General features: G+C 41.8%; 7 protein-coding genes and 2 pseudogenes across 10 annotated transcripts; 3 read left to right on the forward strand and 6 right to left on the reverse strand.

Moving 5' to 3' along the window:
- Nucleotides 1-5,661: 5,661 nt before the first annotated feature.
- On the reverse strand, nt 5,662-14,580 carry LOC139416774 (hepatocyte nuclear factor 4-alpha-like). Of its 4 annotated transcripts, none has more exons than XM_071165837.1 (10): nt 14,269-14,580; nt 12,599-12,773; nt 12,199-12,293; nt 11,418-11,524; nt 11,083-11,238; nt 9,365-9,452; nt 8,853-9,005; nt 8,385-8,621; nt 8,042-8,164; nt 5,662-7,561 (listed from the first exon to the last, which is right to left on the reverse strand). In XM_071165837.1, the coding sequence occupies exons 1-10, from the start codon at nt 14,354-14,356 to the stop codon at nt 7,419-7,421; spliced, it is 1,365 nt and encodes a 454-aa protein (XP_071021938.1). In that variant the 5' UTR covers nt 14,357-14,580; the 3' UTR covers nt 5,662-7,418. The 4 variants fall into 4 exon arrangements, with proteins under 4 accessions (XP_071021938.1, XP_071021936.1, XP_071021937.1 ...); XM_071165835.1 differs by having other exon boundaries at nt 5,896-7,561; nt 12,169-12,293; nt 14,269-14,409; XM_071165836.1 differs by having other exon boundaries at nt 7,365-7,655; nt 14,269-14,409.
- A 17,986-nt stretch (nt 14,581-32,566) lies between these two features.
- LOC139416798 (peptidase inhibitor R3HDML-like) lies at nt 32,567-37,939 on the reverse strand. The gene is made up of 6 exons (XM_071165874.1): nt 37,865-37,939; nt 34,785-35,144; nt 34,354-34,472; nt 34,046-34,148; nt 33,494-33,609; nt 32,567-32,763 (listed from the first exon to the last, which is right to left on the reverse strand). Exons 1-6 carry the CDS (start codon nt 37,868-37,870, stop codon nt 32,622-32,624), a joined length of 846 nt encoding a protein of 281 aa, XP_071021975.1. The 5' UTR covers nt 37,871-37,939; the 3' UTR covers nt 32,567-32,621.
- Nucleotides 37,940-60,603: 22,664 nt separating this feature from the next.
- LOC139416801 (acyl-coenzyme A diphosphatase FITM2-like) lies at nt 60,604-66,682 on the forward strand. Its single transcript, XM_071165877.1, has 2 exons — nt 60,604-60,883; nt 63,460-66,682. The coding sequence occupies exons 1-2, from the start codon at nt 60,711-60,713 to the stop codon at nt 64,040-64,042; spliced, it is 756 nt and encodes a 251-aa protein (XP_071021978.1). The 5' UTR covers nt 60,604-60,710; the 3' UTR covers nt 64,043-66,682.
- A 1,350-nt stretch (nt 66,683-68,032) lies between these two features.
- Nucleotides 68,033-85,441, reverse strand: LOC139416802 (ganglioside-induced differentiation-associated protein 1-like 1). The gene is made up of 6 exons (XM_071165878.1): nt 85,121-85,441; nt 75,412-75,604; nt 72,299-72,472; nt 71,315-71,409; nt 68,917-69,031; nt 68,033-68,467 (listed from the first exon to the last, which is right to left on the reverse strand). Exons 1-6 carry the CDS (start codon nt 85,301-85,303, stop codon nt 68,124-68,126), a joined length of 1,104 nt encoding a protein of 367 aa, XP_071021979.1. The 5' UTR covers nt 85,304-85,441; the 3' UTR covers nt 68,033-68,123.
- A 1,121-nt stretch (nt 85,442-86,562) lies between these two features.
- On the forward strand, nt 86,563-110,969 carry LOC139416765 (junctophilin-2-like). Its single transcript, XM_071165819.1, has 6 exons — nt 86,563-87,594; nt 89,873-90,707; nt 103,297-103,415; nt 105,445-106,349; nt 107,330-107,426; nt 109,214-110,969. Exons 1-5 carry the CDS (start codon nt 87,216-87,218, stop codon nt 107,408-107,410), a joined length of 2,319 nt encoding a protein of 772 aa, XP_071021920.1. The 5' UTR covers nt 86,563-87,215; the 3' UTR covers nt 107,411-107,426; nt 109,214-110,969.
- Nucleotides 110,970-118,505: 7,536 nt separating this feature from the next.
- LOC139416776 (tubulin alpha-1C chain) lies at nt 118,506-121,719 on the reverse strand. Its single transcript, XM_071165840.1, has 4 exons — nt 121,619-121,719; nt 120,179-120,401; nt 119,925-120,073; nt 118,506-119,842 (listed from the first exon to the last, which is right to left on the reverse strand). Exons 1-4 carry the CDS (start codon nt 121,619-121,621, stop codon nt 118,868-118,870), a joined length of 1,350 nt encoding a protein of 449 aa, XP_071021941.1. The 5' UTR covers nt 121,622-121,719; the 3' UTR covers nt 118,506-118,867.
- A 1,181-nt stretch (nt 121,720-122,900) lies between these two features.
- LOC139417599 (tubulin alpha-3 chain-like) lies at nt 122,901-123,551 on the reverse strand (annotated as a pseudogene).
- A 5,730-nt stretch (nt 123,552-129,281) lies between these two features.
- Nucleotides 129,282-131,901, forward strand: LOC139416775 (tubulin alpha chain). The gene is made up of 4 exons (XM_071165839.1): nt 129,282-129,399; nt 130,258-130,480; nt 130,589-130,737; nt 130,837-131,901. The coding sequence occupies exons 1-4, from the start codon at nt 129,397-129,399 to the stop codon at nt 131,815-131,817; spliced, it is 1,356 nt and encodes a 451-aa protein (XP_071021940.1). The 5' UTR covers nt 129,282-129,396; the 3' UTR covers nt 131,818-131,901.
- A 272-nt stretch (nt 131,902-132,173) lies between these two features.
- On the reverse strand, nt 132,174-141,162 carry LOC139417600 (melanocyte protein PMEL-like; annotated as a pseudogene).
- Nucleotides 141,163-144,179: the final 3,017 nt, after the last annotated feature.

Raw genomic sequence — 144,179 nt, forward strand, 5'->3', positions numbered from 1 at the left:
TTCTGCCCTGCTAGGTCTGCCACTGTAACAGTATAACTTTAGACCGTCCCCTCGCCCATACCCGGGCGCGAACCAGGGACCCTCTGCACACATCAACAACAGTCACCCACGAAGCATCGTTACCCATCGCTCCACAAAAGCCGCGGCCCTTGCAGAGCAAGGGGAACTACTACTTCAAGGTCTCAGAGCAAGTGACGTCACCGATTGAAACGCTATTTAGCGCGCACCGCTAACTAAGCTAGCCATTTCACATCCGTTACACTACGGTCAACTGTAAGGGCTGTTATTGTGAAGTGGAAATGGCTAAGAGCAACAACGGCTCAGCCACGAAGTGGTAGGACACATAAGCTAACAGAACAGGATCACCGAGTGCTGAAGCGCGTAGCGTGTAAAAATCGTCTGTCCTCGGTTGCAACACTCACTACAGAGTTCCAAACTGCCTGTGGAAGCAATGTCAGCACAAGAACTGTTCGTCGGGAGCTTCATGAAATAGGAGCTTCATGAAACAAGCCTAAGATCACCATGCGCAATGCCATACGTTGGCTGGAGTGGTGTAAAGCTCACTGCCATTGGACTCTGGAGCAGCAGAAACCTGTTCTCATGAGTGATGAAGCATGCTTCTCCGTCTGGCAATCCAACTGATGAATCTGAGTTTGGTGGATGCCAGGAAAACGCTACCGGCCCTGATACATAGTGCCAACTGTAAAGTTTGGTGGAGGAGGAATAATGGTCTGGGGCTGTTGTTCATGGTTCGGGCTAGGCCCAATAGTTCCAGTAAAGGGAAATCTTAACACTACAGTGTACAATGACATTGTAGACAATTCTGTACTTCCAACTTTGTGGCAACAGCTTGGGGAAAGCGCTGAACTGTTTCAGCATAACAATACCACCGTGCACAAAGCGAGGTCCATACAGAAGTAGTTGTCAAGATTGGTGTGGAAGAACTTGACTGGCTTGCACAGAGCCCTGACCTCAACCCCATCAAACACCTTTGGGATGAATTGGAACGCCGACTGCTAGCCAGGCCTAATCAACCAACATCAGTGTCTGAACTCACTATTGCTCTTGTGGCTGAATGGAAGCTAATCAATGCAGAAATGTTCCAACATCTAGTGAAAAGTTCCATGTTTCATGAGCTGAAATAAAAGATCCTAGACATTTTCCATAAGCACAAAATGCTTATTTCTCTTCAATTTTCTGCACAAATTTGTTTACATCCCTATTAGTGAGCATTTCTCTTTTGGCAAGATAATACATCCACCTGACAGGTGTGGCATATCAAGAAGCTGATTAAACAGAATGATCATTACACAGGTGCACCTTGTTCTGTGACAATAAAAGGCCCCTCTAAAATGTGCAGTTTTGTCACAAATCACGATGCCACAGATGTCTCAAGTTTTGAGGGAGCGTACAATTGGCATGCTAACTGCAGTAATGTTGAACAGAGTTGTTGCCAGAGAATTGAATGCTAATTTCTCTACCATAAGCCGCCTCCAATGTCGTTTTAGAGAATTTGTCAGTATGCTAACCGGCATCACACCCGCAGACCAAGTGTAACCACGTCAACCCAGGACCTCCACATCCGGCTTCTTCACCTGCGCCACCCGAACAGATGATGATCCTGAGGAGTATTTCTGTCCACAATAAAGCCCTTTTGTGGGGAAAAATTCATTCTGATTGGCTGGTTCTGGCTCCCCAGTGAGTTGGCCTAACTCCCAAGTGGGTGAGCCTAAAGCCTCCCAGGCCCACCCATGGCTGCACCCCTGCCCAGTCATGTGAAATGTATGCATTGGCCTAATTAATTTATTTGACTGATTTCATTCTATGAACTCTAACTCAGTAAAACATTTTTTTTACTCAAATCTTCTGGGGCCCAAATAAAATAACTGGCAAGCCGGTTTTGGCCTGCGGGCCGCCTTGCTGACTCCTACCCTACACAGATTGAGCCCATTGAATTGAACGCTTGCTTTACAACTGGTCTTCTTGAGGCTTCAAGAGACTTGTCAGAAAAATTATAAATAGATACAGTTGAAGTCAGAGGTTTACATACACCTTAGCCAAATACATTTATACTCAGTTTTTCACAATTCCTGACATTTAATCCTAGTAAGAATTTCCTGTCTAAGGTCAGTTAGGATCACCACTTTATTTTAAGAATGTGAAATGTCAGAATAATAGTAGAGGGATTTATTAGAGTTTTTATTTCTTTCATCACATTACCAGTCGGACAGAAGTTTACATACACTCAAATAGTATTTGGTAGCATTGTCTTTAAATTGTTTAACTTGGGTCAAACATTTCGGGAACCCTTCTACAAGCTTCCTACAATAAGTTGGGTGAATTTTGACTCATTCCTTCTGACAGAGCTGGTGTAACTGAGTCAGGATGTAGGCCTCCTTGCTCGCACACACTTTTTCAGTTCTGCCGACAAATATTCTATAGTATTGAGGCCAGGACGTTGTGATGGTCACTCCAATACCTTGATTTTGTTATCCTTAAGCGATTTTGCCACAACTTTGGATGTATGCTTGGGGTCATTGTTCACTTGGAAGACCCATTTGCGACCAAGCTTAACATTTCTTCTTCATGATGCCATCTATTTTGTGAAGTGCACCAGTCCCTCCTGCAGCAAAGCACCCCCACGACATGATGCTGCCACCCCCGTGCTTCACGGTTGGGATGTTGTTCTTTGGCTTGCAAGCCTCCCACTTCTTCCTCCAAACATAACGATGGTCATTATGGCCAAAGAGTTTTATTTTTGTTTCATCAGACCAGAGGACATTTTCCAAAAAGTACGATCTTTGTCCCCATGTGCAGTTGCAAACCGTAGTCTGGCTTTTTTAATGGCAGTTTTGGAGCAGTGTCTTCTTCCTTGCTGAGCGGCCTTTCAGGTTGTCGATATAGGACTCATTTTACTGTGGATATAGATACTTTTGTACCTGTTTCCTCCAGCATCTTCACAAGGTCCTTTGCTGTTGTTCTGGGATTGATTTGCACTTTTCGCACCAAAGTACCTTCATCTCTAGGAGACAGACCGCTTCTCCTTCCTGAGCGGTATGACGGCTGCGTGGTCCCATGGTGTTTATACTTGCATACTATTGTTTGTACAGATGAACGTAGTACCTTCTGGTGTTTGGAAATTGCTCCCAAGGATGAACCAGATTTGTGGAAGTCTACAATTGTTTTTCTGAGTTCTTGGCTGATTTCTTTACATTTTCCCATGATGTCAAACAAAGAGCCACTGAGTTTGAAGGCCTATATTGAATTGTCGCTGTTCCATGCTCCTGAACATGCCTGTAAGATAACACTACTCCAAAAATTGGACCACAATAACAAACTCATAGTAGGCCTATTATGAGAAATGGAGGGAAAGGGGGAAGGGGCAGCGATAGGCTACATACAACATGCTGGAAAAAAAGAGTTGGTTGAGTCCACCTATGATGAAATGCCTAGTCCGTAACCCATCATAAAAGGCATTAATAGTGGGGAAGATATCACTGACATTTTTTCTTTACTCAAGAGGAAATATTGGAAAAGCTTTGAAGTGAGGCGCCTGCTTTCTTTCACCTCTATCTGCAATTACTTTATGACCTTTTATCAGCCTGAAGAAACACACCTACTAATTATCCTGACGATGCACTGCCACGTAGGCCACAGCTTGTATCATTCGTCACCCACTGGCCACACACTGGTTGAACCAAAAACATTTCCACATCCTTTCAATAAAATTAAGTTTAATCAACCTGGAATAGATGTTGAATTGACGTCTATGCCCAGTGGTCAGACACTTAAAAACAGCCAACAAGCAGATTAAACTGGTTTTGAAATGTCACTCCAAATCTTTAGCCAGGGTTAACCTGTCCTTGATAAAGAAACATTGGATACCATTATGGCCATTGGTTATCATCCATGTTACAATAGCATAATCATTGAGAAATACTAATCTTGATTGTAGGCTTCATCTTCATAATCACAGCTTAGTTATAACTCAGGACAGTAAAATGAAGATAACAAACCATCTCGTTTGCTCATTCACTTAACTTGTACAATATTGACTTAGCCAGCAAAGTGTCAGAGTGTGACAGGGGAAGACCTCTGAAATAATGTTAACAAAATGTTATATTTTTCCTCCTGACATAAGGGTTTACCAGAAGCTATCCTGCTACATTTACAGTTCATCTCCTACAGTTTAAGGTTGCATGTCCTTTTGTACGTTAACGTCTGCTCTTATTGAAATAAAGCACAGTACAATGCAATGTAAAAATAAACCTTGACATTTTATTCATCTTCACATTGTAAGGTGAAACACATTGCCCATCTTTGCAGTACAAGGCAGTACAGATGACAAGGCACCATATATTTTGTCATGTAGTTATAATACCGTCACAAAATAACATTCTATGGTAAAAAATCAAAAAAACACTACAAGGTCTTTACAGTAGAACCGGCTTCTTCTAACCCATTGCTTTGTACTACATATAATAATATGATTAAATTATATCTTTACATTAATATATCTAGTATATAAATCCAAAAATGGATGTAGTAACTACAGATTGCCCCATTTAAGTCTATCAAAAGTGTGCCAGTTCGAGCATGTGTCCATTAGGACTATGGATGTCTTTTTTTTATCAGCATGAATTTGATTAATAAAAGCCCCACTTTTATTCCATAGGCTGAGATCAGCACTATGCAGCTGTTGCAAGAGCGCATTTTTCACTGGCGATCCACTGGTTTCAAAAACAATGATTGATAGGCAGCTTAAACTTGTTGAATTCAACCACTATTGTGTTCAAATATACATAAAATTTGTGAACAGCCATCCAACAACAACCACAATCCGTAAGGCGCAAATAGCTAAATGAGAGAGCAGCAGTGTGATTCCCATCAATGCGCTATGTAGATATCAATAGTAAATTATATCCGTATCGCCATAGACTACACCACTGCTGTCATCCTTACCTCCAAGCGTTTATTCAAATTTAATAATTTATGGATACCGACAGCAGTTGCACCATTGGAAGACATAGTTTGGACTGTAGCCTACAAAAGCCCATTCCTGCTCTTTTCCTGCGATCCATCAAACACGTTTGGTGTGTCATCGTAGTGGACTCTGATTTGTGGTCAGACTCGCTCAGGTGGAACAAATTTAAATGTGCGCCTTTTTTCAATGATGATGTGAATGTCATTGAGAAAACAGAGAAGTGTCAAATAGTTTTTTCGCAATCATCCTGTTTGAAGTAATCATCTAGTTTTTCCAAAAGTATCTCATCTGATTGCAATATTTTTGCTTGTAACGTAACGGGTTACAGTTTTTTGTAATCCCTTACATGTAATCCGTTACTCCCCAACCCTGGTATTAAATTAACTGAGCTGTTTTAATTCAAACATTTAAGCGTTTTACTACACAACTAGCGAATTCCAGTGCATATAGACAGGGATATCTTAAACCTGGATTTCAATGCAACACAACTGTCGTACAGCAAGTACACGATAACTTTAAAAAGCTAAATATGTCCTTTCAGAACCAATTGACTGCCTATCATACCTGTATATCTCCATCTGTCACATAATTACATTATTTAAAAACATGATAATATCATTATATTGTTTTTTCTGGGTACAAATTGTAAGTGACTATATCAGTCAACAAGACTTGTATTGCCATTGACAACAATCTTTAAAATACTGTGTAACAACAACATCATGATCTGCCTCATCACAGATATGAGGCCTGTTTGTAACATTTATACAATTGAAATGTGATTAAGAAAACCTATCTAACATGTATACAGTTATATTTTATTTACCAATTCATAATTTGAACTATGTGTATAAAGACATAGATAACCCGTACAGCTACAGTACCAGTCAAAAGTTTGGACACATCTACTCATTCAAGGGTTTTTCTTTAATTTTACAATTTTCTACATTGTAGGACAATAGTGAAGACATCAAAACTATTAAATAATACATGTGGAATCATGTAGTAACCAAAAAAGTGTTAAACAAATTCAAATATATTTTATATTTGAGATTCTTCAAAGTAGCCACCCTTTTCCTTGATGACAGCTTTGCACACTCTTGGCATTCTCTCAACCAGCTTCATGAGGTAGACACCTGGAATACATTTCAATTAACAGGTGTGCCTTGTTAAAAGTTAATTTGTAGAATTTCTTTCCTTCTTAATGCATTTGAGCCAATCAGTTGTGTTGTGACCAGGTAGGGTGGGTATACAGAAGATAGCCCTATTTGGTGAAAGACCAAGTCCATATTATGTCAAGAACAGCTCAAATAAGCAAAGAGAAACGACAATACATCACTACTTTAAAACATGAAGGTTAGTCAATACAGAACATTTCAAGAACCTTGAAAGTTTCTTCAAGTGCAGTCGCAAAAACCATCAAGCACTATGATTAAACTGGCTCTCATGAGGACCGCCACAGGAAAGGAAGTCCCAGAGTTACCTCTGCTGCAGAAGATAAATTAATTAGAATAACTGCACCTCAGATTGCATCCCAAATAAATGCTTCACAGAGTTCAAGAAACACACATCTCAACATCAGCTGTTCAGAGGAGACTGCGCGAATCAGGCCTTCATCGTCGAATTGCTGCAAAGAAACCACTACTAAAGGACAGCAGTGATACGCCATCAGATCTGTTCGGTGCTTAGTGGTACTGTCATTTGTTTTTCAACAGGACAATGACACAAAATACACCTCCAGGCTGTGTAAGGGCTATTTGACCAAGAAGGAGAGTGATGCAGTCCTGCATCCGATGACCTGGCCTCCACAATCACCCGACCTCAACCCAATTGAGATGGTATGGGATGAGTTGAACCGCAGAGTGAAGAAAAAGCAGCCAACAAGTGCTCAGCATATGCGGGAACTCCTTCAAGATGGTTGGAAAAGCATTCCAGGTGAAGCTGGTTGAGCGAATGCCAATAGTGTGCAAAGCTGTCATCAACTATTTTGGTTACTACATGATTCCATATGTGTTATGTCATAGTTTTAGTCTTCACTAATATTCTACAATGTAGAAAATAGTATAAATAAAGAAAAACCCTTGTATGAGTAGGTGTGTCCAAACCTTTGACTGGTGCTGTATGTCAACGAGCATACTGTATCAAATTGCCCATGAATGAGGTTGTTCTAGCCGTTTGCAATTTCAGCTTGATACTACATGCAATAATATGAGTAGGCCTACCATAGGTACTGTACCTCAGCTGGGGATTAGTTTACTAATGTATCCCAACTGTACAGTACACTCCCTGAGATTTTTGGAAAATATGTATTTCTCACATATGAGAATTGTTGTTGCACCTTTATACTGAGCATGTTTACAGAGAAACATATGCTAGCAAAGATGGTAAAATTGTAAATGATTTGTTGGATGGGTTTGTGGGGTCCAGTTCTGTGTTAGATGGCTTCTTGCTTGGTAATGGTGAGCTGAGGGATGGAGATAGGATGCTTGGGCACAGTGGCTATAACCCCTTGAGCCATTTTATAGTGTTCTGAACTGGAGACTGTGGGAGGAGAGGGGATTGGGGTTCCAGGAGTGGCTGCAACAAAGCAGAAATGATCCATTAGTGGAGGAATTAACAAAAGTCGGGTTAACAAACAAATCAACATATTTACCTTGTGGCATGACATTACCTGAAAAAATATGAATATATTCAGACAAGGAATAAGTACATTTGTGAAATTTTCTGAGGGCATTAAAAATGTTAATAAAAAATAACAGACATTTTCTTTGACAAAGCAAGCCTGATTAGTCTCTCTGAATAACTTCTTAGTGGATTATTCTGCCAAGCTTGTGTGTCCTTTCAACTACCTGACTCTGTTACACATGGCAGTGGATTGATGCCACTGAGTTCAGAATTGGTTGAGAATCTCAAGCATTTTTTTGTCTAATTTTGGGGTCAGTGTCCGGGACACAGCTTTCAGTGCTTTTTAATCCAGAACTAGGCTTAATCTGTCTCTGGGGAACAAACACTTGGAGTTGGACATTTGGGGTCCGGCATGTAGTTATTGATACTCACAGATTTGGCCATTGTGGATGGAAGTAGCCATGTTGCTTGAAACGATGGCATTGTTGCTGAGGTGTTCCTGAACCAGATGTGGATGCAGAGAGTGAGGTGTGTGAGGTGCCTCAGTAGCAGAACCTGAGGAAAACAACACAACATACACCAACCCCCCAAACAGTTAATTTCCTCCTTCACTGTCCATTGGTAATAGAGTATGATGTCCAACTAGCATTCTATCGTATTGAAGAGTGTAAACTTCTCTAACCAATAGAACTCACGGAAAGTTGTTTGTATTAAATTATTTTGGCATTAGATTGAGACCTTTTACTTTCTTTGTAACAATATCAAGATGTCTAACCTCCTAAGAGCATCTCTTGGAGCAGGTTGTCAATCTTGGCCATGCCAAAGAGTTTGACAAACTGTATCTGTTCGATCATCTGCCAGGTGATGCTCTGTAGTGTGGGCAGCAGCAGGAGCAGCTCTCCGAAGCGTCCCCGGGAGTCATACTGCCGGTCGTTGATGTAGTCCTCTAGGCTGACCTGAACCTGGTACCGCATCCGCTTGATCTTACCTGGGTCACTCAGACCTTTGGCATCTGGAGCAGGAGAGAGTAGGCATTTGGTTAACAGCTTGGTCACTCGCTGCCTGGACACGTTGCTCATATAACAGGCATTCTTAGTCACTAGTTTAGTTGCTCACTGGTTACATCGTTTTTTGTTTTGCAACATAAATGTTACTGCCCTAGAATGCTTCAAATGATGTCTCACTGTTTGAATCAGATGATAGGCTGTTCATTTTAAAAGTGAAGTTGTGTTCCATGTAATACCTGGATCGAAGAAAACAATGGCTTTCAAACAAGCGTATTCATTGTCGTCTATCTGGAGTTCCTGGAAGGACAGCACTAGCTCGTCCAGAATCCTCACTGCTACCCGGCACACTTCCATCTCTGGGCAGTTCCGGGGAATAATGTGGTCATTTCCTATAAGGAACAGAAACCAATAAATGCCATGTGTACCAAATCACTCTGTGATTTTTTTGGACGATTTTGCCCCCCTCCCAAACAAATATCATATTGCTAGCATGACTCTTATATAACTAGTCTATTATATTACATGGTGTAATTATAATAATAATATTACTTTGGTGTGTGCTTATATTTTTACAAGTGTGTATCAGTTACCATATGCATGCGTTAATTGGAAATGTGATTTTTGCATATACCAAATCCACCTGAGACACCCTCGGAGAATGGGGTCACGGCCAGGGTCTACCATTATTAATGATGAACCTGGAGCAATTAGATGGTGTACAGTAGCTCATATCTTATCTTGACTTTACCTAGTAACAGGAGGTCCTTGTACAACATAGACCTCTTTGCAGCTCCAATCAGAAGATTCTCTCCTGCATGGGCTCGCAGCAATGCCACCTGAAATAAAGAAAAGCCTTTCATTATTAATCACTGGGACAAAACTGGTTGAATCAACATTGTTTGCATTTCATTTTAAGAAATAAAAAATTGATGATGTTGATTCCAACGTCAAAAACAGGTTGGATTTGAAAAAAGTCATCAACGTAAGGGAATTTTGTCATTTTTGCATGGAAATGTTTTCTGAAATCCAATAACATGGGGAATTTTTGATTTCACATTGAATTCACATTACTTGACAACTCAACCAAATGTAAATCCAAACTAGATGTTGAACTGACTGACGTCTGTGCCCAGTGAGTAGCTTTAACCTTGAAGCTGTCTTGCAGCAAAACACAGCCTCTGAGGGCCTCCCGGGTGGCGCAGTGGTTAAGGGCGCTGTACTACAGCGCCAACTGTGCCACCAGAGACTCTGGGTTTGCGTCCAGGCTCTGTCGTAACCGGCTGCGACCGGGAGGTCCGTGGGGCGACGCACAATTGGCCTAGGGTCGTCCGGGTTAGGGAGGGGTTGGCTGGTAGGGATATCCTTGTCTCATTGCGCACCAGCAACTCCTGTGGCGGGCCGGGCGCAGTGCGCGCTAACCAAGGTTGCCAGGTGAACGGTGTTTCCTCCAACACATTGGTGCGGCTGGCTTCCGGGTTGGATGCGAGCTGTGTTAAGAAGCAGTGCGGCTTGGTTGGGTTGTGTATCGGAGGACACATGACTTTCAACCTTCGTCTCTCCCGAGCCCGTACGGGAGTTGTAGCGATGAGACAAGATAGTAGCTACTAAACAATTGGATACCACGAAGAGAAAACGGGGTAAAAAAAAACTTGAAAAAACACCACCTCTGAACTTCTCTATGAAACAATATTTTTTATAAAAACATTTTTTAGCCTTTATTTAATTAGGCAAGTCAGTTAAGAACAAATTCTTATTTACGATGATGGCCAACGCCGGCCCAATCTGGACGACGCTGGGACAATTATGCTCCACCCTACGGGACTCCCAATCACGGCTGGTTGTTATACAGCCTTGATTCAAACCAGGGTGTCTGTAGTGACACCTCAAGCACTGAGATGCAGTGCCTTAGACCGCTGCGCCACTCGGGAATCCCAATTTGATAAGACATGGGAAATATTACATCACTTCTGCCAATCATACCTAACCATTAAACAAGTAACCTTTCATACCACCCTTAAGGTCACTGAAGAGCTAACCAGAGATTCTCACAGAGAGAGAGTCAAGTAAATGTGTGAAGATACACCTGATGGATCTCTCACTAATTCAACATCAGCAAATCAGTTACCAAAGCCCTGGTTGTCACGGTGTTAATGATTCTGGAATAGTTCTGATCAGAGATACAACTATCAAACTAGCTCATCATATTCTAACTGGATTCGGAGGTCTTAAAAAACAGCACTCCATACTCCAAATGCTGATTGAAGAGCTTTATATTCCCTGAACACATAGCTTCAAGTTGTTATTTTTAAGAATCCCAATAATGTCATTATCAGACCGGTTTCTGGCCTTATATTGCATGCTTTTTAGTCCAGGACAAAACAGCCCCTAAAATGCAGTACCCCTGAATGAGAGTAGTATGGTTTAGTCTAACCTAGTCTGTCACTGTTAAATCTAATGCAACCTTACCTGGTCATCCAGGGGCAGGTCACAGAAGGCAGGGATGTACTTGGCCCATTCCACCAACACCAGCAGCTGCTGTTTCATAGATTCACACACATCTGTGATGGTCGCTACCTTTTTTGTCCTGATGTCACCATTCAGTATAGGTCCAGGTGAGGATATCTACACATACAGAATTAAAAATGAATGAGTCTCCTATGTATTCATAGCCAAATTATAAACATAATTTATTTCACCAAAATAAATTAAAATCCATTCTATTCAGTACAACTGGGGCAAATAAAAATGAGTTTAAATGCTTACATGATTTCAATCGAAAAAGCCATATCCATGGGCCTTACCTGTCTTGAGAGTACATCTGCCTGGATAAGTGCATTGATAGATGGTAAACTGCTGTCTTCATAACTAGATCTCCTAGTGCTGATTCTGTCTCTCTCGTTTTGTACAGCTGAGAAACAATAGAAACATAAACCGCGGCTATCAGAATAGAATAAATACTCTATTGTTCACTAGAAATGGTTTAGTCAAAGCGCTCCCCATTTTCTCAGACACACTCTAACTCACTTCACAAACCTACAAAGTCATTCAACTAAAATATTCCATTCCATGTGCAGTAAAAAAAACACCTGTAATAAACGGTGCATAGATTATCTGACAGACATTCATAGTTCCTAGTGGGTTATTAGCATTGACTCAGAACAGCATTGGGAGAAAACATTCTCCCAGGGCTGATGTGTTTATTAGTATTTGTGGCTATAACTCCCTCACAGAAGTTTTCGCTCAGCATAAGCTGGTCATAGAATTCAGTGAATCATGGAGTGAACATTAACAAAGTGCTGCTCTCGTGGCTCTTGCAACATACCCTACTCTGAGCCATGAGCAGTCCCCATTGCTCTGCTCCTTTCTACAATTCTACGATAGGGACGGGCTGATACAAATGGAACGTTCTAGTTCTTGGATAAACCTTACCAGAGATGATTAAATCATAACTGCTAGCGTCATCACATTGTGTAGAGACTGAGTATAATACGTAATAACACAATATGGCTACATAGGCCACTCTCAATGTTGTCATTCTTTAATTCTAATTACCATTTGAATGAAGTTGAATGAATTGTATACCTTCTTTTTTCATGCCAGCTCGAAAGCATTTCTTCAATCGACAGTATCTGCATTGATTCCTCTTGTCTTTGTCCACAATGCACTGTCTGCTGAACCTGGGAATTGAGTTTGAAGAGGGCTTGATTATTAAGGGCTTATTGAGTAGATTGCAGTTAGAAGACTCTTGTTGAATATGCCAGTGCTATTGCAACCTACTGTAGAAGGTGGAAGTCTATTGGTTTCTCTCAAGGCCTAGCTACATCAGTTTGATATTGCAACTGTCAATGAACACCCCATCTATGTACAGGTGCTGTATCCCAATCCCAAAACTTGTCAAATGTAATAGTATTTTATTGTAAATGCCCAAGGATATGATGGTCACTGTCTTTGCTCTTGTGTGTAATATTGGCCTAAACCTCACCTGCATGAATACATGTGGTTTTTGCGAACGCTCCGACGGAAGAAGCCTTTGCAGCCGTCACAGCTGGATGCCCCGTAGTGTTTGCCCGTGGCCCTGTCCCCACAGATGGCACACAGGGTGCCCGCTCCGAGGTGGTTGGCGGCATTCATGTTGGCACTCTCAGCCGGCGAGGAGTCTGAAGCAACAATGGATAAAGACATATTTTATACAGTATATTTTAGATGTGCGTATCACCCAATGCTTAAGAGTATGGAGTGAGAGATAGAGAGAGATATTCCTTATCAAGTCAGGGGCTCTTTGGGCCATCAATGTTGGACATGAGATAGAGGATATGTGCAGTTATGTGATCCAAAATCACATAAAATATATTTATGAGGGCTATATAAAGTAATTAAATAATGAACTGCTATGTTGGTGGAAGATAACCTGGGCGAGTGTAGGGATGGATGTTATGGAATAACTTGTGGTCAACAGTTTGAGAGAACTAGAGGAAAGGTCATTCATTTAAATCATTTGTTACTTTAACCAGAATGTTTTTCTACAAAATGTGAAAAATGTAATCTTTTTTTAAAAACTCTTAGCTCTCTCAGTCCTCATTTATTGACTAATATAATCAATATATTGACTGAATATAACTTAGAGGGACAATAGTGAATGACCTAACTAACTAACCAACATACTTTCAAAGAAAACAGATATTTTGATTCATTTCAGGTGAGAGCGACATTAATTGGTTGACTGCATCAGGTGATTACATTAAAGTCAGTGGCATTGCTGGCTACTCTTATACTGCTTATACATCACATTAAGTTACTCTTATTAATACCTGTGCAGTAAAGCTGTAATTAAACTAGTAACATCTAAAGTAGAAATAAACGACACACTGTATTGTATGCTGTTTAAGTATCATAAAACAATTGAATTTTGTGAGGATTAAACAGTACAATAATTAAGGCATATCAAAGATGATATTGGCCATGCAATGTAAGTGTCTTTCAAGGGTCATTGCTTTTTCATCCTGCAAGGAAGTTGTTTCATTTTAGAATCAGGTTCACAGCCAAATGTCATGGGAGAGTAGAAAGGACAATTTCTCACGTTCAAAAAGCATATATCATGCTGTCACACAACTCTGTGAAATGTTTTTCTCATTTTATGGACCTCAAAATGCCGAACATAGATGTAGGTAACAAGAGAGAGATGTCCATGTCTCTTAAATCACTATCGCATAGTATGAATATCTATTCGTTGTAATTCTATCTTAAGTGAAATATGACCACTATACCATAACAATCTACATGTTACAACAGGAGAAGGTAATTCTCTACCAAATGGTTGTTTCACCACCAAATTATCCAGATGCATTGTGTGTATTGTGCAAAACCCCTGAATGTTTTACAACTGCAAGAAGAAGGGATAATATTATCAGGAAAGAAGCACATTATCATCCATTAGCATCCAATACAAGATGGACAACTGAGAGCTGCTCTTGATAACAGCAACTAAAACCCTCCGTCCACGACCTGTCCAAAAGTTTAACGTATGGGTGGTCCTGGGAATCAAACCCACTATCCTGGTGTTGAACGCCATCCTCTACCAACTGAGCTACAGAAGACCAGTTTAATAGCTAAAAGCCTCAAAGTTCAACCAGGTAATGTGTAACTCTGACTCACCTGAGCCCATGGAGAGCACTTGCATGTTTTCAAACTCCAGGGTGGTATAGGCTGGGTCCAGGGCATCGCTATAGTCTGCCATATCCATGTCTACTAGTTCTTTGGACAAACAAATTCCCTCTCAGCTACCTGACAGTGGGGAAAAAGATTTGTCCAAGAGGCTAAGTGCCCCCCCTGCACCCCTCCTCCCCCTTCTCCCATATTTGGCCAAGCTCCTCCTCATAAAAGTAGATAGAGATACCTCTGAGTATGCGATGGGGACAGTCTCTCCTCCAGAGCTCCGGAGGAGGAGGCCATGAGGAGCCTGGTTGTGACTGACAGGAGGAGCCTCCTCCCAGTTAGGCTGCTAACCAGAGGAGGGCTGGGGTGAATGTCAAGTTGATATTTAACTATACTCCTCTATTGATGTATCACAGTTGTTTTTCTCTCAAAGATAACATAACTTGGAACTCTCAATCTTTTCCCTTCTCTCTCTCTCTCTCTCTCTCTCCTTCCTTCTTTCTCTTTCCACCGTGCTGTCAGTAATAGATCAACGATTATACTATGAGAGACATAAAATGTTGAATCTCAGCCAAATCATTGTGCTTTACTTGCTTGACATCACCTCTTGTTGTTTCCTGCCAGTTTAAACCAGTTGTCCATCAGATAACTGAATGTCTTTGACCCAAAAAATTGTAGGCCTTTCAAAGAATGCCAAGACACTCTTACCCCACGCCTTCAGCACCAAAAAAAGCATCTTATCATATGGATTCTTATTGCAATCTGAAATCACACCGATTATTTTAGCCTTTTAGCTAAATGTCTTAATCAAATGTATACTCAACGTGAAGAGAGGTGCAGCTCAACAGGAAGTAATGCATTATGAGGGGGCCTGCCAACAGTCTGGATTCAGATCTACAGTACCAGTCGAAAGTTTGGACACACCTACTCATTCATGGGTTTTTCTTTATTTTTGCTATTTTTTACACTGTAGAATCATTGTGAAGACATCAAAACTATAAAATAACACATATGGAATCATATAGTAACCAAAAAAGTATATAAATATATTTTATATTTGAGATTCTTCAAAGTAGCCACCATTTGCCTTGATGACAGCTTTGAACACTGTTGGCATTCTCTCAACCAGCTTCATGAGGTAGTCACCTGGAATGCATTTCAATGAACATGGAATTTATTTTCTTCTTAATGCGCTTGAGCCAATCAGTTGTGCTGTGACAAGGTAGGGATGGTATGCAGAAGTCCATATTATGGCAAGAACAGCTCAAATAAGCAAGGGGAAACAACAGTCCATCATTACTTTAAGACATGAAGGTCAGTCAATACGGAAAATTTACTTTGAACGTTTCTTCAAGTGCAGTCGCAAAAATCATCAAGCGCTATGATGAAACTGTCTCTCATGAGGACCGCCACAGGAAAGGAAGACCCAGAGTTACCTCTGCTGCAGAGGACAAGTATATATATATATTTTTTCTTCTATTTAACCTTTACTTAACCAGGTAGGCTATTTGAGAACAAGTTCTCATTTACAACTGCGACCTGGTCAAGATAAAGCATAGCAGTGCGAACAGACAACAACACAGGGTTACACATGGAGTAAACAATAAACAAGTCAATAACACAGTAGAAAAAAATACAAATAAAAGTCTATATACATTGTGTGCAAAAGGCATGAGGAGGTAGGCGAATAATTACAATTTAGCAGATTAACACTGGAGTGATAAATGATCAGATGGTCATCTGCAGGTAGAGATACTGGTGTGCAAAAGAGCAGAAAAGTACATAAAAACAATATGGGGATGAGGTAGGTAAATTGGGTGGGCTATTTACTGATGAACTATGTACAGCTGCAGCGATCAGTTAGCTGCTCAGATAGCAGATGTTTAAAGTTGGTGAGGGAGATAAAAGTCTCCAACTTTAATGATTTTTGCAATTCGTTCCAGTCACAGGCATCAGAGAACTGGAAGGAAAGGCGGCCAAATGAGGTGTTGGCTTTAGGGATGATCAGTGAGATACACCTGCTGGAGCGCGTGCTACGGGTGGGTGTTGCCATCGTGACCAGTGAACTGAGATAAGGCGGAGCTTTACCTAGCATGGACTTGTAGATGACTTGGAGCCATATTAGAGTTACAAGCCTCAGAAATTGCAGCCCAAATAAATGCTTCACAGAGTTCAAGTAACAGACACATCTCAACATCAACTGTTCAGAAGAGACTGCGTGAATCCGGCCTTCATGGTCAAATTGCTGCAAAGAAACCACTACTAAAGGACACCAATAAGAAGAAGAGCCTTGCTTGGGCCAAGAAACACGAGCAATGGGCATTAATCGGTGGAAATCGGTCCAAATTTGAGATTTTGGTTCCAAACGCAGTGTCTTTGTGAGACGCAGAGTAGGTGAACGTGATCTCTGCATGTGTGGTTCCCACCGTGAAGCTTGGATGGTGGTGTGATGGTGTGGGGGTGCTTTGCTGGTGACACTGTCAGTAATTTATTTAGAATTCTAGCCGCACTTAACCAGCATGGCTACCACAGCATTCTGCAGTGATACGCCATCAGATCTGGTCTGCTCTTAGTTGGATTTCAACAGAACAATGACCCAACACACCTCCAGGCTGTGTAAGAGCTATTTGACCAAGAAGGAGAGTGATGGAGTGCTGCATCAGATGACCTGGCCTCCACAATCATCCGACCTCAACCCAATTGAGACGGTTTGGAATGAGTTGGACCGCAGAGTGAAGGAAAAGCAGCCTACAAGTGCTCAGCATATGTGGGAACTCCTTCAAGACTGTTGGAAAAGCATTCCAGGTGAAGCTGGTTGAGAGTCAAAGGCAAAGGGTGGCCTTTGCCTTGTTTAACAATTGTTTGGTTACTACATGGATCCATGTGTGTTATTTCATAGTTTTGACATTATTCTACAATGTTAAACATTTAAAAAAATAAAGACAAACCCTAGTTGTGTCTAAAATTTGACTGGTACTGTACTTCCAAATGTAATATGTCTCTGGTAAATCTCAGTTAATTATTTCGTAATAAACAAGGGAAATAACTATTGCTGAAAATAACATGTTGCCTTTATGCAAAGGAGTTCACTGTTTCACAAAATGCTGTACACACGTTACATACCAAAGCAGTGTGACCCAACTCTTCAGAAACTTGCTCCTTAGCATCAAATTCAAGGCTTTCAGAGCACTTTTTGGTCACTAATGTCATTGGTTTGTGATGGTAGGAGCCTATGTTTGTAGGACTGCGTTGGGATACATTCAAGTAACGTATTAGAAAGCTTCCAGCAGGATTAACAATGTAAAGTGGCTTAACAAGAATTTGAGAACAGAATGCGCTGTCAGAGAAGTATTATAATACTCTAAAGTTTACTATTATATGTTCATAAAGTGACATTAAACATTGAATACAGTTGAGTATTAACTCGAATACAGTAAACATTTGTTTCCCCGGTCTGTAAAGCAACTGATTTTAGAAAAATAAATGTTGCAGAATACGCAAATAAGGTGGCCCCACAGCATGAGTAAATGTGCCATGGTAAACAGTAGTGTTGTAATTGAAGAAGGGAACGTGCCAGTACACTACAAGCCACAGGTCAATGATCTAGGGTTCACTGAGACCTCAAAGCAGTTAAACGCAGGCTGGTGAACTCGAGAACCACCCACCCAAAGCATATAGATTCATAAAATAAAATCTCTTCTTCCTAGTTTACCATCTTAACATTCCTGTGGTTAAGTCAGTCACTGTGATCCGCCTGTGAGTGTAGAAAAGAGAAAATATTGACTAAAATTGATCCAAATCATATCAGAAGCCAATATGGGCGACACCATCTTGATTAATGTTTGGAAGAATTACATTGTCCAGGATAACCAGTTAGATGGATGAAAACAAGTTTAGCATAACCAATAAAACGGCACCAAAGAACCTTGTCTTCTTCAAACTTTAGAGAGGAATATTTGTAACCAATAACATTTTTTATCAATGGATGACAAGAGGTGGTCAAATAGAACATGCAACTAATCTAGGGCCTCGCCAGAGCTTCTGGGTGTCCGTGTTTCATAAGTCTGAACAGAGGTCATTACATTGCTTACTTCTCCACATCTTAGGTAGACATAGACTCTAGAGTAACGCCTCTCAAGTGCCCACATTTGCTCATGTTTGCTTGAGCACCAAGGCAGTAATGATCACTATATTCCCTATATAGTGCCCTATGGGCCCTAGTCAAAAGTAGTGCACTAAGGAATATGGTGACATTTGGGACACAAACATAGACTCTGTTGGAGTGCCCTTCAAGGGCCCATATTTGCTCATTCACCACGGCAGTAATGATGGTGAAGCTAGAGGGAAATCTGTGTGACGGAATAAAGAGAACGAGTCACTTAGAACAAATCTTATCTCCTTAGCCATTAAACGTCTTTATTATCGCCAGCTCACGTCTTCATTTTCTGTGAACTCCTCCAAGGGCAATCATATACTGCTCCATAAAGTGTAATCTGCAAGGTTAAGACTTTCTTAATCACACTCAGGCAGTGACAGACTGTTCAGGTTTAGAAAGATACTGATAGCAACATTTTGGATCATCACCTTAAACTCACATAACTTGTCTACGTTTTAGTAACTGATATTGATTTTTTCACGATTTACATGTCATTTACATAATGATAACAGCATAACATGTCATAGTACTCAAAATGTAATCTTGAATTATAATATATAATCTTAGTAATTTAATTTTTAATTTAATTTGTCATGCTTTTGCAAATATGGAGAGTCCTATCATATCAGGTTGTATGTTTAAGCAATATGACACGAGGAAGTGTGGTATATAGCCAATGTACCACGACTAAGGGCTGTTCTTATGCACAATGCAACGCGGATTGCCTGGACACAGCCCTTAGCCGTGGTATATTGGTCATATACCACAAACCCCCCAATGCCTCATTGCTATTATAAACTGGTTACCAACATAATTAGAGCAGTAAAAATAAATGTTTTGTTTTATACGGTCTGATATACCACGGCTGTCAGCCGATCAGCATTCAGGGCTCAAACCACCCGGTTTATAATTAACATTAGTCCCTGTTTGATAGGCACACTCCCATAGCACACACATTTCCACCAGCTTCCAGAATATCTTATCATAGAGTAACCAGAGAAGCCTCCTGATTGAACTAGTTGACTTTAATCTGTTTTAACACTGGGCCAGACCCTAACACAGCCACCAGAAGACTAGACCATAGCAGTAACATGCATAAAACTCCAAAACTGAAATGTCTTCTAGACAAATAGTTTATTTCTGTGTACTCAACAAGATGATGAATATTTTTTTATGAAGGGTTAACGTGACATAACATGTTCCCTCGTGCTCCCGTTTGACACAGTCAATCCTCGTCGTACACACCTGAAGCAGCCATGTTGATGTGTGTATGACGTCTTTATGTAAGTTCTGTCCTGCCAGTATTATAATGAGTCACACAAGCAGCCCGGGGCTAAAAGTCAAACCACTGACTTCTGATGAGACCTGATGTAACACCAGTGTAATTCTCCCCTTTGAAACTAACTTCAAACTCCAGTTTGTGAACAAAGTCCTGTCTGTCTTCTGAATAGGAATCTGAATAGTCCGACCACTGACCAAACTCCATTTGTTAACCACTGCCTATTTGTACCTTCCACTGAATGACTCTTTTTCATTCCACACGTCCGATCCCAATGGAAAGAGCTACTGAAGCTAAAAGAGAATAAGTGGAGACAACAACTGGAGGAAAACCAAGAGTCAATAATATTTGGAATATACTGTATGGGAAAATATTTATTTTTAGGAGAGCTCCAGCACAGGGCAAATGTGAGTGTTTATGATGTGTGTATTCTACACTGTTGTAGATGTTGATAGGAATGAATGAAAGAAGGACGGAGACATTAACAATGTGCTTGTTGTAGCATACTTGAGGCCAGTGTTGAGCCTGCGCTGCTCTGTCTGTCTGTGTGTGTTAGATGTAGGAGATACCATGTGAGTAGTAGTAGTGTCATGGCAGGCGAAGACCTTGTCAACAGATGATAACTATCTACAAATCACACAGCTTGTGCAACTCCAAGCCCCTTTGGCTGACCAGTGGTGATATGTGTCTGTGCCGTTCAAAATTGTTGACTTAATATATTAATGTTGACATTTGACGAAATTATTCTTATTTGCTGTTTTTGTCGTTGCTTTGGTTTTGGTAATGCAATTGAAACATTATGTTTACTAGTGAAGGTAATTATGTTGACTTGATACCCTTTCCCCCAGTTTTAGCTATCACTGACCGACACCTCTTGTAGATTGTTTGGTAAAACAGCTGTCAGTAAAAAAATAAGCTGAGGTGAAATCAATGCTTTGACTCACAACCGTTTTGTGCAAATGTCTGGAACAACATTGAATCTTAAACGTGCAGTAGTAGTAGACGCTCAAGCCTTGTTCAGACTGTAGGCCCTAATGCTTTGTTTTTCAAATCCGTTTTGGAATACTGACTGTCCAAACAGCAAGTAACAAGTGAACAAATCAGATTTGTGTGTGTTCAGACATTTGCTGATGGCTACGCTAGTTGTCATAGTAATGGTGTGTGTGTGGTGGTGTTGGCTGATTGGTGATGGTGCTCCTGCTTCATCTCACTCTCACTCAGAAGATGTTGTGCAGAAAGCTAAGGTGGCAATAATGCCTGCCATGGAAGTTTCCTAGTTGCTTAGAATGTTCGAAATCATAGTGTAAGAACACTTTTATAGCCTCAAAGTGGAAGTTCGTCAACATTCAAAACGAGTCATTTTTGGCTAGTCATAGCAGTCAACTAGTTAGCTAGCTAGCTGTTTAGTTTTCTAGCACATTCACTCATTTGTTTGTAAACAATTAACAAGATATTTAGCTACCACACTTTGTTGTCAAATGTTTTATTTTTTTATTTTTTATTTTACCAGGCAAGTCAGTTAAGAACAGATTCTTATTTTCAATGACGGCCTAGGAACAGTGCCTGTTCAGGGGCAGAATGACAGATTTGTATCTTGTTAGCTCGGGGGTTTGAACTTGCAACCTTCCGGTTACTAGTCCAACGCTCTAACCACTAGGCTACCCTGCCACCCCAAATTGTCAACAGAGTAACTAACAATCGACAAGATATGCCTAACAAAAGTCTAAAAACACTTGAGGTCAAATAAATCCAATTTGACCATTCAGACACAAGTCACATGGCCAGGAATCAGATTTGTATCTGATTTTAAACCACCTAGGAAGGTGGTTTGACATTTTCTATGAAATATCCGATTCCATGTGCTTTTTGGCTGCAGGAAAAATATCAGATTCTAATTAAGCAATAATGCGTGCGGGGGTGTGGTATATGGCCAATATACCACGACTAAGGTCTGTTCTTATGCACAACTTAACGAGGAGGGTCCTTAGCCGTGGTATATTGGCCATATACCACAAACCCCTGAGGTGCCATATTGCTATTATAATACTGGTTACAAACATAATAAGAACAGTAAAAATAAACGTTTTGTCATAACCGTGGTATCATTTACCAGAGCTTTCAACCAATCAGCATTCAGGGCTCGAACCCTCCAGTTTAGAATCGGATTTCAGTCACTTCAAACTGCCAGTGTGAACAAGGCCTACACAGTAGGAACATGTTACTTACACTTTGTTCAGAGGGCCTACATTAGGCAGCTTTTAGTCTGCCATCTCAGGACGGAACAGAAAACAACAGAGAGTTATGATTGAGGCACCAATAGTACATTTCAGAGCTCTCTATAATTCTGTCTTGAGCGTTATCCCTTTATTTTAGAGTGGCCTTCCACTTAGAACGAGCCACAAAAGGACATGACACTGCAGGAGCTCGTCTTCTTGAATGAGTTCGTCTTCCTGAATGAGTTCAAAGCTAGGCTCAAATCTATGGTGGACAGTTTAGTGGGGTCTGTCAATGTTTTGACCCCTAGATGCAACACACCTCCCCAGATAATTATTGCCTGTTCAATGTGTAAATGGTATGTTTTTAAACTGTAGTGCTTAGTGTTTTATGATGTAATTATATCTGAATCGCTGTGTGATGCTATTTTGGCAAGGTCTCTTTTGAAAAATAGGTCTCTCTCAATGGTACTAACTTGGTGAAATAAATAAAATCTTTGATTCAAGTACAGAGGAGGAAACCAAAAGCAAAAGACTGCTGTGTACTACTGTCCATGGGATTGACCTTTCAATTACTCTCAATTATTCAGCAAATTAAGGTTTAGGGTGCCATGCAAAAACATGCAGTTTTACCAGTTTTAACTATTCACAAATCCAGGACTCAACTCCTCCTTGTGGATTTACAGAAGGAAAAAGCAAAAATGCATACATCTTCATATGAAAAACATCTCGGATTGTTAAAATAGTTCTCTGAAACAACTGAAATATTCTCATAGTCCTGACCCATGGCTGTTTGGTCTAAGGGCAATGATAAACTTCTAGGGCCTAAATTTGCTCCAAACCCCAAAATAACCCCAAAATTATTGGGCAATAAAGAAGATAAAGATATTTTAATAGTTGCCTTTAAAAAAGTTGTGACGGAATATGCTACACTTTGTTTGTAGATAACTTTCAACAATCAAGGATTTGACATTTAAAACTTAGACTACCATCTACATGCAAAACTTCCTAAACTAAAACTTAGACTACCATTGGGATATTTTCTTACACATCCACCCCTAGTTGTTTTTTCCACCATGCAGGAGGAAAACTCAAGTAGCCCCATGTCTGTACACTAAATAAGTCAACAATTGCATCAATAAACATTTAACCCAATGCTCCTCGTAAATCAATCACAGTGTCTTGATAAAGTCCTTTAATCATTAACTGCTGTTTTTGCTGAGAAGTCATTTTGCCTGCTAGCACAAATCCTATCTCTCAGCAGACCGCATGGCCGGTTATCACTCTCTCTGCTGCTATAGGCTCTCCCATGATCAACCAATCAATATCAAGAAGGAATCACAAGACACTATAAGCCAAGGAATTCAACCTCATCCTAAATCATCACATTAAAATAAAATGTAATACCTAAGTAGCAGCAGAAGCTGGACGGCAACTGGCATTGGTGCCTCTTTCATTAACTCTGCTATTTGCCTTCTGCAGATGTAAGATCTTAATTTCATCACCCTGTTGCAGGAGAACTTTCCTGCAATGCAGGACATTTAAAACTTGTAGTGTATTTGAGGTTTAAAAAAGCTTCTGAAAATAGTAATTTCCATTTAGAAATTTCAGACTTGATTTTTCCTTATGAAAAATGGACCAACTCTTACAAAAATGGCCATCAATTATAATCCACCTAATCATTCAAATGTCCTGTTTCTGCAGGATTATTTTCCTAATGTGTTAAACTGGCTCAAATTAAGATCCTACATGTGTATATAACCTTCTTAGAGGACAGTTTCAACATTTAAAAAAAAAACTCAGTGGCCCCATTATGAGGGTTCATCACCCTTCTACAGTCTACTGACTGAGCTTGATGACTGGCAACCTCTCTGCTACAGTCATCACTCTGTTTGAACAGTTCAACCCAATGGAGAGTTGAAATAGGATGTTCAGATAGTGATCTAAGTATTAAGCATTAAGATGAATGAGGAGGTAGATTTCACAGGCTGACCTGTATAAGGGGGATTGGAATCACTTGGTAGCAGCACCACCTTGTGGACAATGGAAGCAGTATCCTATGGTTTTTGTTTGTAATAGAGTTTCTCAAAAAGACTGGTCTGTGACAAAGTAAACTCTTAGAGCAAATTAATCAATCTGCAGTTTTCCCAATTTTGTATGAATACACTCAAGATAAAATATAAATTGATACACATTAACGTTAATACATGGTTTCATTTGGCCTTTTACATTACCAATATGGCCTTCATATAAAAAAATACTATATTATACTATGGTTTAAATACTGTAGCATTACTATATTTATACACTATAGTATTTACTGTAGTGTTTTTGCAGACTTTACTGTAATATTTACTATAGTGTTTTTGTGGAGGCTTTCTCCTTGAGGAAACCTACTGGGGAAATACTAAAAGAGAAAATTGTCCATAACCTGCCGATAGGGAAGGTATGTGGGACTGGGGTCTGAATGGCTAATTTAGAGATTCTGCTCTTTTCTATAACCTGTACGAAATATACTTATGGGTGGCACAAATTGGGATATGGGGCAGGGAATGGGCAGGGTATATGCAAATAAAATACTGCAGTATTAACTATAGTTTTAAAAAAGTTTAGTGCTTCTGTAGACTTTACGCTAGTATTTACTACATCGTTTTTTCTCTCTCCCAATAATACTGTAGTATTTACTATAGTATTCTACAGTATACTACAACATTCTATAGTAAGTAATACACATGATCGATGGATACTACAGTGTGTAGTATAGTATTCTACAGTTAACTACAGAATTCTATAGTAAGTACTGTAGTACTCTATTGTAAACTGTAGTATTTTTTTCATGTGGGCTACCACATCAATATGTATCTATAATAGTGTGTCTATTTTCAGACACAGCTAAATGTATCATATTTTTAAGTCAGAAAGCATTAATTTAACTAATGAACAACATAAAGCTTTGTGCTGTGAGCAGTCCGTCTGCAGCTTTACAGTCCCATCCCACTGTGCACTAACGTCAGTTCAACGTCTAGTTTTGATTTACATTTGGCTGAGTTGTCAACTAATGTGAATTCAACATGAAATCAACAAAAAATGTCACCATGTCACCATTTACGTTAAAAGTTACAAGATGAAATGGCTTTATGCTCATTACTTTTTGCAAATCAGTTTTCCACGTTGATTGGGGGGGGGGGGGGGGGGTGAATGTTGATTCCACCAGTTTTTGCCCAGTAGGATGGTTTAAAAAGTAAACAGACAACAGAGTAGCTTGTTGTGTGGTGGAATAATCTACTGCATGAAATCCCTCTCTCTTTCCACCAGCTATGTAAAAGTATGTGTAACAGGGTAGTAGTCAAAATCTATTGTACGGTTGTATTCTGAGAGTTATAGTACTACAGTTATAGTACAACAGTCATAGAATTACAGAATACTTCCCCGTGACATGTGTTTCTGACTGACTGTACATATGTAAGATCTTAATTTGACCATCCTCTTGCAAGAGAACTTTACTGCAATGCAGGAATGTTTTTAATTGTAATGTATTCAAAGTTTAAAAATAATTAGTAATTAGTTAGTTAGTAATTTCCACTTTCAGTCTTCCAATTTTAGACTTAGTTTTCCCTTATAAAAAAATCTATCAACCCCTATAAAAATGTCTATTAATCCACATAATAATTTACATTTCCTGTTGCTGCAGGATTATTTTCCTGATGCAGCAAACTGGCTTAAATGAAAATCCTACATCTGTACCTGGAGTGGTGAGGTGACCATGCAGTGTTCCATGTTCTCCTCCATACATCCTCCTGACTGTGGATAGCTGACCCCTGACAGTGACCAGGCCCAGGGACCAGACTGTATGCCCATCAGCCTCTCTCTCCCCTCTCACCGGGAGCACGCTGCAGTACTCACCCAGGCCCGGCCTGAGCAGAGTGAGGGTGAAGGAGTGTGTGTCTGAGGGAGGGAGAACAAGGGGGGCTGTAGCCGGTGTGGATGTAGGGCCATAAGCCATTCACCAAGGCCTGAGGTAAAATGCGTGTGTGTATGTGTGTGTGTGCGAGCCAGAGGCTGCAGCCACGTGACCATGAAGTGGCAGCAGGGATAATCCTATAATGCCTGTCACAATGAGATTTGATTGGAGTCTTGAACACTGGGCTTCATAGTGTCAAGTGTACCGAGTGTGTAATACCCCCATCCACGCACACTGCTAATGGGGATCTCTGCTGGGTTTAATACTAAAACACATCTAGACCGTGTTAACTCATTATAGCAGTTGAGTCCAGCTCTTCATTGAAAAAGAAATGCCAAACTCAATATGACTTTTACAGTTAAAAAATATGAGGAGAAAAAGTTTCAGCATGTAGCCTATCCAAGCATAGAGAGCAGTTATAGCCAAAGAATGAATAGCCAAAGAATGACAAATGAGATGGTTTAGAGATTATGAATGGAGAGATACAGGATGTGTCTGTCTGTGCTCTAAAGCATAAGTCTACTGCACCAGATCAGAAAACTTTCTCCACCTTAGTAAGGTATTTATCATGTTATTTGAAAAGGCAAATGCTTTCCAATGCCCTTTATGCCAACACTGTCACTATATATGAGTCATATACGGCATCTCCTAAATTCACACTTAATCTTCATCTCAAATGGCATATCACTCCTGTCCAATCCCAGTCCAGGAAAATGTTATGAGTTAATGCCAGAGGTCAGACGTCAAACGCTTCTGAATGCCCACACTGTTCCCTATATAGTGCACTAACTCTGGTCAAGTAGTGCTCAATATACTGCAGGCAATAGAGTGCCATTTCAGACGCAGCCCAGGTAATGTCCACCAGGGACCAGAACTGCAGATAATGTCCACCAGGGACCAGAACTGCAGGTAATGTCCACCAGGGACCAGAACTGCAGGTAATGTCCACCAGGGACCAGAACTGCAGGTAATGTCCACCAGGGACCAGAACTGCAGGTAATGTCCACCAGGGACAAGAACTGCAGGTAATGTCCACCAGGGACCAGAACTGCAGGTAATGTCCACCAGGGACCAGAACTGCAGGTAATGTCCACCAGGGACAAGAACTGCAGGTAATGTCCACCAGGGACAAGAACTGCAGGTAATGTCCACCAGGGACAAGAACTCATAACTACTGTATACCATTCCAGGTCATGTCCACCAGGGACAAGAACTCATAACTGCAGGTCATGCCTGTGAAACATTAACGTCAGTATTTGTAAGTCTCCTGATGCATGAGAGACATTGTGTAAGCACTATTATGAATTAGAAGAGACCTTATCAACAGTGATTTGCAGCATTCTTGCCAGAAATAAGCCAGAAATAAGTTTAAACAGGGTAGTTGCCAAGGAAATGTATATGCAACATACAGTACATTTCCTGGTTTGTGAAGCTCTTTTAAGCACTCAGAGGTAACACATTCCTTGAGAAAAATGCAGGTATTGTACTCAGTGTTATTTATTTATATGTTTTTTATTTATCCCCTTTTCTCCCCAATTTCGTGGTATCCAATTGGTAGTTACATTCTTGTCTCATCGCTGCAACTCCCGTACGGACTCGGGAGAGGCGAAGGTCGAGAGCCGTGCACTGCGCCACAGGAGTCGCTAGTGCGCGATGGGACAAGGACATCCCTGCCGGCCAAACCCTCCCCTAACCCGAATGACGCTGGGCCAATTGTGCGCCACCCGATGCAGTGCCTTAGACCACTGTGCCACTCGGGAGGCAGTTATACACTTCTTACGACTAGTCGGCTCTCGACAGTATGAGCCAACACAAAGTAAAGCAACAGCTGGTGTGTTCCACCATATAGAGCACCACAGTGGAGGTGTCATAATACCCATAAAACCTAGCGGTCAAACAGGGAAATGGTTCCAATAGTTGTTCCACCATCCATTTTTCTCATATAGGATTATAGAAAAACTTGAAATAAGTGCTGTGTTTGGTGTAGTCTTACACTGGCATGACGTTTTGATAACCATGTAAATCTCTCTCGTACAAGGTGGCTTTTATCAATATATTCGGCTCTATTTACCCTCAGATTCGAAAATGCTAATTAGCATTAAAGTAGATATCATGCAAAACTACAAATCCCTACAAGCTCTAGCTGACACCTTTCCTGACAGGCACTGTGTCCATTTAAAACTTGCACAAGACAGTTCACAGAATTGTCAATTTAAATAAATGTAGCCAATTTATTCATTACCATATTTAGCTAGCATTAGATAGTTCCTTCAGAGATTCGCACCTTTGCTTTGATTCGGCAGTCTCGTCCAGATCATCATGGCATTTGTAGGTCTTTATGATAAAAAAGTCACCTTGCCCTAAAGAGATACATGGTCATCAAAACGTCACGCCAGGGTACGTCTACAAGAATCACAGCCCTTATTTGAATTGTTTCTAAAATCTCCTATGGGAAAAATGAATGGTGGAAAAAACATTTCCCTGCTTGACCGCTAGGTTTTATTCACTGAAACCTGAGAAAGTGCTTTGAACATTTGACTGTATTATAAAGGAAAGATGGTACAGTACAATAAAACCAGGAAGGGGCAACTAATATCGTCAGTTTGGTTGGTCTCCTTGACTTATATGTAAATTATACCATGTGTGATCAATGACATAATGACAATAAATCCCCAATCCATTCATGCATAGGCCACAGTACACTTCTGAAAAGGCATGTTCTGACACTTTGCAGTGTAACTGAGTCACACTCAGTTTGCAGATGCTGTCAGGTGTTTTCCTAGTTTTTCCCAGGTGGTTCCCATGTGTTTTTCAGGTGAAAGTCCAGTGTTATCCTCTGACAGAGTCTGAGGCTGCCCTCCACACCTTTCCACTATCCTGGCTACAATTCCACCCAGATTCACTCTGACAAAGTGTTTTACAGTGCTTGACACTAACAGGACTCCTCCTGAAATGTGTGGTTATGATTACATTCAGCCCACTGCCTATAGCGGCCCTTCATTCATCATGGTATGCTACACTCCGAAGCTTTGACATGGCAGGCTGACATCAGTCTCATCAGTCAGTCTCAGCTTATTATGGGGCCCTTTTTAACAACCTTCATATCGTCGCCACACCTCCTAGATTGCAGTCGTGTCAAAAAAAATGGCGATGATATTTTCTACATTGAATGGACCTGCCATAAGAGAAACCCTCTGCAGTGTGTATTGCATACTACAGTTTAAACAAAGTCAACAGTCGGTGTGAGCTCCACCATAATGCACCGAAACCGTGAGATGATAAAAGACAGAAACTGTGTACTCACCACCAGCGAATGGAAACTCCATGCTTGTACTGACTTGTGAGTTTACATTAACCATCTCTCTCCCTGTTTCTTTCTTATGTGTTTTCTTTTTCTTCTGTATTCCCAAAGTTCTAGGGTTTAAAATATGGAAGTTAGCCACTGGCTGAGTTATAATGAGGAAGGTGGTGTTGGTGCAAGGTAAGGCCCCAGCATTAGGTAGGTACTTCTAGCTGTTATCTTATTGATTTTTCTAATCTGAGAAAAATGTGGGTGGAGATGTTAAACAGTAACCAGGCTCATAAAGAGACCACATATATATGGCAGGAAGCTATCGCTATAGCAACAAGATGGTAGAAACAAAAAGCCTGTCTGTAGGCAAGTTTATTTTATTATTGTGCATTGAGTAAAGGAAGGAAGGAAGAACAGGAGTAAATGAAGGAACGAAGAACTCCCCTGCAAGAGGGAAGGTGGAAAAAAGGGACATGAAAGAGAGAGAGGACTTGAGAGGGTGTCACCTCCCCACCTCAGGATGGTGAGTGTGAATTAAGTTTCTAATGTTTTGGTTGAGAAGTCCTCCTATTCTCTCCAGGTTACGCAATGAATGAACAGAAAAACACTGCACAAATACAATAGCATACAAATATCCCTGCGAATAGCAGTAAGTTGATAACTTGACATGTACCATGTTTTCTTCTCACACTGATATAGTTACAAAATAGTTCATTCATTCGTTTACCTTGTGGGAACTTTCACTTTTGGTTGCATGTATGGGTCAGTTGCTGTCCTGAAATGGAATTTTCCATGTTGGCCATTTCCCACAGAATCAGATATCCTCTGAAAATGTTGAAATGTTTGTTGATTGAGTAGGAGTCGTATAATTTCACTCTTCAAATATATTTTACAAGCATGAGCATGTAAAGAGGGGTGTATGCAGTACATATTAAGACTTTATGGTAGAATATTGGGTTATCGGTGTGAACCATTTTGGACATGGAATAAAATGTACAAATCATATTTTCATCCCAGTCTCTCATTGTTAATGGATATAAACCAATTTAATCTCATAATTATGACCATAAAAGCCTCATTAGAGTCCAGTTTAATAGTGGAGATAGACTCTCTGCAGATGAATATGGAGAATAAATGAGGTGAAAACCAGTAGAGTGGATTCCCTAGCCCCCCTTACCCTCCCCTAGCCTCACCTTTTCTAGCCTCCCCTAGCCTCTCCTAGTCTCCCCTAGCCCCCTTAGCCTCACCTTTTCTAGCCTCCCCTAGCCTCTCCTAGCCTCCCTTAGCCTCCTTTAGCCTCACTTCCCCTAGCCTCCCCTAGTCTCTCCTAGCCTCTCCTAGCCTCCACTAGACTCCTAGTTAAATGAAAACAGATGCAGGCCAGGGGACATTTGAGATAACATGCACATGTAGCCAGTCATAGTTTCCAATGTATAGTATCTATGCTGACATGCTGTGTTTAGGTGTACATTAATATTAAGATGGGATTGGCAAGGAAGAAATAGGAAGAAAATCTCATTTTAATACAGATAAGTGAAAAAGCAACCTGGAACTGTAAGGTTTAAACACCCACTACTGAGTTAAACTCCTTTCTTTTTTATTCAAATAATTATTGACAGTTATTTCACATTCAGGCCAATCATGAGCTGTAATAAGTGTATTACAATGTTATTAAAAAAAAAGATTGGTCTACAAGAGAACAAGTAACCAACATGATCAATGTCTCTAAATCTACAGTAAACAAATGTGTTATAAAATAATAATAATAATAAAAAACAGTAACTATAAAAGTGCTTATTTTTAGCTACGCAAAATGTCAATCAAGAGCCATATAATCAACCAAAAGCAGTGCAAACAATTTGTGGATTTATCAAACACGTTGGCATAAGCATACAAATACACTACATGACCAAAAATATGTGGACACCTTCTCGTCAAACATCTCATTCCAAAATCATGGGCATTAATATGGAGTTGGTCCCCCATTTGCTGCTATAACTGCCTCCACTCAACTAGGAAGGCTTTCCACTAGATGTTGGAACATTGATGCAAGGACTTGCTTCCGTTCAGCCACAAGAGCATTAGTGAGGTCGAGCACTGATGTTGGGCAATTAGGCCTGGCTCGTAGTCGGTGTTCCAATTCATCCCAAAGGTGTTCGATGGGGTTAAGGTCAGGGCTATGTGCAGTCAATTCAAGTTCTTCCACACCAATCTCAACATACTATTTCTGTATGGACCTAGCTATGTGCACGGGTGCATTGTCATGCTGAAACAGGAAAGGGCTTTCCCCAAACTGTTGCCACAAAGTTGGAAGCACAGAATTGTCTAGAATGTCATTGTATGCTGTAGCGTTAAGATTTCTCTAGACTGGAACTAAGAGGCCTATCCCGAACCATGACAAACAGTCCCAGACCATTATTCCCCCTCTACCAAACTTTACAGTTGACACTATGCATTGGGGGCAGGTAGCGTTCTCCTGGCATCGCGATTCATCACTCTGGAGAACGCGTTTCCACTGCTCCAGAGTCCAATGGCGGCAAGCTTTACACCCCTCCAGCTGACGCGTGGCATTGCCATTGGTGATCTTAGGCTTGTAAGCGGCTAATCGGCCAAAACCCATTTCATGAAGCACCAGACGAACCGTTCTTGTTCTGACGTTGCTTCCAGAGGCAGTTTGGAACTTGATAGTGAGTGTTGCAACCGAGGACAGACAAACTTTTACGATTTAAACTCAATACGCACTTCAGCACTCGATGATCCCATTCTGTGAGCTTGTGTGGCTTACAACTTCACTGTTTATGCTCCTAGACGTTGACCGGGAAAGATCTATCAGGGCATACATTTCAAGACCTGACTTGTTGGAAAGGTGGCATCCTATGACGGTGCCACAATGAAAGTCAATGAGGGATTGCATGACTGTGTTCTTGATTTTATACACCTGTCAGCAATATGTGTGGCTGAAATAGAGAATCCACTGTTTTGAAGGGGTCTCCACATACTTTTGTATATATAGTGTACATTGCACTCATCTTCTTAACATTTTCAAAAAAGGCCATAATCAAATGAATACAACAGAAGTACTGTCTGGTTTTTGGTAGCTGGGTTCTTTCTGTGTCATGGCGAGAAAATGGAGCTTTGCAACCCAAGAGTTTACATAGAGTTCACAACATCATGACCGAGGGGGAAAAACATTATTTCCCTAACATCCAGTGGATGGATCAAACATTAGTTTATAATAAACACAAAAATAGTGGTACTATAATTGAATCGCTGAAAAAAGCAGGTCTTGTGCTTTGATTAGTTTTTTATGTTTAGAAATCCTTCACCTTTCTTTCACACACCCTCTCTTGCAGTTGTTTGTTGCTGAGATGAATGGAACATAATAATTGACCAGAAACAATGAACTCTAAAAAGTCTTCCATTATAACAGGGAAAGTATGACTGATGTCTTTCTAATACCTTTTTCTTTTCTTGGCTTTGGCTTTTGAACCACTGAAGGAACACTGCTTTCTGTTACATGAACCTCCATATTTTGATGGACAGGCAGAGCACGGTTTGCCACTCTTATAGGGAGCCTCTCCAACCCAGTTCCCTCTGGAAGAGAAATAAAACATGGTTAACTTCTGATCTTGTTTGCTTGTTTGTTTCCTGTCATTATAAAGGATATTCGATTAAATATAAGGCTCTGATAAGTCAAGCTTATACAATAGAAAAAGGAGTGTATTAAATGAATGTAAGACAATAGAACACATTAGATCTGGTAAAAGATAATACAAAGAAAAAAACATGCGTTTCATTTTTGTACCATCATCTTTGAAATGCAAGAGAAAGGCCATAATGTATTATTCCAACCCAGGTACAATTTACATTTTGGCCACTAGATGGCAGCAGTGTATGCGCAAAATGTTAGACCGATCCAATGAATCATTGGATTTCTGTACAAAATGTTGTATCAAGACTGCCCTAATTGCTTTATTAATACATGTTCAAGTTCATAACTGTGCACTCTCCTCAAACAATAGCATGGTATTCTTTCACTGTAATAGCTACTGTAAATTGGACAGTGCAGTTAGATTAACAAGAATTTAAGCTTTCTGGCAATATCAGATTTGGCTATGCCCTGGCAAATGTTCTTGTTACCTACAACCTCATGCTAATCACATTAGCGTACGTTAGCTCAACCGTCCTGCATGGGAACCCACCGATCCTGTAGAGGTTAATCTATATTGGGTATGTACTGTATATGTCTATTTGCGTATACTGTAAAGTGTTCATTAAAACAAGATCGCTTGCTCTTGCCATGAACAGAGAAGTGTGTACTTACTTGATAGAGTAGTTGCAAACCAGGAACACTGCTGTCCTCCAAGAGCTCCCGTACACATTCATGTTTGAGCATTTGTTGATGGCACATCCCATCTTATTGGTATTGGCCCAGACCATCTGAAATGTGTTGATGTAATGTGTAGTTCTCATGGTCAACATGATCAATCACAGACAGTTCTCACACACAGTCACCCAATTTCTTACTAATACAAATATAAACTATACCAGCAAAGCACAGATCTTCTGTAAATAGAAGACCATATATAGTACATACCACAAAAAATATGTAGGATCTTAATTGGAACACTCTTTTGTTGAGTATTTGAGTTTTAAACAGGCTTCTAACGTTTGTAATTTCCACTTTGAAATGTAATACTAGATTTGCCCTAATGAAAAATGTATCAACCCCTACAAAAATGTACATTCATTATAATACACATAATAATTCACATTTCATGTAGCTGCAGGATCATTTTCCTGCTGTAGCAAACTGTCTCAAAATAAAATCCTACATCTGTACATTCTTATTTAGTGCAATATCTATGCCACACACCTGTGTATAGTGGGAACAAACTGGACCACTGCATGTGTTGGGATAGGAGAAGGAGTTTTTCTCATCTTGCCAGGACCTCACCAGCTCAATGATTGACCAGTATCTAGGAGAAGGAAAAGACCTTTCAGCATTTCATGTTTCTTAAAATACCACCCTACTTCATATTTGACTAGATATACTGTAGCATTAGACAGTGTTCCTATAACAGTCTTTGTTGAACAAAAACACACCAGATCTCCAACAATCACATAAGAAACAGCTATAAAACAGTTGTAAACATTGAAAGAACAGGGCTAGTTCTACAGTACCTGCCAGAGGTGATGGACAGGTTTTGGCCCATATATCTCATGGTCTGTGAGGGTCCATGATCCCATATGCAGCGGGAAGCCCAGGAATCTGCTGATTTAGCCAGTTGCTCATCCCACACCTAAAGCATGGAGAGTGAGAGAGCAGCTGTTCAACACTTCAAATATATTTTATTCTAGCGACTCTTTTTCACATTATGTTTGATTTTGTCTGTACTTACTTATGTGAGATTTGACTTATTCAATAAATATACATAATAAAACAATTATTTGAAAAATATAATTCTAAAATGTCAAATCTAACTGTGTGTAGAGCAAGAATACCACAGTTATGTTTCAGATTTGATTAAGTGTTAGTAAGCCCAGCCATAGAATGTGACAGAGGAGCAGTCCCTTGTTTTCCTGTCCTGGTTCAGCAGATGCAGGGGCCTCACCATGATCTCCATATTGGCAGCCTGAGGGAAGACCTGGGAGCGGACAAGGTTGTGATAATCCAACAAGGAATTAATTTCTCTGGAGGAGATGGCTCGCCTCCTTCGGATACGAGGCACGCTGATGCTGGTAAGATTCAGATTACTCCAGTCAGAGTCAGGGTCTGACTCGAAACCAGGTCTAGTTAGGTGGAGATGGTTAGTCCGGTTGGATTTGGATAGGCTCCGCACAGCAGCAGCTCCAGTGTAAGGCATTGACCACAAGATGGCAGCGAAGAGGAGCTGAGCACAAACAGGACGCATCTCAACCCTCTTCTCTTGTCTCTGGGTCGGGCTCTGGCAACACAGGATTCTAGCAGGCTTCTGTGGAGGGCAGAGGCATTGAGGGCAAGAATGTTAAATAACGTATGTTTTTAAAAAGAGTCAAAAGGGCAAAAATGGTTGGGGGAAAGCTTCTCTAAAGCAACCCCCTGGCTAACTGCCTCGTCATTTTTTGTCATTTCTGTGCAAAGTGTTAGCTGGACTATATCAACGTTTTTATCAATTAAGAATTAATAAGCAAGTTAATGATTAGAAGTCAGAATCAAGTTTACACAGGAGACAAAGAGAATACAATTGTTTCAATTCCTAACGTATTGTCTGTAGTGTGGCAAACAATATATATACCAGTACTGTAGGTAGACCCTAATATAGAGACAATATAACCATATTTCAACCATATTAATTAATACATAAATTACAGACATAATGTAATCATTACATTTTGTAACATACATTATGAGTATTGCTCAAACTGTACTTTAGACACTACTATTTGTAATCAATATAATATTAATTCAATTTGACAAAAACAATTGTCTGTTGAACAAGTAGCCATTAATTAATTCTCACATATCTAAAAACATCAATAAATACTAGTAACTTTCTTATTGCATACAGTTATCACATAATCTCATTTCTATTCAATAAATAAAAAGACAGCATGAAAAAGCAGCTGTAACAGTGCCCCAGACCCAGACAGTACAGACCTTCATCAGCTGTAACAGTGCCCCAGACCCAGACAGTACAGACCTTCATCAGCTGTAACAGTGCCCCAGACCCAGGCATTGCATACCTTCATCAGCTGTAACAGTGCCCCAGATCAAGACAGTAGATACCTTCATCAGCTGTAACAGTGCCCCAGACCCAGACAGTACAGACCTTCATCAGCTGTAACAGTGCCCCAGACCCAGACATTACATACCTTCATCAGCTGTAACAGTGTCCCAGACCCAGACATTACATACCTTCATCAGCTGTAACAGTGCCCCAGTCCCAGACATTACATACCTTCATCAGCTGTAACAGTGCCCCAGACCCAGACAGTACAGACCTTCATCAGCTGTAACAGTGCCCCAGACCCAGACAGTACAGACCTTCATCAGCTGTAACAGTGCCCCAGACCCAGGCATTGCATACCTTCATCAGCTGTAACAGTGCCCCAGATCAAGACAGTAGATACCTTCATCAGCTGTAACAGTGCCCCAGACCCAGACAGTACAGACCTTCATCAGCTGTAACAGTGCCCCAGACCCAGACATTACATACCTTCATCAGCTGTAACAGTGTCCCAGACCCAGACATTACATACCTTCATCAGCTGTAACAGTGCCCCAGTCCCAGACATTACATACCTTCATCAGCTGTAACAGTGCCCCAGACCCAGACAGTACAGACCTTCATCAGCTGTAACAGTGTCCCAGACCCAGACATTACATACCTTCATCAGCTGTAACAGTGCCCCAGGCCCAGACAGTACAGACCTTCATAAGCTGTAACAGTGCCCCAGACCCAGACAGTACAGACCTTCATCAGCTGTAACAGTGCCCCAGACCCAGACATTACATACCTTCATCAGCTGTAACAGTGCCCCAGACCCAGACAGTACAGACCTTCATCAGCTGTAACAGTGTCCCAGACCCAGACATTACATACCTTCGTCAGCTGTAACAGTGTCCCAGACCCAGACAGTACAGACCTTCATCAGCTGTAACAGTGCCCCAGACCCAGACATTACATACCTTCATCAGCTGTAACAGTGTCCCAGACCCAGACATGACATACCTTCATCAGCTGTAACAGTGCCCCAGTCCCAGACATTACATACCTTCATCAGCTGTAACAGTGCCCCAGACCCAGACAGTACAGACCTTCATCAGCTGTAACAGTGTCCCAGACCCAGACATTACATACCTTCATCAGCTGTAACAGTGCCCCAGTCCCAGACATTACATACCTTCATCAGCTGTAACAGTGCCCCAGACCCAGACAGTACAGACCTTCATCAGCTGTAACAGTGCCCCAGACCCAGACAGTCCAGACCTTCATAAGCTGTAACAGTGCCCCAGACCCAGACAGTACATACCTTCATCAGCTGTAACAGTGCCCCAGACCCAGACAGTACAGACCTTCATCAGCTGTAACAGTGCCCCAGACCCAGACAGTACAGACCTTCATAAGCTGTAACAGTGCCCCAGACCCAGACAGTACAGACCTTCATCAGCTGTAACAGTGCCCCAGACCCAGACATTACATACCTTCATCAGCTGTAACAGTGCCCCAGACCCAGACAGTACAGACCTTCATCAGCTGTAACAGTGTCCCAGACCCAGACATTACATACCTTCGTCAGCTGTAACAGTGTCCCAGACCCAGACATTACATACCTTCATCAGCTGTAACAATGCCCCAGACCCAGACAGTACAGACCTTCATCAGCTGTAACAGTGTCCCAGACCCAGACATTACAGACCATCAGCTGTAACAGTGCTCCAGACCCAGACATTACAGACCTTCATCAGCTGTAACAGTGCCCCAGACATTACATACCTTCATCAGCTGTAACAGTGCCCCAGACCCAGACAGTACAGACCTTCATCAGCTGTAACAGTGCCCCAGACCCAGACAGTACAGACCTTCATCAGCTGTAACAGTGTCCCAGACCCAGGCATTGCATACCTTCATCAGCTGTAACAGTGCCCCAGATCAAGACAGTAGATACCTTCATCAGCTGTAACAGTGCCCCAGACCCAGACAGTAGATACCTTCATCAGTGATTCTATCCCAGTAGAGCAGAGCAGAGCAGCCAGATAGGAGAAGAGAAGCCTAGCAGATCCACACTTTAACACTAGGCTTTGCAAACAAGACCGTTTGACATCTGTGTCAGGGAAATTTAACTGGGCCAACTCTCTCAGGATATCTGACGTACTCACAAGCCCTCCTGTCTTCTTCTTCTTCTCCTCCCTCTTCTTCCTCTTCTTCTTCTTCTTCTTCTCCCTCTTTTTCTCCCACAGAGATGTTCCTTCCCAGGGGCCAGAAAACAATTTGATAGGCAATTTGGCTTTCTCAATACACTCATTATGTAAACTCGGTCCTGTAAAAAACACAAACACAAGATTTTCCAGTAATCATTTACATATATATACAGTGCCGTTGGAAAGTATTCAGATCCCTTGACTTTTTTGTTATGTTACAGCCTTATTCTAAAATGTATTAATTTTTTCCCCCCATCAATCTACACGCAATACCCAATAATGAAAATGCAAAAACAGGTTTTTAGAAATATGTGCTAATTTATACAATTTATATAAATATTACATTTACATAACTATTCAGACCCTTAACTCAGTATTTTGTTGAAGCACCTTTGCAGCGATTACAGCATCGAGTCTTGTTGGGTATGTCCCTACAAACTTGGCACACCTGTATTCGGGGAGTTTCACCCATTCTTCTCGGCAGATACTCTCAAGCTCTGTCAGGTTGGATGGGGAGCGATGTTTTATCAGGTTCATGTCCGGGCTCTGGCTGGGACACTTAAGGACATTCAAGGACGTGATGCTTGGCATTCAGGCCAAAAAGTTCAATCTTGGTTTCATCAGACCAGAGAATATTGTTTCTCATGGTCTGAGAGTCTTTAGGTGCCTTTTAGCAAACTCAAAATGGCTTGTCATATGCCTTTTACTGAGGAGTGGCTTCCGCCTGGCCACTGTACCATGAAAGCCTGATTGGTGGAGTGCTGCAGAGACAGTTGTCCTTCTGGAAGGTTTTCCCATCTCCACAGTGGAACTTTAGAGCTCTGCCAGAGTTACCACTGGGTTGTTGGTCACCTCCCTGACCAAGGCCCTTCTTCCCGGATTGCTCAGTTTGGCAGGGCGGCCAGCTCTCGGAAGAGTCTTGGTGGTTCCAAACTTCTTCCATTTAAGAATGATAGAGGCCAATGTGTTCTTGGGGGATCTTCAATACTGCAGAAATGTTTTGGTACCCTTCCACAGATCTGTGGCTCGACAGAAACTTGTCTCAGAGCTCTATGGACAATTCCTTTGATCTCATGGCTTGTTTTTTTGTCTGACGTGCACTGTCAACTGTGGGACCTTATATAGACAGGTGTGTGCCTTTCGAAATTATGTCCAATCTCATAGGGTCTGAATACTTATGTAAATAAGGTATTTTTGTATTTTATATTTTTATAAATCAAATCAAAACAAATGTATTTATATAGCCCTTCTTACATCAGCTGATATCTCAAAGTGCTGTACAGAAACCCAGCCTAAAACACCAAACAGAAAGCAATGCAGGTGCAGAAGCACGGTGGCTAGGAAAAACTCCCTAGAAAGGTCAAGAGAGAGAGAGAGAGAGAGAGAAAATACTTAAATTCACACAGGACACCGTAAAAGACAGGAGAAGTACTCCAGATATAACAGACTGACCCTAGCCCCCCGACACATACTGCAGCATAAATACTGGAGGCTGAGACAGGAGGGGTCAGTAGACACTGTGGCCCCATCCGATGATACCCCCGGACAGGGCCAAACAGGCAGGATATAACCCCACCCACTTTGCCAAAGCACAGCCCCCACACCACTAGAGGGATATCTTCAACCACCAACTTACCATCCTGAGACAAGGCCTAGTATAGCCCACAAAGATCTCCACCATGGCACAACCCAAGGGGGGGCGCCAACCCAGACAGTAAGATCACGTCAGTGACTCAACCCACTCAAGTGACGCACCCCTCCTAGGGACGGCATGGAAGAGCACCAGTAAGCCAGTGACTCAGCCCCTGTAATAGGGTTAGAGGTAGAGAATCCCAGTGGAGAGAGGGGAACCGGCCAGGCAGAGACAGCAAGGGCGGTTCGTTGCTCCAGAGTCTTTCCGTTCACCTTCACACTCCTGGGCCAGACTACACTCAATCATATGACCTACTGAAAAGATGAGTCTTCAGTAAAGACTTAAAGGTTGAGACTGAGTCTGCGTCTCTCACATGGGTAGGCAGACCATTCCATAGGTCTCTATAGGAGAAAGCCCTGCCCCCAGCTGTTTGCTTAGAAATTCTAGGGACAATTAGGAGGCCTGCATCTTGTGACTGTAGCGTACATGTAGGTATGTACAGCAGGACCAAATTGGAAAGATAGGTAGGAGCAAGCTTTGTAGGTTAGCAGTAAAACCTTGAAATCAGCCCTTGCATTAACAGGAAGCCAGTGTAGGGAGGCTAGCACTGGAGTAATATGATCACATTTTTTGGTTCTAGTCAGGATTCTAGCAGCCATATTTAGCACTAACTGAAGTTTATTTAGTGCTTTATTCGGGTAGCCAGAAAGTAGAGCATTGCAGTAGTCTAACCTAGAAGAAACAAAAGCATGGATTAATTTTTCTGCATCATTTTTGGACAGAAAGTTTCTGATTTTTGCAATGTTACGTAGATGGAAAAAAGCTGTCCTTGAAACAGTCTTGATATGTGTATCAAAAGAGAGATCAGGGTCCAGAGTAACGTCGAGGTCCTTCACAGTTTTATTTGAGACGACTGTACAACCATCAAGATTAATTGTCAGATTCAACAGAAGATCTCTTTTTTTCTTGGGACCTAGAACAAGCATCTCTGTTTTGTCCGAGTTTAAAAGTATAACGCTTGCAGCCATCCACTTCCTTATGTCTGAAACACAGGCTTCTAGCGAGGGCAATTTTGGGGCTTCACCATGTTTCATTGAAATGTAGAGCTGTGTGTCATCCGCATAGCAGTGAAAGTTAACATTATGTTTTCAAATGATATCTCAAGAGGTAAAATATATAGTGAAAACAATAGTGGTCCTAAAACGGAACCTTGAGGAACACCGAAATTTACAGTTGATTTGTCAGAGGACAAACCATTCACAGAGACAAACTGATATCTTTCCGACAGATAAGATCTAAACCAGGCCAGAACTTGTCCGTGTAGACCAATTTGGGTTTCCAATCTCTCCAAGAGAATGTGGTGATCGATGGTATCAAAAGCAGCACTAAGGTCTAGGAGCAGGAGGACAGATGCAGAGCCTCGGTCTGACGCCATTAAAAGGACATTTACCACCTTCACAAGTACAGTCTCAGTGCTATGATGGGGTCTAAAACCAGACTGAAGCATTTTGTATACATTGTTTGTCTTCAGGAAGGCAGTGTATACCAGGGAGCTAGTTTCTTATGACAAATGACAAATGTTTTTAGGGGTGCAACTGCATCTAGGGTATTGTGCAAGGTTAAATTGAGTTCCTCAGTTAGGTGGTTAACTGATTTTTGTCCTCTGGCGTCATTGGGTAGGCAGAGGGAGTCTGGAAGGGCATCAAAGAATCTTTGGGTTGTCTGAGAATTTATAGCACGACTTTTGATGCTCCTTGGTTGGGGTCTGAGCAGATTATTTGTTGCGATTGCGATTGCAAACGTAATAAAATGGTTGTCCAATAGTCCAGGATTATGAGGAAAAACATTAAGATCCACAACATTTACTTCATGGGAAAAAACTAGGTCCAGAGTATGACTGTGACAGTGAGTAGGTCCAGAGACATGTTGGACAAAACCCATTGAGTCGATGATGGCTCCGAAAGCCTTTTGGAGTAGGTCTGTGGACTTTCCCATTTGAATATTAAAATCACCAAAAATGTGAATATTATCTGCTATGACTACAAGGTCCGATAGGAATTCAGGGAACTCAGTGAGGAACGCTGTATATGGCCCAGGAGGCCTTTAAACAGTAGCTATAAAAAGTGATTGAATAGGCTGCATAGATTTCATGACTAGAAGCTCAAAAGACAAAACTTCAGTTTTTTTTTTGTAAATTGAAATTTGCTATCGTAAATGTTAGCAAAACCTCCGCCTTTGCGGGATGCACGGGGGATATGGTCACTAGTGTAACCAGGTGGCGAGGCCTCATTTAACACAGTAAATTTATCAGGCTAAAGCCATGTTTCAGTCAGGCCAATCAAATCAAGATTATGATCAGTGATTAGTCCATTGACTATATATGCCTTGGAAGTGAGGGATCTAACATTAAGTAGCCCCATTTTGAGATGTGATATATCACGATCTCTTTCAATAATGGTAGGAATAGAGGAGGTCTTTATTCTAGTGAGATTGCTAAGGCGAACACCGCCATGTTTAGTTTTGCCCAACCTAGGTCGAGGCACAGCCACAGTCTCAATGGGAATAGCTGAGCTGACTACACTGACTGTGCTAGTGGCATACTCCACTAAGCTGGCAGGCTGGCTAACAGCCTGCTGCCTGGCCTGCACCCTATTTCATTGTGGAGCTAGAGAAGATAAAGCCCTGTCTATGTTGGTAGATAAGATGAGAGCGCCCCTCCAGCTAGAGTCCGTCACAGGCCAGGCTTGGTCCTGTTTGCGGGTGTGTCCCAGAAAGAGGGCCAATTATCTACAAATTCTATCTTTTTAGAGGGGCAGAAAACAGTTTTCAACCAGCGATTGAGTTGTGAGACTCTGCTGTAGAGCTCATCACTCCCCCTAACTGGGAGGGGGCCAGAGACAATTACTCGATGCTGACATCTTTCTAGCTGATTTACAGGCTGAAGTTATATTGCGCTTGGTGACCTCTGACTGTTTCATCCTAACATTGTTGGTGCCGACGTGGATAACAATATCTCTATAATCTCTACACTCGCCAGTTTTAGCTTTAGCCAGCACCATCTTCAGATTAGCCTTAACGTCGATAGCCCTGCATACATTTCTAAAACCCTGTTTTCGCTTTGTCATTATGGGGTAGATTGCTGAGAAGTTTTATTTATCTAATCCATTTCAGAATATGGCTGTAACGTAACAAAATGTGGAAAAAGTCAAGTGGTCTGAATACTCTCCAGAGGTACTGTATATACTGTACTTTATGAATTATCTTCTGTTTCTATAGAATTGTTAAAACATTGCCATTTATTTTTGTATTTTCTTGTTTAGATGTATTGCTTACTTGAAAAATAGTACCCCTGAATAATTAAGATTGTGTGGTTCATCCTTCCATGTAGATTAACCATATAGATTAACAATAGAATTAGATTTTTCCATCAAAAGAAGGAGCAGATTATTCAGGGGAGAAAACGGCTATAAAAACTATCCATTTCGTTTGGAGTTTGGGACATGTTTATTTACCAATATTTTTTTCAGAGTGTTGAGGTCTGCCTAAAGAGCTGTTTGTCATCGTAGAACACATGCTTTGGCTGGCCCTCTACCTCCCCAGCCATCCCCAGGTTGTTTCAATAAAACAAAATAAAAAATAACAATAAATAAGCAGAAAGCCTTTAAGAATGAAAAGAGAGAAGAATGCATGTTAAGCATTAATGGTCCTATTTTGAAAGTCCCTGACACTGCAGCATTAGCATTCATCTCCAGCTGTCCTGGTGATTTCTAGGAAAGAAGGTTCTGGCACTGCCAATGTACACTACACGGCACAAGTTCCATGGAACTGCCAAGGTACACAACACGGCAACAACTGGCAAAGCTCTACCAGCAGCGTGAGGTCAAAGAGATCGCCAAGACACTGGCATCGTCAATGGAAAACTTAAACTGTAAATGGCAAAGGAGAGGTAGTTACAGTGATTAAATCAGTGGTTAGGGACTTAATCAAAAGGTTTTTATACCATATATACAGTTGAAGTCGGAAGTTGACATACACTTAGGTTGGATTCATTAAAACCCGTTTTTCAACCACTCCACAAATTTCTTGTTAACAAACTATAGTTTTGGCAAGTCGGTTAGGACATCTGCTTTGTGCATGACACAAGTAATTTTTCCAACAATTGTTTACAGACAGATTATTTCACTAATAATTCACTGTATCACAATTCCAGTGAGTCAGAAGTTTACATACACTAAGTTGACTGTACCTTTAAACAGCTTGGAAAATTACAGAAAATTATGTCATGGCATTAGAAGCTTCTGATAGGCTAATTGACATAATTTGAGTCAATTGGAGGTGTACCCGTGGATGTATTTCAAGGCCTACCTTCAAACTCAGTGCCTCTTTGCTTGACATCATGGGAAAATCAAAAGAAATCAGCCAAGACCTCAGAAAAAAAATTGTAGACCTCCGGAAGTCTGGTTCTTCCTTGAGAACAATTTCCAAATGCCTGAAGGTACCACGTTCATCTGTACAAACAATAGTATGCAAGTATAAACACCATGGGACCACGCAGCCGCCATACCGCTCAAGAAGGAGACGCGTTCTGTCTCCTAGAGATGAACGTATTTTGGTGCGAAAAGTGCATATCAACCCCAGAACAACAGCAAAGGACCTTGTGAAGATACTGGAGGAAAAAGGAACAAAAGTATCTATATCCACAGTAAAACGAGTCCTATATCAACATAACCTGAAAAGCCGCTCAGCAAGTAAGAAGACACCACTCCAATACCGCCATAGAAAATTCAGACTACGGTTTGAAACTGCACATGGGGACAAAGATCGTACTTTTTGGAGAAATATCCTCTGGTCTGATGAAACAAAAAGAGAACTGTTTTGCCATAATGACCATAGTTATGTTTGGAAGAAAAAGAGGGAGGCTTGTAAGCCGAAGAACACCATCCCAAAAGTGAAGCACGGGGGTGGCAGCATCATGTTGTAGGGGTGCTTTGCTGCAGGAGGCACTGGTGCACTTCACAAAATAGATGCATTATGAGGGAAAATTATGTGAATATATTGAAGCAACAACTCAAGATATCAGTCAGGAAGTTAAAGCTTGGTCACAAATGGGTATTCCAAATGGACAATGACCCCAAGCATACTTCCAAAGTTGAGGCAAAATGGCTTAAGGACAACAAAGTCATGGTAATGGAGTGGCCATCACAAAGCCCTGACCTCAATCCTATAGAAAATTGGGGGCAGAACTGAAAAAGACTCAGTTACACCAGCTCTGTCAGGAGGTGGGCCAAAATTCACCCAACTTTTTGTGGGCAGCTTGTGGAAGGCTACCCGAAACGTTTGACCCAAGTTAAACATTTTAAAGGCAATGCTACCAAATACTAATTGAGTGTATGTCAACTTCTGACCCACTGGGATTGTGATGAAAGAAATAAAAGCTGAAGTAAGTCATTCTCTCTACTATTATTCTGACATTTCGCATTCTTAAAATAAAGTGTTGATTCTAAGACAGGGAAGTTTTACAAGGATGGATTAAATGTTAGGAATTGTAAAAAAAAACTGAGTTTAAATGTATTTGGCTTAGGTGTATGTAAACTTCCGACTTCAACTGTAGTTACACATACGGTTGGCATGTCAAACGGTTACAATTGCATATTATGTTTCTCTAGAAGACTGTGAGTACTGTATACATGAGGCACTATTCTATACTTTAGTTACAATAACGGAGAAAAAAAACAGCAAAGTCTAACCATTGACCATCAAACCTCTGAATGTATTGTGGAATTAATAAAGAATGTGTCACAGCCAGGAAATACCCTGGATGTATGCCATGGAATCCTATGGAAATGTCTTTACTTTTTGGAGGCTCCATCCATTCTCTTCCCCAGGGTTTACCAAACTTGATCCTAGCACTACACATCTGATTCAAATCACCAACTCATCATCAAACTTTGATTATTTGAATCAGCTGTGTTGTGCTACTGCAAAAACCAAAATGTGCACCCAGGGTGGGCCCCAGGACCGAGTTTGGGAAACCCTGCTCTGCCTCCATGCCATGTCCCAGGAGAAACATGGTATGTGTACAGAATTACCAGCAGTCTTTAACTTAGGTCTTCCAGTGAGTCTCTCACATTGAGTGGATAGGAAAATCTTGGGATCTCAGTCCTTATTTGTTTAACCAGTTTATAGTAGAGAGTTTAATGGATTTCAGTCAAATTGGCCTAAATGCTAACTGCAATAAGTACAATTTTTTCATGCAAATGAAAACCCATAATTTTGTCAGTAAAATATAATAGACTTCCTGAAAAGCATCCTGTTTTGAATAAATCATTGAAGAACAACTGTATTGATGCCTGCTGTAGGTACTAACTGGACCTATGGTGAAATAATTGACATTCCCTCAACTCTGGCTAATCTTGACATCATGTTGGTGTGAGAGGAATGTGACACTCATGGAACAAGGAGCAGCCAATGGAAAAATTAATAGGAAATGAAAATAAACCCCATACATTTTTACAGAGTATTTATGGTATATGGACATAGACTTTCCCATTTGAATGACCTGGCAAAAATAAATCGCCCGGACAGTGTGACAGAGTAGTGTGTGTACTGTATATGGGACGTCAAATTCAATAAAGCAAGCTTGAGAAAGAAAACCAGGTATACCGTCTGTATAGGAGCATGGCAATACAGCCTGTACATGCAGGTAATCCACCTCTTCCTATCTATTCCACACAGCCATCGTGAATAGAAACCAAATTACAGTAAAGGTGTTGTGCGATATCTGTTTCCTCTTTACCTCAGGTCTGCACAAGATGTTTGGAACCTGTAAGTGGGATCTTTCTGATGAAGTTTCGGATACTTGAGGTCACTACCTTAACCAGGAATGTTCAATTCTGGTTCTGGAGGTTTTTTTTCTACCTGGTGGTTAGTTGCAATCACCTGGTGTCCTAAACTCTTAGAAAAAAGGTGCTATCTAGAACCTAAAAGGGTTCTTCGGCTGTCCCCATTACCTGGAACCAAAAATGTTCCCCTACAGCAGGGCTGCCAAACCCTCTTCCTGGAGATCTACTGTCCTGTAGATTTTCAATCCAACCCTAATTTTGCATATCCGATTCAGCTAGTTAAGGTCTTGTTGAGCAGATAATTAGTAGAATCGGGTGTGTTAAATTAGGGTTGGACTGAAAACCCACGGGACTGTAGATCTTTAGGAAAAGAGGGTTGGGCAGCCCTGCGCTACAGAGACAGCCGAAGAACCTATTTTTTTCTAAGAGTGTAGGTCTGAATTAGTCCCTTATTAGAAGGAGGGGATGAAAGTGTTTTGGCCCTCCAGGAGTGACATTGAACAGCCCTGATCTAAACACCAAATTGTACTGCCATTATTCATAAAATCCATATATAATTCACTGACAGATTGTCTGTGTTAACTTCGGCATTATTGGTATGTGAAAGGATGAAAACAGGGTATATTGCAGAAATCGATACAATACCAAAAAGCAGAATCAGCACTCTAGACTCTGTTGAGTTGTCATCAAATTTTGGCATGAGAGGTTTGTTTTTATTCTGTAAATCAAGACATACTGCCAGGTTGACCTACTCCAGTTAGGATCACCATGGTGACAGTGATTAGGTTCAGGAATAGGTTCCAGAGACTTCTGGAACTCTGACTATAGGCAACTGAGTAGAAACACAAGCATTTTGCCCTTTTGAGTTACATTTTACATGCTCTTGTGATTTATGTTAGTATGTAGGTTATGAAAAGCATGGTGCCTTAATTTCCTCGCCAGCCACAGTCTTTGTTGTTTCATTAAACATGTCCTCCTTTTTTCAAAAGATTGACAGGCTGTCCATGCAGCCATGGTCAAATGCTTACAAAACAACCAATCTTGAACCAAAGCCAATTTCATATGCCTGTAAAACCTGATCACTCAATTGTATGCCCCAATTTCAAAGCCTTCAAAAATACCTCAACACAGTCTAGTAGTGTTGTCAGACTTTGCGATTGAGTGTCTAAAATGCACAGCAAACTCCTTCAAAGAGTCTGTGTGAGCTCAGGAAGTCATAGGTCACCAGAAAGCTATAGACCCTTGTCTGTGTCAAGGTTTACTCTCAACGTCTGGTGATCTTCAATCTTCACTGATTTGCAGTGGTAGTACCACAAAAGACGTGGACATTAATGTTGTACTTTATTTAGACAGTTGTTTGAATTACTTGTTATGGGAAGAAAACAATTAGAGAAATACTTTATTTCACTTAACATGTTTGTATACTTTAATATGTTGGATATATGTGCCAACCAGCATGATTATATAATAGACACTGACCTAATGGTCTCTTAGCGCTGTGTCATACAGTTGCTGTTGCCATCATTTTTAAGCAATTGGCTTTTTTCCAGTGACACTGGCCTGAATCAAACTGTTATCTTTAGAGTTACATCAATGGAATGTTTTGGTGTTGGTTATGATAAAATGAAGGATGACCATGAGATACAAAGTGCCAGGTCTACGACTGACAACAGAGCCTAGCATTTAAATATAGCAACAAGCACACCCATGTCAGTTCTGTCACATAGTTACCAGTTCTGTCATCACACATCAAAGGAGAGGAAAAATGTTGTGGCAATATAAAATGGATCCATCAAACCTGCACAGTAGTAGCCTACAAGGAGGAGGACATGGACTATCATGTAAGATTTAGATGAATGATGCAACATTATGGGATGGAACAGGACATGTTGGGTGACTGTGTTATTGGTGTGTTCGGGTGTAATGTAGGCAACAAGCTTGTCAAAAAATAATTTCCTCCTCCTCCTCAGACAAACTCATTGCCTCAAGAGTCAGTACATACAGTATGAGCAGTCAGCAGTGATATTTCCTTGTTTTCTCCCAGTCCCAGGCCAGTTGGATGTTGAATATCAACTAATTGTAGACATGAAGGTCAAGGAGTGCACAGCTGTGTGGTTTTCCCTCCCCTCCCAGTCAAGGAAATGGTAGAGTAACGCCTAGCTATCCCTGTGTGAAGCACGTCATTTAGCATAAATCCAAGAAAGAGTCCTGCTCTCTATGCTCCTGCTGCTTCCATGTAATGAGCCGTTGTTTTTTTCATGTCAGAAAACTTTGTCCAAACTTTGTTTTGGCAGCAAGAAAACCAAATGTACCCAGTGATGTAGCAGCGAGCCCTTCCCGGACCGACCAGTGAAACATAGAGAGACGGAGGGAGACAGTGACAATTGGGTCCTCGTTCCTGGTGGAATTTAGAGGAACTGAAAGAATTGAACATTCTGCTTTCTAGGAGAAACTTTCAGCCAAGGCATTTAGACACAATTAATGGTTTGGCAGGTGTTATGAAGGTCCAAAAATGACAATGTTATAGAATTGAATCCTTCACACATAATTAGGCCTACTTCTGGAACATGTGTGTGTTTTATGTACGTCAGTGAACTTTAGAAAGACAAGACACTGTTATTCCCAGCACCGCAAGTAGAGAGGAAACTATGCTGATTGACACATTAGCCACAGCGTAATATTGTGCTATATAATGTGTATCAGACCTGGGTCAAATACATTATGTCAAACACTTCAAATAATCAAGCTGTGCTTGATTTAATTGGCCTGGTACAATGGAACCAACGGAAATAGTCCCAAAAGTGTAAATTGTGTGAAATTCAGCACAACATTCACTCAGTCTTCTCTTCCATGTATTTATTTGACATTTACTGTACATGATCACAAACTACACGATCCCTCAAGCCAAAACAACTAGGCCTACTCTTTTAGAAGATGATGTCACTTAGTATTCAAGTAGCCGATCACCTAAAACACCAAATGAATAATTGCTAGGCTGGTATAGACCTGGGTCAAAATTATTTGAAATCTTTCAAATACTTTGAGAGTTTATTTTAGCCTGCCTGGAGTGCCAGGTGGGCATGGTTTGCACTTTTGGGAGTGCTTTATCGCTTACATTGCAACAGGAAAGCTTAACAATCATGCACAGCTAAAGTATTTAAAATCATGTCAAATACTATTCAAACCCAGGTCTGGACTGGTGATTTATCATTTGGAACTCTGCTGAAGCATTGCTAACTGTCCAATAAATCTGACCAGACCTTTCTTCGGGAAAGCTTGGAGTAGGTCAGACTGAAGCCTGGGAGGATGATACCCAGACCAGACAATCAGGCCAGAGACAATCCCACCCCCTGGCCCTGCAATATGACATCATCTGTCTGGGTCTAGACAGAGTTGACTGTGGCCTTGCATACAAAAGCACACTGTGACCTCGTGGTGTCTAGGTAGTGCCAAATACATGGCACAAAAAATCTCTGCACACTAAATGGACGCCATATTTACCTTCAGTGAGCATAAAATCAACCTTACAAAAAAAACTGTATTTGAAGTCCCTTAGCCACAGCATTCAATTTTCAGCCAGCTAGCTCCTCTTCACCCTGGCTACATTAGCAGCTGGTGCCTTGAGGGAAGACGTTTGGCAGGTGAAATATAGGCTCTACCTCTGTGTCACAGCAGACACACAACTAACAGTCTAGAATGTACAGCAAATATATCCCATAGTCAAGGGGAAAATAACACTGACTGCATTACTCTCCAAGCAAGGAGATCAAATAAAGAAAAAACTTGGTAGGAGTACTTGATACTTATGTCAATTAGGGAAAGGTCTCAGACAAAGTTGGGTCTGCTTTGTTTTTCAGCTTGAAGTTAATAAACACATGGACAGTAAAACAGACAGTAGTCACCATGCCAGTCATTGTGGGGGAATGCATGTAGAGTTGGCACCCTATAAGGCCAGGTCAGGGGAGTTTGTTTAAAAAATGTACAGTCTAAGTGTTGTACTCTGGGTAAGTCCAGACCCTCTTGATCATTGGGCCAAAATGTCTGCAGGACAGCATCCAATGTTTTATCTCCTGCACAGTATTTGTTCAACATTTTGAAACTCCAGAGAAACTTGGAAAGGGTCTCCTTCCACACTCTTGCCAACTGACTTTTAAATTAGTTTGCAGTGATTTTTTGCACTCAATTTGAACAATGACTGGATTTGTTGAGGCATTCAATACCGTGTGTATGTGATCATATTTATCATACATTTTGTAATGCATCATAATCATAAATGTTTCTTGTCCTCGCTTGAAAACAGACCAACAAAAATATTGCAAAAGCTGCCTGCTCTTGCTTGGAAAACATATTGATCCAACCAACATGTGTCATCTCTGGCTGCTCACCAATCAATAAAATGTTATATTGACAAATGATCAGAAAGCACTGAGCCGGATATCATAACCACCTTTATCATTCCGCTAAGGACACAGGGTTTGCCTGGAAAAATGTAGACTACAATAGTCTCTGAACAACAGTAAAGTAAGTTTAGTAAAGTATGTTCATGTCACTGTTATAAAGCAATGTCAATCTCAAACTGCAGTGTCTGCTGTAATGTGCAACACATTGAAAAATTTTCTATAACTCGTCTTGTACCAACACATGGTGAAGATTTGACTCAAGATTACAATTGGACGTCCAAATGTAACTAGCATATTCCCTCTAAACTATGCCTGCCTCTGCCAGACATTGTTGAAATCTGTAACCATTTAATTTCAAACACCAGTGTTTCACCTCAACCCAGCCCAGACTGTACAGTCAGGCATGGATTCTTGAGACAGAGTGATCTCAAGAACAACAGCCAAACACAAGACACTGATGGAGAAATGTGATTTCTAAGAGAAGCTTATTGGCCAAGTCCAAGTGCATCAAGCTACACTGAAGGATAGCCCACTTCTGAACTCTTGAGTTCAATATCCCTCATGCTTAGACAGCCATCTAGGGGCCATGCGATGCCTGGTCCCATACCGTTGGGACACTGATATAACAATAGCCTATATAACTGAAAACAACTTATTATTCTGTAACAATAAATTAAGCAGATGTATTACATTTGCGAACAAAAAGGTATAAAATAAATGGATGCCAATTTTTTTCTTTCTTTAAATTTTACTTTAGAAATGACTGCATCGTGGTGGTAACTCTACAAGTATCTGATCTGTTAGATATAGCCTTATCTATTACAAAATACAATCCGAATTCTGTGTTTTTCAGATATGGCTATACTAATAGGACAACGTGGTCTCAGGGCAATTCGTATTATCAAGCACTCAAATGTATTTCTAAAGCCCTTTTTACATCAGCAGTTGTCACAACGTGCTTATACAGAAACTGAATCTAAAACCCCTAAGAGCAAGTAATGCAGAATCATGGTGGCTAGGAAAAACTCTTGAAAAAGCTGGAACCTAGGAAGAAACCTTGAGCAACCAGGCTGTGAGGTGTGGCCAGTCGTCTTCTGGATATGCCGGTTGGAGATTATAACAGTACATGGCCATAAAGGCCAGATCATTCTTCAAGATGTTCAAACGTTCATAGATTAGCAGCAGGGTCAAATAATAATCACAGTGGCTATCAAGGGTGCAACAGGTCAGGACCTCAGGAGTAAATGTCAGTTGGCTTTTCATAGCCGAGCATTGAGGTCGAGACAGCAGGTGCAGTAAAGAGAGAGAGAGTTGAAACAGCAGGTCCAGGACAAGGTAGCACGACTGTTGAACAGGTCAGGGTTCCATAGCCGCAGGCAGAACAGCAGCAGACACTGGATCAGCAGCAGGACCAGGTGGATTGGGGAAGGGGATAGCCAGGAGTCGTCAGGTCAGGTAGTCAGTCCTGAGGCATGGTCCAAGAGCTCAGGTCCTCCGGGAGGGGAGAGATGGGAAATTAGAGGGAGCAAATCTAAGATCACACAGGACACCAGATAAGACATTGATGTGTTAATGTTGATTGTTTTCTGCCCAGGGACTACAGATAAAAGTGAGCTATCTAGCTAAATCTGGTGCAATGGCATGTTATACATTGTCCCTGACAAATAAACATAATAATAATAAAATAATTGCACTAGATATTGCAGACTGACCCTAGACCCCTGGCACATAGACTATTTCAGCATAGATACAGGAGATCTTGTCCAAAGTTACTCCCAGACAGAGCCAAACAGGCAGGATATAACCCCGCCCACTTTGCAAAAGCACAGCCCCCACACCACACTAAAGGGATATCAACAGACCACTAACTTACTACCCTGAGACAAGGCCGAATTTAGCCCACAAAGATCTCCCCCACAACACGAGCCAGAGGACAGGAAGGAAGATCACGTCAGTGACTCAACCCACTCAGATTGAGTATAGCAGAAAAAAGCCTGGCACGACGAGATAAACCCCTCCTAGGGACGGCATGGGATAGCGTGACTCAGCCCCCATAATAGGGTCAGAGACCCTCTCCCAGTGGAGAGAGGGGAGCCGGCCAGGGTGGTTTATCACTCCAGTGCCTTGCCGTTCATCGTCACATCCCCGGCCAGACTACACTCAATCATAGAACCTGCTGAAGAGATGAGTCTTCAGTAAAGGATGAAACAGTCTGCGTCTCTCACATAGATCGGCAGATCATTCCATAAAAATGTAGCTCTATAGGAGAAAACCATGTCTCTAGCTGTTTGCTGAGAAATTCTAGGAACAATAAGGCAGCATGAGTCTTGTGGTCATAGTGTATGTGTAGATATGTATGGCCCGACCAATCAGCGAGATAGGTAGGAGCAAGTCCTTGTAATACTTTGTAGGTTAGCAGTAAAATCTTGAAATCAGCCCTAGCAATCAGCCTTAACAGGAAGCCAGTGGCGATTACTGGAGTAATATGATCAAATGTAGTTTTAGTCAAGATTCTAGCAGCAGTATTTAGCACCAGCTGAAGTTTATGTAGTGCATTATCTGGGTAGCCAGAGAGTAGAGCATTGCAGTAGTCTAATATTGAAGTGAAAATAAAGCATGGATTAGCTTTTATGCATAATTTTGGGACAAAACGTTCTGATTTTTGCAAAGGCTGTACTTGAAATATGTTTTATATGTTCAACAAAAGAGAGATCAGGGTCCAGAGTAATGCCGAAGTCCTTCACAGTTTTTTTTGAGACGACTGTACAACCGTCAAGATTCACTGTCAGATCCGACAGTATATCTCTGTTTCTTGGGACCTTGAACCTCTACTTTTAAACTCGGACAAAACAAATAACTTTTTCACCATTCAGTTCCTTATATCTGAAACAAAGGCTTCCATGGTAGGCAATTTTGGGGCTTCACCATGTTTCATTGAAATGTACAGCTGTGTATTGTCTACATAGCAGTACAAGTTTAGATTGTGTTTCTGAATGACATCAGCAAGAGGTAGCATGTATAGTGAAAACAATAGTGGTTCTAGAATGGAACATTGAGGAACACCAAAACTAACAATTGATTTATCAGAGGACAAACAATCCACAAAGATTAACTGATATCTTTCCGACAGATAAGATCTATACTAGGCAAGAACTTATTCGTGATGGCGCAGACGGAGATGGCAGCATCGCGACTAGCTCTTAGGAAACTTTACGTTCTATACTATTCTACTGTCTCTTAGTCCATTCTGTTCTGACGTCACTTGTCCATATGTATATAGTCTTAATTCATTCCTACTTAGATGTGTGTGTGTATTAGGTATATGTTGTGTAATTTGTTAGATATTACTTGTTAGATATTACTGCACTGTTAGAGCTAGAAGCACAAGCATTTCGCTATACCCGCAATAGCATCTGCTAATCAGGAGAGGCATTATTACTGCCACTTTTAGAGAGTTTGGCACACATCCGGAGGAAAGGGAGCCATTTAATATGTTCAACATAGGAAAGTCAAGAACAGGAAGAAGCTCTTTCAGTAGTTTAATTGGAATACGGTCCAGTAGACAGTCTAGCAATCCAAAGTTTGCATGTTCAAGTAGTGTCGGGGGCAACTGTAGCATTTTAGCTAACCCACAACACAATTTGTTGTGGGTTAATTTGTTCTTAACTGACTTGCCTGGTTAAATAAAGGTTAAAAAAATAAAAATAAATAAAAAATAAAGAAGGAATGGATCAGAACAATGAAGTCCTGATCTGTCAGAACCCGAGAGTATCTATTTGGACTGCAACATTTGTGATGTTTGTGATGGGCTAATTGTGCACTTTTTTGAGTGATGTGATTGTGAAGTCAGAGGATGAAGACAAGGAGGTGCAGGCTTGCTTCTCTACCATGGCAGCTAATGGAACTGGGTAAGGGGTCATTCAGAGCGTAACAAATGTACTATTCTTCTTATTGGATTGCTGATAGGCTTTTTCATATTTCTAAGTGAAATAAAGTCAGGGGGGGAAGTCCAGGATACGAACGGAGACCCAGCCTGGCTCATTTACGATTTTAGCGAACGGCAAATGCTCCCCACATACACGTCACACACAGAGCAGGCTTGCCAGAATCCCCCCCCCCCCCCCTCGCTTGAACGCGCGCACACTAAATTCTTCATTGCTGCGACTTGCTTGATCGTTTAAATTTCTGCTCCTCACTCCATTGTCAGTTTAGCCTACATTTCACTGATCTTAGTAGCAGAAAGCATTTTATATTTGTGTCCTTCAAGGCAGCTGTCAATGATCATGTTACGCTGCGTTTCATTAAAACATGTTATGGCTGTTTGATCGCAGTGGAGGCACTAGTCATGTCTGCAGGTTTCGGTTTGGCTATTTGTTTCAGGTGTATTAGTCAATAAATAAATATACTTTCCAAAATTCGTCATATCTCCCATGTCTTATTCGACTAGTAATTGTTCTGAAATGTTTATTGCTTGCCTACATTTTACTCTCTCCTTTATGTTTAATATAACACACATACATTAATTATTAATTGTGGTTGCACGTGAAGACTGTTCTATATAAAGTATTTGACTCTGATGTGTGCTACAGAAAGTATTAGACCAGTGACAAAAATAAGGAAATTTAAGGTAAGGCCATTGACGTGGTTCCCAAACAATGGGTTTCTTTCCAGCCAGGCCGCCTGGGGGCCGCCTGGGGTGCAGCTGGACCCTACCAACTGGGCACAGATGTCAGTTCAACGTCTAGTTTTGATTTACATTTGGTTGAGTTCTCAACTAATGTGAATTCAGCGTGAAATAAAAAACTATTTAACCATGTCATTGGGTCTAGGTTAAAGGTTGGGTGAAAAAAATACTAAATTCAATTTGTTTTTGAATGAGGATCTTGTGTGAGGATCTTGTGTGACAACCCCAACAAACAAGCGGCCATAAACATAGCGAGAGCGATAAAATACGCTTGGACGGGCATCACTGTTCTAGAGTTTTACCAATTCCTAGGGCTTCTTTTCTACATGTCTGGTCAAGTTATTACGTATAAGAAACTACTCAAAAGTGAACAGCATTTTCTCCCGGTCCTTTCCAGGGTCAGTCATGACCAGGAATGGATTCCAAATGTTGCTTGTGAACATTCACATGACCGACCCCGAGAAAGACTGCATCCCTGAGTATGACAGCCTTTACAGTATCGATGAGTGCCATGCGGATTGCAAGTCGAGCGTATTGCCATCCTTCCAGAAATCTGTCCATTGATGAGCAAATGGTGGCATCTATGGCTAAATGTTAAAAGCCTCAGTGCATGAAGAGCAATGCCGGTCCAGTGGGGCTTCAAGCCCTTTGATTTGGCTGACTCCAGCAATTGCTACACCATTGACTTCAGTGTGTACACTGGAAAGTCCAACTCCTCTGGCAATGGACAATGCTATGACGCTGTCATGAGTGTCATTCAGCCTTCCTACTTGGGCACTGGTTACCATCTCTGCTGTGACAATTTCTACACAATTCCAAAACTGTTCCAGGATTTATTATCCAGGAAAATTGGTGCTTGAAGACCCTGATCACATTGAGACAAATGCCCTGACCATGAAATCCCAGAGTGGATCCATAAGGTGGAGGAGGGAGGGCAACCTGCTGTATGTGAAGTGGAATAAAGCCAGCAAGGTCTCGATGTGTGGTTGCCAACATTTAAGTAAAACATTTATTTTAATGTGTAAATGTATTACATATGATATAGTCAGGGCAAAAGCCAGTTGTTACGTATGAGATTCTGAAGTTGCTAAGCAAACAAGCTGGTCATTCATTGTTTTGGGATGTTTTAACTCAGTCGTTCATTATATTCATTCCATGTTGCTATGCTGAACAAATCCTTGGCATGTAGCTAGCTAGCTACAGTAGCTAGTAGAGGTTCAATGATTACGTGAGACAAGAACTTCAATAAATAATAATTTAATAAATAATGTATAAATAGGCAAAAAACTGCTGATTATCAAGTCAATAATGCAACGTTAACGTTAGTTATGGAGGATAGCTCGGCTAATTACTTTACTTCTCATTTGCTAGCCAACTACACACAATCAGATCAGGCAGCTGAAATGACAGCAAACTATGTGCATTTGTGTTTGTTTTACCTGCGTTTCTATACTGAACAAAATTATAAACGCAACATGCAAACATTTCTAAGATTTTACTGAGTTACAGTTCATAGAAGGAAATCAGTCAATTTAAATAAATTAATTTGGCCCTAATCTATGGATTTCACATGAATGGGCTGGGTCACAGCCATGGGTGGGCCTGAGAGGGCATAGGCCTACCCACTTGGGAGCCAGATCCACCCACTGGGGAGCCAGGCCCAACCAATCAGAATTAGTTTTCCCCCCAAAAAAGGGCTTAATTACAGACAGAAATACTCCTCAAGTTCATCAGCTGTTCGGGTGGCGCAGGTGAAGAAGCCGGATGTGGAGGTCCTGGGCTGGCGTGGTTACACGTGGTCTGCGGTAGTAAGGCCAATTGGACGTACACTGATTCTGATTCTCTCAAATGACATTGGAGAAGGTTTATGGTAGAGAAATTAAGATTAAATTATCTGGCAACAGCTCTGTTGGACATTCCTACAGTCAGCATGCCAATTGCATGCTCCCTCAAAACTTGAGACATCTGTAGCATTGTGTTACAAAACTGCACATTTTAGAGTGGCCTTTTATTGTCCCCAGCATTTTTTATTATTTTAATTTTAAATGTAACCTTTATTTAACTAGGCAAGTCAGTTAAGAACAATTTTTTATTTACAATGACAGCCTGTAAGGTGTTATAAAAGGGAGAAATGTACTTTTCAACAGTTTTGGAAGGTATAGCCTACCTTCCAAAACTCGAGATGACCTCAGGAGAACCGTGGGTGTTGAAGATGTCCACTATCACCTTGGAGGTGGCCTCACCAGTCTTGTCCTTGATGGGTATCATACAAAATAAAAATAAATGTCTGGTTCCAAGCATCCTTTTTAATGGGTTTACAGAAGGGAATTTAGAGTTAAGCACATTCTCTTCCTTTACTGACCTTGGCATTGTGCATGGTGATCTTAGGCTTGTGTGCGGCTGAGCCGTTGTTGCTCGGAGGCGTTTCCACTTCACAATAACAGCACTTACAGTTGACCGGGGCAGCTCAAGCAGGGCAGACATTTCCATGTAGAACCATCTGTGGAAAGGTTATTTTTTTTTTTTTTTTTTGACTTGTTGGAAAGGTAGCATCCTATGACAATGCCACGTTAAAAGTCACTGAGCTCTTCAGTAAGGCCATTCTACTGCCAGGTTTTGTCTATGGATATTGCATATATACCTGTCAGCAACGGGTGTGGCTGAAAATACTGAATCCACTCACTTGAAGGGGTGTCCACATACCATTGTATGTACAGTGCATTCGGAAAGTATTCGGACCCCTTGACTTTTTCCACATTTTGTTAAGTTACAGCCTTATTCTAAAATGTATTAATACATAAATAAATAAAACATCTCAGCAATCTACACACAATAACCCATAAAGACAAAGCGAAAACAGGGTTTTACAAATGTTTGCTGATTTATTACAATGGAAAAACAGAAATACCTTATTTACATAAATATTCAGACCCTTTGCTATGAGACAAAATTGTGCTCAAATGCATCCTGTTTCCATTGATCATCCTTGAGATGTTTCTTCAACTTGATTGGAGTCTACCTCCGGTAAATTCAATTGATTGGACATGTTTTGGAAAAGCACACACCGGTCTGTAAGGGGTCCTACAGTTAACAGTACATGTAAAGCAAAAACCAAACTATGAGGTCAAATGAATTGTCCGTAGAGTTCCGAGACAGGATTATGTCGAGCCACAGATCTGGGGAAGGGTACCAAAAAATGTGTGCAGCATTGAAGGTCCCCCAAGAACACAGTGGCCTCCATCATTCTTAAATGGAAGAAGATTGGAACCACCAAGACTCTTGCTAGAGTTGGCCGCCCGACTAAACTTAACAGTCGGGGGAGAAGGGCCTTGGTCAGGGAGGTTACCAAGAACCTGATGGTCACTCTGACAAAGCTCCAGAGTTACTCTGTGGAGATGGGAGAACCTTCCAGAAGGACAACCATCTCTGCAGCACTCCACCAATCAGGCCTCCTCAGTAAAAGGCACATGACAGCCCGCTTGGAGTTTTCCAAAAGGCACCTAAAAGACTCAGACCATGACAAACAAGATTCTCTGGTCTGATGAAACCAAGAGTGAACGCTTTGGCCTGAATGCCAAGTGTCACGTCTGGAGGAATCCTGGCACCATCCCTACGGTGAAGCATGGTGGTGACAGCATCATGCTTTGGGGATGTTTTTGAGTGGCAGGGACTGGTAGACTATTCAGGATTGGGGGAAAGAGTGCAAAGTACAGAGATATCCTTAATGAAAACCTGCTCCAGAGGACTCAGGACCTCAGACTGGGGTGAAGGTTCACCTTCCAACAAAACAATGACCCTAAGCACACAGCCAAGGCAACGCAGGAGTGGCTTCGGGACAAGTCTGAATGTTGTTGAGTTGCCCAGCCAGAGCCCGGACTTGAACCCGATCGAATATCACTGGAGAGACCTGAAAATAGCTGTGAAGCGACGCTCCCCATCCAACCTCATAGAAACTCCCCAAATATAGGTGTGCCAAGCTTTCAGCATTATACCCAAGAAGACTTGAGGCTGTAATCACTGCCAAAGGTGCTTCAACAAAGTAGTGTAGTGGAGCGGGTTAAGAGTTTCAAGTTTTTTGGCGTCCACATCACCAACAATCTATTATGGTCCAAACACACTAAGACAGTTGTGAAGAGGGCACGACAACGCCTTTTCCCCCTTAGGAGACTGAAAAGATTTGGCATGGGTGCCCAGATCCCCAAAAAGTTCTACATCTGTACAATTGAGAGCATCCTGACCGGTTGCTTCGCCGCCTGGTATGGCAATTGCTCGGCATCCAACCAGAAGGCTCTACAGAGGGTAGTGCGTACGGCCCAGCACATCACTGGGGCCAAGCTTCCTGCCATTGAGGACCTATATACTAGGCGGTGTCAGAGGAAGGCCCAACAAATTGTCAGACTCCCATCACCCAAGTCATAGACTGTTCACTTCACTTCACTGTTCACTACATTCCATACTCCACACATTTTCCCTGACACCCAAAAGTACTCATAGCATTTTTTATGCTTAGGAGGACGGGAAAATGGTCAAATTCACGCACTTATCAAGAGAACATCCCTGGTCATCACTACTGCCTCTGATCTGGCGGACTCACTAAACACAAATGCTTCGTTTGTAAATTATGTCTGAGTGTTGGAGTGTGCCCCTGGCTATCCCTAATTATTATTATTTTTTAAACTATAAATTGTGCCATCTGGTTTGCTTAATATAAGGAATTTTAAATGATTTCTTCTTTTACTTTTGATACTTAAGTATATTTTAGCAAATACATTTACTTTTGATACTTAAGTATATTTAAAATCAAACTTTTACTCAAGTAATATTTTACTGGGTGACTTTCACTTTTACCTAAGTCATTTTCTATTAGGGTATCTTTACTTTTACTTCAGTATGACAATTGTTTACTTTTTCCAACACTGCTCTATTCCACCTCGTCAGAACCGCGTGGAATATACCAGAGAAGAAGACATCCTGTCGTAACACCAAAATGCAACATTCAAAGAGTTCATTGGCTAGAGAGGGCTGATATACCTACCAATCCCCAGATCATTCTTGTTCCAAGTGTCCGCATTTCAACATGGCAGCCGTGGATGTCATCGTGGACAACTTTGCTGCACTTTGGAGTAAACCTTTTAACCGTGTTATATTGGCTCAGATTTTTTTTGCTATTTCAATAGTGGGATCCTTTGTAAATTGGACACAGCTCGTTCCGGAGACATATTTCAGCAACAGAAGAAATGTTGTCAATATGTAAGTAGCGGTTACCCATTAGCAAACTAGCTAGCCACAATGACAGCTCGATAATCATTGAGGCTGTAGGCTAGCTAACACCTAAGTTAGCTTACGAAGTGCCAAATGTTTTTTTTTTTTGTCAAATATTGTACAGTGGATAGGTGCAGACGTTGAATTTAAGTAATGAGTGACAAGTGAAAATATATTTTTTTACATACGTTTAAGTTCGGGATGTTAAAATCAGGTTCATTTTCGGTTCTGAATGAAAGTGGAAAATGTTGGTTCTGAATGAAAGTAGAAAAGACGTAATTGTCTATGTTTGGTCCAAATCAAGGCTGGTCCAGAACGGACATCATCTGAACCAAACATAAACATCTATGATTTGGTCCGGACTAGACCAAAAACCAATACATGCATACACCAATACTTTTTTCATGCTACCCAACTTCATCGGGAGTTATTGTGAGCCTATTTTGCAATGTGTTTACACAGTAGGAAATGCAAAGTATTTTGTTTTTGCTATGATCAGCTTGTCCGATACAAACTTGAACCACTGATCATGACAATGGGGGGAAATTCTTGGACAACAGTTGTGATTGTCCATTCTTATATTGTCCATTTTACTTTGCACTGGAGAGGCGCGCTGGGAATATGTTGAGCCCCTGGCTTTGACAAAATGGGCACTGCTTATCACTGGGCGGTATCAAACTTCACCTTATGGCACTGGTTGAGAGATTGTCGACTACAAAATAAGATTCCTCAACTCCTTGCCTGTCGACTCAAGTAGCGGAATCGACTCCTAAGATTCAGTATTTTTGCAACAGAGGATACTGAGTAGTTGCTATAGGCTACTTCAGAGAATACAATCTCTTGCATCTTTAACAACAAAGAGAAGGGAGAGTGATGGCATAGGTAGGCAGGTCGGCCAGCAGGCCTACAGTCAGAACTGCGGTAATCAAAATATGTATAGGCTGTCACAATGCTGTAGGCTCTCGCAATTTCTTGGCTTGCACTGTCTCTCAAGTTCACTAAAGTAGGGCTGAAATATTCTACATGCAATAGACAGAACCATACACACACCGTACAGTATGAAGATAGGATAAAACTGCGTCTCCAATAGAAAAGGAAACAGTCACCGGGTCTAGCATTCGTCTCACGCCAAACTCTGCATATTTAGGCCGTCAAATCAAAGGCACTCCTTCAATATAAAGTTGTTTTTCACGAAAATGTCAGTTTGTCGCCTTCACAAGTTTGGAGTAATAACATGTTCAACTACTTAAGACATTGGCCCGAATCTAGGTTGTGCCTTTAGATTTCAAGAAAATGTACAACTAAGGCACACGTTTTACTTCTTTCATGGACTTCTCAAACCCCAAACCTCTGCCTGGTGTGTTTCGCAAGCATTCCCAGAAGTCTTGCGATGTTGCGCCTCTGGATTTAGAAACTCTGTGACTGAACACACTCGCATCTTTCATAGCAAAGAAAAAGAGCAGGTGAGCCAGCAAGGGATATTGATAATCTGTGTCTTTCAATGTCTTGGCTTGAAATGCCTTGTAAATTCACCAAAAGTATAGCCTAATCTCTAATTTAATATCAATGAGTATGGCTAAGCTACAATACATAGTGCCAAGTGAATTGAAGTTGAACATCGCCAAATGTGTCAGTTGAATTAGGCTTAAATGGACACCCTGGCTGGCTGTTGGTGTCCTAGAGCAATGCATCGCAAAGCAGGGCATCCCCTCTAAACTTTTTGTAAATGGCAAGTTCACTTTCTCATTCATAAACGCATCTCATGTACAAGTACTGTTCAGCAGCGCAAATCAGCTGGATGGGTGGTGGTGGGGGGGGCATATTTATTTGGAAGGACATCTACCATGGATCGCTAAAATACCATTATGGCACTTAATATAGTTTGCCTAATTTCAGTTAATGTGAGAAAACAAGCAGTAGAGTCATTGTACCATCTAAATCTATTTTTATATATTTCCCATCAACAACAAAAACATTTTTTTTTCAGTTTTTTGAAGCTGGTGTGTACAGAACTAAAAGATGGGGGGGAAAAAACTCAACTTAGAAAGAAAGAACAAGCATAGAAATAACACACATAACAGATCTACTGCTTCTTAGACTTGCATTCAATTAGAATGACAGATCTATAACTCACATTTCTATGCGAATGTGGTCATGGTTAGTTAAATGGCAGGGTCAGTTTAATGGCCTGGGGATGGAACCTCTTTATCAGTCTCTCGGTTGTAGCAGGGTGAACAGGTTGTGGCTCGGGTAGCTGAGGTCCTTGATCTTCTTGGCCTTCCAGTGACACTGGGTGCTGTAGATGTCCAGGAGGGCAGGCAGTGTGCCCCCTATGGTGCGTCAGCCCATTGCACCATCTTTAAATTGTCAAGAAGGAGTGACATGGGGCTAAGATGGCTAGCTACAACAACCCCTTACCAAATTCTTCTTCTAGGCTCACGTTAGACACACGTCAATCAGCGAGAGAGTTTGCCTGCAGCTATGTATTTACCAACACCTGCAGTCTGGTTCTCAACTGTGTGTGACAGTGCTACCTAAATGACCACTTCCTGTATCTCTTCCAGGTATTTTGTCAAAGTTTCCTGGGGCTGGTCTTTGCTGCTGTTGACCCCGTTCATCCTCTTCACGTCATACAAGAACTTGACCTTTGCCCTCCGGCGACTGAGCTCATTGGTGGTGGCCACAGCCATTTGGTACACCATCACCAAGTTTTTTTCCTACATCAACAATGCCACAGGTACCTGTCACGTTCCTGAATCTGAAGCCATGGATCAAGTCCCTCATGATGACATCACCTCATGCAGGAATGCTGGGGGTCAATGGGACGGCTTTGCCATCTCAGGACACTCGTTCATTCTGTCGTACTCTGCACTCATCATTGCCGAAGAAATGGCACCTATGGTGCACCTGGTGAAGAAGAACAGGAATACTGTTTTGGATTTGTTATATGTTTCCCTTAATTGGATAGTAATCACCTGGATATGGATGTTTGTGTGTACCTCGGTGTACTTTCATTCTTTCCCTGAGAAGCTTCTCGGGACAGTTTTGGGGATTGTGCCATGGTTTGTCACATATCGGATATGGTATTCAATGCCCTTCTCTCCTGGTCTCCCATATCAGCCAAAAGAGCAGAGACAACTAGCTTAAAACCAGCACTACTTAGCACTAGGCTAGACCTCCTACTCTCCTAATGTATTGGCTCTGTAACATGTTTGACTGCCACCTTCAAAACACTCACGTTAAAAACATTGACATTCTTCTCACGTTCCAAGTTGACTGTTGCTATTTAAAGTTTTTTTTCTTTCCTTCAGAAAGGTCATTGGACAGGGGGCCAGGGTTGGTTTGCACACGTGGGTCTCGACTCCCTGTGTGGCTGTAGGCATCTGGTGTTCTTAAAATGACACTGATCTCATCTGAGATCAGTGCAGTGCATGGCGTTGCATGGCGTTGATGCCTAGGCCTATCCACTAGCTAGTCGTCCCCAGGGTTGGGGTCAATTTCATTTCAATTTAAGCAGTAAACTGACTTTTTTTAAGATAAAGGTGTGCACCCTAACGTAAAAAGAAATGAATTCACCACAACTCTGGGGGTCGTGCTATTTGTTTTGTATACTTCATCTTTTAAAAGCCAATGTTGTTGTGAAAGCCTTTGCAGTATGTGTATGTAGGGTTGGAGAGTCATTTTAGTGTTAGTTCATTTTCAGTTTGTTTCAATTCTCATTATTTTATTTGTATGGAAATGTATATTGGAGAGAAATATATAAAGTAATCCATTTTAGTGGCAAATGTAGTGGGGAACACTTGAGAATGTTTACAATGAAATAGTTTAAGGTATTTTTAATGTTTTTGTGCTTTGCCAACTCATTTTTTTGTAACACAACCCTCCAAATAGAAATGAGATCCGTTCTTATGTGGTTGTGCCACCTAGCTATCTTAAGATGAATGTACTATCTGTAAGTCGCTCTGGGTAAGATGCTAAATGACTAAAATGTAAATGCCAAATGTCTTGAATGTCCAGCAGCTCTCAATCAACATTGTGTTTTAGTCATAAGGTTTACATAGCCAGACAAAATTATATCCTAAATGTCTTTTGTTTTTTTATAAATCATTAAGGACAAAATGCAGTTTATTTCCAGAACCAAAAGGTTCTATTCATATTATGGCTACTACTAGGTGTAGGCCTATCTGTTTATTCTCAGCACTACCAAAGGAATATTCAGCATGATGTGCAAGTAAAATAAAAAGGTATTTTTAGTAGGTTGCCTGACAATGCATTATAACACTTCATAACCAGGATAATTGTCTGTTTTGCTTGGCATTGTGAAAAGCCATATAGTACAAAATAAGAGAAAATGCATTACATTCAATCATGTTGAAATAACAATTCTGTAAACTGCAAGTTATGTTTTTCATTTTCAGAATTTATTTTTCCTTGATGACAATTGAATAAATTAAGGCTTATGAACAGACATCATCAAAAGCACTAAATAAATGCATATTTATAAATATAAAAAATACTATTGTGAAATATATTGGCCACAAATAACACCTAGGATTACTCAACTTGTTGAATTCCTTGGCTTGAGAGTTATGTGAGCCATATGAAATAAATACATAATTTGCAGGAACTCCGTTTTAAGAGGCAGTGAATTATTGGTAACAATGGTGATTGTTATAATGAAACCTAGAAAAACACTGACAATGATAGGCTAGTTATGGAAATGTAATTTCTCAATTGGTCTCTGACATTACACCCAGACAGTGTTAGTTTATGTATCAGTGAAAGTCCCAGGAAAAAACACACCAAATGAAGTGGATTGTAGACACACTTGATTTGAACTACTGTATGGGCTAATAATGAAAGCCAGTGTATTAGTTGAGTACTAGGCTAAATGTAAAATGTGTTAACTTGCTTACTTCCAGCAACAACAAAAAAAATCTCAAACTTCAGATTTTCAAACCTGTGCCATTTTATGTTGTTGTTGTTAGACAGGGAACTACTGGTGTCAAATGTTCTTTCCATTACATAGATCTCCAAAGCTCAACATGAAGAAAACACCAGACAGTTATTCAGTTGTGAATGTTTTCTTCTCACCAACAAACACCCAATGTGATGAGATGAACTGTGACTTCTCAAATTGCTGTTTTCAGATGAACTTGTAGGGCTGGTTTCCCAGACAAACATTAAGACTGTCCCTGGACTAAAAAGTTATGTCAATGGAGATTCTCCGTTGAGCATGCTATTTAGTCCAGGACTAGCTTTAATTTGTGTTCAGAAACCGGTTCCAGGTGTGTCTTGACAAGTATTCAAAGTGAAACCTTTATGTGAATCCAAAATTACACCCTATTCCCAACACAGTGCACTACTTTTGATCAGAGCCTTATGGTCCCTCGTCAAAAGTAGTGCACTACATAGGGAATAGGGTGCCATTTAGTACTTAAACATAGATATCCCACACAGCTGACACACTGTTAATGAAACATTGGCCATCGTTTTTCAGCCATGCAGTCTGTTAACAACCATACGCACGGTTACTCTTGTCTTCTACTTTAATGCTCTTCTGTCACCTCACTTCCCTCTGCCATTTTGAAAAGGAGGACGGGGGGAGGACATGAGGAAAGACTATTGAGAAAGAGCTATTTCAGTGGCAAACCAGAACTGGATCTTATTGTCTTGTATGTTGTCTTGTTATGCATTGAGTGTCAAGTTACTGTATGTTTTATTTTTTTTACCCAGACCTTATTTAAATTGAAATAAATCCTTGTAGTTATACAAGTTTTACATTCAGCTGTGTACATGCTAGCACTTCTGAGCAGAGGGGAACATGGTATAGGTCAGTTAGACTCCAGAGGATTTGGGTTGCAAAATTCTGGGAACTTTCAATCAACTCCCTGGTTTTCCAGGAATCCTAGTTGGAGGATTCTGGATGTCCTGCTTATGCTCTCCTAATTCTGGGAATCCTGGAGAGAATAAGCAGGAAATCTGGAATCCTCCAACTAGGATTTCTGGAAAAACCAGGGAATATGTTGAACGTTCCCAGAATTGTGTAACCCTAGTCACAGTTTTCTAAGAGGTTTATAATGTAAGAGTTTAGTTTAAATGGCTAGTCATACAAGTTATGGAGAAAAAAGGCTTGGATTATTGAACTAAAACTGGTGCTGCTCAATGTTGCTGGGATCAAACCAACATGTCAGCTATTTATGTGACTATTTAACTGAACCATGTATAAGTTCATAGTCACTCTGTATGGACACTGTCAAAAGCCGCTGAGTGATTCCTCGCTCAATATTTTGGACGGCTCAATTGACACTTAGAGAAATAATTTATCAGACCCATCTTCTCTGACTTTAAAGTCAGAGAGCACTTCATGATCAGCTCAAGACTGTGGTGTGAGAAATGACAATCACATTTTATTAATGAATGAATTGATGGAGTGCATATACTCTCATAGTGCTTTAAAGGGAGTGCCTGTATATGGCTGAGAGTGTCTGTATACAGTCCCAATACACTCCTTACCCCTTTCCTTTGGCCAGTTCCTTCAATGTTTGCATAACTGGAGGGTCTGGATTGGTATAAACAGTGGTGAATCGTACAAATCTGCAAACAACAATTATGGTCAAAGGGGGAAAAGGAAAGGGAGCGAATTGGGACCGACTGGACGTCTCACTATCCTATCTTCTCATCTGGCAGTTTCTGGCAGCACAGGAAGTATCAGAAGGATTTAATAAAATAAACCAATGGCCAACAGAGGCATGAAGGGCAATAGGTGAACGCCAAAACTGATGAAAAACGACTTAATAAAACTATAGTGACATGCAGGGTGTGGATGAGCCCCACTTTGGATATGGCGATGCAATGTCAAAACATTGTCTCTCGTGTGTAGGGAATATGACCCTAATGATCATTAAAAACAAATAAGTTTGTTCCGTTAATAAAAATAACTGGATAATGCATGCCTCCAAAATGAGCTAATTAGAAAGTAATACTGTAGGTTGATAGAGACCTGAAGAAGGGAGCCAGAAATTAAATAGATGAAGGCATTGGAATACCAGAAAAATGTGCTGTTAACAATTCCTTTGTGTATGGAATGTTCTAATCTTTGTTCACCTAGGTAAGTAACAGTGTTCCCTATATAGATTCATATTTTCCTCCTGTTGTAAAACATTACAGAAAAATTGAAACATCACACAAATACACAGACATTTAAGACATGGAGGGGGGGCGTTCACTACACATATTTCTTTTTTAGAAACCAATAGGCAAAGTACCCCATCCCTCCCAGAGAGCCCATGAGGAAAGAGGCCCCGAAGAAAGATGGCGGCTTCTTTTTTACCATTCGGAATGCATTGGGTAGAACTGCTGACAGAAGGGTTGTGTGGATGTCGCCCAGAACTTTTCGGAAAGCGTAGCGTTTTTGCACCCGCTCGAAAAAGGACTGGAGGTTGGGTCGGCTGCCGTCCTCCCAGTATTTCTTTGAGAGTCCCAAGAACTTAAGCCTGTGCAACAAGGCTCCCAGGCAGACATCAGCTAATGTAAATTCAGGTCCACATAGCCACAACTCACACTTTTGACCTGCCAAAATAAAACATGCTACTGTAGCAGAGTGGTACAAAGTAGCATGGTTCCACATCTGTTTGTGCTATCTTGCCAACTGCAACTCCTATGGTCATATAAGACGGGACAAACAGATCTGGGATCAGGCTAGCAAGATGAAACAGTCGCCATGTCCAAATACCCATACTAAATAGTATGCGGAAAAAATAAAAATAGTAAGCCGAATGCGTCATCTAATGCATGATTGTGTTGACTCTCGCCATTCCTTCATTTTGGTACAGCTCGTCAATTTATCTGATTATCAGCTGTTGTCGGAAAAGAGGAGTGAATTCTACTAGACCAAATGGTTGAAATTAATGTGCAGTTTAGGTGTGTCGTGCGGTAATATAGGTATTCGGACACGACCATGTTTGATAATGTAATGTCTGAACTGAAGGACATAAACACCAGTAATAATCTGCACTCACCTTCATACTCGATTTTCCTCTTTTCCAACTCGGCCTCTACCTGATCTAGTACCATGGCCAACTCTCCAAGGATCTTCTTTAGGTAGGTCACATTATCGTGGTCCAATATTTTTGCCTGTGAGCACAAGAACAAGCCCATGTCTCATGTGTACAACCCATCAATATGTCTGTCTATGCAGTCTCGTATTGTCGCTATCTGCTCATAGGTGAAGGCCACAGAAAACATTGGTGGACAACATCTGCCAAGAGACTGGTCTCAGAACAGAGCACCTACTAGCTGTCTTGAACAACAGAGAGCTATGGCATGTCTTCATCTGGGGTAAGCAAGCATCTACGTCTCCTCGAAATACAATAACAGAGTAAAAGAAACCTATTTGTAACAGTGTAACTAATAACAATGGAAAATATAGGTACTGTCTAAAGGGCTGAGCCAACCCGTTAAAAGGAAACCAGCAGATTGGCCCTGGCAATGACAGCTATCCATGTTGATTCATCATGGGTCCATACAGAACTAGCACAGACCCTGACGCAAGCAATTAGGGTCATTTTGAAATATCTATCCTACATCACACTCAAACATTGTAAATAACAACCACGTTGGAATTGCTCTTCTTTGTAATAACTTACTCTAACTCATATTGCTTGATGTTTGTGTACAGTATGTGACAATATGAGTCAGACCATTATCAGGTCATCTTAACAATCTTGTGAGGCCATTTAATTTAATGAAATCCTAATATGTCTCTAACATACAGAAACACATGCACACACATAAATGGTAAATAGGGCGACTGGAAAAGTCTATTGTTGCTATTGCATTATATCAATCATTGATTCGCCCTTTTTACGCTTCTCGTGCGGTGTGGTGCCATGCTAACCCTAACCCTTCTCGTGCGGTGTGGTGCCATGCTAACCCTAACCCTTCTCGTGCAGTGTGGTGCCATGCTAACCCTAACCCTTCTTGTGCGGTGTGGTGCCATGCTAACCCTAACCCTTCTCGTGCGGTGTGGTGCCATGCTAACCCTAACCCTTCTCGTGCGGTGTGGTGCCATGCTAACCCTAACCCTTCTCGTGCGGTGTGGTGCCGTGCTAACCCTAACCCTTCTCGTGCGGAGTGGTGCCATGCTAACCCTAACCCTTCTCGTGCAGTGTGGTGCCATGCTAACCCTAACCCTTCTCGTGCGGTGTGGTGCCATGCTAACCCTAACCCTTCTCGTGCAGTGTGGTGCCATGCTAACCCTAACCCTTCTCGTGCAGTGTGGTGCCATGCTAACCCTAACCCTTCTCGTGCGGTGTGGTGCCATGCTAACCCTAACCCTTCTTGTGCGGTGTGGTGCCATGCTAACCCTAACCCTTCTCGTGCAGTGTGGTGCCATGCTAACCCTAACCCTTCTTGTGCGGTGTGGTGCCATGCTAACCCTAACCCTTCTCGTGCGGTGTGGTGCCATGCTAACCCTAACCCTTCTCGTGCGGTGTGGTGCCATGCTAACCCTAACCCTTCTCGTGCGGTGCGGTGCCGTGCTAACCCTAACCCTTCTCGTGCGGAGTGGTGCCATGCTAACCCTAACCCTTCTCGTGCAGTGTGGTGCCATGCTAACCCTAACCCTTCTCGTGCGGTGTGGTGCCATGCTAACCCTAACCCTTCTTGTGCGGTGTGGTGCCATGCTAACCCTAACCCTTCTCGTGCGGTGTGGTGCCATGCTAACCCTAACCCTTCTCGTGCAGTGTGGTGCCATGCTAACCCTAACCCTTCTCGTGCAGTGTGGTGCCATGCTAACCCTAACCCTTCTCGTGCGGTGTGGTGCCATGCTAACCCTAACCCTTCTCGTGCGGTGTGGTGCCATGCTAACCCTAACCCTTCTCGTGCAGTGTGGTGCCATGTTAACCCTAACCCTTCTCGTGCAGTGTGGTGCCATGCTAACCCTAACCCTTCTCGTGCAGTGTGGTGCCATGCTAACCCTAACCCTTCTCGTGCGGTGTGGTGCCATGCTAACCCTAACCCTTCTCGTGCAGTGTGGTGCCATGCTAACCCTAACCCTTCTCGTGCGGTGTGGTGCCATGCTAACCCTAACTCTTCTCGTGCGGTGTGGTGCCATGCTAACCCTAACCCTTCTCGTGCGGTGTGGTGTCATGCTAACCTTAACCCTTCTCGTGCAGTGTGGTGCCATGCTAACCCTAACCCTTCTCGTGCGGTGTGGTGCCATGCTAACCCTAACCCTTCTCGTGCAGTGTGGTGTCATGCTAACCCTAACCCTTCTCGTGCAGTGTGGTGTCATGCTAACCCTAACCCTTCTCGTGCAGTGTGGTGTCATGCTAACCCTAACCCTTCTCGTGCAGTGTGGTGCCATGCTAACCCTAACCCTTCTCGTGCAGTGTGGTGCCATGCTATCAGTCTCACCATGAGCTTCTTCTGCTTGGAAAGGTATGGCTCTGTCAGCGTGGGTTCCTCGTGGTCCAGCTTCATCAGCTCAGACGCAGCGTTGGCTAAGTGTCCTGAGGACAGAGAGATAGAGACATTAATGACTCCTGGATGAAATACTGCTCTGAGTTAAGAGACAATAGTCAGTGACTATCAGAGGAAATAGTCATTTGAAACCCTTCTGTGGTCTAAAGCAGTACCAAAACAGAGAGTGGATGTTCAGTAACAACAAATTATAACTAGTGTATACTTTCCTACACACAAGAATATAATGTGTTAGAAATACACAATTTACAAATGTGCAGAGACCCCATTGACTATTCTGTTTTCCTGCTAAATCTTAATTTCCCAGCGACAACCAATTTCAGTTATAAAATGTGAGAGATAAATCAATAAAGTGTTGTTCATGAAAACACATGAATGACTGATTAAAATATTAACATCATCGGTGAACTTCCTCAAACAAATAAACAACAAATAAAGCATCAACATGATTTAACAGACATCACACTGGGCAGGGGGATCTCTGGTTAATTGATTCCACTGCAGGGTTTAGGCCGGACCAGACTTTTTCTTGATTTACACAAACACGTCATTGAAGGAGCAATGCAATGCCTGCAGACTCAATGACCTAATATCTCCTACAGGGAATTAATGACTTTGCTCCAATGATCTTTGCTGTGATAAGTATTTTAATTTTAAACAAGGTCAAATTGGACAGCATGATTTGGTTGAGACACAACCTGTTAATAGGAAAATGTTGTGAGAATGCTGAATAGTGCATTATTAATGGAAAATTGCAGATACTATCAATCAAATTTATATGAAATAATTATATGCAATATTATATTGAATGTTATTTACATGTGTGTTTTCATGTCCTGCATATTCTACAGCAATATTTCTCATGAATTGTGAATGGGGTGTTCCCACTGTGAAACACAGAGTTCTGACTTGACTTACTACGTATTTCAGCAGTGGCGTACTTTGGGATCATGGAGTCTGTGGTGAGCTCTGGGTGCAGGATACAGCCGTGTGTGTAAGCATCCATGGGCAGGCCGTCCAGCAGCTTACGGTACTGCTGCACACACTCGTGGACAGGAGAGCCAGCATCGGGAATCAGCTGGGCCACCGTTTCTACAAGGACACCAGGTTCAAACAGACAGAGGTGTGCACAGCACTGTGACATAATTACACATATAGGAGCGTACAGCATTCTAACATATTAGGTCTGTAACATAAAGATACAGCACTGTATACCAACTTCAGCCTTTACTTTATGTGCAACAGTCCACTTACCATATCACAATGGATAACAATGGTGCATTAGGGGTATTTTCCTGTGTACACTCAGCTACAAAACTGTTTCTGAGAATGGGATCTATAGGCCAATAGACAGACATATAAGCAAACATTCCACCATATTAACAAATAGCTCTGTGTTTTTACTTTAAATTAGGACACCATAAAGGTAGGCTATGGGTTGGAGAAGGCTTACTGATGATGACTGATGATTGGGAGTGGGGACACAGGAAAGGCCCAGGGATATTCCAGTATGTGCTGATTCTCCGGTTGCATGGCTCTAGGGTGGAGCCGATGCCCGGAGCTGCACCTGGCAGAAGGCCAGACTACTGACTAATCAGTCAATCACTAACATGCTGACCTGGGCATGGGTGTGGCTGTACGTGCCCTGGCTCTGGAAATCTGCTGGTGCTCTCTGCTGCAGCGCTAAGCAGCACAGGGGTGTGAATATCAGAGCAGGCTCCTTAAATCAGTTCTTAGGACAAACAGGGGGCATGGCCTTGGCTTGGGCACACAATACTACTGGACCGACATGATGATGGTGCACAATGAAATGTCACACAGGAGAGAACCCAATGATCTCTGACTGTGTTACTGCTCAGTCACATTTAAACTCTTAGAAAAAAGGTGTTCCAAAGGGTTCTTCGGCTGTCCCCATAGGAGAACCCTTTTTGGTTCCAGATAGAACTCTTTCAGGTTCCATGTAGAACCCTCTGTGGAAAGGTTTCTACATGGATCCCAAAAAGGGTTCTACCTGGAGCCAAAAAGGGTTATTCAAAGGGTTCTCCAATGGGGACAACCAAATAACCCTTTTAGGTTCTAGATAGCACCTTTTTTTCTAAGAATGTATCAAGCAAATGGGCTACAGCTGACAAAATACCAAAACAAGATTCTCCCTGAGAAAACATAAGGAGAGAATATGGAGAGCTTAGGGCTCTTAGCTGTCATAAAAGACTATGTGATTGGGCAGTGGATTACACCTTGCTGGAGGTAGGATTTCACCTGGGTCCACTACACCATAGGGTAACTTGAGTTGCCTTGGCAGGAGATTCTGTCCACTACTCTAATAGGATTTTCTCTGCTGCACCATCTGCACTTCCTAGGCCAGTTCCTTCCCCTTTGGCAGGGTGCATTAGAAATTACACAGAGTTGAGAAAATATCTGTAAATCAAGCAGCTGAATGACACAACATCCTCTTTAGAATGAGCATGAGGTCTGAGTCATGTTCATTAGGCAGAAAGCGTTTTCCAACAAAGTGAAACGGGGAGGTATACCACAGTGTGAACTTGTCAAATAAGCAAATGGTAAACGCTTTGCTACACTGTGCCCTGCTGAACACAAATCTGTTATTAAATTCGTACATTAAAAATATCAACTGAAAATAATGTAGATGTCATCAAAATAGCTACATTTGTTTAAAGTCAATGGGCTTCAAATTAGCAAACGGACATTAATGACAAGAGCTGGGTTAGGATATTGAGCAACCATTGAACCATAGCCTATCCGTTGCCTCTGAAATCTGAAATCAGTGTACAGTAGTTGGCAGCTATAGCACCAAGCTTCTCTGTCATGGGGGGGTGAGCATGAAGTATCTCCATCTGAACTGAGAAGTCGTCCTTCATCCATAGGCCATGTTCAATATCCCCTCCAGCTTTCCTGGGGTCATTCTTTCAGGACGTTACATAACGACCCACAATCATCAGCACCTAAAATGACCCATAGGACCATGATAGGACAAACGACATACATACTTGAATTACACTTCCCTGATGAAAAACAGCAACATCTTACCAATGTTTATAAACCTTAAAATAGCAACCTTAGGCTCAATAGAAACCTTAAAATATTCCTAATCTTTGCTATGCAGCCGTCAGCCAGTCACTAACTTCATGGAAGATAATTTATCCTTGAGCTGCAATGAACCATATAATTGGCCAGTTAGATGTATCTCTGACATGTTTCTAACTGCACCTAATATGATGATTGATAGGAAAAAAATGGTTGATAGAGATCAGTATTCTTAAAATGTGCATACTGTTTCCTATGGTGTCCATCACTGACTAACATCATCAACAAAAGAGATCAAGTTAGTCTAAAAAACAATACTTCTCCCAAAGTAACCGTGCAGACGGTATGCTGTTTTACTATGCAGTCACTCACTAAACATCAAGGACACCGGAAGTGATGAGTAGTCTGAAAAGCAATACCCCCTCCCAAAGTTAGTCTCTATTTACTCAATAATCTGGTTGTAATAGCAAACTTAAAAAGACATACAAATACTACGAAAATAGATCAATAGTAATGTCAAAAGCAATACCTCTCCCAAATTCAGTCTCTAAGTAGTCAATAACCTAGTAGATACTGTTTACAGTCACTAATAAAGATATGAGTAGTCTGAAAAGCAATACCTCCCCCAAAGTAGACTTGGCCAGGGTTCTACATGGAACCCAGAAGAGCTCTACCTGGAACCAAAAGGGTTCTACCTGGAACCAAAAAGGATTATTCAAAGGGTTCTCCTATGAGGACAGCCAAAGAACCCTTTTAGGTTGTAGATAGCACCTTTTTTTTACAAGAGTGTATACTCTATTATCTGATTGTATACTGTATGCTATTCAGTCACTACTGTAACATCATGGATGAAAAGAGATGAGTAGTCTGAAAGGCAATACCTCTCCTAAATGAACCTTAATAAGAGCATGTGCAGTCACTCACATCAGATCACACTGCAGTCACTATAATAATGGAAAGAAATCAAGTAGTCTAAAAGGCAATACCTCCCCCAAAGTTAGCCTCTAGGTACTGTATGATTTGGTTGTAGTCTGAGACGATGGTATCTCCGTGGATGAAAACAGGCACCTCCTCCCCCAGGTTGAGCCTCATAAACCAGGGCTCATTGTGCTCGGCTATAGGGAGACTCACATCCCTCTCTTCACACAGCAGACCCTTCTCATTGATCACCAGACGCACCTAGAGGAAGATTAACACAGAGAAACACGGGGAACAGAGAGACAAGTTACCTCATCGTCTCATAGCTTTACTCTTGTTTGTATGTGTTTTTGTGTTTTAGTACAATCAGTACTATAATGGTCTATGTTATTACAATTTTATAACACATAAATGTGCTTGGCAAGTTACTCTGATAGAGAAACTCATTCAGATCTACAAAGGTTAATATTCAAAAGCAAATTGTAATTTGGCTTATTGCTGCTACTTGTAGTCTACAATGTTTTGTTGAAGAACAATTAAAAAAGAAAACAATGATATCTCTATTTCTAACCAACTGCACACCTTAGAGCAGGGAACCCTGCTCTACCTACACAAGTACAGGCATAAAACAGGCCGTTAAAAGGCCTTAGAAGAAGTAACACTCATGCACCATTGCCAGACATAGGCCCTACATCTTTTGTTTTCCTATCCCCAGGCAAAATAATGTTTTGTTGAGCTCAATATGAAACAAAAATGGCTTCTGTGAGGCAGGCAATATCCATTTACAGTGTCTATTTAAAGCCATGCCAAGTTCCATGGAGATGCATGGAGGGTCATTTGTAGAAATAAGATGAATGAATGTACAGTCAGCGCTTGACTTGGGCAGGAGCTCACCGGAGCTGAGTACCGGCACCTCAAATTTTCTATAGTTTGAGTTCCTGTTCCTCTCATAGAATATTAGCTCAAAATTGAGCTAATTGTGGAGCTCCTGCACCTAAATATAAACAGTACCGGCACTCATCTATTTCAGTCCAAGTCAAGCACTGTGTACGGTAGATCACACTATGGAGGTGAGGGGGCCATGGAGTGAGAAACGTTGGACTTTTGTTGTAAACTTTTAACAAAACATCACAAAGTGGGAGTGCACCGACTGAGTAAACAGTTAGTACAGGAATTGTTACCACACCTTTCTAGTACAGGAAAACCTTGCTACTGAGCACAGAGGGATGAAGTCTGGTGCGCAAGACAGAACAGAACCTTGTAGCTCGCTCAATTTACTGTATAATGATTATTTTTTCAAAAATACTGCAACAATTCCCATCACTGATTATGTATGTATTAGCATGAAACCTCAACTTTACAGTCATCTACTCCAGTCACTGTTAGAGAATGATTAGGGGATACAATCAACCAGACCAAGTGATTCAACAATGACAAATATTTCTCAATCATATTTATCTCTTAATCAATGACATCATCTCTGGTTGCAGCAATTGTATCAATCTAATTGCTAACCAGACAATTAATAACACCCTTACATTAACTCGTCATCATAAACTGACATGGATCCACTGACAACCTCTGACATCTGAGCTGGAGCCACCAGAGCAACAGATAGTTATAGAGATCTCTATATCTTACTCAGAGAACTTCTGACATCTGAGTTAGACTCACTGACACCTGAGTTGGACTCACTGACACCCGAGTTGGACTCACTGTCATCTGAGTTGCTGACTGACAACTGAGTGTTGACTACTGTATAGATCTAGCAGTAGAGACCTACAGGCTCTGAGTTCTACTATCATGACGAAAGTGTAAATCTCCAACCTGCTGCAGCAGTTTAGAATGACAGACAGTGGAGTATTGATCTTCAATGGCTTCCAAATATGTGGTTACATTAAGTTATTAAACTCCCGCTACAGTCATTCCTCTTGTGTGCACAATCCATCATTTACTGTATGACAGATGGATCAGTGATCAAAGGAACTACTGTATGAGAGAACTATTCTGAAGTAGTTTAGATATCTTGATGCATTTCTAAAGACAGCAAGAAAAACAGGTTTATACAGAGTAGTGCAATGACACAGCCATTTTCTGTCTGTCTCAGCTACACTGCTGTTCACAAATGCTCTCCATCCAACCTCACTGAGCTCGAGCTGTTTTGCAAGGAGGAATGGGAAAAAAATTTCAGTCTCTCGATGTGCAAAACTGATAGAGACATACCCCAAGCGACTTACAGCTGTAATCGCAGCAAAAGGTGGCGCTACAAAGTATTAACTTAAGGGGGCTGAATAATTTTGCACGCCCAATTTTTCAGTTTTTGATTTGTTAAAAAAGTTTGAAATCTCCAATAAATGTCGTTCCACTTCATGATTGTGTCCCACTTGTTGTTGATTCTTCAGAAAAAAATACAGTTTTATATCTTTATGTTTGAAGCCTGAAATGTGGCAAAAGGTCGCAAAGTTCAAGGGGGGCGAATACTTTCGCAAGGCACTGTAAGAGCAATTGGAGGCCACGGAAGGAGAGTTGTATGGCATTGAAGCTTGCCTGGAGGGTTGTTAACACAGTGTCCAAAGAAGGGCCAGAAGTATACAGAATGGTGTCGTCTGCGTAGAGGTGGATCAGAGACTCACCAGCAGCAAGAGCGACCTCATTGATGTATACAGAGAAGAGAGTCGGTCCAAGAATTGAACCCTGTGGCACCCCCATAGAGACTGGCAGAGGTCCGGACAGCAGACCCTCCGATTTGACACACTGAACTCTATCAGAGAAGTAGTTGGTGAACCAGGCGAGGCAATCATTTGAGAAACCAAGGCTGTCAAGTCTGCCGATGAGGATGTGGTGATTGACAGAGTCGAAAGCCTTGGCCAGATCAATGAATACGGCTGCACAGTAATGTTTCTTATCGATGGCGGTTAAGATATCATTTAGGACCTTGAGCGTGGCTGAGGTGCACCCATGACCAGCTCTGAAACCAGATTGCATAGCAGAGAAGGTATGGTGAGATTCGAAATGGTCGGTAATCTGTTTGTTGACTTGGCTTTCGAAGACCTTAGAAAGGCATGGTAGGATAGATATAGGTCTGTAGCAGTTTGGGTCAAGAGTGTCACCCCCTTTGAAGAGGGGGATGACCGCAGCTGCTTTCCGATCTTTGGGAGGGCACAGATGTTGGGCGATTAGGCCTGGCTTGCAGTTGGCATTCCAATTCATCCCAAAAGTGTTTGATGGGGTTGAGATCAGGGCTCTGTGCAGGCCAGTCAAGTTCTTCCACACTGATCTCAACAAACCATTTCTGTATGGACCTCACTTTCTGCAAGGGGGCATTGTCATGCTGAAATAGGAAAGGGCCTTCCCCAAACTGTTGCCACAAAGTTGGAAGCACAGAATTGTCTGGAATGTCATTATATGCTGTAGCGTTAAAATTTCCCTTCACTGGAACTATAGGGGCCTAGCTTGAACCATGAAAAACAGCCCCAGATCATTATTCCTCCTCCACAAAACTTTACAGTTGGCACTAGCGTTCTCCTGGCATCCGCCAAACCCAGATTTGACCGTTGGACAGCCAGATGGTGAAGTGTGATTCATCACTCCAGAGAAAGCATTTACACTGCTCCAGAGTCCAATGGTAGTGAGCTTTAAACCACTCCAGCCAACGCTTGAAGCAGCATTCCCCAAGAGAGGATGGCTTTCACTTCAGCAGTAATAAATTAATGAACTCCTTTGAGGAAAAGATCATGATCATTAGAAAGCAAATGATGGACTCCTCTTTAAATCTGCATATTCCTCCAAAGCTCAGTTGTCCTGAGTCTGCACAACTCTGCCAGGATCAAGGGAGACACTCAAGTGTTTTAGTACTGTATCTCTTGACACAATGATGAAAATAATCATGGCCTCTAAACCTTCAAGCTGCATACTGGACCCTATTCCAACTAAACCAACTAAAGAGCTGCTTCCTGTGCTTGGCCCTCCTATGTTGAACATAATAAACGGCTCTCTATCCACCAGATGTGTACCAAACTCACTAAAAGTGGCAGTAATAAAGCCTCTCTTGAAAAAGCCAAACCTTGACCAAGAAAATATAAAAAACTTTTGGCCTATATCGAATCTTCCATTCCTCTCAAAAATAAGTGAAAAGGCTGTTGCTCAGCAACTCAATGCCTTCCTGAAGACAAACAATGTATACAAAATGCTTCAGTCTTGTTTTAGACCCCATCATAGCACTGAGACTGTACTTGTGAAGGTGGTAAATTACCTTTTAATGGCGTCAGACCGAGGCTCTGCATATGTCCTCCTGCTCCTAGACCTTAGTGCTGCTTTTGATACCATCGATCACCACATTCTTTTGGAGAAATTGGAAACCCAAATTGGTCTACACGGACAAGTTCTGGCCTGGTTTAGATCTTATCTGTCGGAAAGATATCAGTTTGTCTCTGTGAATGGTTTGTCCTCTGACAAATCAACTGTAAATTTCGGTGTTCCTCAAGGTTCCGTTTTAGGACCACTATTGTTTTCACTATATATTTTACCTCTTGAGGATGTCATTCGAAAACATAATGTTAACTTTCACTGCTATGCGGATGACACACAGCTCTACATTTCAATGAAACATGGTGAAGCCCCAAAATTGCCCTCGCTAGAAGCCTGTGTTTCAGACATAAGGAAGTGGATGGCTGCAAACTTTATACTTTTAAACTCGGACAAAACAGAGATGCTTGTTCTAGGTCCCAAGATACAAAGAGATCTTCTGTTGAATCTGACAATTAATCATGATAGTTGTACAGTCGTCTCAAATAAAACTGTGAAGGACCTCGGCGTTACTCTGGACCCTGATCTCTCTTTTTGACGAACATATCAAGACTGTTTCAAGGACAGCCTTTTTCCATCTACATAACATTGCAAAAATCAGAAACTTTCTGTCCAAAAATGATGCAGAAAAATGTATCCATGCTCTTGTTACTTCTAGGTTAAACTACTGCAATGCTCTACTTTCCGGCAACCCGGATAAAGCACTAAATAAACTTCCGTTAGTGCTAAATATGGCTGCTAGAATCCTGACTAGAACAAACAAAAAATTATCATATTACTCCAGTGCTAGCCTCCCTACACTGGCTTCCTATTAAGGCAAGGGCTGATTTCAATTTTTTACTGCTAACCTACAAAGCATTACATGGGCTTGCTCCTACCTATCTTTCCGATTTGGTCCTGTCGTACATACCTACACGTACGCTATGGTCACAAGACGCAGGCCTCCTAATTGTCCCTAGAATTTCTAAGCAAACAGCTGGAGGCAGGGCTTTCTCCTATAGAGCTCCATTTTTATGGAATGGTCTGCCTACCCATGTGAGAGACGCAGACTCAATCTCAACCTTTAAGTCTTTACTGAAGACTCATCTCTGCAGTAGGTCATATGATTGAGTGTAGTCTGGCCCAGGAGTGTGAAGGTGAACGGAAAGGCTCTGGAGCAACGAACCGCCCTTGCTGTCTCTGCCTGGCCGGTTCCCCTCTCTCCACTGGGATTCTCTGCCTCTAACCCTATTACAGGGGCTGAGTCACTGGCTTACTGGTGCTCTTCCATGCCGTCCCTAGGAGGGGTGCGTCACTTGAGTGGGTTGAGTCACTGACGTGGTCTTCCTGTTTGGGTTGGCGCCCTCCCTTGGGTTGTGTGTGACGGAGATATTTGTGGGCTATACTCGGCCTTGTCTCAGGATGGTAAGTTGGTGGTTGAAGATATCCCTCTAGTGGTGTGGGGGCTGTGCTTTGGCAAAGTGGGTGGGGTTATATCCTGCCTGTTTGGCCCTGTCCGGGGGTATCATCGGATGGGGCCACAGTGTTTCCTGACCCCTCCTGTCTCAGCCTCCAGGATTTATGCTGCAGTATTTTGTATTTATGCTGCAGTAGTTTATGTGTCGGGGGGCTAGGGTCAGTCTGTTTTATCTGGAGTATTTCTCCTGTCTTATCCGGTGTCCTGTGTGAACTTAAGTATGCTCTCTCTAATTCTCTCTTTCTCTCTTTCTTTCTTTCTTTATTTCTCTCTCTCTGAGGACCTGAGCCCTAGGACCATGCCTCAGGACTACCTGGCATGATGACTCCTTGCTGTCCCCAGTCCACCTGGCCATGCTGCTGCCCCAGTTTCAACTGTTCTGCCTGCGGCTATGGAACACTGACCTGTTCACCGGACGTGCTACCTGTCCCAGACCTGCTGTTTTCAACTCTCTAGAGACAGCAGGAGCGGTAGAGATACTCTCAATGATCGGCTATGAAAAGCCAACTGACATTTACTCCTGAGGTACTGACTTGTTGCACACTGGACAACTACTGTGATTATTATTACTTGACCATGCTGGTCATTTATGAACATTTGAACATCTTGGCCATGTTCTGTTATAATCGCCACCCGGCACAGCCAGAAGAGGACTGGCCACCCCTCATAGCCTGGTTCCTCTCTAGATTTATTCCTAGGTTTTGGCCTTTCTAGGGAGTTTTTCCTAGCCACTGTGCTTCTACACCTGCATTGCTTGCTGTTTGGGGTTTTAGGCTGGGTTTCTGTATAGCACTTTGATATATCAGCTGATGTAAGAAGGGCTATATAAATAAATGTGATTTTATTTGGCATTTGCATGGTGATCTTAGGCTTGTGTGCGGCTGCTCGGCCATGGAAACCTATTTCATAAAGCTCCTGACGAACAGTTAAATTGCTGACGTTGCTTCCAGATGCAGTTTGGAACTCGTAGTGAGTGTTGCAACCAAGGACAGACGATTTTTAAGCACTATGTAAAAATTCCCATTCTGTGATCTTGTGTGGCCTACCACAGCTGAGCTGTTGTAAGCAAACTAATTTGCTTAGACGTTTTCACTTCACAATAACAGCACTTACAGTTGACCGGGACAGCTCTAGCACGGCAGACATTTCCATGTAGAACCATCTGTGGAAAGGGTTTTTCCCTGGAACTAAAAATGGTTCTACCTGGAACCAAAAAGGGTTATCCTATGGGAACAGCCGAAGAACCCTTTTGGAACCCTTTTTCTAAGATTGTAAGTATAAAATATACTCTATTTGCCTGTATACAGGCCACATTTACAGCTGCTGATATGACAGAGGAACCAGGGTATCCTAACATTCCTTGTTCATTATCTCAACATGAATGCCCCATAACTATCATTAAACCAACCTCAATGAGAAGACAGGGTAGACTTTGCTTAATGCACTGTTTAACCTAAAGGAATGCAGCATCTCTAAATCCTGTATTGAGTGGAACCACGACAATGAGCCTCATGTTTTACTAGTACTGTTGAGTGACAACAGGCACAGATCAGCAGTAGCTTCCAGAGAGGCTCTGGAAGAAAGACTAAATCACACATCTTTGCCACATGGGGAGTGGAGCAAAGCTAGCTGAGCACAATACAAACAGCTGTGAGAGTGGATGTCTAATCAGGTGCAGAGCAACACTGGCCCATGTTGTCTGCATTGCATGATATTTCACAATAATTAGTAACTTACCATACATACAGTGGGGCAAAAAAGTATTTAGTCAGCCACCAATTGTGCAAGTTCTCCCACTTAAAAAGACGCGAGAGGCCTGTAATTTTCATCATAGGTACACTTCAACTATGACAGACAAAATGAGAAAAAAAATCCAGAAAATCACATTGTAGTATTTTTAATGATCTAATTTGCAAATTGTGGTGGAAAATAAGTATTTGGTCAATAACAAAAGTTTATCTCAATACTTTGTTATATACCCTTTGGTATTCACACACTGTTGCTGGTATTTTGGCCCATTCCTCAATGCAGATCTCCTCTAGAGCAGTGATGTTTTGGGGCTGTTGCTGGGCAACACGGACTTTCAACTCCCTCCAAAGATTGTCTATGGGGTTGAGATCTGGAGACTGGCTAGGCCACTCCAGGACCTTGAAATGCTTCTTACGAAGCCACTCCTTCGTTGCCCGGGCGGTGTGTTTGGGATCATTGTCATGCTGAAAGACCCAGCCCCGTTTCATCTTCAATGACCTTGCTGGTGGTAGGCTTTGTTACTTTGGTCCCTGCTCTCTGCAGGTCATTCACTAGGTCCCCCCATGTGGTTCTGGGATTTTTGCTCACCGTTCTTGTGATCATTTTGACCCCACGGGGTGAGATCTTGTGTGGAGCCCCAGATCAAGGGAGATTATCAGTGGTCTTGTATGTCTTCCATTTCCTAACAATTGCTCCCACAGTTGATTTCTTCAAACCAAGCTGCTTACCTATTGCAGATTCAGTCTTCCCAGCCTGGTGCAGGTCTACAATTTTGTTTCTGGTGTCCTTTGACAGCTCTTTGGTCTTGGCCATAGTGGAGTTTGGAGTGTGACTGTTTGAGGTTGTGGACAGGTGTCTTTTATACTGATAACAAGTTCTAACATGTGCCATTAATACAGGTAACGAGTGGAGGACAGAGGAGCCTCTTAAAGAAGAAGTTACAGGTCTGTGAGAGCCAGAAATCTTGCTTGTTTGTAGGTGACCAAATACTTATTTTCCACCATAATTTGCAAATAAATTCATAAAAAATCCTACAATGTGATTTTCTGCATTTTTTCTAATTTTGTCTGTCATAGTTGAAGTGTACCTATGATGAGAATTACAGGACTCTCTCATCTTTTTAAGTGGGAGAACTTGCACAATTGGTGTCTGACTAAATACTTTTTTGCCCCACTGTATCATGTCATATTGGTGCTAGGTTTCAATCCTGGTTTCACTATAATTGTATGTAGGGAAATGTAAAGAGTTCTGTCTCTACATTCAAAATGCATAATATAGATTCGGTCTACACCTTTCATTGCCAATTTACATGTCCTTCAGGGCTTGAAATGTAAGCATTATGCCTGAGTATCGAAACATACTGTAGGCCTATCTATTACATATACTGTACATTGAAAGCACATGCAAAGAGGATAGAATAAGATCAAAATGAGGTGGACATTATTTTTTCACAGAAAATGTTAGATGAGGCAATAATGTCAGACTTTGTCATCCGCCTGTTTCTTAAATTCGTAATCTGGAAAGCTGTTGATAATAATTAAAGGAGATTGAAGCTCTGTTATAATGCAACATTTCTCACAGACGCCCCACGGCTGTACGGGTATAAGTGGCACTAACTCAAAACGCCGAGATGTTAAGGCATTGAGCTATGGTGGTCTGCAGACAACAGTAATACGATCATGCTCTACACATCTGAAGGGAAAGATCTCTGTTTCACAAAGACTCATGTGGGGTTCTACATCCTATTTGAATAAAAATGGCCAAGTCTATTAATATATTTCAGAATAACTTACAAGCGCTGCACTGAGAGAAAGCCACAGGGAGGGTTGAAATGTTGCCTATCTTTTGTTTTTCACAGAGATACCTCATTTTACATAAATTATTTAGATTTGTCACGTCGGACCACATATGCGGTGTAGACTGATTTCTCATCGATGAGGGGACAACTGTCAAAACAGACGTCTGGTTAGAATTAGACACCTTCTTCTTCGCTGAATCATCCATTGTTATATAATATTGATCACCTATCCAGCTATAGCCTATCTATCTCGTATAAACCAATGTCAAGGAAAATGTCCACACATGCTGCAGACGTTTCATAACGTCTCATATTGGAAATATTGCCAGAATTAAATCATTTCTAACACAGACCTATAACATTATATTTCAAATCATTATTTTCGAATAACACATTTAGCTCCTATAGCAGATATGACATGTAAGAGAGAGACACCCCCATTTCGTTTTCATTATGTCTGTGTTGTTACCTTTTGAGAGATGAAAGACTGCGTCCAGTGATACAAAACAAGCTTGTCTTTAGAGAAATTAGGTTTTGTCTCGATAGCTGGCTCCTCGCTTTTCTCTCCGTCTGTCATTTCACCGTCTTCATCCAAGGCTGAGATGGGCCACCAGCTACAGTTGGTAGGGGTAACATTGTTGGAAGACGCCATGACAGAGGGGTTTGTGCGTATGCGATAGAACCAAGGGGGGGATAGAGGAGAGATGGAGGGAGGGAGGGACAGAGAGGAAAGGAAAGAGAGCGAAAGCGTAAAGGATTTCAGCACCACGAACGGAGCATCATCAATTCAACGCGATGTGCTATAATCAGTCCCGGACAGCGACCGGGACTGAAATCTAGATTTCTTTCGATAAAGGTAGCTTGCAAAAATGGTACCGCGTAATCCACAGAACGCTAACCCTTAATAACTCAAATATGTAAATACGTTTACGATTAAATCAAAGTGTAGACGACATCACACACGCACAAACATGCGCGGTGGAAACCCCTTGCCAGTGATGGGAGGAGGGTGCATTTGACATGAAGATCAAAGTGCTCTCTATTAGAACAGGGTGTCGGAAAGCAGTTAATTAAAGACCTTAATTCAAGAAAATATTTTTAAAACAATAAATAATAGTTTCCAACATTGATTGTTCCATTAAAACTCACCCAAAGGAAAATGTGTTTAGGTGGAAATAAGATGCAGCCCAATCCCGCGAATGATAGCCCAAAAAGCTCCATTGAATTCCTTGCAGTTCATGTGTTAATTCCACATACACCCCCCACCCCACCACCCCGCACCTGTGTAAAGCAATTGTTATGTTTTTTGTGTTTTTGAACCGCAAATATTGCAATGATTGACCCGTGCCAGTAGAGGGGGCGACATAACATGTTTGGGCTGAGCAATCAGGATCCGAGTCACTGGACTTTAGTGCCAAAAGATATCCCAGGCAAGCCTCAAGGCGGCGTAAAACTAAGTGTGCAAATCAAGTGCATAATGAACGAAGGGGTGTGAAAAATATGAAATGGTTCAATAGAAATTCGGCCACTGTAAATGCAGAAATGCAAGTTTTAAGATGCGTCAAATGAATAAGCAATAAGAGTGTGGTTGCAGCTAAGTTTTAGTACAATTTGGTTGAGTATTTACCGTTATAGCTTACTTATTTCCCATCCAAGTCGTTGTCTATTGGTCCCAGTAAAGGGAATACTTACTGTATTTTAGCAGTGCTACTATTTAGCAATTACTAAACTATTACGCCATCTTTTAAATATTTTGACATTTTACTTTCACCATACGTTGTTGGTGGTGCACAATTGGTTGAAGCGTTAAATAGAAGATTGGGGCCTATTTAAAATGCACTAGATTAGAGTATGTGACTGTAGATAGACCATATGCACGCCCAACCCCGAAGTGGCAAGTGATCTGGCATCACTCCTTGCAGCAGCGTAAGGATTGGGTTGTATTTTTGGAACAGTGTGTGTGGATCTGGTCGCCTTGTTAGGTCTGCTAAAACATTTCCAATAGCACCAACTGTTTGGTGATAGCAGCGCCAGTGAGGGGAGGCAGGGACAGGGGCAAGGGGCTTTTCTATGGCCACCTTGGAAAGCCATGCAAGATCCCTGGCTCAACCAGAAAAAGAAGACATCCAAAAACTGTTCAACTAAATAATCGCATATTAGTAGGAAAAACAACCGTAACACATCTTACTCAGTCAGCACAGATCCTTTATGAAGTTCATGACTCTGAAATCGAACAGCGATCAATAGAAGAAGAGTACTGGAATAATCAAAGGGAATAAGAGATCATTAAGTAGACTAAAATGCGCGTCTGAAACAAATTGATTTGAAGTGTCTATAGAGTGCAAGGCTACATGGAAAATACCCCCAAAATATTCAAGAACAAATACAAAGAACATATTCTAAGCACAGTGCCAAGGATCTCTTAAATCGTTTTTGATGACAGGTGAAGGCGGATCCATTCTGACAGAAAATATTTGATCTTTACCAACATTTTCAAAAAGTCATTGATTTGACTCCGCCTTTAAAACTACATTTTTTTTGTCTGCAGTCACAGAAGGGAAGGTATGAGTGGAGGTCGTTTTGAATTTGATGATGGTGGAGCTTATTGTGGTGGTTGGGAAGGTGGCAAAGCCCATGGGCATGGGATCTGCACCGGACCTAAAGGGCAGGGCGAGTTCTCCGGCTCCTGGAATTACGGGTTTGAGGTGGTTGGAGTCTACACCTGGCCAAGCGGAAACGCCTATGAAGGCTTCTGGTCGCAAGGGAAGCGCCATGGTCTTGGAGTTGAGACTAAAGGACATTGGGTTTACAAGGGAGAATGGACTCATGGCTTCAAGGGGAGATATGGCTTGAGGCTGAGTGTTGGTAGTGGGGCGAAGTATGAAGGAACGTGGAATAACGGATTGCAAGATGGATATGGCACAGAGACCTATGCTGATGGTGGTATGTTTTTTATTCCTTTATTTATATGTTGTCCTGAATCTGGTGGAGTACTTCCTAGACACATCATGTACTTCCTAGACACAACATGGGAATGTTGCATTTGTAATATGTAATAACTGTGTAATAACAATAGGACATCTATTAGCCTCATTGACATCTGTCATACCTGACATTTAACATTTGAAGAAGGTAAAGGGTAGAGGTAGTTAATTACATAGGACAGGTATGTAGTTTTGGTTTCTGCTGATATATCCAGGTGCAGCTGAGAATATAAGAGCAGGAATATGAGTGGTTATCAACAAAGCATAGTGGGCTATACACTACACTACAATACTAATGTTCCATTTGGGTGTTTTATGAGAGAATGAGTGACTCAAGCTTGCAGCAGTGAACCAAGGAGAGGAACCCAAGTGTTGCTGCAGATGGTCCATTGGGATCTTGCCCATTCCTAAGGGCCTCTTGCCAAACGATAGTGGCAGTGGATGGCGCATTAGCAGTGTGTGTCCATACAAAGTGTGTGCTATGTTGTGGGATGTTAAGCTGTGTTTTTATGTGGAAGTTATTGTTTCAATTGCTGTCACACGAACGAACACGCGTGCAAACACACACACACAATAAGTCATGGGCCTAGAGTAAAAGTGCGGATCTAGAATCAGGTCCCCCACTGTCCATGCAATTGTATTCATTATGAGCTAAAAGGAAAAACTGCACTCCTACTCTGAGACATTGTATAGGCCCCAAAGAACCGGTGAGAGTAAATGAAAGAAACAGGAGGAGAAACACTGATTGCTCTACTGTTGAATTAACTAATAGTCAGAGGAGTTGACAAACACACATACAGTAGAGATCTCGGACCAAGCTATATTGTCCTCATACTGGCACTACACTTGAACCTGCTGAGAGATCACACCAATGATATTGGTGGCAGTGCTGTCTGTTTAAAGCCCCTGGTGCCCTCAGTAGCTGACTCATCAGTTGTGGGCCCTTTTGATTGGTTGATTGGGAGGTTCTGACACCATGTGTCAGGAAGTAATAATAGCCCAGCAGACGGCCTAGCTATAGCTACAGCCGATGGCATCCAGACACATGTCTGATTTTGCATGAGAGACCCATGATTAGTTTGAGCCACATTAATAACTTTAGTTGAACTACAGACTTTCCAACTACCCTGAACAAAAATGTAAACGCAACATGCAACAATTTCAAAGATTTTACTGAGATACAGTTCATATAAGGAAATCATTCAATTGAAATAAATTCACTAGGCCCTAATCTATGGATTTGTTGGTCACAGATATCTTTTTTTTTTAAAGTATGTGTGTGGATCAGAAAACCAGTCAGTATCTGATGTGACCACCTCACATAGAGTGGATCAGTCTGTTGATTGTGGCCTGTGTAATGTTGTCCCGCTCCTCTTCAACGGCTGTGCAAAGTTATTGGATATTGGCAGGAACTGGAACAGGATGTCGTACATGTTGATCCAGAGCATCCCAAACATGCTCAATGTGTGACATTTCTGGTGAGTTTGCAGGCCATGGAAGAACTGGGACATTTTCAGCTTCCAGGAATTGTGTACAGATCCTTGTGACATGGGGCCATGCATTATCATGATAAAACACGAGGTGATGGTGGCGGATGAATGGCACGACAATGGGCCTCAGAATCTTATCACGGTATCTCTGTGCATTTACATTGCTATAGATAAAATGCAGTTGTGGTCGTTGTCTGTAGCTTATGCCTGCCCATACACATTTTAGAGTGTGCTTTTATTGCCCCCAGCACAAGGTGCACCTGTGTAATGGTCATGCTGTTTAATCAGCTTCTTGTATGCCACGTTTGTCAGGTGGGGGAATTATCTTGGCATAAGAGAAATGCTCACTAACTGGAATGTAAACAAATGTGTACACAAAATTTGAAGAAAAAACAATTGTGCATATGAAACATTTCTGGAATCTTTTATTTCAGCTCATGAAACACTTTACATGTTGTGTTTATATTTTAGGTCAGTGTATGATACCTACTGTATCAAACCGTATAGGCTGACTATGCCAATGCACTTCACAGTGCAGGAAAAAGTTCTGGTTACTTTCGAAACAAAACCACTCATCTTGTCTCACTGTTGAAGTGCTTGCAATTATATAAGGGTGATCACTTGGTGTGAGTTAAACAGCTAGCCCAAACATTTTCAATCAAATCAGAGGCCGACAAAGCTTAATTTTTTATTGGCTATTTCGCCAGATGTTAACATATCTATCAATTCCCTCTCTTGTCTTTCCAGGCACATTTCAGGGCCAATTTACTGGCGGCATGCGACACGGGTACGGAGTACGCCAGAGCGTGCCTTACGGCATGGCGGCGGTGGTTCGTTCCCCTCTCCGCACTTCCCTCACATCCCTCCGCAGTGAGCAAAGTAATGGCACCCTGCTTCAGCAGGACGTCCCCGTCATCATCGCCACCAACGCCGCCGGCCAGGAGGCCCGAGTCACCACACCCACCCAGCTGGGACCCTCCCGGGGTGGCTTTGCCCTCACGCTCCAGGTAGACCCAGACGCCGTCAAGCCCAAGAAGAAGGGCCTGTTCCGAAGGGGGTCTCTCCTGGGGAAACTGAAGAAGTCTGACTCCCGTACTTCCTTATCCAGCGTGAGGAGCAAGCTAAGCTTCCTGGGAGCGAGGAGCGAGTCAGCGTTGAGTTCAGCGGCCAGCGATGTGGCCAGCGATGCCAACTCCACCATCAGTCTGGGAGATGAGAGCCTAGCCGGGGCAGAGGATTTCCCCCCTGTGGAGGCCGACATCGATGCCACCACGACAGAGGTTTACATGGGTGAGTGGAAGAACGACAAGCGTTCAGGCTATGGAATAAGCGAACGTTCCAGTGGGCTAAAGTATGAAGGCGAATGGCTGGACAACCAGCGACACGGCTATGGATGCACTACCTTTGCGGAAGGAGGGAAGGAGGAAGGAAAGTATATGAACAACATGCTGGTGAAGGCCATGAAGAAGAGGGTTATCCAACTGAAGGGCAGCAAGATCAGGCAGAAAGTGGAGCGCAGTGTGGAGGGAGCTCAGCGGGCGGCAGCCATCGCCAAACAGAAAGCAGAGATCGCTGCCTCCAGGTATGGAAAAGACCATGCATATTCATTACTGGGATAGACTAGGTGATCATGATCAGACACATTTTCAGTAACACTTTTTATATCCTTCAAGTACACCACATTTCTTCTCTATAACAACTCACCCTATGCCTCTCCTCCCACTATTCCTTTTAGCAATTCCCCAAGAAATGCACCCACAAGAGCAAGGCTCTGCTTCAATGTCAATGTCGAATGTTTTAGACACTGATGCCTACCTCTGCATAACAGTACATGGAATTGAATTAGATCAGATTCAGCACTTGCAGGTGTTGCTCCTGTGATTTCTCTGGCTGTGGTCACAATAGGAGCCATAGAAGACAGAGAGAAAAAAGTGACTTATTCTGTGTGGAGTCATTATATACAGCTTGTAACAGACTGAAGAGAAAAGGACAATGTCTGTGTGCCACCCTGTCTCATCTAGTCTTTTTTGAAATTCTTCTGCATTCTGCATTCTTCTAGTTTTCCTGCTTCTCTTGTGTGCTATACAGAGGGCAACCGTTGTAGTAGAAGGCTGTTCCTTGACAAATTAGCACCACTGTTCGTTGACAGCACAGTGCCTCAAACAACGAAGGCCATTCTTTTCCTGCAGTGTATGGGGCAAAGTCAGCCATGTCACACAGAAATCAATGTCAAGTTCGACAGCAGAAGCAATGCCATGGTTTCAGTTTATTGTGCAGCCCCCCATACAAGGTAAGGTAAGGGGGATGTCAGGGAACCAAACATACTTTTTAGAGAAAGGCCCATGTCACCATTACACCAAAGTCTGATTGATTACGTGACACCCCTCTTACCTCTGTCATTTGTGTGTGTGTTAGGCATTGTGGCAGGAAATCATTATCTGCAGTGCACTTCAATTTATATTGATACAGTACACTTTTGAGAGAGGGTGTTGGTTGAGACTCCCCTATTTGCTTAAACTGATAGGGAAGGAAATCTCTGAGGCATCTCTTTACAATTAAGTTTTGAATATGATTTTGTTCTTTGTTTACTGTAGGCCGGCTAGACCTAATTTGTCCATACATGCTTATGCTACCGACACAGAGAAACCCAGTCGCTGACTTTCAAGATGACAGAGGTTTCTTTCGTGCCTCACCATAGAAGGCAGCAGCTTTTAGATCTACTGTAAGCCACAGCAGCACCTGAAATAAGCCCTGTGTTTACAACAGTAGGTTTACGTCCCAAATGTCACCCTATTGCCTTTATAGTGCAATACTTTTCACCAGGGCCCATAGTGCTCTGGTCAAAATTAGTGCACTACACCGGGAAAAGGTTGCCATTTGAGACATATACTCAGGCTGATGAACTGCAGATCCTGTGCTGACTCCTAGACAGATGGAAATCTAAATATTTTACCACTGAGACAAGCAGTATTACAAGAATTATGGGCCAAATGTGTTTTGTATTGTTTTAAGGCTCAGCCACATCATCTTCTAGACAGGCCTAGTCCCGAAGACTCCATGAATAGACATCTGAAACAACCAGAAGCCTTTTGAGGACTTACTGTGGAAACACACTTAGTGGATTAAGGACACCACAGTGGTTATAACCTGTCAGGTCTCTTTACTTTTTCATCAATGGATGAGGTCAAATCTGATTGTCCCATACATCCAGCTCATTTTAGTGGTACCCAGAATCTCTAACAGCCAGTAATGCAATAGTGATGCAAAAAAATATATATTCTACTTAATCATATTGCTACTCTGGAAACAGTCATGAGAAGATTGTCACTTGTATTCTAGAAATAGAACTGGGAAGTGATTGAATCACCCCTATATCCAGAGGAGTTTTCCATTGAAGCCTTCTGCTCTGTTGTTGTGGGGTGGAGGACAGGGCAGGGCAGCTAGCCAGGATGGTATCCTTTTGCATGACGTGAACCATGTCCCTGACAGCAGAGCAGCAGTGCTCCCTGTCCACTGCACAGGCAACAGCCAAGGTGCCAGGGCCAAATAACCATCAGCCATTAAGTCAGGGGTTTATAAATACAACCTATTTATTCAGCCTGGTCTCATAGTATAGACGTATCATAATAAATGTAAATCCGGGACAGTCAAATTACTAAGATATGTTACGTTTGGTATGGTTACATAAGACAGCAGTTTATTTAAGGCAAAAATGAGTGTGGTTGGTCGGGGTGGATGGGTGTGTGTATAGGTTGCATGTTCGAATCTCATCACAGACAACTTTTGTACTTTAGCTCATTAGCAACTTTTGAACTACTTACTACTTCTTAGCTACTTTACAACTACTTAGCATGTTAGCTAACCCTGATCCTAACCCTAACCTTAACCCTTTAACCTAACTCCTAACATTAACCCTAACCTTAACCCTAAGCCCTAGCCTAGCTAATGTTAGCCAGCAAGCTAATGTTAGCATTAGCCACCTAGCTAATGTTAGTCACAACAAATTGGAATTCGTAACATATCATACATTTTGCAAATTTGTAACAAATTGTAAGTTTGTAAATTCGTAACATATTGTGCGAATTGCAATTCGTAACATATTGTACAGATTTATAAGAAATTCTCTGAGACGTGGTTGGTTTATTGAGACACTCAGCCGCCCGCAGGTTAGGTTAGTTAATGCTCCCTCTCTGCCCCCATGCCTCCCTGCCATGACTTTCAGTTAATATTTTGAGTTGTCCCTGGTATTGTGTGTGCGCACGTGTGTGTGTCTGATGTGGGCTGAGTCTCTTCAGAGTATCTGAAGGAAGAAGAGGCCACGACTGTCTGGGACTGTCTGGGTGTAAATGACGCACAGATAGAAAAAGGCCTAGTGTCAGTACTCAGTACAAACTGGAGCCCTGACTGGCTGGCTAAATAAGGGCAGGCACACACTGTTGCTGTATCACAATCACAAGGGAATGCAGGCAACAGCTGATTGCTGTTGCTCTCCCGTCTTCCTTCATCTTTCCTGCCCAGTCACAGTAAGCCACAGCCAAAGGATGTTTTCTCTACTAAATAGTCTACGCTCTGTCTGACACGCTAGACTAGTAACGTCACATCATAGTTTACTGTAGAAGTAGTACTGCTGTAAAACAGCTCATCAATGAATTAAACAACCAAGTATTGCTTACTTGAATGACTACAGACTTGCTTCTTAAGACCTAAAAATGTACTATGTTTATGGTGTTAGTATCCTCAACTAAACCTGAAGACAACATTGTGGTCTGTTGGAACAGTTTGCTAACCAGTCCCCCATGCAGTGACAAGGCTCTCAAAAAGGTTTTAGAACTTACTGACTGGTATCTAGCAGACAAGAAACCAGACCTGGGTTTAAATAGTACAGTGCCTTGCGAAAGTATTCGGCCCCCTTGAACTTTGCGACCTTTTGCCACATTTCAGGCTTCAAACGTAAAGATATAAAACTGTATTTTTTTGTGAAGAATCGACAACAAGTGGGACACAATCATGAAGTGGAACGACATTTATTGGATATTTCAAACTTTTTTAACAAATCAAAAACTGAAAAATTGGGCGTGCAAAATTATTCAGCCCCTTTACTTTCAGTGCAGCAAACTCTCTCCAGAAGTTCAGTGAGGATCTCTGAATGATCCAATGTTGACCTAAATGACTAATGATGATAAATACAATCCACCTGTGTGTAATCAAGTCTCTGTATAAATGCACCTGCACTGTGATAGTCTCAGAGGTCCGTTAAAAGCGCAGAGAGCATCATGAAGAACAAGGAACACACCAGGCAGGTCCGAGATACTGTTGTGAAGAAGTTTAAAGACGGATTTGGATACAAAAAGATTTCCCAAGCTTTAAACATCCCAAGGAGCACTGTGCAAGCGATAATATTGAAATGGAAGGAGTATCAGACCACTGCAAATCTACCAAGACCTGGCCGTCCCTCTAAACTTTCAGCTCATACAAGGAGAAGACTGATCAGAGATGCAGCCAAGAGGCCCATGATCACTCTGGATGAACTGCAGAGATCTACAGCTGAGGTGGGAGACTCTGTCCATAGGACAACAATCAGTCGTATATTGCACAAATCTGGCCTTTATGGAAGAGTGGCAAGAAGAAAGCCATTTCTTAAAGATATCCATAAAAAGTGTTGTTTAAAGTTTGCCACAAGCCACCTGGGAGACACACCAAACATGTGGAAGAAGGTGCTCTGGTCAGATGAAACCAAAATTGAACTTTTTGGCAACAATGCAAAACGTTATGTTTGGCGTAAAAGCAACACAGCTGAACACACCATCCCCACTGTCAAACATGGTGGTGGCAGCATCATGGTTTGGGCCTGCTTTTCTTCAGCAGGGACAGGGAAGATGGTTAAAATTGATGGGAAGATGGATGGAGCCAAATACAGGACCATTCTGGAAGAAAACCTGATGGAGTCTGCAAAAGACCTGAGACTGGGACGGAGATTTGTCTTCCAACAAGACAATGATCCAAAACATAAAGCAAAATCTACAATGGAATGGTTCAAAAATAAACATATCCAGGTGTTAGAATGGCCAAGTCAAAGTCCAGACCTGAATCCAATCGAGAATCTGTGGAAAGAACTGAAAACTGCTGTTCACAAATGCTCTCCATCCAACCTCACTGAGCTCGAGCTGTTTTGCAAGGAGGAATGGGAAAAAAATTCAGTCTCTCGATGTGCAAAACTGATAGAGACATACCCCAAGCGACTTACAGCTGTAATCGCAGCAAAAGGTGGCGCTACAAAGTATTAACTTAAGGGGGCTGAATAATTTTGCACGCCCAATTTTTTAGTTTTTGATTTGTTAAAAAAGTTTGAAATATCCAATAAATGTCGTTCCACTTCATGATTGTGTCCCACTTGTTGTTGATTCTTCACAAAAAAATACAGTTTTATATCTTTATGTTTGAAGCCTGAAATGTGGCAAAAGGTCGCAAAGTTCAAGGGGGCCGAATACTTTCGCAAGGCACTGTATTTGACATAATTTCAAGTACTGTAGCTGGGCTTAAATGAGCTTGCCTGGCGCAATACAAACCTCACCTATCTGACATTGCAGGCAGGCTAAAGCAATCAATAAAAGTATTTGAACAATTTCAAATAGTGTTTAATTAAACCCAGGTCTGCAAGTAACACATCATGGACACGACAGCAGTTAGTAGCCTGGCGGACAGGCAACACATCATGGATACTAGGGCAGTCAGTAGCCTAGCAACATATCATGGATACTGGGGCAGTCAGTAGCCTAGCAACACATCATGGATACTAGGGCAGTCGGTAGCCTAGCAACATATCATGGATACTAGGGCAGTCAGTAGCCTAGCAACACATCATGGATACTAGGGCAGTCAGTAGCCTAGCGGACAGGCACCACATCATGGACACGACAGCAGTTAGTAGCCTGGCGGACAGGCAACATATCATGGATACTAGGGCAGTCGGTAGCCTAGCAACACATCATGGATACTAGGGCAGTCAGTAGCCTAGCAACATATCATGGATACTGGGGCAGTCAGTAGCCTAGCAACACATCATGGATACTAGGGCAGTCGGTAGCCTAGCAACATATCATGGATACTAGGGCAGTCAGTAGCCTAGCAACACATCATGCATTCTAGAGCAGTCAGTAGCTTAGTGGACAGGCAACACATCATGGATACTAGAGCAGTGGAGGTAAGAGTTTGGCATGTACATTCCCACTGGGCAAAAACCTGTTGAATCAACATTGTTTCTATGTCATTTAATCCAAATAATTCACCGTGATGATATTGAATCAAGTGGGAAACTGATTGTTTTTGTAAAAATTAATCAACGTAAAGGCATTTTGTATTTTTTTTCTCACTTTTAAACTTAATCTAATGACATGGTGACATTTAATGTTGATTTCACGTTAAATTCAAGTGCAGCCAGTCATATGATTAGTAAATATGAGTGTTTGGGATAACACTGTCTATTCTAACCGTTGTACTGTACATACACTTCCTCAATACCCATTTAGAGTACATTGAATGTCTATTGTCAGAATTAATGTGATGCTGAAAACTGTAAAGTAATGAGACAAACTTTTACCTGACTACATTGTCAGCAGTTTTCATGTTTACATTGTTTCAAATCAGAAGAGGTAATGAAAGTCTAATGTTGGTGTCCTTTCACCCAGAACAACAAACATATACTGTATTGCTTGACTGCTCAGTCAAGTAGCACATCCATACTGCTAGTAGTACTATAAAACCCTCCCACTGGCACAAGTTCAGGATCCCACTCCTCTGCAGAGCTCCAGTGACAGGCACAATGACAGAGTATCTCCTGTGACTGTCGTGTAAAGTCTGAGCTGTAGCATGACGAAAAGCAGACTGACCTAAATGTAATGTCCAGTGATAGTCATGGCTAATGAAGGCTTTTTAAGGAAAATTGCATTAGCTATTATTTTTCAAATGAATGTCAAGCTAGCTTTATGTTAATGTTTAAAAATATATACTGAACAAAAATGTAAACGCAACATGTGAAGTGTTGGTCCCATGTTTCATTAGCTGAAATAAAAGATACCTGAAATTTTCCATTCACACAAAAAGTTTATTTCTCTCAAATGTTGTGCACAAATTTGTTTACATCCCTGTTAGTGATCTCCTTTCCCAAAATAATCCATCCATCTGACAGGTGTGGCATACCAAGAAGCTGATGTGCAGTTTTGTCACAGATGTATCACAATGCCACAGATGTATCAAGTTTTGAGGGAGTGTGCAATTGGCATGCTGACTGCAGAAATGTCCAACAGAGCTTTTGCCAGGGAATTGAATGTTAATTTCTTTACCATAAGCAGCCCCCAACGTTGTTTCAGAGAATTTGGCAGTATATCCCAACAGGCGTCACAACCGCAGTCCACGCCAGCCCGGGACCTCCACATCCGGCTTCTTCACCTGCAGATCGTCTGAGGATGGGGGGGGGGGTGCTGAGGAATATTTCTGTCTATGACAAGTTTGTGACGACCAACTGAGTGTCTTGCATTCACTGGCTTCTTGCCCTCAGAATAGTGCATAGGTATTTAGGTTGCAGCTTCACATAGACTTTGTTCAACAAACTTTTTGAAGTGAACCAATGAGTAGAGCTGCCTTGGTTCAGGAGCAGTGAGCACTGATGATTCTGTAGCCTGGTCCCAAATCTGTTTGTGCTGTCTTTCTTGACAATTCCTATGGTTATTACCGAACCATAGGAGTTGGCTAAATAGCACAAACAGATCTGGAACAAGGCTATCATCAGTAATTCAGAAGCAATATACTAGCATTGGTGGCCCTCTCCTCGTCGGTTCACTTCACACAAACAGATCTGGGATCAGGGCCTACACTGATGGTTTACTTTACAAGCAATCTAAGAGGACTGTGAGGAGTACTGCAGGTAGTCAAGAAGCACCATCTGTCATGACACTCCTCCCACGGAAAGGCACAGCACTGCCTGGCAACCCAACAGAACGGCCATTTTAGAACCTCTAAACACTACACACCAGATCATGTTTGTTATGTATTCCTTGAAGGAGCCCGTCGTATCTGTCAACTGTTTACATTTTAGGTATATACTGTATGTTCATTGAAGTCCCACTACACTCACTATACTGGTATAACATTATACTGCTATAACTGCCATTCTAGTCTAGAATAATTGAATTTGTTTAAGTAATCATTTTGAGTTTTAGTGTTCAAGAGTTTGTTTTATATTAAGATATCCTAGTTCATAAACTTGTAAACGGCAGATGGGCTTGTCAGCTGTTCAATCGAACAGACTCTCTGTCTCTCTGTTTGCCATTTTATCAAGACCTCAGTGTGTCTGAGACTACTGTATAAGAAACAGTGAAGAAGCCCTTAAAAGAGGGATTGTTGACTTAAGAGCAGACAGTTGTTGATCTACTGTACTATATGAAGACAGGGATTCTCAGCCTCCTCAACCTAATTATTCTGTTGGGGAAGTGCTTCCCGCATAATTAGGAATTAGAATACTAGAATTTTTGGACCATTCTGGAACTTTGAGGGTTTATGACATTGTCCCTCTAGTAATTTAATATGATCTCTCAACCTGGTCTCATAGACTAGATGTAACATAGTAAAGTCAATCCAGGACACTCAAATTTGTATGTTGTGTTTGGTATGGTAAGGGTAGTTGGTCGGCGTGGATGGGTGAGGGTATAGCGCAAATGTCTAGCAACCCAAAGGTTGCGTGTTCGAATCTCATCACGGACAACTTTAGCATTTTAGCTACTTTGCAACTACTTACTACATTTTAGCTACTTTGCAACTACTTAGCATGTTAGCTAACCCTTCCCCTTTAACCTAACCCTAGTACTAACTGTAACCTTCACTATAACTTTAACCCCTGACCCTAACTCCTAGCCTAGCTAATGTTAGCCACCTAGCTAACGTAAGCCATCTAGCCACCTAGCTAACATCAGCCACAAGAAATTGGAATTCGTAAAATATCATACGTTTTGCAAAATAGTAACATATTGTACTAATTGCAATTCATAACATACAGTATCATACAAATTGTAATTTGTATTAAACATTTCAAATGAAATGGATCATGGACAGCCACAAATTAATACATACCAAATGAAAAGTGAAATATCAGACTAATTGTAGTGTCCTGGATTTACATTTACTATGTTACATCTACCCCTGAGTCCAGGTTGGATCTCTATGGTGCTGCCTACCCCTCAAGTGGATGGATCTATTTAAAGCCCCAGTGTAACGTTACAGTATGTCAAGTATTCACGGAGTCATCACAATCAGTAAGACTCGCCTGGGGTAGATATCAGTAGCATTGAAGCCCGAACACACTCACTCCTTCACTAGGGTTTATAATAACACACTCACTCCTACACTAGGGTTTATAATAACACACTCACTCCTTCACTAGGGTTTATAATAACACACTCACTCCTTCACTAGGGTTTATAATAACATACTCACTCCTTCACTATAATAACACACTCACTCCTTCACTAGGGTTTATAATAACATACTCACTCCTACACTAGGGTTTATAATAACACACTCACTCCTTCACTAGGGTTTATAATAACACACTCACTCCTACACTAGGGTTTATAATAACACACTCACTCCTTCACTAGGGTTTATAATAACACACTCACTCCTTCACTAGGGTTTATAATAACACACTCACTCCTACACTATGGTTTATAATAACACACTCACTCCTTCACTAGGGTTTATAATAACATACTCACTCCTACACTAGGGTTTATAATAACACACTCACTCCTTCACTAGGGTTTATAATAACATACTCACTCCTTCACTATAATAACACACTCACTCCTTCACTAGGGTTTATAATAACATACTCACTCCGTCACTATAATAACACACTCACTCCTTCACTAGGGTTTATAATAACACACTCACTCCTACACTAGGGTTTATAATAACACACTCACTCCTTCACTAGGGTTTATAATAACATACTCACTCCTTCACTAGGGTTTATAATAACATACTCACTCCTTCACAAGGGTTTATAATAACACACTCACTCCTACACTAGGGTTTATAATAACACACTCACTCCTTCACTAGGGTTTATAATAACATACTCACTCATTCACTATAATAACACACTCACTCCTTCACTAGGGTTTATAATAACATACTCACTCCATCACTATAATAACACACTCACTCCTTCACTAAGGTTTATAATAACACACGCACTCCTACACTAGGGTTTATAATAACATACTCACTCCTTCACTAGGGTTTATAATAACACACTCACTCCTACACTAGGGTTTATAATAACACACTCACTCCTTCACTAGGGTTTATAATAACACACTCACTCCTTCACTAGGGTTTATAATAACACACTCACTCCTACACTAGGGTTTATAATAACATACTCACTCCTTCACTAGGGTTTATAATAACACACTCACTCCTACACTAGGGTTTATAAATTACACACTCACTCCTTCACTAGGGTTTATAATAACACACTCACTCCTTCACTAGGGTTTATAATAACACACTCACTCCTACACTAGAGTTTATAATAACACACTCACTCCTTCACTAGGGTTTATAATAACATACTCACTCCTACACTAGGATTTATAATAACCCTGTGAGGTAACCAGAGAAAAATAGAAGAGAAAGTGTTGTGCGGGAGGAGGAGTCTCTGTAGATTATACAATACAGTATACATCTGTATACCAAGTGCTGTCAAGGTCCAACATTTGATATACATTTATTTAATGCAATATGATGTAGCCATTATGCCACAGACACATTGTGCAGACACGATATACTGTATATGCATTTTATTTATTTTTCAAGTATTACACAGCAAATAGGTCAACTTTTTTAATGGAGTCCCAGCAGACTGGGAATGTTCATTTATTGCATTTGCCTCTTATACAGTATTCGAATTAAGAAATAACTTAATTAATAAATTCACATGATAAACGAATACTTCTGTGAATATAACATACAGGATAACGCCCCCTGGCAGTATCTCGTTGTCTGGGTTGAGGTGTTAAAGAGTCATTTATTTCTGTTCCAGTTCTCCAACGGCAGAATAGGACACCCTCTCCAGCTAATACTAATAATAAACCTTGCAACCAACTCAACTCCACACAACAGCCCTATCAAATATTTTTTTAAAGATGAAATATTGTAAACAATAATCTCTGTAGTATTTTGGTCCATCTGAGTCTGGTTTTGGATTGTTACAGTAACGTTTGTTTCTTACAGCACAACCCCTGAGTTTTTAGTTCGTACCAGTATAAATCTCTTGGACTAAAGGGCTAGCTGGCTATAAGGCATGGGAACAGACTCTTAAGTGTTGGGGATGTTCTCTTTGCTTTTTATAGTCCAGCCAAAGTATCTTTCCAAATAAATAGTAGGGAAATGATGTCTATGGGGTGCTTGGGTTTGCAGTGGCAACAGTGATCACCTAAAACCTAGTGAAAGGGTAGCAGAATATCCCAATTATTTTCACAGACAATTGTCATGATCAATGATCAGAATCTGATTAACAATATTTCAGCTTTTAGGTCAGATCTGTTTATTTGAACATTGGGTCACGACGTAAGTAGCTACAGATTTAGCCATTGTAAAGTTTAACAGACAGGGTTCACTAAACATGCACTTTTGTGGTCCTTTGCTCCGCTAGGAGCTATAACCTCTTGAGACCCAGCAATACATTTTTGTCCTGTCTAGGGGACATTCATTTTTGGTCCGTAAGTCTAAAGCCACACATGCCACTGTGTACCTTTTGAGAGGATATTCTGGGCTTTTCAAAGATATTTCACGTGTGGGGGTGTCACCGTGTGTAATTATCAATTTTGTGAGTAAAATTGTTTCTAATGGGTAAATATCTCAGGAATAGTTTGGTGAGTTTTCAGAGTAGTGTAATATTTTCACATTAAATAAGAGCTTAATAAAAGCTTGTTAATACGTGTCCTCTGTAGTGGAAATCAGGATGCTCTAACGATACTTTATACCCACTACCCCATTTACTGTGAGACTAAATGTTTCATAATTACCATCAACTGAGACCTAATGGCCAATACACATACGTTAAAAGTCAATACAAATATTTGTTCAGTGTATTTTTCTTTGTAACATGTTTTTTTCAACCCAAACATTTATGTGATGTAAAAAAAAATATATATATACAGTGCATTCGGAAGGTATTCAGACCCCACATTTTGTTACGTTACAGCCTTATTCTAAAATGGATTTTTTTTTATTTCATCAATCTACACACAATACCCCAGAATTACAAAGAAAAAAATGTTTTTTAGAAATTGTGAAAATGTATTACAAATAAAAAAGAAATATCACATTTACAGAAGTATTCAGAACCTTAACTCAGTACTATGTTGAAGTACCTTTGGCAGTGATTACAGGCTCGAGTTTTCTTGGGTATGACGCCACAAGCTTGGCACACCTATATTTGGGGGAGTTTTCCCCATTCTTCTTTGCAGATACTCTCAAGCTCTGTCAGGTTGGATGGGGAGCATCGTTGCACAGCTATTTTCAGGTCTCTCCAGAGATATTGATTGGGTTCAAGTCTGGGCTCTGGCTGGGCCAGTCAAGGACATTCAGAGACACTCCTGCATTGTCTTGGCTGTGTGCTTTTGGGTTGTTGTCCTGTTGGAAGGTTAACCTTCACCCCAGTCTGAGGTCCTGAGCGCTCTGGAGCAGGTTTTCATCAAGGATCTCTGTACTTTGCTCCATTCATCTTTGCCTCGATCATAACTAGTCACCCAATCTCTGCTGCTGAAAAACATTCCCACAGCATGATGCTGCCATGCTTCACCGTAGGGATGGCTGGTGTAGGCCGTCATTGTAAATACTAATTTGTTCTTAATTGACTTGCCTAGTTAAATAAAGCTTAAATTAAAAAAATACAACAATTGTGTGTAGTGTGATGAGGCAAACATGTATTTAATCCATTTTAGAATAAGTCTGTAGTGTAACAAAATGTGGAAAAAGTCAAGGGGTCTGAATACTTTCCGAATGCACTGTATATAGTATATCAGGAGAATAAGGAATAAGTCAAGTAAGTCAGGTTAGGTTGGGTTTGTGGATATTGAGTAAATTAGGCTTTGTCTGTTTCCCTGCAGGACGACCCATGCTAAGGCCAAGTCAGATGCTGCCGATCAGGCTTCCCAGGCCTCCAACCAGGAGTCCAGCGTCGCCAGGTTGGTGGCCAGGGAACTGTCCCCTTCCTTCTATCAGCCAGGTATGTGAAGTGTACTTCTCAACTGTATGATCCAGGGCATGATACGGACAAGAGATATAGTACCCAAGAACCTGGATATCCAGGCTTTCTCACATACCTTCCAATAGCCAAGTGTTGTACAAGACCTGGATATCCAGGCTTTCTCACATACCTTCCAATAGCCAAGTGCTGTACAAGACCTGGAAGAACAGTAATGCAATACTTTCAAGAACAGTATTTAAAAGTGAATTGAACGATATTACAAGATTTTAAAAGCAAAGTAAAGTCCTGTTCAAGGTATCTAGCATCTTGCTGTACAGACCGATAGAAAGATCTGTCTTGCTGCTGTTTCTATTCTTTGCTTGGCTGAGGTAGGCTCTCCGCAAGGGTAGTCACCTTTGAAGGTCTAAAAAAAGAAGTGTCTTACTTGGGTAGAGGGATCATATCAGTTTCCTTACAGGTCTGTCAGTGGCTCAGGGCCACACAGTGTGCCCCTGCATTTCTTTCTCCTCTCAGTCACTCACTACCCACCCAGGACACCATGGAGTGCTTTGCAGATCTAAAAAGACACTGATAACAAGTTGTCACTGACTGTTGAGTGCCTGCCTGAAATGTCTGTGTCTTATGGTACAAATGGGCATAGCCCACTGTGAATTCCACCATCAACTATTACTAACACACAGCTGACAGGGAGAAACATTGCTAGAGGATAAAATATTTCCCAGATTCTACCTGCAAGAATTGTCTTGGATCTTCTTGAATGAAAAATTGGGATCCAAACAACAGTATGTGATCGATCTTTTCTCACTCCATCTATTAGTCTTTTTGTCTGGGTCCGTGTTTGCTTGTCTGCCCTTTAGGTCAGATAGTAAGTGTTTACATCAGAGCCTGTAAATAGAAGGCTCTGACAAGTCAGTATTTCAAATCCTACCATGCAGAATTATGTTATAGGTTGTACATCAAGAACCAGCTCGCAGTTCATATTTCATTAGGCCTATATTACAGACTCAACTTGTTTGGATTGGCATATTGCAATTCAGCTGTTAAGATTAAAGGCCCACTCTGTGATATTTACAGCCTAAAGTACCATGTTTTTTTTATTAGACTGTGAAAATGAGAACTATGAACAATCAATCTTAATGGGATCTTTAATGGGATCAGCAGTTGCTCTATTTTCTCAGTTCAGCTGTAGTCCCCCCACATGAGGTTTTCTAGCAAGACGTTCCTGGTGTGACTGGAACTGGACTGTGTTACAAGCAGACAGAGTGGCTCCAAATACACATAGAGACCTTGGTGATACCCCTCAAATAGAGACCTCGGTGATACCCCTCAAATAGAGACCTTGGTGATACCCCGGAATATCCATCCTTCACTGTCTCCACTTCTTAGCTAAACAAATGAGTCTGATCTTTATCTAGTCTGATCTAGTCTTACATATTGGCCAAACCGGCACAGCGCGTGCGCCATCATGCGCATGTTGATTTTGTCTGTCCCCACCAGACGCTTTCATGGCACGAAGGTAAAAATACCAAAAACAACTGTGAACCAACTATATTAATTTGGGAACAGGTCGGAACACACATGAAACATTCATGAATGTTTAGCTAGCTTGCTATTGCTAGCTAATTTGTCCTGTGAGATTTGGTTTGTTATTTTACCTGAAATGTATATGGTCCTTTCTGTCCTACAAAATCTTGTGTTCTCTACTCTGACAATCCACAGATAAAAGAGGAAACTTAGTTTGTTTTTCCTTAATGAATCTCTCCTCGTTTATCTTTCAATCACCAACGTGGGTTAGTATGCTCGTGAAAACCAATAAGTAGATGGAAGAGGCAGGACTTGCAGCTCATCAAGGGTCTCAAATAGAACCAAGTTCTATTTTTGCTCCTGGCTACGCAAACGCCCGTGAGCAGTTTTGATAATTTGATTGAATAACTTGTATGTGTACATTTATTTTGCAAAGCTCGCATGGCCAGTCTAGTCAGGGTGTTAGCTTGTTGTTGAGATTAGAATCTCATCAAACATAACATTTATTCATGTTGTTCCACAGGCCCAGAGTACATGAAAAAGAGAGCATTACAGGAGATCTCAGAGGCCAATGAGCACACAGACCCTATAATGCATGAGCAACTGTTAGCAGAGCAGCCACTGACACCTGCTGAAAGCCCAATGCTGCACGACAGGCCTGGCTCCACTCCAGCCTGCACACCCTCCCCCAGCCCAGCCATCACCCCTCCAGCATCCAGGCACTCCAAACAGGGCAGCATCAGCAAAGAGGACTCCCATCTACTCGGCCCTGCTGGCTGGAACGGGGACAGAGGTGGTGGAAGTCGGGGGAGCAGCCGTCCCAACAGCAGAACCAACAGCCGACCCACCACCCCCTCGTCCAATGTGGCCACCACCACTGCTCCCCCTGAAGATTGCCCCACTTCTGCCCCCATCCTTAGCAGCCGGGGGAACTCCCGCGCCTCCAGCCGCCTGAGCAACAAGATAGAGCAGGGCTCTGACCTGGAGATCAAGCCCCTGGAGAAGACGGCCTCTGAGGCTAAATTGTCCAACGCTACTCCCTTGGTAAGGACCAGTGTCACCTACTCAGAAGAAGAAGTCCCACCCCCTCATCCCGCCTCCAAAGAGTCTTCCAAAGCTGCCGTCACCCCCGAGCTGAATGAGGCAGAGCCCACACAAAGAACAGAGTCGGTCAATGAACGACCAGTATCCGCTGTATCTGAGAGCAAACCAGGGTCCAGCGCTCAGTCTGTTAATAAAGTGTCACCCAAGCCATCGCTGTCACCCAAGCCATCGCCAAAACGAGAGGCCAGTCCGGCTTCAAAACCTTCCACACCTGCACCCAAACAAGCACCTAAGGTTGAACCCAAAGCGGAGGCCAAGCTGATGAAGAACATGGTAAAGAGCCCAGGTACAAGTGAAGTTACAGAGCTAGATGAATTTGAGCAGGTAAGGCAATTCAAGCAATTAATATCTCATGTAATGAACAGTGTTGAGAACAAATTCAGTCAAATTAAGACTCTTCTTACATGTTCTGTAGTACATTCTCCCATGACCTGAGTTCTAAAAGTAGACTCATAGCATACAGTAGGTCCTCTCTCTCCTCTAAGTGCAAATTTGTAACATGATGTTACTCTGGAGACTGTTTACTGCCATTGGTGCTGGTCCTTTAAACCAGACTAATCAGACTCCCTATCTCAGTAACCTCCCCTCCTCCTCTACTCTGTTATGTTAATAATAACCCCTCTAGTTATGTTTGTACATATTCTCAACAGCATTTACGTTTTGACTAACACAATCAATACAATTCTCCCATTACTGGTTGGGAGCGTACAAGTGAAATTATGAACAGATTACATGACAAACATTTTTCTCCAGCAACCAACAGCTACCATCAGTAGTTCTAAGTAGCAAAAAGTACCTATTTTGTCATCCAGATGACCAATTCCCATCAATGAAAATATGTAAATAAACATAGGTGACTGTTACATGGGTGTTTACAGAAGCAACAGTTGTTTGTTCAGAATTATTATTTAGATTTTAGATGCCGTGCAGACTAGGGGTTTGACCGGTACGAGAGCCTTAAGCAGTCTGCCCTATAAGGCATGTATTCTAGGGGAGGTTTTCCAATAGCCCAGGCTAAATGTTGTTACTAGAGTCATTACAGAATTGCTACACAGGAATAGATGCAGCTTCATTGTAAAATGTTACCATAAGGATCATTGAGATTTTATGTTCATCCCATTCATATTTCTGATGTTTTATAGATCTATAGGAGGTTTAAAATACCTTACCGGTATATTCATTGCTCTAACAACATCTCCTGCTATCTTGAACAGGTCTGTCTTGCAGAATTTATCACAACATGATAAACCTGTATAAATAAAGGTTGAATAAAATATTAAATAAATCTACTCTCTCTCTTTCAGGGTCCGAACACCATCGTGATAACCATGGTGATTCTGCTCAACATTGGCCTGGCCATTCTCTTCGTACACATCCTGTCATGAAACTCTGTCGACCCAGGTAACTAACACAGCTCTCTGACTGTCCTGCCAGTTACAGATACAGTGGGGGAAAAAGTATTTAGTGAGCCACCAATTGTGCAAGTTCTCCCACTTAAAAATATGAGAGAGGCCTGTAATTTTCATCATAGGTACACCTCAACTATGACAGACAAAATGAGGGGGAAAAATCCAGAAAATCACATTGTAGGATTTTTAATGAATTTCTTTGCAAATTATGGTGGAAAATAAGTATTTGGTCACCTACAAACAAGCAAGATTTCTGGCTCTCATAGACCTCTTTTTTAAGAGGCTCCTCTGTCCTCCACTCGTTACCTGTATGAATGGCACCTGTTTGAACTTGTTATCAGTATAAAAGACACCTGTCCACAACCTCAAACAGTCACACTCCAAACTCCACTATGGCCAAAACCAAAGGGCTGTCAAAGGACACTAGAAACAAAATTGTAGACCTGCACCAGAATGGGAAGACTGCATCTGCAATAAGTAAGCAGCTTGGTTTGAAGAATTCAACTGTGGGAGCAATTATTAGGAAATGGAAGACATACAAGACCACTGATAATCTCCCTCGATCTGGGGCTCCATGCAAGATCTCACCCCGTGGGGTCAAAATGATCACAAGAACGGTGAGCAAAAATCCCAGAACCACACGGGGGGACCTAGTGAATGACCTGCAGAGAGCTGGGACCAAAGTAACAAAGCCTACCATCAGTAACACACTACGCCGCCAGGGACTCAAATCCTGCAGTGCCAAACGTGTCCCCCTGCTTAAGCCAGTACATGTCCAGGCCCGTCTGAAGTTTGCTAGAGAGCATTTGAATAATCCAGAAGAAGATTGGGAGAATGTCATATGGTCAGATGAAACCAAAATATAACTTTTTGGTAAAAACTCAACTCGTCATGTTTGGAGGACAAAGAATGCTGAGTTGCATCCAAAGAACACCATACCTACTGTGAAGCATGGGGATGGAAACATCATGCTTTGGGGCTGTTTTTCTGCAAAGGGACCAGGACGACTGATCCGTGTAAAGGAAAGAATGAATGGGGCCATGTATCGTGAGATTTTGAGTGAAAACCTCCTTCTATCAGCAAGGGCATTGAAGATGAAACATGGCTGGGTCTTTCAGCATGACAATGACTGCCCGTGCAACGAAGGAGTGGCTTCGTAAGAAGCATTTCAAGGTCCTGGAGTGGCCTAGCCAGTCTACAGATCTCAACCCCATAGACCCCTCTAGAGGAGATCTGCATGGAGGAATGGGCCAAAATACCAGCAACAGTGTGTGAAAACCTTGTGAAGACTAACAGAAAACGTTTGACCTCTGTCATTGCCAACAAAGGGTATATAACAAAGTATTGAGATAAACTTTTGTTATTGACCAAATACTTATTTTCCACCATAATTTGCAAATAAATTCATTAAAAATCCTACAATGTGATTTTCTGGATTTTTTTTCTAATTTTGTCTGTCATAGTTGAAGTGTACCTATGATGAAAATTACAGGCCTCTCTCATCTTTTTAAGTGGGAGAACTTGCACAATCGGTGGCTGACTAAATACTTTTTTGCCCCACTGTATACACTGAAAGGCCCCATGTTGCTTTTGTTTCAAGCAGTCGAAACACAATGGCGCTCAACTTCTTACCCTTGCAACATGTAAGGAAATGTCTGTTTGATCTGATTACACCAAAAGTTACTGTTTTGACTCTGAGGTACTTCAAGGTGATAATTATGATGAGACATTTTAACTTGTCTTCATATTTGTTTTGTCTGCTTGAACTTTTTCCCACAGGTCACCAGCTTGCATTGGTGTTGAGATAAGATTGCCCACATTTTTAAGCAAGGATCATCCAGAACAAAGAGACTACCAAGAAATTCAAGCCTTATATGGAAGGAAACTGACAACAGCTTCTCCACACACAGCCTCTTGTGACTGTGTTGAGGCTCTTTAAGACCAAACTGATTTTCAGAGTCTTGGAATATCTGGAGCTGAATTGAAGGACTTATGAATCCTTATGAATCAAGACTGAAGGACATCAATGAATCTGAATGTCAGGAAGAGGGTCTGAATGGACACGGTGCTTGTAAAGGGGGGATCCACTGGTGAGTTTCAGTATCTACACTGGAGATGTTGTTGCATGTTATACACAAGTTAAGTCTACGCTCAATGGCTTAACACCAACAGATTGGAGTGGTTGTTGACTGGACAGGTGAGGTTGTGTTCACACAGTTAGCCCAATTCTGATATTTTTTCCTCTAACTGGTCTTTTGACCAATCAAATCAGATCTTTTCACGTTAGATTTTTTTTTTAGAGATGATCTGATTGGTCAAAAGACCAATTAGTGAAAAAAAAATATCAGATTTGGGCTGTCTGTCTAAACGTAGCCTAAGTGTCATTAAATAATTAGTTATGTAATTAGATATTCATTTAACTGATAGCTTGCCTATAGAAATGTAGTCTCTTGGAAAATCTCAAATAAACTGAATATCCATCACTAATTTGTTCCTTGAAATTTAGTTTTATAGATCAGGTTTTCCCAAACACTGTCCTCTGGATCCCAAGGGGTGCATGTTTTGGTTTTTGTCCTAGCACTACACAGCTGTTTCAAATAATCAACTAATCCTCATTTGAATCAGCTGTATAGTGTTAGGGCATAAAACCGAAACTTGCAATACTCAGTGTTGCAATTGATATATTATGCCACCATTAGATTATCTGTTTTCTTTTTTTGCCATATTCTCAGCTTTCTTCAGTAGACATCAGTAAAGAGATCTCACATTCTCTTTGACATCACAGGGCTCTTGTAAGACATGAACTACAAAATATAGATTCGACAATGTCTGAGAATCAGTGATTCTTTTAACCACAATGGCAACACAACCCACCACAGCAGTGCAATGTCATGTACGGTTATGTTTTCACATCAAATATTCGCTTTCCAAGGCAAATGTTTGAGTGAGTCACACTGGACTTGTGTTTAAAACAATATCTGTAACGGGAGTGGTACTGCACTAATAAAAGGCGTTGTATAATTCAGTAAGAGGTTTTCAAATGACACAGAATAGAGGATACATTTTAGGACTTTAACCAGTGTGTGTGGTATTGAATTTCTGGTATAATGTCTACTGTATGTAAACTGTCTTCTGTTTGTCTGATCAAAAGTAAGGTAAAGCACCCTATTTTAGGGTTTGACTTCAATAAAAGCATGACTCAATGGAGTCACAGTGACAAATGTGGGTGGGTGGGGGGTCAATTCTGTCAAAACAATTGGGGAACACTTTGTAAAGATTTTGAGAGGGTAATTATTTGAACAAATTGGTTTGCTTTGTTAGAATGTAATTGTGAGCAGTTGTTTAGGGATTTTGTTGGTCTGTATGTTTGAGTAGGTCACACTATTTAAAATGCATTTCATTCAGAACAAACAGCTTGCGCTTCAAAATCAATTAAGCAGATTTTCCTCCCAACTTTTGTAAGCATCTGGGCACTGTTTGTTTGTGTGTGTGTTTTTGTACCTTTTTTGAAGTACACATATTTTAATCTACGAAAGTATTGTGTTGTTGCATTTTTGAGTAATATCCAATCCCACATATATATTTTTGTTGTTGTTGTAGAGTCAATGAGATTATACCTCATGTTTGGGGGAGAGAGGAAAATGTAGCGTATTTTAATTGAGAGCACTCTGAGATTGTGCATTGTGTCTAAATCATTAGAGATTGTGTCTAAATCATTATTCCTAGCTTTAGTTTCCCTATTGTCCCAAAAGGTTGTCTTCGCCTCAAAAGATGATTGATAAATAAGTTGGAAAAGATATTTGAGATAAGGTACTCTTGCCAGTTTCCTGGTAATGTAAAAGAGGACTCAGATCTATTTCCTTACTGTTTCAACTCCCCGCTATGGACAATGAACTTATATCATGGTCATAACTACATAAGACTCCCTACCAGTTTCCTTACTCTCCATGAAATTATTTTGTAAAACATCAAATGTTTCTGTAACATATTTTCATTACAATAATACACTAAAGAGGCCCACAGTCAGAAGTGACTTTAGTTTGACCCAGCAGCCAACATGTATTTATTTTAAAAGCTCTTAGATGTAATGTCCCCTGTTTAGGGGACCTGCGTTGTTCTGGTACCGGTTTCGACCGCCATTTTCAATTATAAATCAATCTGTGGACACCATAGATTGAAATGGCTTGCATTGAGTGATAGCCCTGGTTCCCACGGACACCATATTATATTTTCTGAGTGTGTGTGATGTGAAATCTGAAACCACTTGAATCTGGGATGCCCCTCCTTCCATTTAATGCGCTCTCCCAAACTGTCCATCAAATCCTAGCTGAACATTATGTCAAAACAACTGACAAAGCACATGCCTGCAATCCTTACATCATAGCCCACCAGGAGAGTGGTTTCATCACTGTAGCATATTCAGAGATCGATTTATAGCCATTCATCTAAAATCATTCATGTATTTTAAAGAAAAAAACACTTTCTCTTTGTCATAGACAAATACTAATATGAGAAGAAATATGAACAAGTTCAGGAAGCGAAGCTAGAGCTCTGTGAGACGTTCACTGTGATGAGGGCAGATGTTTTGATCAAGAGAGACCTATAGAAAGTTGCACATTCTCTCTAACACTAAAAATACAAATACAGTACACTAGATTACCAAAAACATGTGGAGACCTGCTCGTCGAACATCTATTTCCAAAATCATGGTCGTTTGTATGGAGTTGGTCCCCCCTTTGCTGCTATGACAGCCCCCACTCTTCTGGGAAGGAATTCCACTAGATGTTGGAACATTTCTGTTGGGACTTGCTTCCATTCAGCCACAAAAGCATTAGTGAGGTCAGGCACTGATGTTGGGCGATTAGGCCTGGCTCGGAGTTGGCGTTACAATTCCTCCCGAAGGTGTTCAATGGGTTTGAGGTCAGGCCTCTGTGCAGGCCAGTCAAGTTCTTCCACACCAATCTTGACAAAACATTTCTGTATGGAACTCACTTTGTGCACTGGGGCATTGCCATGCTGAGACATGAAAGCGCCTTCCCCAACGTTGGAAGCACAGAATCATCTAGAGCACATATGTCAGAGTCAAGGCCCGCGGGCCACATCCGGCCCGCAAGAAGGTTTTTTACGGCCCCTGGGATGATCTTGATTTATTATTAGAACCGGCCCGCAGCAAGCCGGCAGCCCGCAGATCTTTTACACGCACCAATACTACATTTCCCACAATGCAAAGGTGACGCACCGAGCAGTAGGCTGCTTCATTTCAATATTTATTGGCACAGCAGTCGTCAGCATCACAGTAAAATTAACTTTCAGATACCCATCAAAAATGGCAAAACGGAAGGTGGATACTGAGAACCGGGGGTTTCAAACAAGGTGGGAGTCGGAGTATATGTTCACGAAGGTAGCTGGAAAACCTGTGTGTCTTCTGTGTGGAGAAAGTGTGGCGGTACTGAAAGAGTATAATCTGAGACGACATTATGAAACGAAACACGCGGACAAAAACAAGAATATGGACATGGAACAAAGGCTACAAAAGGCAGAGGAATTAAAACGAGGCCTCAAATCTCGACAGGCTCTGTTCAAAAAAGCCAAATCACAAGGCCAGGCTGCTGTCAAGGCCAGTTTTATTTTGGCAGAAGAGATCGCTAAATCAGCCCGGCCATTTACGGAGGGGGATTTCATCAAAAACTGCATGATTAAAGTTTGTGACGAAGTTTGCCCAGAAAAAAGGCAACTCTTTTTAAATGTGAGTCTGAGCAGAAACACCATTGCCGAGAGAGTAGACCAGTTGTCCATCAATCTAAAAGAGCAGCTTGTGAAAAAGGGAAAAGATTTTATTGCATATTCCTTGGCTGTGGATGAGAGCACCGACATTTCTGACATTGCCCAGTTGTCAATTTTCATCCGCGGAGTGGACTCCAACCTAAGCGTGACAGAGGAGTTTTTGGCTTTACGTCCTATGCATGGCACAACTACGGGGCATGATTTGTATGAAGAGGTGTCAAGATGTGTAAATGAGATGGAGCTGCCTTGGGAAAAACTCGTGGGTTTGACAACCGACGGAGCACCTGCGATGTGTGGACACAGGAGCGGACTGGTGGCGAAGATACGGGAAAAGATGCAAGAGGAAAACGCGACAGGTGAGCTGACAGCTTATCATTGTATCATACACCAGGAAGCGTTGTGCGGTAAAGCCTTGAAAATGGAGCATGTAATGAGCATCATCACGCGCACAGTTAACTTTATCAGAGCCAAAGGTTTGAATCACCGCCAGTTCAAGGCATTTCTGACGGAGTTAGAAACGGAGCATGGTGATTTGCCTTATCACACAGAGGTGCGATGGCTAAGCCAGGGAAAGGTGCTTCAAAGATGTTTCGAGCTTCGTGAGGAGATTTGTCTGTTCTTGGACAGCAAAGGGAAAGACACAACACAACTCCGAGACGAAATGTTTCTGTGTGAAATGGCTTTTCTGTGTGACATTACGAGTCATCTGAATGCAATAAACTTGCAGCTGCAGGGTCGGGATCGTGTCATCTCTGATATGTACAGTACAGTGAAGGCATTTAAAACCAAACTGACTCTGTGGGAGACGCAGATGCGGAAAGAAAATTTGAGCCACTTTCCCAGCTGCCAGACCATGAAAGAGAAGCTCTCTACCAGTGCGTTCCCGAGCACACAGTTGGCTGATAAAATAGGTATGCTTGCCGCTGACTTTCGACGCCGATTTGCTGACTTTGAAGCACAAAAAAGCAGGTTGGAACTGCTCGGTAACCCATTTGCTGTTGACGTGGAAAGCTCACCACCAAACCTCCAAATGGAGTTGATTGACCTCCAATGCAATGATGCACTGAGGGCAAAATATGCGGGAGTGGGTGCTGCGGAGTTCGCCCGTTTCCTCCCCGGCACAATGCCCCAGCTGCGCATCCAGGCTGCTCAAACGTTGTCTATGTTTGGCAGCACATACCTGTGTGAACAACTGTTTTCTTTGATGAACCTGAACAAAACATCACACAGAAGTCGACTTACTGCTGAACACCTCCACTCAATTCTGAGGATTTCTTCAGCTCAGAGCCTTACCCCGAACATTGATGAACTTGTGGAAAAGATGGGACACCACCAAGTATCACCCTCAACCTCAAACAAGTGAACATTACTGTGCAATCACATATTTAGAGTTTTTACTCAGTTCAAGTTTAAAAGTTAAAATTTAATATTTGTTTTCACTGCATGTTACTTCTCCTTAAACAAAGTGTTGTTTTTGATTAATAGATTTTTGCACTTTATTTTTTTGTATTTCAATCCAATTATATTTTAAAAATATTTCAGTTGAGTGGATGATAGAAAATTGCTATTATTGTTTTTTCTTTGAAGTAAATTTAGCCCACTTTTGCTAAAATAGAAAATATAGTCTACTGATGGTGCCTTGAATACCGGTTTCTTTCATTTAATGTTCATGTTATGGGGATATTTATATAAAGGAAATTTGTCTTTTGTGTCTGTTGAAAATTAAAGATTACTGACAGAGCCATAAGAAAATATTGCTTTATTTATCTGATCATATTGTAATATATTTGTTAGGTTTTCAGTAGGTTCAATTAGGTTCACTAGACTATATGCGTCATTTAAAAAATTTTCAATGAACATTCGAACAGTCCGGCCCTCGTCTTGTAGCTGATTTTTTTATTTGGCCCTCCGTCCATTTGACTTTGACACCCCTGATCTAGAGTGTCATTGTATGCTGTAGAGTTAAGATTTTCCTTCACTGGAACTAAGGGGCCTAGAACGAACCATGAAAAACAGCCCCATACCATTATTCCTCCTCCACCAAACTTTACAGTTGGCACTATGCATTGAGGAAGGTAGTGTTCTCCTGGCTTCCACCAAACCCAGATTCGCTCGCTGGACTGCCAGATGGTGAAGCGTAATTCATCACTCCAGAGAATGTGTTTCAACTGCTCCAGAGTCCAATGGAAGGGAGCTTTACACCACACCAGTCAATGCTTGGCATTGCACATGGTGATTTAGGCTTGTGTGCAGCTGCTTGGCCATGGAAACCCATTTCATGAAGCTCCTGACGAACAGTTCTTGTGCTGATGTTGCTTCCAGAGGCAGTTTGGAAGAGGCATTCGGTACCGAGTGTTGCAACCGAGGACAGACAATTTTTACACTCTTCAGCGCTTCATGGTCCCGTTCGGTGAGCTTGTGTGGCCTACCACTTAGCCAGCCATTGTTGCTCCAAGACGTTTCCACTTCACAATAACAGTACTTACAGTTGACTAGTGTAGCTCTAGCAGGGCAGAAATTTGACCAACTGACTTTTTGGAAAGTCATATGACAGTGCCACAATGAAAGTCACTGAGTTTTTCAGTATAGGCCATTCTACTGTCAATGTTTGTCTATGGAGATTGCATGGCGGTGTGCACGATTTTATACACCTGTCAGCAACGAGTGTGGCTGAAATAGCCAAATCCACTAATTTGAAGGGATGTCTTTGTGTATATATAGTGTATACTAATGTTTTATTTTTTGTTAATTGAAATAAAATACAAATATTACAGAGTATTTTGTGTAGATAAAAAAAGACAAATCAATTTTAATCCCAGTTTGTAATGAAACAAAATGTGGAAAAAGTCTTGAATATTTTCTGTAGGCATTCCATGACTTTTTCCACATTTTGTTATGTTACAGCCTTATTCTAAAATTGATTAAATAAATGTTTTCCTTATTAATCTACACACAATATCCCATAATGACAAAGTGAAAACAGGTTTTCAGAAATGTTTGCAAATTAAAGCAGAAATACCTTATCTACATAAGTATTCAGACCCTTTGCTATGAGACTCGAAATTGAGCTTGGGTGCATCCTGTTTCCATTGATCATCCTTGAGATGTTTCTACAACTTGATTGGAGTCTACCTGTGGTAAATTCAATTGATTGGACAGGATTTGGAAAGGTACACGCCTGTCTATATGAGGTCCCACAGTTTATTGTGCATGTCAGAGCAAAAACCAAGCTATGAGGTCGACGGAATTGTCTGTAGAGCTCCGACACAGGATTGTGTCGAGGCACAGATCTGGGGAAGGGTACCAACAAATTTCTGCAGCATTGAAGGTCCCCAAGAACACAGTGGCATCCATCATTCTTAAATGGAAGAAATGTGGAACCCCCAAGACTCATCCTCTTCCAAACTGAGCAATCGGGGGAGAAGGGCCTTGGTCAGGGAGGTGACCAAGAATCTGATGGTCACTCTGTCAGAGCTTCAGAGTTACTCTGTAGAGATGGAAGAACCTTCCAGAAGGACAACCATCTCTGTAGCATTCCACCAATCAGGTCTTTATGGTAGAGTGGCCAGACGGAAGCCACTCCTCAGTAAAAGGCACATGACAGCCCGCTTGGAGTTTGCCAAAAGGCACCTAAAGGACTCTCAGTCCATGAGAAACAAATTCTCTAGTCAGATGAAACCAAGATTGAACTATTTGGCCTGAATGCCAAGCATCACGTCTGGAGGAAACCTGGGACCATTCCTACTGTGAATCATGGTGGTTGCAGCATTATGCTGTGGGGATGTTTTTCAGCTGCAGGGACTGGGAGACTAGCCAGGATCGAGGGAAAGATGAAAGCAGCAAAGTACAGAGAGATCCTTTATGAAAACCTTCATTTTCAATACATTTGTAAAAAAAAAAATCTAAAAACCTGTTTTTGCATTGTCATTATGGGGTATTGCATGTAGATTGATGAGGGGGGGACTTAATCCATTTTAGAATAAGGCTGTAACATAAAAAAATGTGGAAAAAGACAAGGGATCTGAATACTTTCCGCTTGCACTCTATATGTTATTTTCTCCACGGGGCACATTCTTGCACATGACTAATGATCTACAGTATATATTGTTGTTTTCATCCTTCTGGTCTCATGACATCAGACCCACGTGAAGCCCCTTGCTCATATATGTCTATTTTATCAAAATCGGGGGATAGCTTTGACCGGGACCTGGACACAGGTCCAAGCAACTGTCAAGCCAACACCTTAACTGTTATGCCACAAGGTTCAAACCTCTTGAAGAGGTTGCTAGGCAGGTAACAACAATATAATTGTAAACGAGCCTATAGCATGTTTTGCATCTGCAGTCGTCCTGTTTAGGTCCAATCTAGACACATTGGGAACAGTATTTTTAAACCCCACCTGTCCTGTCCCACAGCTTGACAGATCTCCCCCATGACAGGGCAGGGTATGAATACCAGGACCTATTTTAGATCAGGGCTGTGAACTGGGACTGGGCTCTTCTCAGGCCTAGCTGGCTTTCACATTGGTAAATTGGAGAGTACATTTCACAGTTCACATCTCCAATTCACAATGAATGTAGATAACATAGAATGTAATATTCTGCATGTATTATTTGTTTGCATCCTGAGGGTGAGAAAATGCAGAGTCTAGGTCTACCCTCTATGCAGTTATGGCTGTGATTTTCTGAGTGTGTTGTTTTAATACTACCTTCATGATATTTTGTAGCGTTCAGGAAAGTATTGATTTGTTTGGGTATGTATTGGAAATTGTTACCCGTTCATGTTCACAGAAGGAAATGAACATGTATTTATTGCACAACACTGCCCTCTAGACATGAAAGTGGTTAGGTAGCAAAGCAAACTAACAAACACAAGCACCACTCTTTTAAAGAAAAGGTCTCATGACAAAGTTCAATACTGAAATTATTGAAACTTTAAATTCTTTAAGTTAGTAGTTAAAACAAATCATTTCTAGATGATTATGAATCCATAATAGACAGCAGCGCTGAGGGAGGACAGCTCATAATAATGTTTATCAGTGGAGGCTGCTGAGGGGAGGACAGCTCATAATAATGTTTATCAGTGGAGGCTGCTGAGGGGAGGACAGCTCATAATAATGTTTATCAGTGGAGGCTGCTGAGGGAGGACAGCTCATAATAATGTCTGGAATGGAGTCAAAGGAATGGTATCAAGCACGTGGTTTCCATGGTTTCCATGTGGTTGACAACATTCCATTGACTCCATTCCATCCATTATTATGAGCTGTCCTCCCCTCAGCAGCCTCCACTGATAAACATTATTTGAAATTCTGTGACTGTTAACAGTGTTCCTAGAAACCAATGAATTTGTCTAAGCCACCTATATAAGAATACACATAAGGGAGAGGATTATAAACTAATGGTATGAACACCTCTAAAGGGAAACCTGAAAATTACGACAAGTAAACATGTAGTTTTCCATACAATGTACATTTCTTGTCAAAATGAAAGTGCTTTTTGACTGAGGTTAGGAGTGTAGTGGATGGAAATAATAGAACATGTGGATCTATGAAAAGAGAAATGAAAAGATAAAGGTGGATATATGGAAAAGAGAAATGAAAGAAGAGGGTGATAAAGAGTTTGAAAGACAGAGAAAGAAAGACAGCCATTTCTAATACTCTTCCCCGTCCTCATCTCCTTCACCGCTGTCACGTCCCACCTCTTCATAATCCTTCTCCAGGGCTGCCATGTCCTCTCTGGCCTCAGAGAACTCTCCCTCCTCCATACCCTCACCCACATACCAGTGCACAAAGGCACGTTTGGCGTACATCAGGTCAAACTTGTGGTCAAGACGAGCCCAGGCCTCTGCCACAGCAGTGGTGTTGCTCAGCATGCACACAGCCCTCTGGACTTTGGCCAGGTCTCCACCAGGGACTACAGTGGGAGGCTGGTAGTTGATGCCAATCTTGAAACCAGTTGGGCACCAGTCAACAAACTGAATGGAACGTTTAGTCTTGATGGTGGCAATGGCAGCATTGACATCTTTGGGTACCACGTCACCACGGTATAGAAGGCAGCATGACATGTACTTTCCGTGACGAGGGTCACATTTCACCATCTGGTTGGCTGGTTCAAAGCAGGCATTGGTGATCTCAGAGACAGTTAACTGCTCATGGTAAGCCTTCTCTGCAGAAATAACTGGGGCATAGGTGGCCAGAGGGAAATGGATACGGGGGTAGGGCACCAAGTTGGTCTGGAACTCTGTCAGATCAACATTGAGGGCACCATCAAATCGAAGGGAAGCAGTGATGGAGGAAACGATCTGGCTAATGAGCCTGTTGAGGTTGGTGTAAGTAGGACGCTCAATGTCGAGGTTCCTACGGCAGATGTCATAGATAGCCTCATTATCCACCATGAAGGCACAGTCAGAGTGCTCTAGGGTGGTGTGGGTGGTCAGGATGGAGTTGTAGGGCTCCACCACAGCTGTGGACACCTGGGGAGCTGGGTAGATGGAGAACTCAAGCTTGGACTTCTTGCCGTAGTCAACAGACAGGCGCTCCATCAGCAGGGAAGTGAAACCAGAGCCGGTCCCACCTCCAAAGCTGTGGAAAACCAGGAAGCCCTGAAGGCCTGTGCACTGGTCAGCCTGAGGAGAAAGAGAAACCCATCAATGGAAGGACATGTATTTCGTAACATATTTTACTGATATTTTCATTCATCAAACCAACCAGTTTGCGGATCCTGTCCAGCACCAGGTCGATGATCTCTTTGCCAATAGTGTAGTGTCCACGAGCGTAGTTGTTGGCAGCATCCTCTTTGCCAGTGATGAGCTGTTCAGGATGGAATAACTGGCGATAGGTCCCAGTGCGCACCTCATCTGAGGAGAGAAAATGAGCAGCTCATGGAGGAGCTCAATACCACAAAAGCAAAAAATCATATCTAACAAACACCTTTGACTCAATGTAGGAAACATAAAGCTTACCAATAACTGTGGGCTCCAGGTCCACAAACACAGCCCTGGGGACATGCTTTCCAGCCCCAGTCTCACTGAAGAAGGTGTTGAAGGAGTCGTCTCCTCCTCCAATGGTTTTGTCACTGGGCATCTGTCCGTCTGGCTGGATCCCATGCTCCAGGCAGTAGAGCTCCCAGCAGGCATTTCCAATCTGGACTCCAGCCTGACCCACGTGGACGGAGATGCACTCACGCTGTGGAAAGAGAGTTGTTTACGACTTTCTCAAACCAATAACTACTTTTCATTTGAAAATCGATCAAATATGAACTATACACATACGTTCAGTTATAGTCAAAAGTTCTACTGTACAATCTTCTGAAAGAACTACTGGGCACAGATGTCAATTCAACACCTATCCCAAGTTGGTTCAACGTAATTACATTGAAATGATGTGGAAACAACGTTGATTCAACCAGTGTGTGCCCAGTGGGCAAACTGTTATATCTGAGTACATCTTTGGGCACAATAGACAATTGTACCAAAACATTCATCTAAAACTGGAATAGCAACGACAATATTTAATTTGTTCAAAAATGCCAATAGGATTGTTTGTTCTACATTATTCTTAGCAACTCTGTAGGGGAGGAGAGGGAGGAGAGGTGTGGGCACGGGGCATGACAGAAAATGCTTTCATTGTAGAAGAAGATAGGCTACCGGCTTAAACCAGAACACATGGGGACGCATCACCTGACTGAAGAAACAAGTGATCAGCTGTTGAACAGACAAACAGACAGTGTTTTTGAAGCCAAATGTCCGACATAGTTTACTGTGGGTGGTTCATTTGACAAATCATTCCCATCTGACCAACACAATGCATTTTACTTCAAATGTATTTAGTAGACCTTTAATGCTAACCAAATCTATTTTAATATGCAATGTTAAATCAAGGTATTTAATATTGCATTAAAAAATGTAATAGCATATCAGCAAAGCAGTTTGAACTTTGATATCATCAGAAATTCTGAAATATCTCATGAAATATTTGAGTTCTAAATACATTTTACAGGATAGACTTGCCTACTCATTACTTATAGCCTAGTTCATAAACAAGGCAATTATTTGAATATATTATACAATAAGTCATCTTCCCTGGGTCACTTCTAATGCAGACAATCCAGACATCAAAGCAGAGAGAGATGTCACTGACAAATATGCCTCTAAGCAGAGACATCCATTTTGACATCAAGTTTTGTTGCAGTAGTTGACTGGAATTATCAAAATAATTGGGACTGTTTATCATTTTGGTTTGGGTTAGGCTACAAAACTAAATCTGTGTAAGAGTATGACTTCAAAAATTGTTTTAGTCGAATTGACGAAGTGTGTTGAAGAAATAAAATAGAAACAGCCTTCATCCGAACACTGAGACAAAATGAATGAAAGCAACAATAATAGTATTTGTTTTATACTCACCATGTTTAAGCTGAGAAGATTCAAGATTTGGTGCGGAGAAAATGAATCTTCTTTTAGTTCAACACTTACAGGCAGACCTTTAGGAGTCTGTTGTAAGAAGTCAGTGTGATACCAAATTCGGTGGGTGGGGCCATTTATAGTTTCACGATACAGTGGACAGACAGGCTTTGTCGAAACTGATTGGAAGATCTTATGATATGCCTGGTCCCAATTGGCTATCAGAGTAGAATACTACACAGTATCTCATAGGCATGTTGAAACTCTGCATGAGGGTTTTTCTCTGATATAAGTGTAAGCATCTTCAGAGCCTACTTGTGCAAGTTGAAGTAACACTGTATAACTGCAGTTATATGTCCAAAATATTCCCATTCACTGTAGTATGCTGTATCCAGTGATTTTGCAGTTCAACTGCAGTACTACAATTTCAGAATTCATATGTCACCAAATTATTAAGATTTTACTACATTGTAACTGCAGTATATTTTTTATTTTCTCTTATCCAGAGCAGCTTAATTAAAGGAACAACTAGGGTTAAGTGCCTTGCTCAAGGGCACAATGATACATTTTTCACCTAGTCAGCTTTAGGATTCAAACCAGCAATCTTTCACTTAGTGGCCCAACGCTCATTTAACCGCTAGGCTATCTGCCTCCAAGGTCTATTGAATGCAGATTCCTCTACTTCCGGTAAATATATTGGTTTTGAAAACATAGATAAGTAATTCATGAAATAGTATGCAACAAAACATATACATGGGAAACAATTTCAACACATTTTATTGGTGAATCTTCAATGAGACACTCGTTTTTTTCCCCTGTGACTGTCACTATGTGTTTTAAACCTAAACAAGCAACAATAAAATATGAAACCGTAAAAATAAATGCATTGCTTTTTTTATTGTGCTTTTATAAGATATGGGAGCCAGGGGCATCCTTGCATGAACACTCAGTATTCCTCTCCATCCTCCTGTCCATCACCCTCTCCAGAGTCAACCCCTACCTCTTCATAATCCTTCTCCAGGGCTGCCATGTCCTCTCTGGCCTCAGAGAACTCTCCCTCCTCCATACCCTCACCCACATACCAGTGCACAAAGGCACGTTAGGCGTACATCAGGTCAAACTTGTGGTCAAGCCGAGCCCAGGCCTCTGCCACAGCAGTGGTGTTGCTCAGCATGCACACAGCCCTCTGGACTTTGTCTGTCTGTCAACAGACAGGCGCTCCATCAGCAGGGAAGTGAAACCAGAGCCGGTCCCACCTCCAAAGCTGTGGAAAACCAGGAAGATCCATAATATAATAATTTTGTTAATTAAAAAATGCTGTAATTCACTTGTTCATTAAACTCACCAGTTTGCGGATCCTGTCCAGTACCAGGTCGATGATCTCTTTGCCAATAGTGTAGTGTCCACGAGTGTAGTTGTTGGCAGCATCCTCTTTGCCAGTGATGAGCTGTTCAGGATGGAATAACTAGCGGTAGGTCCCAGTGCGCACCTCATCTGAGGAGAGAAAAACAGCAGCTCGTGAGAAGCAGAAAGGGGTATCTAAAAGAGTTATTCTTCGGAGATGAGGGTTCTACATGGAACCTTTTTCATCTGAGGAGAGCAGCAGATTAATAAGGGGATCAATGGCAAGAAAGCAATAAATACTTTCTACCACACCGCTTTGACTCAATTCCTATTCAATAAGAAACAGAAATCTTACCGATGACTGTGGGTTCCAGGTCCACAAACACAGCCCTGGGGACATGCTTTCCAGCCCCAGTCTCACTGAAGAAGGTGTTGAAGGAGTCGTCTCCTCCTCCAATGGTTTTGTCACTGGGCATCTGTCCGTCTGGCTGGATCCCATGCTCCAGGCAGTAGAGCTCCCGCAGGCATTGCCAATCTGGACTCCAGCCTGACCCACATGAACTGAGATACACTCAAGCTGTGGAGAAAACATAGGCCTGTTTAGTCTGGACAACTTTTCTATACATTCAGAACATCTTGAAAATAAATCACAGAGAGGTGTAATGTTCTCAAAAGAAGTTGTAAGAGAGTTAAGTATGTTTTCATGTAGGTTTGTTTTGAAAGAAAGGCAACGCCTTAGGAATTGCTCTGTGCTAGGCATTCATGTATCAGTGTAGACTTTATATGGTAGTTACGTTCTAACAGCCTTCACAGTATCAGAATCTCTCAAATAATAATAATAATAGCTCTATAATAATATGCTACATTATCCAGAATAATTTCTCTCCTGGGGGGTATTCTGATCCTCCATCACCGGCAACATACATTTTTGATGACTATGATGCATGCTGACAGTGCATTTCAGCAAACGAGGATAATGTTTATTTGGGCGTAAGGCATTCGATGAAATAAGAACACTGTGCATCCTCCATTTCGATCTATTAAGCTAAATTATCCCACTGCAGTCGGGGATGAGAAAGGAAGCGGTGAACATATCGAAGATCGTGCTATTTTATTTACATCAACACCGGGACAAAACGGAACCGGTTGGCACCGTAGAGATACATTAAATTGTTCTAGCCTATTTAATTTTATTGTTAGGCACCCCTAGTGGTTGGCATATTCTACGGAATTCCGTTCACATCACAACCTTCCTAACCCCCGTTTTGTCTGGGACATTACGCCATTATTCTAACATGCGCTCGAATCTGGTATTTCATGTTATATTAGGCGCAGACATAATTTGAGCAGAACAGAAGTCTGCCTTGGATATCTATTTAATACTAATGCTATAATAAAAATTTCCTATAGAATCAAATGAAACACTTAACAAATATATATATAATAACAATAATAGCTGTTTAGGCATAAACGGTTCTAAATCAGGCTCTTATTAAAGAGTTTGATATAAATGTCACATTTTTCAAATATACAATTTAAAATTATTCAGTAATTAAATGTAAATACAATAAAAACAATCTTACCGTATTTATTTTTGTTCGGCTCCTCGATAGGGCTTACAATATGACTGCAAGGGAGTCGATGTACAGTGCGTGTGCTTGGCCAGTGAGCGCGTTCCTGTAAGACGAAGCTCTTTGAAAGGAGGGAGTAGTGTAACGACCCTGGGTTTATAAGCGCGGAAAACGAACCTGCCGCACGAGCATGGTTTTGCGGCACAGTCGATAGCGCGCCGGACCTCGGGCTAGAAGGTTCGAGACCTGCTCCCTGCCTGTTTCATTACAATATGTTCCAGACTTCACCAATTTAACGTGAGTTATTGCTTGTCATAGAACTACTGTCTGCGATAGAGGTCAAATGACTCAATCCTAGATCTAAGACAGGGAGAAACAGACACTCAACCCCCCTTCCTCCCTGGCTCCATCCGTTGCTAGGTAATGAATACGTTGCTTGGATACAGGCCTAGTATCCACATAAAGCGTCTTAATCTCTTAGTCACATGACCAAGCTTGAATAACAGCACTAATGGGGAGGAGGACAGAGCTGCAGCAGTGGGGGTGTGGCTGAGGCTTTCCTCCCAGACAGTCCCATTCCATGTTTTTATTTTCGCTCATCGTGCGTTCAATGAAACAGGGACAATAGGGTTTCTCTATGTAGTATGTGCTGGAATAGAACAAAATGTAGTGAAAAACAAGCATGCTGGCAGATACACATGGACTTCCAGTCATTGCGCTAACTAACGCTAGTTAGCACTGGCTTGCGAAACTGCCCCTTACTTCCTTCACACTGGGCATAGAGACAACATTCATACAACATTCATCCACGAGTTCACCTGACTCTGGTTAAAAGTAGATAAAGGGCTTCATTGGAAAAATCCCGAAGTATCCCTGCAGTGGAATGACAACAATCAGTAAGCAAATAAACATTTTCACAGTCAACAATATGCTTATTTTTCAAAAGTGGCTTGTATATCAGTCTCTTTCATTCAATAGAGAAGCTTCAACTTGTTCATAGAGATCATCAGTAGGCCCAGAGGCGTCATGCTCATAAGGGGCACGTGCCCACTCAGATTTGTACATTGATTGGAGTTGATTCCATAGATTCCACCTATGATTGGGCGGCAGGGTAGCCAAGTGGTTAGAGCATTGGACTAGTAACCGGAAGGTTGCAAGTTCAAACCCCCGAGCTGACAAGGAACAAATCTGTCGTTCTGCCCCTGAACAGGCCATCATTGAAAATAAGAATTTGTTCTTAACTGACTTGCCTAGTTAAATAAAAGTAAAATAAAATGATAAAAAAATCTACATGCTTTGTAAGTAGAAAAACCTGCAAAATCGGCAGGTCTCAAATACTTGTTCTCCCAACTGTATGTTACTCCTTGGCAACGTTATCAGAAAGCACAGCACTGATTTTCATACAGACAATACACAATTTTGTATTTCTTTGTCACCATAGTTCCACGGATAAATTATTAGACTTTATTAGAGATTTAAATACTTAAATGGCTCACAACGTCCTCCAGCTAAATCAAGACAAGACCGAGGTACTTATTGTTGGAGCCAAAGCACAGAGAGAGAATTTAGCTGCACATTTTAATTCACAGGCAATAAAGATAAAATACCAGGTAAAAACCTAGGTGTTATTTCAGATTCTGAACTCAATTTCAAATCACACATTAGTAATTTTACCATAATAGCTTTTTACCACCTGAGGAGCATTGCCAAAGTGTTTATCAGGTGGTAATGGACGAGTCTCTCTGATACATGTTTTTAGTACAAGCAGGCTTGTCTACTGTAAAGCTCTCCTGTCTGGTCTACCCAAGAAAGCCATTGGTCAACTGCAAAACATACAGAATGCACGGGTACTGACCAAGACCAGACAGAGAGCACACATTACAGAGGTGTTAAGGTCTCTGCAGTGGCTGCCTGTGAGTTTTAGAATTTATTTAACGATTCTATTAGTTCTACTTGTTTTTTTACTGTAGCACATTGTGTTGCATTCCATGTCTGAAATGTGCTGTATAAATAAAGCTTGATTTGATTTGAAGTTGGCTTTAGCTAGCCCAGATAGGTTCCCAATTTCCCAATCTCTTAAAAACTAGCTACCAAGAAGCCATTTCAGGCTATCAAGTTATAGTAGCTACCTGCTGGGCACACACTGATTGAATCAATATTATTTCCACATAATTTCAATAATAATTACATTGAGCCAACATGGAATAGACATTGAATTGACATCTGTGCCTAGTGAGTCTAACTATCTTAGCTGGCAAGCCTTGCTGGCAAGGTTGGTAGACTTTAGAAAATCAAGTAATAACTAAATGTATTGAATAAGACTCACAATCCTTCAATCTGTTACCCAGATTTTAGCATAGATGCAGAAGAGCATACAGTATTTATTGAAAAAAAAGAAACACCAGTCAGGAGGATATAGACCGCTCAAGAGGTATGTTTAGATATGCAGAGACAAATATACCTATTTTTCACTTAGAATTTTAGCATAATGCTAAATTCTCCAACTTCCGGACATTTTTTACATATCAGTCATTTACCAGAAGCTCTGGACTTAAAGTGTATACATTTTCATACTTTTCCCCCTGTACTGGTCCCCTGTGGGAAACGAACCCACAACCCTGACATTGCAAACGCCATACCAACTGAGCCACAGGGGCCAGCCCCCACAGTACCACTCCTCCCACAGTACCACTCCTCCCACAGTACCCACTCCCACCCACCCATCCATCCTCATGTACTTTGTGCCCCCTTAGATTTTTGGGGCGCATGACACCCCTGAGTAGGCCTATGACTGTTTTTTGACTGCATTGAAGGCTTTGTATTCCATTAAAGGCCCAGTGCAGTCCAATACATGATCTTCCTGTGTTTTATATACTGTATATTTCCACACTATAAGGTTGGAATAATACTGTGAAATTGTGAAAATTATGATAATGCCCCTTTAGTGTAAGAGTTGTTTGATAAGACCGCCTGAAATGTCAGCCTGTTTAGGTGGAATGGAGTTTTGGCCTGCCTGGTGACGTCACCAGGCGGTAAATTAGTTAATAGACCAATAAGAAAGAGAATTACAAACGTCTCTGCCAATAACAGCTAGTTAGGGTAGTCCGAGCAAAATTCTTGCTTGATAAATAAATAAGCTATTTTTGTTTATTTTTGATCATTTAAATCGAAAACAATCACAGTAAGGTACTTAAGTGTTACCCAGAAATGATTTTATATTGAGATGCTACAAATTTCTACAATGGACCTTTAAAGGAAAAGTGTGCACATTCCATGGAGGACCACTCCCATCTCAAACACTCCACCCTCTTTTCGCTTGCAACTGTTCAATGTCAGGCTCCTCCTTGTCCCTCAGCTGTTGGGGAATGAGGACCTTCTACTGGAACAGTTTTCATGGGGCCACACGTCTTGTTCTGCCTAAATCACACTTACACTTACTGTATTACCCCACACTTTACATATTTGTTGCTTGGTAAGCCACCCAGTGAGCAAAACTGATTGAAAATATGTAATTTCAACCATTTTTGCTCACTGGGTGGGCTACATTTAGAAAATTTCAAATTTAAGCTCTACATAGCTATTTGTATTTATTATGGATCCCCATTAGCTGCTGCCGAAGCAGCAGCTACTCTTCCTGGGGTCCAGCAAAATTAAGTCAGTTTATACAATTTTAAAACATTACAATACATTCACAGATATATACAACTAGTGTAGTTTGTGTCACAGATGCTTTTGAGTGGATTTTGGAGAGACTGTATCGAGGCGACAATTCACTTTGTAGTACATGACTTTGTAGTACAAACTGATGGAAACTTGAATTTAAATAGCTGCCAGACAAATTCCAGTATTCAGGATAGTCTGACAAAATGCAGGATTTTCAAGCATCGGATGTTGTGTAATCCTTCTGGGGAACATGAGTATCATGATGTACGCTCTGGCTTTATCAGAAAGCTTGGATTACCAAAATGCACTTGCAGAGACCTGAGCCCTAAAAGTCAATACATGTTTGGTCATCGTGGGTATTGAATTTGATAGATGGGTTGAAAGAAAAACGGATTACTTCCTTAACATACATACACTAAGGCCAGCACAGTGCATTTAGCAGCAAGACACTGCGATCACGTGATCAGCCCAGATGGATGACATCATCATTGCAGAGAGTCTAGGACAAAGAGGAAGGAGAGATAGGAGGAGGATAGTGAGAAGGATTGGCTCCTAATTCTGCCATTCTACATGATTTATCCGGTACTGTTCCACAAAATGACTTTGGATGCATATCTATATATAACCATACTTAAAAATGTGGGTATTTGTTTTAGGTATGGTGATATTGCCAGTTTTTTTTTTTTTTTTTGCATTCTGACATGGCTTCCACGGTCACTCCCATTGATTTGTCATCAATTATAATGATAAAGCTGTCCCTACATCTAAACATTGGATTGCTCACTTTCTATTGTATCCGTGATAAGATGCATTTTTAATTGGGTTGAACTATCCCTTTAAACGGGGTGACAGAGGACATCCTTTACGGTAAATCCACTACCTTCCCATTCATTCCCTCAATTGGAGAAAATATGTTTTCTCCCTACATATATATATATAATTTTTTTCAATCGCAAAGCACAATGAGAAAAATATCAAACAAACATTTAAAAACGTAAATGTCAGCCTCATACAGGCACATTACATAGTGTGCACTGGCTGTGCATAAATCTGGGAGCGCCGCCCCTCTCCATCAGCAGTTGTTGCGTCGGCGCTGACGGGCAGAGCATACAGTACACCCATTAATTCAGACACAAATAGAGATCTCTCTGCGTAGGCTATTTCTTTGTATTTTCCCTTATTGTTCGATCCTCCTCAGAAAAAATGGTAAGTCATGTAGTTTTTCAGCAATAATAAGCCTGAAATAATTACGTGTTTGATGTTTTCTGTTGAGAATTTCTCAAATGATGAGACAATCACTACACGACCGTATAGTGGCTAAAATGGGTCGATTTTTATTGTATCGGTCAATGAATTCGAAATAGGGGCGAATTTGCAACATCTTGGTGTTGCTAACCCATTTTTAAATGACGAATTGAGTTGGACTGAATCAATGCGTTTGGGATAGGTATTGCATGCTATTTCGGTTTATCACAAGGCTATTACATAAAGTGGTAGGCTAATTGAATGGGGATGGAATGAAAGAACAAAGCACTACATTTAGAATGCATACTTTTAGGTAGCTATTGAACACAGTTGAATTGTACAGTATTCATCAAATACAGCAGCATTTATTTATCTATCCAGGTAATGGATATACAATTGGAATAAAATGGGATTATATTCTTAAAGTCATCCATTGTGTTGCTATGTGGGAGAGGGCAGACTAGGTGGGGACAGAAGGGGAATATATGTCTCTACTGTAACATGTGTCTACAGTTGTTGACTGTAACATATATCAATGTTAATATGTCTAGTTTAACCCTGAAAATAAACCTATTCCACTCCAGCTTCCTTTTAATTCCTTAGTGATGTAGTATGACCTCCTTGTCAGTTTAGTAATGGTCATAGGTGTAAATGGCAAAATTCCTCTGCACATCAGTTGATTTGTCTCCATTGTAACTGTTCTCTAGTTTACATGTAGCCTAACCATTCTTCCACTAGGTGGTGTTTTTGCCAATTGTACATTTTTGTCAAATGTATTGTAATTCTGTTACACTACATGTTTTTCCATTTATTTTCCAGCGTGAGTGTATCTCTGTCCATGTGGGTCAGGCTGGAGTCCAGATTGGCAATGCCTGCTGGGAACTCTACTGCCTGGAGCATGGGATCCAGCCAGACGGACAGATGCCCAGCGACAAAACCATCGGCGGAGGAGATGACTCCTTCAACACCTTCTTCAGTGAGACTGGGGCTGGAAAGCATGTCCCCAGGGCTGTGTTTGTGGACCTGGAACCCACAGTCATCGGTAAGATTTCTGTTTCTCTTTTAATTGAAACAAGGGTATGTAAAATAGGTTTTCCTTTGCTTTCTTGCTATTGAGCTCCTTAATGAGCTGCTCATTTTCTCTCCTCAGATGAGGTGCGCACTGGGACCTATCGCCAGTTATTCCATCCTGAACAGCTCATCACTGGCAAAGAAGACGCTGCCAACAACTATGCTCGTGGACACTACACTATTGGCAAAGAGATCATCGACCTGGTGCTGGACAGGATCCGCAAACTGGTTGGTTTGATGAATGAATTAAATATTTGATCAACTATCTGATCATAATGTGGACATCTTTTTCTGCCCATTTATTGATGTGTTCCTCTTTCTCCTCAGGCTGACCAGTGCACAGGCCTTCAGGGCTTCCTGGTTTTCCACAGCTTTGGAGGTGGCTCCGGCTCTGGTTTCACTTCCCTGCTGATGGAGCGCCTGTCTGTTGACTACGGCAAGAAGTCCAAGCTGGAGTTCTCCATCTACCCAGCTCCCCAGGTGTCCACAGCTGTGGTGGAGCCCTACAACTCCATCCTGACCACCCACACCACCCTAGAGCACTCTGACTGTGCCTTCATGGTGGATAATGAGGCTATCTATGACATCTGCCGTAGGAACCTCGACATTGAGCGTCCTACTTACACCAACCTCAACAGGCTCATTAGCCAGATCGTTTCCTCCATCACTGCTTCCCTTCGATTTGATGGTGCCCTCAATGTTGATCTGACAGAGTTCCAGACCAACTTGGTGCCCTACCCCCGTATCCATTTCCCTCTGGCCACCTATGCCCCAGTTATTTCTGCAGAGAAGGCTTACCATGAGCAGCTCTCTGTCTCTGAAATCACCAATGCCTGCTTTGAGCCGGCCAATCAGATGGTGAAATGTGACCCTCGCCACGGCAAGTACATGGCTTGCTGCCTTCTATTCCGTGGTGACGTGGTGCCCAAAGATGTCAATGCTGCCATTGCCACCATCAAGACCAAGCGTTCCATTCAGTTTGTCGATTGGTGCCCAACTGGTTTCAAGGTTGGCATCAACTATCAGCCTCCCACTGTGGTCCCTGGTGGAGACCTGGCCAAAGTCCAGAGGGCTGTGTGCATGCTGAGCAACACCACTGCTGTGGCAGAGGCCTGGGCTCGGCTTGACCACAAGTTTGACCTGATGTACGCCAAACGTGCCTTTGTGCACTGGTATGTGGGTGAGGGTATGGAGGAGGGAGAGTTCTCTGAGGCCAGAGAGGACATGGCAGCCCTGGAGAAGGATTATGAAGAGGTAGGGGTTGACTCCATTGAGGGTGAGGGAGAGGAGGAGGGAGAAGAGTATTGAAATGCCCCTGCAGGCAAGCCATTGTCAAACACTTACTGTTGCATGATCTTATTATGATACCTAATAAAACATTGAATTAAATTAGCTATTTGTGCTCTTGGACTTTATTCACCACCTTATCTTGACAAAAATAAAGACATTAGTACAGTTTTGGGGGGGGATTTTAATGGGGAATATACATATAAATGTCTGACTTCACAGTAGTTTACAATACTATTCACTGATAAAACTTCCAGTATAAACATTTGAGGATGCACATTTAAGTTTGATGGTAATAAGCCAAATTATATCCATTAATTAACTTTCAGTTAAAAAATAAATGTATAAAAAATTGATTAAAGAAAAAGCAAAACATTTCAGATGACAGATGTTTCTATGCTGTTGTGTATTTGGCAGTTGAATGGGTTGTTTTCCATTCACACCAGCCTGTCATCGAGCAGTGGGCTGTTCTCTATAAGGTCCCATCGACTCAGAAGGTTCCAGAACAGTAGAGGCCCAGAGCTCCAACCAGGACTGCTCTGGGAGGTGGAGCCAACCACAGACTCCTCCTTCAGAGGAAGGTAGGCTTTGAATCGTCTGTGGAACAAAAGGAAAATTATTAATTACATTCATTTTTTCCAAGGCTCACTTACACAAATATGTCAATCTCAATGTGACTCATCTGGTAAAATAAAGGATGAAAAGGTCATGAGAAAAGTGTTATAAATTGTACAATATGCTGCATACAGTAGCCCTGAGACAAGGCTATACAGTGTAGACACCATAGGGGTAATGTCTCAAGCAAGCTGAAAAGGTTATACCTTGTGGTGATATGGAACTCTTCAGAGAGCTGTGACTAGAGTAGACCAATGCTGATTTGTGACTCACTTGTAAGTGTAGGCAATGGTTCCTGTGACCAGGGCAACGATCATTGCCATGGCTACAGTGCCAGCTGAGGACAGACTGGAACCTGCCACCAAAAAACCCAGACAATAATTTATGTAAAACAACTTAATATAACATCATATTACAATATATTAATTCTATTATTTACAATAACAATAGGTGTTGGACTGAAGGTGTTGGACTGATTGTCCCAGGGACCCAGATTCAAGATGTGGCGAGGCAGATGTGCAGAGCAGACATCTTACGGTACATACCCACGGTCATGCTATATTTGGCGCTGGTGACTGCCAGACTGACATCGTTGGTCATGGACACGTTGATACAGAAGATGCCGGAGTCATTGAAAAAGTGACGCAGTACCAGCTGGCACTCATTTAGAGGGGGCCACTGTGTTACACATGGTGTGGATGGGCATAAAACAGTCTGCATCGGACACCACCGTGCACACCTCTGTGGGAAGGCTGGGTGGAGAACAGACACAGGGTCAGAAACACTTGTTGAAACTCTAAGGACCGGATTCCTTTGCTATTTATTTTTAGATGTGATATGTTTTATGACTGCTGCAAGACAAATTGCCTCTCTGAGGACAATACAGTTTTCTGAATCTGAATTCCCTGACCCAGACTAATCCTGGACTAAAATGCAAGAATGATTTTAAATCCAGGATTAGGATTAATCTGAGGCACAAGCGGCTGGTTTCAATTTAAACAGGGAGGACGGGCTCATAGTAATGGCTGGAACGGAGTGAATGGAATGGTATAAAACACATTAAGCACAAGGTTTCCATGTGTTTAATACTATTCCATGTACTCCAATCCAGCCATTATTATGAGCCGTCCTCCCTTCAGCAGCATCCTGTGATCTGGGGCAATGAAACTGATCCTAGTGCCTAAGTGGTGGAATATAGGTCTACATACCTAGTGGATTTGTCTGTGGATCATGATTCTGCTTAGGGAAATAATAAATGGTGTGATTGTCTGAGACAGTCTCCCTTAATTGGGTCTGGAGAAGGAATACTCACCTCCCTTGGCAGGTGACAGTTAGATCCACTACGTTTCGTTCAACCTCAGATTCATCCATCTTGATCACAGCATTGTCCACTTGCACTATCTTCAAACTCTCAATGCCCTCTGAAGACAAAGACAGAAAGATGGGCCGTAAAATAATCCTGAATGTAAATCAAATACAATAATAGGATGGAGATTTACATGTTACATGTTACTCTTTAATTATTTCTTATTCTTATCTCTTGCTTTTTTAAGGTATTTTCTTAAAACTGCATTGTTGGTTAAGGGCTTGTAAGTAAGCATTTCACTGTAAGGTCTGTTGTATTTGGCGCATGTGACAAATAAAATTTGATTTGATTTATTTAGAGACAGTGGACTTACCAACGATGTCAATGCCAGTGCAGAAGGACCCATAGCGATAGATCACACAGTCATCATCCTTGGGTTTGTCATTGGCTTCACGCTTAACAACTATCCCCACGGGAGCTTGGCCTGTAGCAGTCTGTCCTGTATCAGGAGAAACAACAATGGATTCCAGTTACTAAATTGAAAATCCAACAATCTAAAGCACATTAGATGAACAGTTAATTTGCTTAATTAATCAGTTAAAATGAATATGTTATGTGTTTAGAACATACAGTACCTGCTGGCTCTAATTCCTCAGCAGCAGGGACAGTTGGAGTGTCAGGATTAACTTGAGAAGGTATCTTCGTGTCCCGAGCAGTGGAGGCTCCCTCCTCAGTCATGTCCTCTGTGTCAGTCTCAGCGGGAGCTGATGGGCCTACATTTATTGTAGCTTCCTGTGTGGCCACCATCACTGGAGCAGCTGACGCATCAGCAGCAGGAGCTCTCACTGGAGGTAGAAACAGGACTATTACATGTTCTATTTTCTTTGTCAATCCTGGCATAGCCTACATATTGAGTGAATCTCAAAAGTATTTTCCATGATTCCCCACATCCTTTCTTCTTGAAGACACTAAGGATGCAAAGAATCCAAGTTAAGACTTTAGAAATTCACTTCTGGACTAAAGCGCTTCAAGATGAGAATGACCTGTTGTGTCGGCCGGGTTTGCAGGCCCGATGGTGACAGCATTACCAGTGGGGTTGACACCAGCTGGTGTGGCACATGCTTTATCAGGGATAACGGCCTGTACGACCACCTGGGGCTTGAAGCCACCAGCCACTATATAGGTGTGGGTGACAGTCAGCTCTCTGGAGATGAGCGCCCCGCTGCTCTCACCAAAGTCCCAGTTGTAGGTGATGTCGGCGTCACTCAGGTACTCGCTGGGGTCGTGGAGGCTGATGGTGAAGGCTATGGCTCTGTTCTGGACGAAGCTCAGGTCTGCCTCGTTGATGTCGTTCACTTGGGTCATCGAGACTGCGAAGGGGATTTGATCTAAAGATATAGAGATGGAGAAAAACCCTCAGACACGCATCTTATTTTTCAAGTCAGCTGCTTATACATTCATCCATTAATTTGTTTGTCCATTCATTCATCCATTTATGACACTAACCAGTGATGGAGAACTGTGTTGAGGCATATCCCAGAGGGATGAACTTCTCATGGCTGCGGTAGTGGTAGATTACAATGTCCACGATGTAGGAACCCAGAGGGACATCGTCTGTCCCAATGGTGAGGGAGAAGGATGGGCCATCAGACACCTGCCAGTACTGACCTGTAAAGCAAAGAAAATGGCTTATTACATGCTTATAACAGTGTTACTACAGGTTTATAACATCTTTGGCAGACATTAAATAAAACATTAATTATGTAGGCCCGAATAGGTGAGAGTGGTCGCAGCTGCACTTTACCCCATGTCTTCCATACAAACACATATGCAGGGGGCTTGTCACCGCCCTTCTTGAAGGGTGTTCCGTCAGGAAAGACATCATTCCAGTCCATGTTTTGTGCAGGATACACTGGCTCAGACTGATGGAAATGTGTTCCTGGAGGAAAACAGGGCGAGTGTTGGTTTCTGCTTTGTCTTAAGACAGAGGAGTATGTATTATGAATTACACTATATATACAAAAGTATGTGGACATTCCTTCAAATTAGTGTATTTGGCTATTTCAGCCACACCTGTTGCTGACAGGTGTATAAAATTGAGCACACATCCACACAATTTCCATAGACAAACAGTGGCAGTAGAATGGCCTGTCCTGAAGAGCTTTGTGACTTTCAACATGGCACAGTCATAGGATAACACCTTTCCAACAAGTCAGTTCGTCAAATGTCTGCCTTGCTAGATCTGCCCCGGTCAACTGTTAGTGCTGTTATTGTGAAGTGGAAACGTCTAGGAGAAACAACGGCTTAGCCGCGAAGTGGTACGCCACACAAGCTCACAGGACAGGACTGTAGAGTGCTGAAGCGCATAGCAAGTAAAATTTGTCTGTCCTCGGTTGCAATTCTCAATACCGAGTTCCAAACTGCCTCTAGAAGCAACGTCAGCACAATAGTTATTTGTCTGGAGCTTCATGAAATGGGTTTCCATGGCCAAGCAGCCGCACACACAAGCTTAAGATCACCATGCGCAATGCCAAGCGTCGGCTGGAGTCTTGTAAAGCTCGCCACCATTGAACTCTGAAGCAGTTGAAACACGTTCTCTGGAGTGATGAATCATGCTTCACCATCTGGCAGTCCAACTGACAAATCTGGTGTTGGCGGATACCAGGAGAACGATACCTGCCCGAATGCACAGTGCCAATTGTAGAGTTTGATGAAGGAGGAGTAATGGTCTGGAGCTGTTTTTCATGGTTCGAGCTAGCCCCCTTAGTTCAAGTAAAGGGAAATCCTAACGTTACAGCATACAATGGCATTCTAGACAATATTGTGCTTCCAATTTTGTGGGAACAGTTTGGGGAATGGCCTTTCCTGTTTCAGCATAACAATGCGCCCGTGCACAAAGCGAGGTCCATACAGAAATGGTTTGTCGAGATCGGTGTGGAAGAACTTGACTGGCCTGCACAGAGGCCTGACCTCAACCCCATCGAACACCTTTGGGATGAATTGCAACGCCAACTGTGAGCCAGGCCTAATCGCCCAACATCAGTGACCGACCTCACTAATGCTCTTCTGGCTGAATGGAAGCAAGTCCCCGCAGCAATGTTCCAACATCTAGTGGAAAGCCTTCCCAGAAGAGTGGAGGCTGTTACAGGCTGCCATGATTTTGGAATGAGATGTTTGACGAGCAGGTGTCCACATACTTTTGGTCATGTAGTGTATGTAGAAAAAGAGAACGTAGTATTTAACCTCAAAATGTAATGTTTGCAGACAGCAACATGGCACTGTAGGCTCCAAATGGGAAAAAAACAATACAAATACTGTAGTCTCTCTCGTGACAGACTTAATTAACAATAGCTGGCTAGAAACCAGCATTCGTGCAAGATTTGGTTCCAATTGCCAAGATTACTGTATAAGTGACAAAAGACCCTCATATGGCCAAAAGCTTGGGAATGAGGTTCCCAGAACCCTGATCTTGTTCACCAGACATGGGATGAGGTTACCAAAACCCAGTCAGTCCTGGAGGAGGACTTACCATTGACGGTGCAGTTCTCAGCCCACACCACCTCTCCATCGGGCGTGACCTTCTGGTTGTGTGGGAACTGCAGCTTGATGGTAAAGGTCACATTGGCTCCAGTCAGGGTCGGTGCATCATTACCCACAATGAACTTCACCTTGCCACCTGTTGGGAAGAATGTACACTTTGAAGTCAATATCATTAGTATACTATTTCACAGAGATACTTGACTTACTTTACATAAAGTGAGCAGAGGTCATCCAAAAATGTCCACACATTTCAGTGTTATTCCAACCTCATAGTGTGGAAACGTATATAAAACACAGGAAAATCTCATTTTGGACTGCATTGGGCCTTTAAACCCCTTTTACTGCATGAGCAGCAGAGGTAATCCACAAATGTCCACAAATTTCACAGAGATATTCCTGTCACCATCAGTGTACACACATTGTGTTGAGACAGAGGATAACTGTGCATACCTTTCCAAGAGTCTTTGTACCGAGGATCTTCATCTTTCCAGACTGGATACATTTTCATATTCCATGATGGATATCGTGTGAAGCGACTTTTGGGCTCTGGAATATAATCATAGAAATGACATATAAAGCAGAGCATGCATTCATTAGAGTTGAAAAGGAAGGAGCTGACCACACTTTCAGTTGCAACCTTACAGGAGGGCACTGATAAACACTGATTATTTTCATATGCAGTAGTAGTATGTTTTATTTTTAATCCTGAATTTGGATTGAACGCTGAGCATCCACAAATGGCACCCCAGCCAAAATCACAACATGGATATCCCAATTAGAGGAGACCGCAAGGTGCTTATCAAGAGTATGATTGTTACAATAGGCTACTGTATCGTGCAATGATCCCACCAACGGTACAAGTTTACTGTTAAATTAAGAATTAACAGCCGCTGACAGATAATGTAAACTGCTGATTGGTGACAAATGACTCTTGATTTTTAACAATTAATTTAAAGCTCATGCTACTTGACCTATGTTGAAGATAGCATGCATTACTGCATTGGATCTTCATAGAGGCCCAATGACTGCAATGATGCTTCCCCAGAAAATCAAGGATGTCAACAGGTTTAATTCAGATTTGTGCAATTTTTGAAAAGCATTTGGCTATCAAAACGGACAATCTCCATTGAAAGGGTTTTTGTCCAGGACTAGGCTTAATCTGTGTCTGGGAAACTGACCCTTGGTCATGCAAAGGGCACATAGTGTTGCACTGTGGAGCCTCTTTCATAAAGCATCTAAGACAAGACCAAATGCAGTGTTCCTCAATACACTGAAAGGTTTGAATAAAACAAGTGTTGCCTGAAATGCCAGATGTGCTGGTCCATTTTTAGCCCAGTGGGCATGTCTAACTTGATCATTTTTTTGTGCAATATGATCATTATCTGACTAATAATGGGGGCCTCAAGGGGGAAAAAAATGGTTCGGTGAGGGGACCTCAAGGGGAAAAAATGGGCAGGTGTGTTAGAAATTCCTTGAGGCCCTCTCACTGGACCATTTTTATCCCCCCCACACATTGGGAAATCCTGGTGAGCCACAGCCTTAAATGAGGAATAAATCCCTTTTGTAAATTTAAAAAATACTTTCTTGAAAACATAAATGTAGATATGCCTGGATTATCTGGTATACATAATGATATCCAGAGTGGCTGTACTTACTTGCTGTAGCAGATGAAAAACACTGAAAGAGCTGTCCCTCTCCTCATGTCCTAAGTGTGCACGCTTCCTTTCCACCTTAAATATGAAACATCCCTTTTCTTCTCCTGCACTGCAGGTTGGAACAAACTCACAAAAGCATTGTGATTACTGGCTTTATAAATGCTCTAATCTCTGACATAACAGCAGTAGTACTAGAGCCCTCCTACCCCACTGAAACCTGTGATCCCAACCCCCCAAAGGCACTTGTGACCTATCTGGTTTTCCTAGAACAGTAAAGGAGGGCTCACTTATGTAAAGGCACACAATGAAATGGAGATCCAAATGTATTTTACATTCACATTTTAGGTTGACCTTTGTAGACCATGTGTACAAGATTTCAGAAGATACCTGAGTGTAAGAAAGAAGTTTAACTTGTCTGGTGACACATGGAGTGATATTATTTGGGGAGTGACGTCCACCAATCCATTTAAAAGTAAGACATGAATAGAAGAGAACACACCTGTTGTGATTATTTCCCATTAGGCTGTGCAGTGTCTTGGGACTTTTGTCTATTTCTGTCTTCTTTATCTTAATTTGTTTCCATACAGTAGCCTTATAAACTCACTATTACCTACACATCTTCATGAGTGAATTTAGATTCATACTGTATTTGTTAATCTGATTACGGATGGGTGCAACAACTTGTGAAATCAGCAGTCTACCTTCCCAAGGCATTGAGCTAATAAAGCTGCATACAAACATGGCCTCTTTCTTGCTTTCTTGAGTAAGGAAGCTCCAAAATGCAGGTGTTTAGGCTAGCTCAGTGCTTTCTGTGGTGGTGTGGCATCCAGCGGGAAGTACAGAGCGTAGGGTTTGGTAATGTTCTCTAGTTGCACCGTGATTGGCTCAGTGTTCTGGCACTCTTGGGGACACTACGTCACCGCAAAATATACAGGGACCGCTAGAAAGTTCAAAATCCCTTGGGTGCTGCCATAGATTTACATTAGACGTGCCCATCCAAGAAGGCTCAAGGTCATTGGCCACAGAAAAAAATCAATCAATCAATCAAATCATGTAATATATTTTTTATATTTTACCCCCTTTATTCTCCCCAATTTTGTGAAATCCAATTGGTAGTTAAGATCTTGAATCATATGTATTTATAGAGCCCTTTGTAAGGGATTTCCTCCTCTTCTTCCGAAGAGGAGAGGCGAGAAGAATTGGAGGACCAATATGCGGCGTGGTAAGTGTTCATGGTTCTTTAATCAGAGAAACTATACATGAACAGAATACAAAAAACAAGAACCGCGAAAACCCGAAACCAGTCCCGTGTGGCACAAACACTGACACAGGAGACAACCACCCACAAAATACTCAAAAAATATGGCTGCCTAAATATGGTTCCCAATCAGAGACAACGAAAAACACCTGCCTCTGATTGAGAACCACTCTAGGCAACCATAGACTTACCTAGACAACTACACTGAACACAACCCCATATTCTAATAAACCCCTAGACAAGACGAAACACAATAAATCCCCCATGTCACACCCTGGCCTAACCAAAATAATAAAGAAAACCCAGATAACTAAGGCCAGGGCGTGACACCCTTCTTACATCAGTTTATGTCACAAAGTGCTGTACAGAAACCCAGCCTAAAACCGCAAACAGCAAGCAGTGCAGGTGTAGAAGCACGGTGGCTAGGAAAAACTCCCTAGAAAGGCTGGAACCTAGGAAGAAACCTAGAGAGGAACCAGGCTATGAGGGGTGGCCAGTCCTCTTCTGGCTGTGCTGGGTGGAGATTATACCAGAACATGGCCAAGATGTTCAAATGTTCATAGATGACCAGCAGGGTCAGATAACAATAATCATAGTGGTTGTAGATGGTGCAAGAGGTCAGCACCTCAGGAATAAATGTCAGTTGGCTTTTCATAGCCGATTATTCAGTGCATCTCTACCGCACCTGCTGTCTCTAGAGTTTAAAACAGGGCCAAACAGGCAGGATATAACCCCACCCACTTTGCCAAAGCACAGCCCCCACACCACTAGAGGGATACCTTCAACCACCAACTTACTATCCTGAGACAAGGCCGAGTATAGCCCACGAAGATCTGACCGAAGTTAGCTTGCAGGCCCCCGGCCCGCAAGAAGGAGTCACTAGAACACAATGAGACAAGGAAATCTTCCCGGCCAAACCCTTCCCTAACCACGCAGAGCCAATTGTGCGCCGTCCCATGGGGCTCCCGGTCACGGACACTATGACACAGCATGGGATAAAATCCTAGACAGCAGTGGCGCCTCAGCACTACGATGCAGTGCCTTAGACAGCTGCGCCAAAATCACGCTATATCTACTGTAGCTTTGATTGGACTAATCATGTCAACATCATACCTTCAAAATCTTAGCTAGCAAGCTAGACAAGCAGCTATCTTCATGAATCAAGTCGAGAATCTACTGGCAAATCCTTTTCAATCTTTGTGATATGAAGAGAAATTATAGATAAAACGTATATCAGTGCTCATCGGCCATTGGACATTACACAACAAGTTGGAAATCACAAATTCAACATGAACGGTCTGGAAGGAATCAGTGGCTAACTGCAAGAGTTGCAAAGCAAGCATTATTTTGCTTCCCCTGCTATTCGGTGGAGAGGGTATGTGGTCTCCTTTTCCAAGCTTAAAAGGATAAACATTCACACGCAACACCATGGGCCAGAAAAGGTTGAATATATTGATGTGACCTCTGCTGAGTTCAAAACAACTGGAAACTCAGAACTGGGAAATTGTTGGCCGGGGTTGGAGTTGCCAAGAGGAAGGCATGGCCAGCCATTGAGAAATGCTTATTGAAATTTCGATTATCATGGATTTATTGGTGGTGACCGTGTTACCTAGCCTCAGTGCAGTAGGCAGCTGGGAGGAGGTGCTCTTGTTCTCCATGGACTTTACAGTGTCCCAAACCTTTTTGGAGGTAGAGCTACAGGAGGCAAATTTCTGCTTGAAAAAGCTAGCCTCTGCTTTCCTGACTGACTGCGTGTATTGGTTCCTGACTTCCCTGAACAGTTGCATGTCGTGGGGACTATTCGATGCTATTGAAGTCTGCCACAGGATGTTTTTGTGCTGGTCAAGGGCAGTCAGGTCTGGAGTGAACCAAGGGCTATATCTGTTCTTAGTTCTGCATATATATTTTTGAACGGGGCATGCTTATCTAAGATGGTGAGGAAATTACTTTTAAAGAATGACCAGGCATCCTCGACTGACGTGATGAGGTCAATATCTTTCCAGGATACCCGGGCCAGGTCGAATAGAAAAGCCTGCTCGCAGAAGTGTTTTATGGAGCGTTTGACAGTGATGAGGGGTGGTCGTTTGACCGCGGACCCATAGTGGATACAGGCAATGAGGCAGTGATCGCTGAGATCCTGATTGAAAACAGCAGAGGTGTATTTGGAGGGCAAGTTGGTCAGGATAATGTCTATGAGGGTGCCGATGGTAACGGATTTAGGGTTGTACCTGGTGGGTTCCTTGATGATTTGTGTGAGATTGAGGGCATCTAGCTTAGATTGTAGGACTGCCGGGGTGTTAAGCATGTCCCAGTTAGGTCACCTAGCAGAACGAACTCTGAAGCTAGATGGGGGGGCGATCAATTCACAAATGGTGTCCAGGGCACAGCTGGGAGCGGAGGAGGGTCGATAGCAGGCGGCAACAGTGAGAGACTTATTTCTGGAGAGATTCATTTTTAAAATTAGAAGTTCGAACTGTTTGAGTATAGATCTGGAAAGTATGACAGAACTTTGCAGGCTATCTCTGCAGTAGATTGCAACTCCTCCCCCTTTGGCAGTTCTATCTTGACGGAAAATGTGGTAGTTGGGTATGGAAAACTCCGAATTTTTGGTGGCTTTCGTAAGCCAGGATTCAGACAGCAAGGACATCAGGGTTGGCGGAGTGTGCTAAAGCAGTGCGTAAAACAAACTTAGAGAGGAGGCTTCTGATGTTAACAAGCATGAAACCAAGGCTTTTTCGATCACAGAAGTCAACAAATGAGGGTGCCTGGGGACACGCAGGGCCTGGGTTTACCTCCACATCACCCAAGGAACAGAGGAGTAGGATGAGGGTATGGCTAAAGGCTATTAAAACTGGTCGCCTAGAGTGTGGGGACAAAGAATAAAAGGAGCAGATTTCTGAGCGTGGTAAAATAGATTCATGGCAGAATGAGCAGACAGGGGTATGGTGGGGTGCGGGTACAGCTGAGGTAAGCCCAGGCACTGAGGGATGATAAGAGAGGTTGTATCTCTGGAAATGCTAGTTATAATGGGTGAGGTCTGTAACTAAGAAAGTGTACTGTAGCTAAGAAAGTAATACTAAGTGTATGTTGTGTAGTAAGCTGTTAGTAGCCCATGTGCCTCACCATAATAATTTGGTCCCTTTCCCCTTCATAACTTAGCCTACTGTAACTTAGCCTACTGACTTGGTGGTGCACATGTACAGTTGAAGTCGTAAGTTTACAAACACTTAGGTTGGAGTCATTAAAACTAATTTTTCAACTATAGTTAACAAACTATAGTTTTGGCAAGTCAGTGAGGACATCTACTTCATGCATGACACAAGTCATTTTTCCAACAATTGTTAACAGACAAATTATTTCACTTATAATTCACTGTATCACAATTCCAGTGGGTCAGAAGTTAACATACACTTGACTGTGTCTTTAAACAGCTTGGAAAATTACAGAAAATTATGTCATGACTTTAGAAGCTTCTGATAGGCTAATTGACATAATTTGAGTCAATTGGAGGTGTACCTGTTGATGTATTTCAAGGCCTACCTTCAAACTCAGTGCCTCTTTGCTTGACATCATGGGAAAATCCAAAGAAAGCAGCCAAGACCTCAGAAAAAAAATTGTAGACCTCCTGGTTAATCCTTGGGAGCAATTTCCAAACGCCTGAAGGTACCACGTTCATCTGTGCAAACAATAGTACGCAAGTATAAACACCATGGGACCACGCAGCCGTCATACCGCTCAGGAAGGAGACGCGTTCTGTCTCCTCGAGATGAACGACCTTTGGGGCGAAAAGTGCAAATCAATCCCAGAACAACAGCAAAGGACCTTGTGAAGATGATGGAGGAAACAGGAACAAAAGTATCTATATTCACATGAAAACGAGTCCTATATTGACATAACCTGAATGGCCACTCGGCAAGGAAAAAGCCACTGCTCAAAAAAACGCCATGAAAAAAGCCAGACTACGGTTTGCAACTGCACATGGGGACAAAAATCGTACATTTTGGAGAAA

This window comes from Oncorhynchus clarkii, chromosome 9 (genome assembly GCF_045791955.1).
Source record: "Oncorhynchus clarkii lewisi isolate Uvic-CL-2024 chromosome 9, UVic_Ocla_1.0, whole genome shotgun sequence".
Lineage (NCBI taxonomy): Eukaryota > Metazoa > Chordata > Actinopteri > Salmoniformes > Salmonidae > Oncorhynchus > Oncorhynchus clarkii.

Bases quoted from the DNA above. Each gene is read 5' to 3' on its own strand.
- LOC139416774 (XM_071165834.1), bottom strand. From the start codon at position 14,356: ATGGATATGGCAGACTATAGCGATGCCCTGGACCCAGCCTATACCACC. The intron at 11,525-12,168 runs GTAATTAGAATT...ATTGTTTCTCAG, and splicing joins CATTCAACTTCATTCAAATG to CTGTACAAAACGAGAGAGAC. The intron at 9,006-9,364 runs GTAAAGTCAAGA...TGTTCCTTATAG, and splicing joins CAAGGACCTCCTGTTACTAG to GAAATGACCACATTATTCCC.
- LOC139416798 (XM_071165874.1), bottom strand. The intron at 34,473-34,784 runs GTGAGGCCCCTG...TCCATGCTTTAG, and splicing joins CTGCCAATATGGAGATCATG to GTGTGGGATGAGCAACTGGC. The intron at 33,610-34,045 runs GTGTGTGGCATA...AACACATTTCAG, and splicing joins TTTGTTCCCACTATACACAG to ATGGTCTGGGCCAATACCAA.
- LOC139416801 (XM_071165877.1), top strand. From the start codon at position 60,711: ATGGCAGCCGTGGATGTCATCGTGGACAACTTTGCTGCACTTTGGAGT. The intron at 60,884-63,459 runs GTAAGTAGCGGT...TATCTCTTCCAG, and splicing joins AGAAGAAATGTTGTCAATAT to GTATTTTGTCAAAGTTTCCT.
- LOC139416802 (XM_071165878.1), bottom strand. From the start codon at position 85,303: ATGGCGTCTTCCAACAATGTTACCCCTACCAACTGTAGCTGGTGGCCC. The intron at 72,473-75,411 runs GTATTGCCTTTT...GTGTCCTTGTAG, and splicing joins AGAGGCTAACTTTGGGGGAG to AAACGGTGGCCCAGCTGATT. The intron at 71,410-72,298 runs GTAAGTCAAGTC...CTCTGTCCTCAG, and splicing joins CGCCACTGCTGAAATACGTA to GACACTTAGCCAACGCTGCG.
- LOC139416765 (XM_071165819.1), top strand. From the start codon at position 87,216: ATGAGTGGAGGTCGTTTTGAATTTGATGATGGTGGAGCTTATTGTGGT. The intron at 90,708-103,296 runs GTATGGAAAAGA...GTTTCCCTGCAG, and splicing joins GCAGAGATCGCTGCCTCCAG to GACGACCCATGCTAAGGCCA. The intron at 106,350-107,329 runs GTAAGGCAATTC...TCTCTCTTTCAG, and splicing joins AGCTAGATGAATTTGAGCAG to GGTCCGAACACCATCGTGAT.
- LOC139416776 (XM_071165840.1), bottom strand. The intron at 120,074-120,178 runs GTAAGCTTTATG...TTCTCTCCTCAG, and splicing joins CCTGGAGCCCACAGTTATTG to ATGAGGTGCGCACTGGGACC. The intron at 119,843-119,924 runs GTTGGTTTGATG...CTTTCTCCTCAG, and splicing joins TGGACAGGATCCGCAAACTG to GCTGACCAGTGCACAGGCCT.
- LOC139416775 (XM_071165839.1), top strand. The intron at 130,481-130,588 runs GTAAGATTTCTG...TTCTCTCCTCAG, and splicing joins CCTGGAACCCACAGTCATCG to ATGAGGTGCGCACTGGGACC. The intron at 130,738-130,836 runs GTTGGTTTGATG...CTTTCTCCTCAG, and splicing joins TGGACAGGATCCGCAAACTG to GCTGACCAGTGCACAGGCCT.